At 35.1% G+C, this 141,873-nt stretch overlaps 11 protein-coding genes and 2 long non-coding RNA genes across 23 annotated transcripts; 7 read left to right on the top strand and 6 right to left on the bottom strand.

Annotated features, from left to right (window-relative positions):
• Nucleotides 1-1,079: 1,079 nt before the first annotated feature.
• Nucleotides 1,080-9,279, top strand: LOC122281916 (mitogen-activated protein kinase kinase kinase YODA). 8 transcript variants are annotated; one of them, XM_043093785.1, is made up of 15 exons: nucleotides 1,080-1,251; nucleotides 1,848-2,229; nucleotides 2,351-2,442; nucleotides 2,582-3,414; nucleotides 3,793-4,524; nucleotides 4,876-4,963; nucleotides 5,074-5,136; nucleotides 5,363-5,523; nucleotides 5,659-5,734; nucleotides 6,151-6,210; nucleotides 6,297-6,404; nucleotides 6,547-6,786; nucleotides 7,391-7,524; nucleotides 7,871-8,599; nucleotides 8,933-9,279. In XM_043093785.1, the coding sequence occupies exons 4-14, from the start codon at nucleotides 2,861-2,863 to the stop codon at nucleotides 8,376-8,378; spliced, it is 2,724 nt and encodes a 907-aa protein (XP_042949719.1). In that variant the 5' UTR covers nucleotides 1,080-1,251; nucleotides 1,848-2,229; nucleotides 2,351-2,442; nucleotides 2,582-2,860; the 3' UTR covers nucleotides 8,379-8,599; nucleotides 8,933-9,279. The 8 variants fall into 8 exon arrangements, with proteins under 8 accessions (XP_042949719.1, XP_042949720.1, XP_042949721.1 ...); XM_043093786.1 differs by having other exon boundaries at nucleotides 2,053-2,229; XM_043093787.1 differs by having other exon boundaries at nucleotides 2,107-2,229.
• A 249-nt stretch (nucleotides 9,280-9,528) lies between these two features.
• LOC122281921 (short-chain dehydrogenase TIC 32, chloroplastic-like) lies at nucleotides 9,529-15,924 on the bottom strand. 2 transcript variants are annotated; one of them, XM_043093796.1, is made up of 8 exons: nucleotides 15,689-15,923; nucleotides 14,020-14,251; nucleotides 12,980-13,059; nucleotides 12,550-12,703; nucleotides 12,361-12,439; nucleotides 10,548-10,632; nucleotides 10,111-10,157; nucleotides 9,529-9,938 (listed from the first exon to the last, which is right to left on the bottom strand). In XM_043093796.1, the coding sequence occupies exons 1-8, from the start codon at nucleotides 15,792-15,794 to the stop codon at nucleotides 9,774-9,776; spliced, it is 948 nt and encodes a 315-aa protein (XP_042949730.1). In that variant the 5' UTR covers nucleotides 15,795-15,923; the 3' UTR covers nucleotides 9,529-9,773. The 2 variants fall into 2 exon arrangements, with proteins under 2 accessions (XP_042949730.1, XP_042949731.1); XM_043093797.1 differs by lacking the exon at nucleotides 9,529-9,938 and adding an exon at nucleotides 10,428-10,440 and having other exon boundaries at nucleotides 10,127-10,157; nucleotides 15,689-15,924.
• Nucleotides 15,925-21,911: 5,987 nt separating this feature from the next.
• On the bottom strand, nucleotides 21,912-25,044 carry LOC122281922 (aquaporin PIP1-3-like). Its single transcript, XM_043093798.1, has 4 exons — nucleotides 24,613-25,044; nucleotides 24,148-24,446; nucleotides 22,313-22,453; nucleotides 21,912-22,216 (listed from the first exon to the last, which is right to left on the bottom strand). Exons 1-4 carry the CDS (start codon nucleotides 24,935-24,937, stop codon nucleotides 22,121-22,123), a joined length of 861 nt encoding a protein of 286 aa, XP_042949732.1. The 5' UTR covers nucleotides 24,938-25,044; the 3' UTR covers nucleotides 21,912-22,120.
• Nucleotides 25,045-31,468: 6,424 nt separating this feature from the next.
• LOC122281920 (signal peptide peptidase-like 2) lies at nucleotides 31,469-38,135 on the bottom strand. Its single transcript, XM_043093795.1, has 14 exons — nucleotides 37,822-38,135; nucleotides 36,854-37,012; nucleotides 36,625-36,736; nucleotides 36,190-36,309; nucleotides 35,824-35,975; nucleotides 35,526-35,708; nucleotides 35,279-35,313; nucleotides 34,620-34,776; nucleotides 34,148-34,201; nucleotides 33,347-33,439; nucleotides 33,094-33,236; nucleotides 32,254-32,324; nucleotides 31,936-32,019; nucleotides 31,469-31,850 (listed from the first exon to the last, which is right to left on the bottom strand). Exons 1-14 carry the CDS (start codon nucleotides 37,966-37,968, stop codon nucleotides 31,732-31,734), a joined length of 1,629 nt encoding a protein of 542 aa, XP_042949729.1. The 5' UTR covers nucleotides 37,969-38,135; the 3' UTR covers nucleotides 31,469-31,731.
• A 2,128-nt stretch (nucleotides 38,136-40,263) lies between these two features.
• On the bottom strand, nucleotides 40,264-44,399 carry LOC122281925. The gene is made up of 4 exons (XR_006230342.1): nucleotides 44,055-44,399; nucleotides 42,822-42,866; nucleotides 41,135-42,390; nucleotides 40,264-40,944 (listed from the first exon to the last, which is right to left on the bottom strand). It is a non-coding gene; the product is annotated as an uncharacterized LOC122281925 (long non-coding RNA).
• Nucleotides 44,400-48,966: 4,567 nt separating this feature from the next.
• On the bottom strand, nucleotides 48,967-51,121 carry LOC122281919. Its single transcript, XM_043093794.1, has one exon. The coding sequence runs from the start codon at nucleotides 50,914-50,916 to the stop codon at nucleotides 49,141-49,143; it is 1,776 nt and encodes a 591-aa protein (XP_042949728.1). The 5' UTR covers nucleotides 50,917-51,121; the 3' UTR covers nucleotides 48,967-49,140.
• An 18,715-nt stretch (nucleotides 51,122-69,836) lies between these two features.
• Nucleotides 69,837-74,619, top strand: LOC122281918. Its single transcript, XM_043093793.1, has 6 exons — nucleotides 69,837-70,217; nucleotides 71,024-71,091; nucleotides 71,659-73,096; nucleotides 73,219-73,340; nucleotides 73,437-73,626; nucleotides 73,719-74,619. Exons 3-6 carry the CDS (start codon nucleotides 71,719-71,721, stop codon nucleotides 74,309-74,311), a joined length of 2,283 nt encoding a protein of 760 aa, XP_042949727.1. The 5' UTR covers nucleotides 69,837-70,217; nucleotides 71,024-71,091; nucleotides 71,659-71,718; the 3' UTR covers nucleotides 74,312-74,619.
• A 153-nt stretch (nucleotides 74,620-74,772) lies between these two features.
• On the top strand, nucleotides 74,773-78,596 carry LOC122281923. Of its 3 annotated transcripts, none has more exons than XM_043093799.1 (3): nucleotides 74,773-77,148; nucleotides 78,059-78,145; nucleotides 78,281-78,596. In XM_043093799.1, the coding sequence occupies exons 1-3, from the start codon at nucleotides 76,981-76,983 to the stop codon at nucleotides 78,545-78,547; spliced, it is 522 nt and encodes a 173-aa protein (XP_042949733.1). In that variant the 5' UTR covers nucleotides 74,773-76,980; the 3' UTR covers nucleotides 78,548-78,596. The 3 variants fall into 3 exon arrangements, with proteins under 3 accessions (XP_042949733.1, XP_042949734.1, XP_042949735.1); XM_043093800.1 differs by having other exon boundaries at nucleotides 78,309-78,596; XM_043093801.1 differs by having other exon boundaries at nucleotides 78,226-78,425.
• A 1,096-nt stretch (nucleotides 78,597-79,692) lies between these two features.
• LOC122282452 lies at nucleotides 79,693-80,508 on the top strand (the record flags this gene model as incomplete). The annotated part of the gene is made up of 2 exons (XM_043094402.1): nucleotides 79,693-79,956; nucleotides 80,048-80,508. Coding segments are annotated over 2 exons (639 nt in total), but the record flags the coding sequence as incomplete, so codon positions are not given.
• A 940-nt stretch (nucleotides 80,509-81,448) lies between these two features.
• LOC122281907 (GMP synthase [glutamine-hydrolyzing]-like) lies at nucleotides 81,449-85,870 on the top strand. The gene is made up of 6 exons (XM_043093772.1): nucleotides 81,449-82,135; nucleotides 82,718-82,968; nucleotides 83,153-83,528; nucleotides 83,619-83,750; nucleotides 83,834-84,009; nucleotides 85,443-85,870. Exons 1-6 carry the CDS (start codon nucleotides 81,578-81,580, stop codon nucleotides 85,564-85,566), a joined length of 1,617 nt encoding a protein of 538 aa, XP_042949706.1. The 5' UTR covers nucleotides 81,449-81,577; the 3' UTR covers nucleotides 85,567-85,870.
• An 8,880-nt stretch (nucleotides 85,871-94,750) lies between these two features.
• Nucleotides 94,751-98,698, top strand: LOC122282453. Its single transcript, XM_043094403.1, has 3 exons — nucleotides 94,751-97,207; nucleotides 97,717-98,536; nucleotides 98,673-98,698. Exons 1-3 carry the CDS (start codon nucleotides 94,751-94,753, stop codon nucleotides 98,696-98,698), a joined length of 3,303 nt encoding a protein of 1,100 aa, XP_042950337.1.
• Nucleotides 98,699-103,528: 4,830 nt separating this feature from the next.
• On the top strand, nucleotides 103,529-105,481 carry LOC122280970. The gene is made up of 3 exons (XR_006230107.1): nucleotides 103,529-103,638; nucleotides 103,742-104,356; nucleotides 104,961-105,481. It is a non-coding gene; the product is annotated as an uncharacterized LOC122280970 (long non-coding RNA).
• A 3,646-nt stretch (nucleotides 105,482-109,127) lies between these two features.
• Nucleotides 109,128-113,815, bottom strand: LOC122280551 (transcription factor EGL1-like). Its single transcript, XM_043091501.1, has 8 exons — nucleotides 112,672-113,815; nucleotides 111,773-112,027; nucleotides 111,567-111,663; nucleotides 111,400-111,414; nucleotides 111,093-111,149; nucleotides 110,119-110,979; nucleotides 109,613-110,038; nucleotides 109,128-109,328 (listed from the first exon to the last, which is right to left on the bottom strand). Exons 1-8 carry the CDS (start codon nucleotides 112,788-112,790, stop codon nucleotides 109,254-109,256), a joined length of 1,905 nt encoding a protein of 634 aa, XP_042947435.1. The 5' UTR covers nucleotides 112,791-113,815; the 3' UTR covers nucleotides 109,128-109,253.
• Nucleotides 113,816-141,873: the final 28,058 nt, after the last annotated feature.

Raw genomic sequence — 141,873 nt, forward strand, 5'->3', positions numbered from 1 at the left:
TTTTTTCTTTATTTAATTGATATGGCATTTTCTTACCTAAAATACCGTCGATCCAAAAACGACCATCAACGACATAATCCGGTGTCGGATCACAATTTGCTGTCCCCTCTTTATGACCACAATAACCAGTTAATTAATGGGTTGGGGTACATGCCCAAAACATTAAAAAAAAAACAATATCAAAACAAAATAAATACGGTTTAAATAATAAATAAAGCATTAGTTAAGGGACCATTTAGGATGGTGTCTGACCATTCTCGAAAGATCATGGCATCTTCAGTTCTGTTTGTAGATGCTTTCTTCCTCGTGGCTCTCTCTATCAATAAAAGCATTGTTGCATACTTTGCTTTTTCTTTTCGTTTTATTTTTTATTTTTTTTTAAAGTAATTATTGCTTAAGAAAATAAAACAATTAATTACATAATTTACGATTTTATATAGCATTATTTTATTTAATATTATTAAATATGAAAAATATTATTTCCTTTTTATTTTTTCAATTTAATAAAAAAGTTTTGTGTTGAATCAAATAATGGGTATATGATTATCTTGATTAACTTGGGTAAATTTATTTATTCTCCTTCCAATGATTAAAAAAAATTAATCAATTTTCTCCTTCCTATTCAATTAATTTAATCCGACCAACCCACCTAATAATTCTTAATTTCATGTCTTGTTTTTTTTTTTTCCTCTCTCTCTCTCTCTCTCTCTCTCTCTCTCTCTCTCCGGTTTTATTGTAAAACTAAGTCCAAGAAAAAAAGCAATAATTGAATAATTGCGTAAACCATGATGATATTATAACATTAAAAATTTGTAAGTTGCCGTTAAAAAACAAAAGGGGGAGGCAAAAGATCCCGTGCTCTTTGTACCACTTTACTACCATGAACTTCAATACGATCGTTGACCAGACGCTGGCACCATCATCATAGTCTTCCAAACTAACGGTCAGGATGAGCCAGTCCAACGTTGTTATCAAACATCACGCGTCTTGGGCGCGTCTTTCCTGTTGATGACAATAATTAATCACTTTAAACGCTTCAGACAAACTCAAAAACTTTAAAATAAAAATAAATAATTCTCTATCTCTGTGTGTGTGTGTGTGAAAGGTGTTTCTATCTGTGAATCTCTTTCCTCTCTCTTTCTCCGTGCCTTTTCGGCTTCTCTGCTTTCTTCTTCTTCGGCGTCTCTGACAGTCTGAGCTAGCTGCTGGAGCAAGAGAGCTCGTTTTTGCGGGCCGTGCATACAATTTACTGTAAGCATTTGTTAGGGTTTTTGGTTTGGTTTTGCTGCTTTGAGCTGGACTCGAGCTACAAAAAATTTAGTGATTTTAGTCTAGTTTCTTTGCTAACAGTAATAGATGGTTCTGTTGGGGTTTTCAACTTGAAAAGTGTTTCTCACTGTCTTTGAAAGAATCTTTATGTGCTTTTGTTGCTTGAATTGTGAGTAATTTTGGTGTTGCCAAGCCGGATATTTTCCATACTAGGTGAATTGGAAGATTTTTTTTTTTTTTAATTATTATTTGAGTTTTTTTTATTTTTTGAGTTGTGTGAATGAGTTTGTTTGTCAATGGTTTCTATCTTGATAATTCGTGGGATTAATTTTTGTTGAAATGAATGGCTGAATCGGTAGATCTGTGTTGAAAGAGCGTGCTTTGGCTTCTCGAGCTTCAGTATAATATAGCAATACTTCAGAATGGATCTGTTTCAATAATGATGTATGCTTGTCAAGATATGATGTTCTACAGAAATTCGCATTGTTGTGTATCTATGTAATTTTAATGTGCTATAGCTATTAAAGAAGTGTATTTTTGAGTTTTCGGGGGTGAGTTGTTTACGAGGGTTTCATTAGTTTGTGTTAGTGAACATTATTCGGTCTGGAAACGTGAATTTGTCTATACCCAAGCTGAGATCAAAGTTGCCGGCTGTATTTGTTTCCCAATAATTGTGCTACGGGATAAATATCTATGGATAAAAAGTAAAGCCAGGCTAGCAAGCTTCATCCCAAGAATATGGGCAGATTCTTTTTTTGCTTTTGATAAGTAGAATATGGGCAGATTCTAATTGTAGCATGATCCACCTTGGGTTGAAATCATCCACTGTGATGTTAGCTTGATGCTCACCCCTCTCAAAATGGTGCGCGGATCCTAGCTGAGCAGTTGGTTGCTGCAGATGGCTTTTCATGATACGTGGATCTTAATCGAGATGGGTTATCATGTAAAGAAGCACACTAGGTAAGTTAAGCAGTTTAAAGCCATGCAATCAAGGAGAGATTTTGGCAGTTTGCTTTTCAAAGGGGTGAGCCTTAGAAGTGAAATCCACCAAACTGACACCTTTAGATGGTTTTTTTCCCAGGATCTTCCAAGCACATAGACATATAGCGGGGGTGTAAACAGAATTATATTCAAGATATAGCTCCAGTGCTGCTCATTTGTTGAGTTTCCAAAGTATTGTTTTTCTATTCATATAAATTTCAGATTTGTTTATGTAGCATTTGTTTCGTCGTTAAACTTACCCAATAAAAAAAATATATTTTTCTTCGTTAATTGTTTTGGGTGATAACTGACAGTAAATTCTTCTATACAGGTCCTTATAGGGCATTATATCTTCACTCTACTCTGGTTGAAAATCCATAACAGATCTGGCCATCTATCTGTCCTCTGTTTTTGTGGAGATTTGTAGACAAGGCTATTGAATTAGATCTAAAAATTACTGCCATAAAATCAGGTCCGAATTTGGTTTTTGAGTTGGTGTCCATGTTATGGCTTATCTATAACAAAGGAGTGGATTTTAACTCAGAATTTGGCCTTTATTTCTGTAATTATATTATATTTTCCTGTGCATTTCTGTGCGTGTCACATAAGCATGCCTTCATGGTGGGGAAAGTCTTCTTCCAAAGATGTAAAGAAGAAAGCAAACAAGGAAAGTTTCATTGATTCGATATTTAACCGAAATAAGGGTTCATCTGAAGAAAAGTGCAACAGTAGATCAGGAGGCTCTCGGAGACGTTCTAGTGACACTGTTTCAGAAAGGGGATCTCTATCCAGGGTGCCTTCAAGGTCACCATCACCATCCACTCAGGTATCACGAAGTCAAAGTTTTGCAGAAAGGCCTCATGCCCATCCTCTTCCACTTCCAGGGGTACAACTTGCTAGTGTTGGGCGTACTAACTCAGGAATCAGTGCATCATCAAAACAAAGATGTGATATAGTCTCAAAGCCACTTTTTTTGCCCCTTCCAAAACCTGGATGTACCCCAAACAGGGCAGATCCCACAGATGCTGAGGTTGATATAGCCACTGGCTCTGTTTCTAGTGATAGTAGCACCGATAGTGACGATCCATCTGACTCTCGTCTTCTTAGTCCCCTGACTTCTGACTATGAAAATGGAAACAAAACCACCATAAACAGCCCTACCAGGTGAGTCTGCTACTATGTCATTAAAAGGCTTCTTTTTTTGCCTATTTCAGTATTAATATAAGGAAAAATCTAGTTGCAAGTACAATTGTGCACTAATCTGTGCACCAATTTAATGTGATTAGTCAAAAAATAGATTTTATTAAAAATAGTGTTAATTTAAGTTCAAAGTATGAAGGAATCAATATTGGTACGCAGATTAGTACACGACTTTGCTTATATGTAGCAAAACTCTTAATATAATATCTTCTTATAAAAAAAAAAAGCTTTTTCTTTTCTATGATGATGGATAAATTGGCTATGTTGATAGGAAAAATCATACTTATGCATCAGCTCTCTATCTATCTCTCTCTCACAATTCTTTCTCTACATTTGCTGAAGTGGAATGCAGAAAGATCACTTCCCTGCTGTCAGTCAAAAGAACTCAAGCGAGATTTTGAAACCATCTAATGTTGTTCTATTCAATAATCGGAGTCTCTCTACATCACCTAAACAGAGACCTTTACGTATGCATGTACAAAATTTACAGATTCCTCCCCACGGTGATTTCTGTAGTGCTCCTGACAGCTCAATGTCAAGTCCTTCTAGAAGTCCGATGAGAGTGTTTGGGCCTGAGCAATTTATGAACTTTGGCTACTGGGCAGGAAAATCTTATCCAGATATAGCTTCTGGTCAGTGCTCTAGTCCAGGCTCCGGTCATAATTCTGGGCATAATTCAATTGGGGGTGATTTTTCGGGACAGCTTTTTTGGCCACACAGCAGGTGCAGTCCTGAGTGTTCTCCAATTCCTAGTCCCAGAATGACAAGCCCCGGTCCCAGCTCCAGAATACACAGTGGTGCCGTCACCCCTCTGCATCCACGAGCTGGATCTGCGACAGATTTGTCTGCAACTCGACCTGATGATGGGAAACAGCAGAGTCACCGGTTGCCCCTTCCTCCCTTAACAATCTCAAATTCTTGCCCCTTTTCTCCCACATATTCAGCGGCTACAACTCCTTCAGTTCCGCGTAGTCCCGGTAGAGCAGAAAATCCAAAAAGCCCAGGTTCACGCTGGAAGAAGGGACCCCTGCTAGGGAGGGGTACATGTGGACACGTATATGTTGGTTTTGACAGGTTTGTACCAAAAAGGGTGTATTCCTCACTCTTATTTTAATTTACATTCATTGATGGTACTGTGCTTTTTCTCTCACAAGGGCATTATAATTTAATTACATGAGATTGAAATCGGTGGTTCTAGTATGGTGAAATTGAGAATTACACTAACCCTTATTCGATTTTGATCTTAGATTGACAATGTCTTCAGTCTCAAAATTGATGTTATATGATTGTTCACCTGCCATTAAATTAAAGCCGCGTTACTTCTAAAAAAGGATAAATGTATTGAAGTCACATTATTTATCTCGCACAATTTCTTTTCAAGATTTCTTGTTGTTTGTCTCATTTGATCTGATTCCTGGGCCACAGTGAAAGTGGTGAGATGTGCGCTATGAAAGAGGTAACTCTCTTTGCAGATGATGCAAAGTCAAAGGAAAGTGCACAGCAGCTGGGGCAAGTAAGTTTCCTTTGGTAGATTTTTCAGGTTTCTTGTAGTAGAGCGAATGGAATATATACTTCTCTTTGAGAAGTTTGAGGTAGATTTCTTACAATTTATTGACTTGACAGGAAATTGCACTGCTAAGTCGCCTGCGACATCCAAATATAGTGCAGTATTATGGGTCTGAGACTGTAAGTTCTGCCTTCATTCAAACAAAAGTATTCTTACATGCTTGCTGTGATACATGTCAGGGACTTGTTATTAGGAAAACATTGATATGGATACTTTCTTAATGCATCAATTTCTTTTTTTCGGTTTTATCCACATGAAGTAATGTTAGACCACTAGAAGCAATCACTGCTTCAGAATTATTATTATATATTTAAAATTTTAGGTTCCTCTTCATTTATTGTGCAGAGAGATGACAGACTATATATATATCTAGAATATGTATCTGGTGGTTCCATCTATAAACTGCTTCAAGAATATGGTCAGTTTGGTGAAATAGCTATTCGCAGTTATACTCAACAAATTCTGTCCGGGCTTGCATATCTGCATTCTAAAAGCACTGTCCATAGGTGAGTTTTAGTAATAGAGTTCCAACTTTGATTGTTTTGGGAATATTACGATTGGTTGGTTAATTCATTAGCCCTTTTGTTTTCATCGTCTTGGAACATCACTTATTCTTATCAGTAAGGTGTAATTCTGTTTAGGGACATCAAAGGAGCAAATATTCTGGTAGACCCCCATGGCCGGGTGAAATTGGCGGATTTTGGGATGGCAAAGCATGTAAGAGCATTCTTCTGCATATTTTCTATATTCTTTTGTAAAGTACTGTTCCTTGCCCTAAAAGACTTCGATCCTTAACATCTTGGGTGCCATATCATACAAAAAAATAATAACATGTGTCATGTTGGTCGTGGTATTTCTTTTGTACATTTAGTTAGTTCCAAACTAGATGGTGACATTGATATGTTGTGTAATTGCTAAGTAGAAATGCTGTAAAAGCTTAGTTGGTTCTTTTCAAAGAACCAACAGACTGGTCAAAGCAGGAATTGCCAATTGGGCACTAAATAGCCTGCCGCTTTGTGTGTGTGTGTGTGTGTGTGTGTGTAAAGGCTAATAACCTGCTGGTTTATGTCCGATGTGAATACTTAAACCATGACACCTGGGTTCTAATCTAGTTTCTGGAAATTATTTTGCAGATCTCTGCGCAGTCTTGTCCATTATCATTCAAGGGAAGCCCTTATTGGATGGCTCCTGAGGTCAGCATGATTTGTCGTCATGCTCTTGAGTCACCATTCTTTATGATGCTTTCTAGTAATATTTTTTTGTTGAGTCAATTGCTTAGGTTATCAAGAATTCAAATGGTTGTAATCTTGCTGTTGATATTTGGAGCCTTGGATGCACTGTGTTAGAGATGGCTACAACAAAACCACCATGGAGCCAGTATGAAGGGGTTAGTAAAAACTGGATAAGAATTGTTGAAGATAATGCATTTTTTTTCCAAATATACTAATGGATCCACTAGTCCGTGAAAGCTGCATTCTAGATATAGATTGTTTGACATGTTTTATCTTGTGTTCTGTGCCTCTTCACAGATTGCTGCTATGTTTAAGATTGGGAATAGCAAGGAGCTTCCTGCAATTCCTGATCATCTTTCAGAGGATGGAAAGAATTTTGTGAGGTTGTGTTTGCAGCGCAATCCATTAGATCGTCCTACAGCTGCTATGCTTTTGGAGCATCCTTTTGTTAAGAATGCTGCACCATCAGAAAGACCCCTTTTGAGTGATGATCCTTCAGATGCAGTACCCATGGTTACAAATGCTGTGAGATCTCTGGTACAGGCATTTTATTCACCCTCAAACGTCCATGATCAATGTTTTTATTGTTGATGCCTTGGGCTGCAAGTCTGCAATGTTTTTATCCCAAAGCAGTCAAATTATGAGAACTTAGCTGAGTGTAATATGTCAGGGGTTATCTAATAGCTGCATCGTTTTTTCCTGATAAGTTACATAAATTTTGCATTGATGTTGTGTATGTATTTCTATGTTTGCTCACACAATCGATTTATAAGTTGAAACACTTAACAGTGTCTCCAATCTCTCCTTATAGTAGATGACGACTGTATCATGTGCAAAAAGTCATTCCCATACTGTCGTTGAACATGGTTAGCTTCTAACTTCCATAAGTTTGATGTGGAAACCCAATTACATCTGTGTTGAAACATGGACTCTAGATGTTTAGTCGTTGAACTCGGTATTGATATGCATCTATATGGAGCCATTAGCTAGTGAGAAACTAATATTTTGATGCCTTTCTATTGTAGTTAATACATATTATTCCTCAAGTAAAGAATTGTCTAGTTAAATTAATGCTTATGAACTTGTTGGTATCTTCAATGAGAGGAGAAATCTGATGTGGTTTTTGCTGGTCTGCCTTCAGTCAACTGTTGGTTCTCTCTTCTTTCAGGGCATTGGACATGTACAGAGTTCTTCATGCTTAGACTCGGATGGAGTTGGTATGCATCAGGCTAGAGGCTCAAAAATCGGTTTGGGATCCAGGTCCTCCCAATCTCTGTAATCACGCACTCATACACTTGCATGAATGGAGCATACTCATGTATCATCACTGCATTTGTGCACATATGGTTAATGTGGTAACAAGTTGTTAAGAACTAGGACAATGATTTGTACAGGCTTAGGGTGTGCAAACCCCACACAGGCCCTTTGAGAAAAAGTGAGACCCATATGAAAAAATCCAAATTGAGAGCCACTTTTTTTTCTAAGGGTTTGCATGGGACTTGCACGCTCTAAAGCCTATATCTGCTAGCTCCATGTACGGCTGTCTATATGTCATGGGCATTATATTAATAACCACTTAACAGTCATTTTCTCCTCTTAACTTTGTCACTTGTTTTTCCAGTGGTACCCAGCGATGGAACATATCATGCCCAGTTTCGCCCATTGGGAGCCCTCTTCTACATTCAAGGTCACCACAACATGTGAGCAGAAGGATGTCCCCCTCTCCAATTTCTAGCCCTCGTACAACATCTGGTTCATCTACTCCCCTTAACTGTAGTAGTGGTGCTACCACATTTCATCACCCAAAGCAGCCAACTATGTACTTTCATGAAGGTGTAGGAATGATCCAAAAGGGCCAAAATAGTTTCTATACTAATGGCAGCACCACATATCATGAGCCAAAGTCTGACCTGTTTCGAGGGATGCCACAAGCTTCTCATGCTTTCCGTGAGATAATTTCATCCGATAGTGGTGCTTCTGGAAACCAGATGGGACGTCCTATCCTTGGGGACACCAGGGAATTGTATGAGAAACAGTTGGTTTTGGCCGATCATGTGTCTCAGCAGCCCTCAAGGGAGCATCCGAAGCAAAGTTCATCAGCAGAACTTAAAGCCAGCTCACAGTCGTAACTGATTTACATTTGAATCCTAACAAGAGGAGGATTCCAGGCATACATACCAGATTCTTTCTGATGCTTCAATGGCATCATATTCATGGCTGATAACACCATTTTGTACTTAGGAATTGAACTTGGGGAAGTAACTGAATAAGGTTGGATTCTGTTGCGAGCCTAAATGACAAGAAAGATGATTTTGAAATGCCCTCCATACATGATTGGTCGGTTCAAATGGTAAGCAATATTCATAATGGGCAAATTTCTCTTTCAGCATTAATTAAAGCATTTCTCCAATTCCCTGTATTTCTCCCTACATTACCTGTAGTTCTCCTTTATTGTGAATTTCATATATTTTCCGGTGGAAAATGATACACATACAACTCTTTACATAATCCTGTTTTAAATTAGGGGCATTTTTGTAAAATAACTTATAAAAGTAGTATCATATTTTTAGAAATACTCCCAATTTAAAATATGGTTGTAAAAAGCGTTGTAAGTGTATCATTACTCATTTTCCCGTATGCTGTCAACCACTTCATAGGTCCTGCCAAATCATTGATTTTGCAGAAAAGATGGCTGCTGAAGATCCAGCAATCGGCAGTTCCTTGCAATGGAGAGCATTCCCGCATGCGTAAAGAAATTTATACCACACCTGGAAAACCTAAAAGGTACAAGAGTTACTACGATGAGGACTCTTGATATTTTTCTTTTTTCTCTTTTGAAAGGGGGAATATTTTGGCCGTGGCAAAGAATCTTTGTACAGTGAGGATGGGAAGTAAATTAGTCGTTTTTTAACAATCTCATGTATGAATTAATGGTAGCTCAGCCCCTCTCTTATAATGGATTGCCATGACGAAATCATTGTATTGACGTCATACTTGCATCAGATTTAAGGAAATCTAGTTCATATTGTAGCTCTTGCTTTCATGTGAGATCCTTTATATTGTGATTTAGGCTGTACCCTCCTGATGATTGATAACCAAGAGCAATAGGATCTAGTTTCCTGCTAAAATGCCTTTGATGTTTCTATCTTGGCTTTCAGCTGAGGCATCCTTTTCCTGAGGTGGGGTTCAAACAATTTCGAGGAATGCGCGAACACAGCAAATGGCGGTTGATTGATTCAAAGCTAATGCTGTTTATAATTTCTATATGCAAAAGGCCCCTCAAGAATTAGAATCAACATGCCCATTAAAAAGTTGCTGTCCACAACTTCCCCATGCCTAATGCCAGCAGGAATGGCAAAGGAGGTCCCCCACAAATGGTTTCACAAGTCAAGAACGAATAAGAAAAGGACTGCTGCACCATGCATGGCAATGAACATAGCTGTTACATGGTTGTCAGCTGTGACCTTCTTCTAGTTAAAAACACACAAAGCGTAATCCACAACTCAACATTGCCTTAATCACAGCTACTTTTGGTTTGTCAAATCCACACTGAAGTCCCACAATTTCTTCGCCAATTCTACATCTTTAGCGTGAATGCTTGGTTTCGCTTTGTTACTGTCCATGAAATATTCACCACTTACTCCTTCAACTTGTGGATGCAATGCTACATAGCACTGCGTTGCTGCTCCCTGCAAAAATGCAAAAGAATAGAATAAGCAACCATGCTGCCGGTGCAAGGGCACAACTTAATCGGTGAAGCTGCTTTGTTTTGTTAGGACTTGCAGGATTAACCATTTTTTATAAGTAACTTGCAGATTAACCATTGAAAATAGCAAATATTAATAGTAATATGATACATACCTGATGAACATTTTTAAGCACATATTTACCAACCGTGTTAGCAATAGCTGCAACGAACCAAAACACACAAATATTAATACACCCGATACGTTTTACATTCTATGAAAGAACTAAGAAACTTATGATCTGGTTAAATTAAATATGGCATGGTTCCAATATGGTTTTTATGTTGAAACTCATGATCTAAAAGAGAATCTTTTCCTCGATGCACCATGCAATAATTAAGATGCACTTATTATCGTCAAAGGAGTCCACAAAGTTCCATAACAAAGATCTTTTCGTTGTCAGCAGATTTGTGCAGGTATGAATTAGAATACCTGAAACCTGATCCTAAACAAAGGAAGAATTAGAATTGAACCCAGCGGTTCACTTACAGTAAATATGCACGTATGTCTTTAAACAAAATTGAATACAAGTCAAATGGCTCAGAGTTTTACCACCAATGAAACTATGGTGACGCAGAAGGTTTGTAACAATAGCTCCCGGATGAAGGGAATTAGCAGTTATCTCCACCCCTTCTTCCTGTTTAAGATAGGGAAGAAAACAACAATTGCAGCTTAGATCCCACGTCACTTGATAATATGACTTAGATGGAATTATGAACAGAAAGAACAACAAGACGAACATCGAAAGACTTTTTATCATTCCTGTCCTGAAGATCAAAAAAGTAGACCTTACACCATGATCTTTATATTGAATCAAATGGTGGTAAGATTCGGTAGTGGTCAATGCAGCAACTATGTCTCACTTACAATCTTCCATAGTTACTGATTATATACAACTTCCTAAGCTTGATCTATGTACACTTATTTAAACTTGGTAAAAAGACCCCAAATGAGTGAGCTCCTTTAAGCACAGGCGAGTTGCAGTGACTTCAGAATTTATTTCTGGAGCTAGCCAAAATAAGGAAAGTTTATAGATGTTTCATTCGATCATGCACACACTCTATCAAGATACTGCTTTATTTATCATTCACCTATTTGTGCCTGAGGATATCATGCACACCAGGATACGGATTATATGCCAGGCCAGAGTCACAAAGTAAAAACACTCTTCATCATTTGCAAGTTAAGCTAGCAATTGATAGTTTATTAGGATTTAACTTTTTACCATACATAGGTTCAATTGAATTACTAATAGAAGTGGGCTATGCCTACTGCACTTTTAATAAAATCTTTGATTGCCTTACAAAAAAATTCCAATAAAAGTAAATGGAGTCACCAATCAAGTAATTTAACAAGAAGTATCATAGACAACAGAAGAAAGAAGTTTGGTGCCTAGCTGCTGAGGATGAGAAAACGGAAGATAACAGCAATGAAAAATCTAAAATATAAAGTCCGGTACATCTGGCACAGTATGATTACAAGCACTTACCTCACATTCTTGTACTTTCTCCAGGATATGAATATTAACTCTTTATTTTCATCTCTTTTCTAATTCTCGACAATAAGGCCCCGTTTGGATTGTAAGATGGTCTTATCTAATCTCATCTCAACATTCAAAAACCACAAATACAAACACCTTTCAATTTCAAATCTTGAACTTTTTCCTCTAATCATTATAACTTTCCCAAACTTCCAAACAAAACACAAAAAACAATTCAACTTTTTCAAATCCCAAAACAAAAATTATATTAAAAAATTATATTCTAACCAACATTTTAACTTTATAATATTTTTATTCAACTTTTTCTTTCTCATTTCCCAAAACCCCATAAAACATCTTAACTCAAACCATTTAACTACTATTAGAATTTTGATCACAATTCAAGTAAATGATAACTTTGAACTTAAGTATCTATTTTCAGATGATTTCACGTGGACCACTTATGCATGAACTTAGCTGGAAGGATCTGGTGTCACCAGGAGAAGATATTGAAATGACAGAATCTAAATAGGCAAACACTTCTGCTTCTTTTTTTATCAGTAAACAAGAAAAATAGGCAAACACAACTATTGCAAATGTCCTAAAGGAAAAATATTTACTGGACTCCCAACCACGTTCAATAACACTTCTCATCATTGGAAGCTATTTCTATATTAAATCAATATCATACATGATACAATGCGAGGCTTGCATAAGCATTTTCCTTGTCAGTAATTCAGGAATTGAACACAGTTTCTCAAAAATATAATTTCCAATAATATAGAAAGAAACTAAAAATTTCTTAACAAGGAGGATATCCACGATCAGATTTACAATTTTCTTCCTATCAGGATTAATAAATGATGGCTTATATGCAATAAGTACCTTCAAACGCCTCGCAAGCTCATTAGCATGCAATATGTTGGCAAGCTTTGATTGTCCATAAGCATAAATAGTGTTATATCTGTTAATTATCAAATAAAATACAAAATTGGGGAAAAAGCATTGTTAGTTATAAGAACCACAAAACATATGTTACTTAAAAGTCATCAAATTTTCCAGTCAAAGGTCTACCCCGATTCATCATTGATCTTATCAAAACGAATTCCTTCATGATATGTGAATCGGTGACCCTCCGATGCTAAATTAACAATCCTTCCCTCCTTCTTGCTTTCATGAGCTGTTTTTTTCATTGTCTCCAATAGAAGGTTTGTCAAAAGAAAATGACCTGCAAAATGAACTAAGACCTCAGCACTCCATATTCCACTCACTTGAAGGGTAAGTAGCAACTGTATTAACAGAAAATCTTTAATATATGTCATGGGAAGTGCATGATGGGCAGCTTTTCAGATCCCGAGACAATCTTTATCTCTGATTCCCCAGAAAAACAAAAGAAAAAAGGAAAGTGTAACTATGTTTCCCTGTTTTGATACTGTCAAGACTATTCCTGATAAAAGATTACTGCAGCCTCAATGCAGATCAAAGGAGCTTGAGAGGAACATACCTAAATGGTTAGTTGCAAACTGCAGCTCAATATTGTCTTGAGAAAGTGTGAACGGAGATGCCATCACCCCTGCATTGTTGCTTTCAAACAAACAATACAGAATTTCAGTTCTAGTTGGTAAGTTTCCAATCTTAAAACTGAAATTAAAACGAGATTTTGTCTGTGTCTGCTTCACTTAGTGGGTGTAGGGGTCTCCTTTTTTAAAAAGTTCCATGAAATAGAAAAATAAAAGCAATGTGTCCAAACATGCAGAGGTGGACACAGATGTGTCCAAAGTTCAAACTCTTTTTCGGACCGGACCAAACCGTTAGCTATCAATTCAGTCAGTCCAATCTGTCCAACTCGGTCCATATGAGCTAAGATCATTTTTTTCCTCCTTTTTTTTGGTAGATAAATTAATACAAAAAATTAATTAAATTAATAAAATCAAAATTAAGTGAGCTATTTAATGTGGATTATGCAAGTAACTCATTAAAAAAATACTTAATTATAATTATATTTATGATGTTAATAGTTACTAAATTAGTACTTTAGTAAAGTATGTATCTACATAATATAACATATATTATCATATGATTTATCGTATGATATATTAGTTAATTGATAGCATATATTATTTTATATTTTGTATGTTCAATGGTGATAGATTAGAGAAAATTATATCATTAACTTATATAAATACTATATAAAATAATATATTATACATATAATATTTAAAAATTTTATATGTAAGTGATTCGATCGGTTTTGGTCTGGTCCTGTCAAAAAAGTACACTCCGAGACCAAACCAAAAACCGAATTTTGGAGACACCATAGACCGAGACCAAGTAGGGGTGATTTCAGTCTAGTCCAGTCCGGTCGGTTTTTTCGGTCCGAACAGAAAAATTTTCACCCCTACAAATGATGGCATACAAACTCATGCACCCACTTGTTTATATATATATATATATAGAGAGAGAGAGAGAGAGAGAGAGAGAGAGGAATAACTTTGAGAGAATGGAATCGAACTAATTACAAAAGCTCCTGCAAAATATGCTTACATGAGGATATTCAGTGGACGACCCAATTCAGTATAATCTGATGCAAATTTCCTTACCGATCCCATTGAGCTAAGATCTAACTCCATGACATCAATTTTAGCATTGGGGATTTCCTTAAGTATTTCTTCTTTGGCATTCCTACCAGCATCCATATTCCTTACAGCCATAATTACATGGACAGCACGCAAAGCCAAAATCCGGGTTGTCTCTGCACCAAGGCCACTTGATGCTCCTGAAATTGAAATCGATGTGAGAATCGAAATATTCCAAAACATGCAGAATTAATTAATTACTGCGGCCAATAACAGGGTATGCCAAGAATTTTCTTATATTTCTCTGAAACTCACCAATACAAGTGACAAAGTGATGGTGGCATAAGATCACCCAAAAGTGTGAACAATTTCCATTAGTCATCTTGTCTAAAAACAAGGAAAACAACCTTATGGGAGAACCAACACAATGCATAACCATCTGCTTGCATCATTTTTTTGTCAAGAGTTGAAAGATGTTTTTTTTTTTTTTTTCTTTTTGGAGGGGTGATTGGTTATAGTATCCACAGCATAGCTTCTTTTTATCCCAAAAAACTAATCTACCATGGGATGCGCTCATTTCGTATACGAGATATTATTCTCCAAATTTCTCGTATTGTTTCTCATGGGAGTTCAGCTTGATGTATAGGAAAGAGCTATTGAACAGGTTTATGTTCATTTTCCAGGTAACACTTTCAATCAACAAATGTAAATTGCTACATTCACCTTTCCAAAGAAAGCAACCTCTAAAATAAGCATACATTTGGCAAAATTAAAAAGAGCCCAGTAATAAAGTCTCACCATATCATTCGACTGATACTTTGAAATATAATACTAATATACACCAAGTTTCCAATTTTGGTATCTTAAGCAACAGTTTCAAACATGTGAACAGAAACTAAATTTATTTCAATAGACCAGGACTGTGATCAATCAATCGTTCAAATAAAGCAGAATAGAATGAAAGATAACCATCAAAGTGAACCTATATACACTAACTCGTGCAACATGTATGTGCAAGGTTTCCATCAACTCTGACTACTCTATAAAAACTCACAAATCCATGAATTCGACAGAATACTCAATTTGTTTGAGCTCTCATTTTTTAATAAGCAAAAATATTATATATATTAATAGGAGTAACCAATTACACTAAACGTATGCAAAAAAACACCTAGCCCATACTAAAGAGCTCCTAATGACCCAAAAAGCCCGTGAAAAACTACCGAAAATACACCAAGCCTGAATTGGAATAGAACACACCTCCCCAACTCTAACCACTTATTTCCCATAAGACTAATACTCCATCCGAAACTCCCTCTACAGAACGTCTTCATAATACCCCCCCTTTAGTCTTCCCAATAGCTCTCATTTGTTGTGCTCTTACCAATTCTATCCTCTGTAACATCTTTTATTAAGAACTGACACGATTAGATAATAAGCTGGAATCCATGAACGAACAATAGCAGTTATTCAGAACAAACCCCATCGATTTATTCTCCAAAAAAAAAAAATCGAACACGTAGTCCTGAAAAAAATTTTCCCCTAAAACACAAAAACCCAATAACAGAAAAATATATAAGAATATGAAGAATTAGAATAAATCGAAATCAAAATACCCCCCGACCAAAAGAAACGACCTGTAACGATGGCAGTGAGACCGGTTCCATCAATTCCTTGGGTAACTTGCTCTGCCGTGGAACAGGCTGAGAAACCGGATGGCCCTTTCCAGCCAAAAATCCACATTTTCTTTCCGGGTAATACCAACCAAGAACAAACTCACGAACTCTGGTGTCACTCCTCACTTTGATGCAGCCGGCGTTTTCATTGGCAGCGAGTAGCCTTTCCACTTAAATATAGTCAAGTTGGCAACTTCCCAAGCGAGAATTGATATTTGTAATTGTTAATGCGCAAGTGATGTGTAGATTTTTGAAAAAAATAAATTAATATGGGAAAATTAAATTTTTTAATTATAAATTTTAATTTTTTTAAAAATAATTATACGATATTTATAATTATATATAGAATAACTCCTTCCAACTATTACACTGTTTTTTCCACCAATTTTTAATTTTTTTAATTTGTTGGGATGCACATTAAAAATATATAGTTTTTTTAATAGTAAAATTTACTATTTTTAAAAGAAAGTGTCCGGTGCTTACACAATTTAGAGTATATAAGTCTGACATATTCTTTTTGAAAAAAGTGAATAAGTATGAAATCTATATAATAATAAATAAATAAAAATATGATATATAGTTATAGAGTGCGTAAGTACTGTATAATTATTTTAAAAACAAGTATGATCTATTATTAAATAATTTATTTATTTTCATATAGGTCTTGTATTTACCACTTTTTTAAAATAGATTATGCGGAGTTTGCCCACTTCATAATTTAAAATATCATTTCTCAAGACTATATCCAATATTATACTATATATTTTTTTTGTAAAAGGAGTGATATATTTTTAATATATATATATATATATATATATATTAATTCTATGAATTCGGTAGGATATTAAGGTCTCGTTTAGTTATGAAGTTCAGATGAAATGAGATAAAATATTTTAAATAGTAATAAGATTTTTGAGTTGAAATGATATGAGATAGTTTGTAAAAAAATGTGTTTAGATAGTGAGATGAGAAGAGATGGTTTTAATTTTTTTAGAATTTGATAAAGTGGTGGGTCCCACCAATTATTGAAAAGTATTTTTAATTATTAGGTGAAAAATATTATGAATATATTAAAAATAAGTAATATCTATTATTAATTTAAAAACTCATAAATATTTTGATTTTTCCAAAATATATTTTTATATTATTATAATATGATATATTTATTATACTATAGTTTATAAAATTTGAAATATATTTTTCTAATTATATATCACAATAAAATAAAAAAATTATAATAAATAATTATATATATCAAAAATATGTTAGTTAGCGTTATTATGGTATTACTGTAACATTACTAAGAAATAAGATTTTATTTCTAACCGCTTAAATAAGCGGATAAAAGACGAGGTACAGCCCAGATCATCCAAACCGGGCCGACCTAGAAGTGTTTTGGCATCTTTAAGATATATTCTCTAGTGTAAATATAAATTTAATTTCAATGACAATAAAGCTATTTTCTTCTTATATCTCTTAATGGAAAGTTTGTGAGCTTGGTGCCGATATCATATATATTTTTACAGTGGCCTACTTATTCTTTGTCCAAATTTTGATTCGAAATTCACTTTTTTTTTTTAAAAAATAACTAACAATTTTTCAATAAAATCAAATAACAAACTATCTAAATATATCATTATTCTATTAAAATATAGAATTTGATATTTTCATTTATTTAATTATAATGGTAATGGGAATATTTATTCTTTATTATAAAAGTACACATTAATTTTTTAATGTTCATATTATTCCAACGGATATAGATTTTTAATTGTTTTTTCCAACGATCATATTCTTCCCACGGATATTTTTTTTAACGGCTATATTTTACCACTGTAAAATATAACATTTCCTCAACAATTTTATTCACTTCAACTCAAACTTCTATATGAAATCAATTTTTTTTTTTTTCATTTTCTCCCAATGGATTGTTGGATTTTTCACAAAATTACATTTATCAATTTAGATTGTGACGAAAAATTTGAGATAACGAGATGTAAGAAAGAGGCACCCCTTCCCCTTCTCATGGGGGGTTATGAAGTGAGCCACTTCATGAGGCTTGATGGTTGGCCAGGGGGTTACACTACATAGCCCCTCCCCCACTTTGGATACTTGACTTGGATGAACAAGCTCTCTCTCTCTCTCTCTCTCTCTCTCTCTCTCTCTCTCTCTCTCTCTCTCTCTCTCTCTCTCTCTCTCTCTCTCTCTCTCTCTCTCTCAAAATGGTTCTCTCTAGTCCTGACATCTAAGTTATGAAATATGTGGGTGTTGTTCTGGTATATTAACACATAGCACACTCCACTATCGATACGTAAAGATTTTGGATGATCAACAACGTCGGAAAATCTGTAAAACAATCACACTAGATTCAAGATATTTTTGATAAGGTAATACCGCTTCCATTGTACATTCTGATATAATTTTTATAACATTGGTATCAGAGCAAGATTGATTGTTCCCGATTTAACTTTTGCTCGCATTGTTTGATCAAATCTATTTAAAATGCACTGCATGTTGAGAATATTTTTTCCGAGTGCATGAAGTAATTTTTGACCGTACCACTGTGAGAGGTGGTTCGGACTAGCTCATGGTGCAATGTGCATCGATGCCATGCTACCCAAATGGGCACAGTGAGATCTCACTACCCATGTAGCTCATTACGAGTGTTGTCCAGATGACTAACACAAGAGGGGGGTGAATTGAGTTATATTTAAAAAAATAACAATTATAAATCAAATATATAATATAAAATATAAATAAAATACGAAACAGTAATAAATATAAAGAGCAAGGGTAAGAGAGAAGCAAACTCAGTATGTTAACGAGGTTCGGCCCCACTGCCTATGTCCTCGCCTTAAGCTACCCTTTGAAGATCCCCAAATTCACTATTCAACCTCCTTCAGGTGGAGATGGAAACATATTACACCTTTGAATAACACCGCTACAAAGGATCCGTATAGAACACCCTCTATACTTGTAATCACCTTACACGTGGTGATTCAACTATTCTCTGTGTAGAACACTTTCTACACGCACAAAGGTTATATACACCATTTTTCTTATACAAGAGTTGATAGTGGGTAGGTTATCAGAAAACACTCCTCAATGAGTGAAATAAGAATAATACAGCGCAAACTATATCTCTCAAAATGAATAAGAATTAAGACTCAATGCTTAGAGAAGACTCAGAAGAGAGAATGAAAGTTTTGAATGAATGTTGTATGCTCTGGATGTTGTAAATGTGAAATTCTCAAATGATCTATTTATAGGCATATGAGACTTCATATTCAAATTAAAAAAAATTCATATGTCAAAGACAACATCATTCACTTTTTTAAAAAATTCAAATAAAAGGTTCTTCTTTTTCAATTGTCAAAGACAACATCATTCATTTTTCAAAAACTTCAAACCTAATCTTTTACTTTTTGCATATAACAAAAAGAGCACACTTTACTTTTCAAAAAATTCAAACCTAATCTTTTACTTTTTGCATATGACAAAAGGAGCACACTTTACTTTTCAAATATTTCAAACAAAATCATCTACCTTTTGCATAAGTCAAAAAAAGCATCAATCACTTTTGAAAATATTCAAATAAAACATGCACGTGTGAAATATGAAAATTAATCATCTTTAATATTTTCAAAGTTCAACTCTTTAATCAAGGCATGCACATGTAAAAGATGACAATCAACCATCTTTCAAAATTTTTAAATTTAATTTTCAAAAATATTCATGCACATGTGGAAAATGTATTTTAATGCTTTATGATAAAATATTAATTTTGAGCATTAATCCTAATTTTGAATTTTGAAGAGATTTACAACATTACTCTATAACTTTAATGTGAACTTGTTCCCTTTTGATCATGCTTGTTTTCTTGATGTGTTTGACTCCATTATGTAGACAACTTGAGTTTGAAACTTCTTTATTCTTTAAATTCATTTGTTATCATCAAAATTCATGTGTAGATATATAATTACACAAAATTTGAAACCTTGGATTCAACAACAAGTAGCACCAGTCACACAAAACACCGCACGTGGTGCTACGCAATGAGCAACACCAGATGGTGCTGCGTGACAGCAAGATCCACGCGATCTAGGTGTAACGCCGTGCACTGTTTGGGTACTGCCAAGTGCTGAGTCCACCACCACGGCGTTGTGCTGTCCACAAAATACATTATAACTAATTTCTCCTGCCACGACTTGCAAAGATTTCTATTTGTTGTTGAACATAGTATTATTGTAGCATTGGAAGCATGACACATGCATTAATCGTCATAATTTTTTCTTCTTATTTCTTTTATTTATTCAGTACTTACTCCTTATAAAATAGCACATTCTCTTTCTGAATACACACTTCATCTTGCCTAAGACAAAGCATCTATCTGGTAGATCACGTGCTTCTTGTATAAGTACAATTTTAATCTTTTTGTTTTCCTTCATCTGATTTAGTACCAAAAGAGAATCCTACTACATTCTTTCTTTTCTCTTTCTCAACTTTAAGGCCTTGTTCGATCCAAATTTAAAAATATTGCATGGAAATCATCATCTTTGCCTAAATTTACTAAATTTGGCGTTAAAGTATTTGAACTTGGCTGTAATTTTTTCTTCGGTTTCACTAATTTTATATGTTCCACTCACTTTTAATGGAATCTCAACACACGCTAATAATAATCGAAGTTGAAAATTTTCCTCTTTAATTCTAAGCCTTGCCCATCTACTTGAAGTTACGTTTAAATTATCCATGAAATTAAAAATAAAAGACCCGTCATAATTATACATGAAAGACCACCGATTATTATGCATGAAATTCAAGAAAATGTGAAAAACAGACCACCATATGCCAATTTTCCAATTGACTAATAAGAATACTACTAATGTGTGAGTGTTAGGCAATCAAAGACTTACGCGTGTCCTCTCGTTAATTTTCCAACGAGAGAGATTAAATAAAGATAAATTGCAACTTTGAGTATCAATTTTGTTAGGCAATCAAAGATTGACGCGTGTCCGGATTAGTTTTCTCTAATGAGAGAATTAATGAAGGTAAATTGCAAAATATTAAAAATTTGAATTATTATATCAATTTTGTAAAATTTTAAAATACAAAAATCTAAATATTAAATTTGCCATGCATAATCTAAATATTAAATTTGCCATGCATCCCCCCCCCCCCCATATATGATGCCACAAATATATGATCCCCCCCATATCAATTTTGTTAGGCAATCAAAGATTGACGCGTGTCCGGATTAGTTTTCTCTAATGAGAGAATTAATGAAGGTAAATTGCAAAATATTAAAAATTTGAATTATTATATCAATTTTGTAAAATTTTAAAATACAAAAATCTAAATATTAAATTTGCCATGCATAATCTAAATATTAAATTTGCCATGCCCCCCCCCAATATATGATGCCACAAATAGAATTTTTTTTTTTTTCTATACATTTAGAGTTTCTAATTCCTTTCCTCCATTTTGAAGATTGGATAATGTGCCAATTCCACCCCCCCCCCCCCCCCCCCCCCCCCCCACATATATGATGCCACAAATAGAATTTTTTTTTTTTTTTCTATACATTTAGAGTTTCTAATTCCTTTCCTCCATTTTGAAGATTGGATAATGTGCCAATCAAATTGGATGTCTTTTAGCTACAAATAGAATCTTTCGTATTGTTATTGGATTATTTATTCAGAGTAATGCTCTATAATCGTAAAATACATTAGCCTGAAAATATTTCCCTTTAGCTGTTCTAACACTCCACACATTTTTAGTGGGCAAAAAAGGTGTCGGGGCAGATACACCTTTCGTTTCAACGTCTCACCCACTCCCCACACCCACCCCCCCCCCCCCCCCCCCCCCACAACAACCCACAACTTCGTTAGAAAGGAGCCAAACCAGGAGCCCTTTAGGTCTTTGATCTGACATATAAAGATAATCATTCAGACAACCTGGTGTTTCCATTTTTTTTTTCTTTTACCTCAATTAATTCCAAAACATAATGAGAACGGCAGATGAGGAGAGGAGTCGGACCACAACTGACTTGGGACACATACAGAATTGTTTCAGTACTGTGAATTTAAAAAGGCTTTGCTCATTATGATGCTCACTTTGCCCCAGGCACAACGAGAGAGAGGATCCGAGGAAGAACGGCAGCGAATTTTTAATAGAAACTGGGGAATATAAAAACATAAAGAATTCTCCATTAAAAGCTGTCACAAACTTAAAATGGCATAATTTACACGCATAATTAACACCTTAACACCACATGCACATGGAAGGAATATATGGCTCTGAAAATACACAACAAAGAAGGGGGAAAGACAAAAAAAAAAAAAAAAGTAACAAAAGAGAGATAAGTAACATAGATGGGTTGAGATCCAAAGAATCTTAAGCCCTGGTCTTGAAAGGAATAGCTCTGATGACTATCTGGTGGTACATCGCAGCAAGAGCAGCTCCAATGAAAGGTCCCACCCAGAAGATCCACTGGTTAAAGCAAAGAGGAGAAGAATGTTATCCATTTCATCGGCTGAAAAGCATGAAAAAGTAGAAGGAATAAATGTCATCATAACATATACTTACTTGGTCATCCCAGGCCCGGTCTCTGTTGAAGATAATGGCAGCTCCAAGACTCCTAGCTGGGTTAATACCAGTTCCTGTGATGGGGATGGTGGCCAAGTGAACCAAGAACACGGCGAACCCAATAGGAAGTGGAGCCAAAATCTGCAGATCATTTTATCAAACACTGCATTAGAACCAAGAAACAAATAAGAGTATTCAAGCTTTGAATATTGAGTTAATGCATCAATATCCAGTCATATCATATATACTACGTATTGCTAGGCCGGCGGAACCAGGAATTTGTCGTATAACAATGTTTTTAATTATATTTCTATACAATTTTTTATAAAACTATGAAATTTAAAATAAAAATATTAAAAAAACATATCATGTCAAGAACAATATATATTATTAAAATAATAAAAAAATATAAGTAAATAATTTATAAGATCAAGATGATTTCGTAAATAAGGGGCCAAATTAATTTTTTAGATGGTGGCCCATGGCCCCATACAAGATAAATTTAATGTCATTTTATTAAATTATAAAATATTAATATATATATATATATTTTTTTTCAAATTTTGGGGGGCAGCTACCATCTAGGTTGAGAAACAAATTTTATTAGATAGCTTTATAAAAAAAGAATCTCGTAAAAATAATACTCATAAATCGACATAATTTACTCTAATATATTATTTACAAAACTCGTCTCAATGTATGTCTCTCATTTTATGTCTCGAAATCACGTTAATTAATTAATTTATTTTATATAATTTATTTATATCTAAAACTGTTCTAAAATATAATAGGGGCTTAGCCCAAGTGCAATGTATATAAATGCGCCTATGAAGTTTTTAATGGGTGAAATTAATTAAATAAAAGTCAACAACTTGCCCCGCCACTGAGTACTTGTGTCACATCAATGACGAGTTGGGACTTCCAATCTTTAATCTACTGCCATGAATATCTGATACTAAGATACCTTTTATTTGCACGGCACGCTAATCTTAACAGTAGTCTATCGAAATTAACGGTGGATAATGGATTGGATGGACAAGTATATGCTAGACTAATTAGTCATTTAATACTTTTCTAATCCAAAGTGGATGAGAGCCAGAGTGCCAAGGGACTATAAAGAAGAGACTAATCTCGCCAACCTAATAAAGACTAAAGAAAGCCCATGGCCTTGGTCGTAGTGTCTTACAGTGCTTTATATGTGTGGTGGGCCGCACACCCACGAGGTCTCTCACCTAAAAGGAACCCCACATATCTCACACACAGACAAAGCCATCACAGCGCAGAGCATGCAAGAAACAAGATCAAACAAGAAAACCAAGGAAAAAAAATTAATGCAAATTTCATGGAACCCAGCAGCTTATTTAATTTATTGAGAGTACAAGTTAAATTGTCGCTTTTGGAGAACTATATACATAATATATATATATATATATATATATATATATATATATTTATATCAAAACCTCTAGGGTTGGGTCAAGTCGTAAAGTTCAGACATAATCTAAGGTTCAAATTTTGTTTGGGGCAAACAATCTCAAGCCCCATCGGATTAGAAGATTTCTCTTTAAATTATGCAGAGTGCACTCGTAGAAAATAGATTCAGTTCACCCTTGGGATTAATCAGAAGAACGTTCCTAGGCACCTGGTGCCAATCAAAAACAAGGGGAAAACAAATAAGAAACACAATACTTTTTACGAGGTCTAGTAAATAGCACAAGAAGCGACCGTGGAACATCAAGACATTTAGCATCAAAAGCCCTTGCAAAGCACTCACGAGAAAAGAACATGGCAGAAGACACGATAAAGTTAACAAAGAGAGGACAAAAAATACATACAGGAACGTGAGAGTCTCGGGCGCTTCTCTTGGCATCAGTGGCAGAGAAGACAGTGTAAACAAGGACAAAGGTGCCAACGATCTCAGCACCAAGGCCATCACCCTTGGTGTAGCCATGGTTCACAAAGTTAGCTCCACCATTCAAGCGCTCGAAATTATAGGACTTCTCGAATCCCTTCACAACACCAGCCCCACAGATGGCTCCAAGGCACTGCATGATGATGTAGAATAGGGCTCTTGTGAGAGAGAGTTTCCTTGCCAAGAGGAGTCCAAAGGTCACAGCAGGATTGATGTGTCCACCTGTTGCAAAACGAGCACAAATATTTGGGTTACTAAACATCTTCCTTGAAAACATTTAGCTCCATGGCCCTTCTCCAAGAAAAAGTCCATAGCAGCTTGAAGAAAGTCAGACTCACATTACACATAGCAGGAAAAACCCATTAAAAGGAGAGTTGGGAAAGCTAACCTGAGATACCGGCCGTGCAGTAGACCAGGGCAAAGATCATACCACCAAAAGCCCAAGCAATTCCTTGGATACCCACACTTTTACACTTTTCAGACTTGCCCACACCCATAACAGTCAAGATGCTGATGTAGAGGAACAAGAAGGTAGCCACGAACTCTGCAATTCCAGCCCTATAGAAGGACCAAGAGGAAAGCTCCCCTGGCTCAAACAAAGGAGCTGGGGGTGGCTCCTTGTAGTCTTTGTCTGTCTGAGCAGCTGTGCCCAAGGGCTGCCTCTCTCCGTACCTGTTTGCTCCAAGCTTAACATCCTCTTCCTTTCCCTCCATCTCTCCCTCACACTACTACTGAGTTATTGTCTCCCTCTCTCAAGAAAACAAACAAACAGATGGCTATTTTCCTCAGCACTCTCGAACAAAGGCTGTGAAGTGGAGAAGGGAAGAAGGTTAAGGGGGTTTTATAGACGGGGAGTCTATTATCTGGCTAAAAGCAAAAATGGGCTGTCTTTTTTTTTTCCTTTTTCTTTTTTTTTTTCCTTTTTTTTTAAATGTTTTCATTTTATGTAAAAGAAATTAACAGTGTTTAGTGATAATTATTTTGCTTAAACTATTTTGCTTAAACTAAGAGAGGGGGGGGGGGGGGGGCGGGGTTCTAAATTATTCAGGAATTGTTCTGGAAAGTGCAGAGGATGTTGACAGGTACTGTTTGCCGGTTGGTTGCTTGGTTTTGTTCTTATCCTCTAGCAAAGTATTATTATTATTATTATTAGTTTTTTAATGGTACCATTCTTATGTTCCTAATGGGTTTGAAATTCTACGATGAGCTCGATTAGCTGTCGTTGGCCATCTGACCTTACACCTAATTCAGAAATTCAGATAAATATTGCTTATTATCTCATACTAATTAATACTAATTTATTATTTTTAGTATTTTATTTAAATATACGAATTAATACTTTAATATATGTATTTAAATAAATAGATAAAAATAAATCATGACAAATTAATGTTAATATGTAACATAAAGAATGATAAATAAAATTTTCCAATTTAATAAATAAATAAAATCCATGAAAAATTTTGAAAATTAAAGGGGTTCTGCCAGATGATGTGGTCAATCTCAGTGAACTTTAAGTATTTGTTTTTGTGGTTTTGCAGCTTTTAAATGTGATAAATCTCGTAAATCTGAACTATTTTTAAGCATGAAATAATTGGAAACTTGCCTAAATATTTTTCTTCTTCTTTCCTCTATTTTTTACTCTCTCTGGCCTCAGTAACGGGGATACTTTCAAGCTTCGAGACGGTAAGACTTGGGGCAATCACAGCCACAAGCGGGAACTGCATCGGATGGCTCGAAGAAAGTGGCCGTTTTGTGACCGTTAGGAAAGTGACAACCTTGTGCAAGCACGTGGCAACGGGCCAACGGCTAGATATGAAATAATGAAGGGAGACTACCTTAGCATTCTGGTTAGTCCTTGTTAAGAAGGGTCCATTTTCCAGAGCCAGTTGGTCACCATGACATTCAAACTTTTTTTTTTTTTTTGGGGTTATCATGCATTATTGAATGTGTTGAAAGGTGAAACATCTTTTGATTTTACTACACTAAAAACAACAACTTCTTAATAAATGATCGTTTATTAAGAATAATTTACAAAAATCTATTTGCAACTCTAAAATGTTCCTAATTGCAAGGGTGCTATCACAGCCTTCGATTTTACAAAATGAGAAATGATAGATCAAATTACGAGTGCACAGGTACTGTTAAATCATTTTGAAAAAAAAAAATAAATAAAAATGTAATTTATATAAAAAATTATTTTTTAATAATAAATCTTACTATTTTTTAAAATAACTGCACGACGCTTACACACTTTATAAATATATATAACAATACTCTTAAAAAATATAACTTAGATAATGTATATTTAATTAATCAAATATGATACAGGAGATATGTTTTTTTTCCTAATCGAATAAATTTTCATTATAAAATGTCAGAGGGCTCAAGATAATGATACGATATTCAATTAACAACATATAAGATCATAGAATTAAGTTGGTCTTGTTTAGTTTGTTAGGTTTTTAATTATTTCCATGACCTAACATGATTGAAAGAGAGTAGAAGTGAAACAACATGCCCTTCTCTTTTAACTTTTCTTTTTTCTTTTTTCTTCTTTTCTATTTTCATTTTTTTTCATATTTTTCATTGCAATCATCTTTACCTAAAAATTAAAAAATAAAAAATAAAAAAGAGTTGCCAGATGGGATGGACAACTCACTCGCACTCATTGGATACCTTGTGGGGGGTCATGCGTTTACCTCAAACTCACATGCGGCCCTCAATATCTGGGGCCCACCTTCATTGCCTATTCAGCCTTTTGGAGACTTTGGTTTTGAAAGCAACAAAAAGTTTTTTAATTTTGTTTTTTTTTTTTCTTTTTGTTTAGCGGCCAGTGGCTTCTCTGCTCAATGCAGGCTGACGGACACAACACTCAAACCTCTATGATGTGGCCACGTGCTACCTATGTGATTTCAGTGTCTCCTGTTTTTCTACTTTACTAGGTCAGCTTGGCCCCACTCGGCCATTAATAATCTGCCCAGTTCCCCCCCCCCCCCCCCCCCCCCAAAGCAAGGACCTAAGCCCAATAACCTTTCATGACAATTTATTTTCGACTTTTTATAGATATACTCAACTACTAATGATAGTATACATCTTAAACAAAATTATCTAATAATCTCTGACATCAAGTTCTTAAGGAATAATTTATAATGTTATCGCTTAATTTAGAAGAAGTCAAATATAATTTTTTTTGGCTTGTTTGGATGTTGGAAGATATTCAAATAAATTAACATTAATTTAATTTTAATCTAAATTTAATATATAAATACTTAATTTACAAATCAATAAATATCATTCAATTTAAAATTTCTTTATATTTAATATTTATAATTTTTTTCAATTCAAACACATCTTTACACGCAAAATTTACAACTTTTTTCAATTTTTTATAAATAAACTCATTTTAGATGATTTTTATAAAATTCATTTCATCATCTCAATTCACTATTATTTATAAAGAATACAATTTATCTCAACTCAACTTATTATTCAAACAAAGCCTTGATAGAGATAAAGGATTATTCATAACTCGCTAGTCACTACTAAAACTTATCATTCAAGATTAAGGCTTCATTTCGATATTCTCTATTTGGATAATGAAAATGTTTAATCTCATCTCATCATTATCATTTTTTAAAATTTTTACATAAAATATAATAAATAATATTCAACTTTTTCAAATTTCTAAATAATAATAATATTTTAATAATATTTTATTCAACTTTTATTCAAAACCATATCATCTAGTCTCTTATCACTATCCAAACCACACATAAATGAGATTAAATGATAAATATGTTAATAGTAGTAAAATAATTTATGAATAATGGTAAAATAGTTATAGTTAAAATGTTTTATTGGGTTTTGAAAAATAAGAAAGAAAAAATTGAATTGTTTATTATGTTTTATCTTTTGAAAAAATTATAATGATTAGATTATGATTATATGAAAAAATTAAAAATTTGAAATTAAAAATTATTTATATTTAAATGATATTTAAATATTAAAATGAAATGAAATAAAGTAAAATAAGATGAGTTGAGACTATCTCAATATCCAAACAGGCCGAAATTATCCTAAATTCCTAATGTTACTTACAATATTCAATAAAATTTACTAATTGGATCTATTATTATTATTATTATTATTGTTATTATTATTAGTAGTAACGAGTGTTGCTACATGCACGGAATGGTTTACAGGCACGTGCAATATTTTAATTCTTCATGCTACACTATCATGAACGATAAAGTTTTTACTAGTAACGAAAAATCTTATAAAAATAAATTTATAAATTCAAGTAGTTTGATATGTTATATTAGATTTATTTATAATAAAAATAATTTACAATCTCATATACTATATTAAGTTATATAAATTTACAAATTTACTTTTATACAGTTTCTTTATGGCATTTCTCTACAATCATTTGTTTTTTGGAATATTGTCACAAAGGGAGTGTTAACAATTGGTTTATTGATGTTTATTATACTTTGATTTAATGTTATTAGGAAAGGATATGTATGGAATATTTCTTCTATATTATAATATAATATGAGAGATGAAAATGTGAGATATATAAATATATATATATGTATGCACGAAAAAAGTTATTTTTATAAATTTACATAATTTCACATTGAAAACTCTTTTTATTATAAAATAGATTTAATTTATCATATCAAGCCATATTAAAAGTATAAGTTTCATTTTTTAATATTCTTTTTTAAGTCTCAAATTTATCATATAACATTTTAGAGCACCTCCAATCCGTGGTTTGAAATTAATTCAACCGTTATTTAATATGGACCATGAGGAGGGATATACTCATTAAAGTTTTGAATACCGTATCAGATGTTGTACTGGTCAAGGCATTTTAATGAAATATTTCGATACCGATACCGTTTCGGGATAGTCGATATATAAATAAATTATATATATAAATATATATTATATTTCAAAAATAATAGTCTATATATGAATAAATTATACATAAATATATATATATTATACATAACCTAGTCTGAATTAGGAATAAAAAATAAACTTATAATTTGAAGAAATAAAAATAAAAAATAAAAGTAAAAGTCGAAATACCGGCTAATATTTAGGGCAATACGAAATAGATATAATATCTATACCGGACCAGTGGCTGGTACGGTATGGTATTTAAATCTTTGATACTTATTATTAAGAGATTTTTCCCCGGACCCAAAAGGCACAGAGGTTGAGCCCAATACTCAGAGGCTTGTACGGAACAAGCCATCTGTCAACTCGGCTAAAGGGTTCTCAACCTGTATAATCGGATTCGGGGCCTCGAAGTAGAGGTCAAATCCATTAACCAAGAAGTGCAGGAAATTTATGCTGGCAAAAAGAGAAGAAGAACACGTTATCTCAAATAAACTGAACCCTAATATGAAATATAGGATCACACTGCATTAAATGCGTTCCTCAAATGGTCACGCCGCATTAAATGAACATGACATAAGGGATTTTAGGAGGACATCCCCTCCCCCAGCCACAGGGCATGGCTGCTTGATTCTCAAGCTAGGTATAATAGAGAACCCATAAGTATCAAAAAAGAGTTATACTCTTGATTTCTCTGAACTCTCACTACCCATCTGCATACTCTCCTGAAGTATTACTGACTTTGGCATCAGAAGCTCTTCGGCCACTATAAGGGCCACCTCCCATCAGTATTTTCTTTGTCTTTCTAGGCCAAAGACCAAATATCCAAACTACTAAAACCCCAGTCTAAAGACATGAAATACGACATTAACACTTATATTTAAGTTAGGGGGAGAAACCTTTTATATTGTACTTTGTAATTTTAGAAGTAGGATACATTTTCTCACAAGTATTTATTTATTCATTTATTTATGTATCAAGACAAATTGACCTAAGAATATAAAATGCCTTAATGGGAACTAAGAAATTATAGTAGTTTTTAATACATATTGACTAAGAATTTCTTATGACTAGTATCCCTTTCATGGGTCCATCTACCTGACAAGTTAAACCCAAGAAAGAGAAATCCCATTTTAAATAATGAGAAGAAAATGGTGACGATTACCTACTGTTTTTTTTTAAATACAGGTTAGGAAGGGAGGTTCGGACAGGGAATTGAGTTGATAAGAGATATGATGAAATAAAATTTAAAAGTTGAATAAAATATTATTAAAATATAATTTTTTAATATAATTTTAATTTTAAAATTTAAAAAAATTAAATTATTTATTATATTTGATGTAAAAATTTAAAAAATTTATAATAATAAAATAAAATAAATTGAGATAAACTTCAAATCCAAACAACCTCTTGTGTTTGACTTTCACGGTTCACTAATTAATGTCAAGTGATGAACTTACAATCTGTTTTTTTTTATAATTTTTTTATTTTACTCCAAAGAAATATATATACTATTCTCTTCTATTACAAGCAATAATATATTAATGACACATTCTGCTCACAATGACACTGACACATTCTTATCTTGTACCTTTATATTTTATTCATTTAATGTATCATATTGTAGTTACATCAATTTCTATATAATCCTAATCTTTGTGGCAAGTTTATACCAAAATATATTCGGGTATATTCTAGTGTAATGATTTTTTTGTTGGACTTTCACAATCAGGCTGTCCCAAGACTTTGCACTTGTTTTGGAATACTCTGGTAAAATTAACGAGTGTCATTTCACTAAACATGCCAAGCTGCGTTATCAAAGAGAACAGATGAAAAACAAAGGTCAATTCCTTCTCCTCAACAAAGCACTCCTTCACGATGGAGAGAGCCATGGCCCCTTCCTCCTTTCACAAGTTTCACTAGTTACAAGTGCATAGGTAAAACATACTGCTTACTATGAGGCCCACTATAATGATAAAAAGTCAACTACAAACTTCTACATTAAGCAAACTCCTTAATGCTAATTTAATGCTGAATACAGTAATAAATGTACAAATCTCTGTACTTTATCTGAAAAATATAACTCACCCTTAAAAAAAGAAAATTTATACCCATCATCTTCTCTACACCATGCACCATATGATATTTTTATTTTTTTTCCTTTACCAAATGTGTAGAGTATGGACGATGAGTAGAAAAGCTCAATTGGTTTAATAAGAATAAAAAAATAAAAAATAAAAACATGTGTTGTGTTTGTGTAAGATGATAGGTAGCAAAGCCATTAAAAAAATAAAATTTTCATGTAAATTTCAGATTTACCAACTTTTTTCAAAATGAGTCTACAAAGCTTGCAGACCCTAAGACTATATATATCATTTATCTTGATTTAATGCATCAATGGGTAAAAAAATACCTCAAAAAGGTCAAATACATACATTTCTTGATTGACAAGGAGCTCCTAGTTTATATAAAGGAGATCAAGGTAAATACAAATTACCATGTTATGCTAAGCTGGTGGGCTATATAACAGAACTCCAATATCAGCAAATACGCTAGAAAACACGATGACATAATACATGAAGTTGATCTTATTTTTTTATTCATTGGATTCTTCACAGCGTTGGAGTTGGACATGTGGGCAGGGCCTCTCAGGTTCTCCTCTACTCCACAGGACTCTGAGATCACCTCTCTTTTTCCCCAATGCCAGGAATGTTCCTGCATATGTCAAAAAAATGACCAGATAACAGTAAGACATTTTGCAATCCAATATGGCCTTCGGGACTTGCTGTACGAAAATTACCGAGGGTGAATGGGACGATGTAAAGCAATGCTGGTTGGCCATGCCCATCCATCAAGTTCAATGCCACATATGTAATGAGAAGACCTGCCAAAAAACAATCCCTGCTTGATGAAAGATGTGATGATAGACACTGGAAAATGATGTGTATAGTATAGTCAACTTAGTATCTTTTCATGATAAGTCTTATTGTCAGATAAGGATGGTCGAGGTTGCTTTGCAAAATAATAATAAAAATAATTATAATTATAACAAACAGCAAGAGAAAGTAGACTTTTTGAGAAGCAACAAGAGAAAGGAGACTTGTTTATCATTTCTTACCTAATCCATATGCAAGCATTGCCCACAAGAAGTATCCAGCTCGTAGAGTCTTATTTGCCAGCCAATCATACCTGCAAGGATATTCCAAGATATTGATACACATATGCCACCACAAGAATCATCAAAGTACAGATTAGATTAAGAACCCAAGGATTGGAAAAGAGTCACAACCAGAAGGGACAGCAATAAGGTTTCCTCATTGGTGGCACTACTTTAAAGCATGCTAAAATTGCAATTATGATCGGAAAAGGGAAACGGATGAAATTCTGGAATCTAACAACTATCTAGATTCTTCGTTGTTTTCTTTTTTTTTTTTCCCTTTTGGCAACGGGTATGGAGGATTTGATATACTGGGGTCAGTGCCACATGGAATTTCTGTTGTAAGAACTAAAATTTCTGTCCTGCATCTTCTAGGTCAAACAAGGGGCGTTTTGAGCATTCAAAAACAAATCAACACTCCAAGGAAGCATAAGAACAATCACTTACAATGAATAAATTAATTGAAGTTTCTTATCCTATTATTCTGGTTCTCATACTCTTAAAATCAACCAACTTTATTACTTAAATCTATAGCTCTTTGAATAAATTATGGCTAAAAGTAAAACTCCATGTAAGCTAGACAATCCAAACATGTAGATTACAGCTGCCCAATCAGGCAAAGAAAAAAAGGGCGACCATAGAAAAATAAAAATATTTACTTTTTTAAAACCCAACCAAAAAAAGGGGAAAACGATTAGAGATTGGACAGCACCAGAAAGAACAACACTCTTTCATAGCTCAAGCTAACAAGTATAAAGCAATTAAGAACAAAATCTTGCATAGGAGAAAAGGAGCTTTGACCTAAGAGAGAACGCTATTAGCAGTCCAGGTAATAGGATGTCACCAAATCCTATGATGCTGTATCCACCCCAAGGATCAAACATGCGTGGAATCTTCAGTAGCATTGGGATACCATCCTCACCACTTTTATCACCACGAGCTACCTGTGGAAAATATATAAATGATTGGATGTTCTTTTCAGCATTTGAAGGCCCTAATAGTCTAAACTATTTATCTTGATCAGTCGTAGAGTAAGCTTATATTGATTACTTACCACAATCATCACACTTTCATGGAACAACTTCTTAGAAACAAACACCCAAAAGATGTCATATAGGAATGCACAACTGAGAAGAACTGTACCCACCTGATTACCAAATTATTAAGAATCAAGTCAGAAGAATGGTTACTCAATTCTTAGGCATATCAATGCTTTTCAAGTCCATTCCATCTATACACTTCTTGACATGAAGTAAAACTAATCAATAACAAAATAGTTACAAAATAATTGTAAAGGATTAGTCAATAAACCCCCTCCATCTCAAAAGAGAAGTGTGCGTAAAAAAATAAAGTAAAATTAAAAAAAAAAAACATTTATCCATATAAATCTCCATTTTACCCTGAATTTTTGAAACTACCATTCTTTACCTATGGAAGAACATTTTAAGAAGATTGTTTCATTAAATACATACCATTTCTAAACTTTTATCTATTGTGAGATGGAACAAGGATAATAAAGACAAAAACATCAAGCATAAAGACATAAAAACATAAAATAATAATAAAGATTTCACCCACAAGCTATTCTCAGCCTTAGTGGACCCAAAGAGTCGAACACATTAAACAATGCCAATATGCTCTCCAATGTGCAAACTTAAGTCCCAGCCTACTGAAAGTTCTTTCGAAATTTCAAATGAACAGATATGGATATGCACATACAGCGTCTCGTGCAATTTACTAATGTGATATTGTTTTTATGCACACCATCATAATGTTTGATATGAGACATCAGAAAAAAGACAGCCTCATCCAGATCATTCCTCAGCAAAAAAATGATGGGAGTTTGAATCAGTACCTTGAGATTGGGAACATGTACAATTTGAAGGACAGTGATTATCAGTGCAATTCCCTGATTGACAAGTAAAAGACAAATAAGTGTTAGTCATCACACCTTATCCTAAAAGTCAATAAGATAACTTAGAACAGGCTTCAGGCCACAAGTTTAACCTATGTTAAATTTGCAGTCAATAGCAATTGACTGTCTAAGGAATGATGAATTGGCTAAGGGTGTAGGAGTGAAGACAAGGCTAAAGAAAAGAATCCAAGAAAGAATCAAAGGCTGCAATCAAGAACTCAAAGAATCAAAAAGGCTGCAATCAAGAACTCAAGATAGATGTGTGAACTCTTTTGTCATCTAAAGGAGCTAATGTGTACCATTGATAAACATTGTTAACTTACAGACCTATTGTGTAATACCCTTTGGTCTCTTATGTAATACTTCTAATCATTGAAAAAAATAAAAGCAACATACTGAAGTTTATCCTTACAAGTATATCTTGACCGATCCAGGCAAAGGATACATTTCGTTTAACTGCCCAAACAACAGCAAATGCTATGCATAGTGGAGAAACAGCCAAAGTTAGATATGAGACGGCTCCAAAGAAAGGTACTTTGATATATGAAACTCCAGGACGTTTGAAGCACCTGCACAAGGATGTGGAGATTTAGTTATAGACATTGAAAAAAATTAAGAAACAAAATCTCTCATCTAACAGCGTACTAAATCTTTTAAATCAGTAATCAAATAAGAAAGATATAGAAGCACATGAAGAGAAACAGGGGCCAACACAGTAATCTTTGCCAAAGCTACAAAAAATTTACAGTTTTTTAAGTTGAGATTTTAAAAGCTTGTGCATTTGACTTTGCACATATATAAAGAAGATTGGTTAATGGACAAAACATTCATATTCAAAGAGGGCGTTCGTCATTAGTTGTTGGCCTAGTTAAGCTTCTACCGATCATCTAATGTAACAGAGTTCAGGTAAGGGAACATAAAAGTGCAAGCACTGAGCCTCCTAAGGCAAAGATGCAACATTTATACCAACAGCCAGCAAGTGCCCATGTGTCTGAATAGTTGCTCCAATACATATTTGTGTAACATGCTGAAAGCCATTTGACTCATTTTTCAGGAAGAGATACTATGTACCTTGATAATAAAGCAACCAAGCAAGTTTGCAAGCCCTGCATATACAAGGAACTACAAAGTTAGGCTTCACTCAGAAACAATAGAGAAAAAAATGTAGACTAAAAAGAGTATAATGTAACAAAGACAAACCGAGTCAAATATGTTCAGATTTGAGTCAAGGTTCATATTACTTTTGTGTAATGCTTTTCCGTGTCCATATACAAATGCAGGCATGAAGGCAAATTCATAATTATGAAGCAGGGAATACCTCTATACCGCCTATGCAGAAAAGAACAACCAAAAGCTCAACGAACCAGAATGACATAAGTTTGTACAGAATAACCAGGAAGCATGAAGCAATAACAACAAACAGGACAGCAGATGTTATGTTGATGTCTACAACACCACTAGTGCCCATGGCCTTGGTACTCGGGATTTCATTTACAGCATCCTGCAAGAATAAGATATATAGTAACTTAGCCAGTATTTTCAGCTGTAAAGAGAAGGAGAAGAACACTAGTTTAGGAAAGGCTAAACCTATTTAGCTAGGAATAGAAAAAGGTGACCTTTATTAGCTTGTCTTGTTCAATAGCTGCTTCTCTAGCACTCCATGCGGACCAATAAGATGCACATAAGATGGTACCAACTGCCATCAACCATAAAAATACCTCCGCTATGTCAACTACTGGTCTCCGTGGAGAGTATAGCTGCACAGACACTGCAGAGAAAGCCGGAAAATTAAGTAAGCTGTATAAAAGCAGCAGTGGGAAAATCTATGCACCTAAAATAGATGCCACAGATTTGTCGCCTGAGTGAGATCCAAATAGATAATTACATGTTCAAAGCAACAAAAAATCTATGATTAACAAAAATCCTTTTGGACATCTGGTTCCCTGTTGCTTTGTGATTATGAAGAACAAGGAAATGCTTACCTCTTGAACTATTCATTAGCATTTTTTCCAAACTAGCACCAGCATCTTGCGGGAGCATGACAGCAGGAATGTGTATATCTAGGTCAGTTTCATCTGGCTCACAAACCATCTTGTAAAGTTCTGAAGGAAAAAGAAACAACTTAAAAAAAAAAAAAAAGTGAATAAAGGTGTATATCTAGACCTTTAGCTTTCAGTAATTTAATTCTGGACCACTATCTAAGAATTTTAGCTTATCATAGATAATCAATGTAACAACCTTATATTACTTACCAAAAAAAAATATATAACACCCTTATACATGTTAAGAAAAAAGGGATAATGTTATTCATTATTCAAAATTCTTTTCTCAGGTATTATAACAAGTTTATTTACTTACCTTTAAATACTCTACTGTCAACACGTGCATCAAAAAACAAAATCAGATATGCTGATTACCTTTCTGGTTATTTACAATGAGTAAAGCTGAAGCACCAGCAGCTTCTGCAACATTTGCCTTGGTTGTGAATTTGCAGTTCCCTCGATGCACAATTACAACATCTCCAGCAAGCTAACAACACCCAATCACAGTATCATGCACATGTTGACATCAGTAAGTACATTTTCCCAAAAAGCACGATCATATATAAACATCTAGAATGTATGGGATAGAAGGGAAAAAAAAAACCTTCTTCTTTGGTTTACTGCAACAATCACTTGGGTCTGAGAGAGTAAGACGACTTTGGTTTGCATTTTTCTCCTTTGACACAATGGTAGTGCCAAATCGAGCACCCACACCAACAAATTCAGCATCCTCTATGCCATCAACCCAAGTCTGAATTTTTACCTAAAGATAAGAAACGTTCGATTTACAGATAAGAAAATATGCAAGACTAAATTAAAGGAGATATAAGGCTCCAAATCATTAGTACATGTCCCTCCAGTATTGGCTCACCAAAAGCACGTACATTCAATGCCAATCCACACAGCTTGAGAAAGTTCCCAATTATGACTCAAGAAAGTAGACAAGTTTTTTCATAATTCTAACTTCTGCCTTGTAGGATTCTCAAAGCTAGATTACCTGAGTCAGCGGTATCATTAACACTTAAAAATCCAAGCGTCTAGTACCCTCTATTATATGATACATACAAACCGGCAACCACCGGAGAAAATGCTGAATGTAAAATGCATAGAAAAAAAATTAGTTAAAAAGGAAAAAACCAAAGCCCAGGCCCCAACCTCAAGTGAAACAGAAGTCTTTAGAAGAAAACAAAAGCAAAGATAAAAACAAGCACAAATTCTGGAGGAGGAAAATATGTACAAACCTTTCCTCAATGAAGTAACGTTAAACTAAGCTCCAGACCAATTGAAGTCTTTAAAGGCTAACAAATAAATCGGGAAAAAACAACAGAAGGGTTTTGAAAAAAAAAAAAAAAAAAAGATGAGCTCACCATCTCCGTTTGCAAGTGGGTGCAATATTAGCTCCAAATTTAAAAATAAAATTTAAAAAAAAATGAAATTTGATATATTTTATAATTAGCGAAATAGTATTTTTCGATACAACTAACCCATCAACAAAAGCCAATAATTAAAGAAAAAAAGACAAATTAAGCAAGACCGAGATGACAAATCACGGAAATAAGAAATGGGTATTACTAGAACGAAGTCGTTCTCACAGCCGGGCTTTTTGGGAGCTAAATCGTCGTCGTGAACTATGTCCCCGGCTCTCGCATTCCAAGGATGACAAACAATTGAAATCAAAGCTAACAAGAAGACGACCCAGCAACGCCTCTGCAAATCCATGGATTCTTGAGCTGCCTCCACGAGATTCACCAACCCTTTTGGGTCTTCTTCCTCTGCATCACAGCCTCGGAGCACACAGGAAGCCTGGAAGGATGAGCGAGAGTGAAAGAGAGAGAGAGAGAGAGAGAAGCTTTTATTTTGTTCGTGAAAATAAAAACAACGCTGCCTTTAGTTCACGGGGATCAAATCTTAAATAGGAATTTGTGTGGTCTTAAAGTCAATAATTGAGTACCCTTTTGAAAAATAGTTGACAAATTTAGAAATTATAACTAACAAGAAAATATTTATTTATTTTATATAATAAATCCCATTTTTCTTTAATAAAAATATGTAAAATTTACATAAACGAAGACTATATTTAGCATTATTAATTAAATAATAAAAAAAATCAATCAATCAACATTAAAATACAAAAAAATTATATTAATTATAAATCTATTTGTAAACTAATTGATTAACACATTAAACATACTAATGATATAAAATCATGTTGCATCAACTTTTATTTTAATAATTAAAGCGATGCATTACTTGAGTTTATGAACATACATTTTAAAATTCTTTATATTATTACTACGAAGTATCCATGATCTACCTCAAAATTCATCAATTTCTACTTTTTTTATAAATTATATGTTTTCATAATTTATAGTCTTTTATAATTTAATTAATATTTAATTTATACAAAAAAATTTGATTATAAACTTGTTATATAAATAAAATATCATCATGTTCTTTATTTTTTAATAAACATTATCATGTTCTATGTTGGTGATACGGATGGCACGTCAATTTGGAGGTAAAATGACTTATTTTAAATACTAAATTATTAATAAAAAAATTTTAGAAAATAGTTATAGCGGTGTCATTAATGAAAATGCGGGTTTTTTTTTCACTTTTTTATATTTATTAAGATTTTCATTAATTTGATTGATTACGTCACTTTTTTTAATATAAAATAACTGTTTTGATCAATCATATAAATAAAATATATAAAAATAACTGTATACAGAAGAATGAAAAACTCTTATTTTAAATTCTAATTATGATTTTAATAAGTAAATAACCCAAAAAAAATGTATGGATATTTTTTAGATGTATGTGCACATAAGCTCAGTGGGAGAATTGCGGAAAAATACATAAACGGTAACCACTCAATGGTTATTGGTTACCGTCCTTTACTGTTTTTTGTCAGTGGGTAACAACTTTATTAAAAATAGGCATTTCCAAGTATCCGATACATATACAAGAATAATATCTACGCGTGAGTGTCTAAAAATATAAGAAAATTATGTACATTCGTGCCTTTAAAATATTACAATTGACTAATAGAATAAAGTATTAATAAATTAAAAAAAAAAAGGTTCCACCATCATCCATTGTCTTTTCATAATCCTCAAAACTCCTATCTCATCTCTATTTGTTTTCACCCAATGGAATCTCATCCTAGCAATGATAGCATTCCATAAACTCATAGCCACATCACAATGCCATAATAAGTGGTTCATGGATTCCCCAATTTTCTTGCAAGTATAAAACTAATCCAACACAATGATTCAATGCTTCATTAGGCTATCGAGGGTGGGGATCTTCCCTACTAAAGCTGTTTATACAAAGAAAAAAGTTGTCGGGAAGCATATGTTCTTCCATGGGAACAAATTTATATTTTGTGTCATAAAGGACTTGTAGAAAGAATGCACAGTAAAGCTCCCTCTCTTGGATGGATACCAAAACATTTGGTCAGCTCTCCCATTCACTCTACAATTATATACAAGATTAAAGAAATTAGTAAATGTGTCAATTTCCCAATCTTATGTAGCCCTATAGAAGATAACATTCCATTGAGGGAAACCACTAAATAAACCCCATAAGATCTGCAATTGAAGTCTCTTGTCTCCGTGCAATACCGTAGATCGTTGGGTAAGCTTTCTTTAGGGTTTGAACATCACACCATAAACCATGCTAGAATTTAATTATGGAACCATCTCCAACTACAAAGAATATATATCAAGCGAAGATTGTTCATCCTCTTTTTGTGTTTCGAAAGCCCCAACTCATGTGATCCGCTCACCTCATTCAAGCATCGTTCTTCCCAATATCCATCATATTTGAGATATATTATAATCCTAAAAATGCTTAATGAATCAATAGTTTGACCGATGTTTTTTTTCTTCTTAGTGGTTGAGGAAGTAATTATTAGTGAATTTGTGTATTTAAAAAAATGTTTAAAGATGTTTAAAAAATATGTAAAAGAAAATTGCAATTATCAGTCAACCTATCAGTACAAGACTCTTATAACCCTCCACAAAGCTCCCTTTTGTTTTTGGTATCTTCGCAACCACTTACCCAATAAGGCCTTATTGAAAACCAGTTTTGAATTTCCAATCCTCATTCGCACTTCCAAGTAAAACCACGGCCCAATCAATCAAATGGAACTTAACTTCTTCATCCATTTCCACATAAGAAATCTTGTAATTTCTCTAACTAATGAACCACCTTACAGGGTAGTGAGAATAATAATAATAATAATAATAAATATGTGGAGAATTTTGAAAGAGTACTTTTAATCAAAGTAACTATAGTACCTTTGGAAAAGTACATGATCTTCCAGCTAGCCAATTTATGCTCCATTTTTCCAACACCTCATCCTATATATATTTCGACCTAAATGAACATCTAAGGGAAGACTGAGATACTTCTTTGGCAAGGTTGAAACTTTGCACCCCAAAATATTGGCCAAGCTCAATAAACTTGAAATATTTCCAGCTGGAACTAGTTCTACCTTGACCAAGTTCACTTTCAAGCCCGATGTTGATTCGAAGTAAATAAGAGAACCCTTAAAGCTTGAATGTGATTTTAGTTAGCTCCACAAATGACAAGAGTATCTTTCGCAAATAAGAGGTTAGTCATCTCAAGAGTGGCAGTTCTTGCTTCACCCCAATGCAAATCTAGATAGAAATCCACCTTCCATGAGACCTGTGATCATTTTAATAAAAGTTCCATTATAAAAATACAAAGTAATGGAGATAGGGGATCACCTTTTCTCAAACCCCTCAATCTCTCCAATAAAAAAAAATTTATTGGAGTACCATTCACCAAAAGGAGAAACATACAGTGTATATACAAAATTTAAATCCAAGAGCACCATTTGTCACCAAGGCCATACCTCGCAAGTTTGTGTAACAAAAATTCCAATTAGCATGATCATATGCTTTCTCCCTAAACATTATTCTCATTATGTTGAAGAGACTAGAGAATGGAGATTAGAGAACGGTCAAATCAAGTTTCAAAGCCTTCGTCCAATATTGCGCTTTATATCAACTGAAGCTAATATTTCACCACCTGCGCCAATGTGTCTTCATCGCCAAACAGAACAATTCCACCATGAAACTAAAGGATTTTCTTGTGTAGACTTAAGATATTTTCATTGTATCAAATGATCACCTTTTGAATTGTATAATTTGTTCAAATCCCCGACATCTGAAACTCTTGAATTTTTAACCTATGTTCATAACTACAAACACAAATTATCAGATAAAGGGAAGGAATGTCCAGAACTGAATATGCATTTGACTTTGATCATTGATGATGGTGTCAAATTGATTCTAAGTCATGATCAATAGAATTGTAATCGCTAAAAAAGACTATAAATACCACAAACAAAAAGATGGAAGTCTAGGCTTCACCAATTTTACATATAAACCATATGGTTAGTATATGTAGATCAGTTTGATATAATGAATGATAGCCATCTTAAATGGAAAATGAACAACATAGAAAGGCAAGTCTACTTCCAAGAATGCAGATTTCAATCAATATGATAGCTCAACACCCGCGACATGAAACTAAAACAGAAGTCCTCTGTACCACTCAAATCTCTATCGTTATTACTTAATTTTACCAAAATGTAATCTGATACTGCAAACAAGAACCCCGAAATAGAACTTTCGAAGAACATCAAGAGGTCTTGTTGAATTTACGACCAGACATCTTCTCAGACTCATATAGTATGTGATTTATAAGTCCCCTTGTTGTGCTGGCAAAACAACGGAAACAAAGATTAAACCTTTGCTAACACCTCCACCAATCAAAAGAAGCAGATTAATAATGTGTCTGTGCATCTATTTGAAACATCCGAGGCCAAATCCAACTTTTCTGATTAAACATGCAAAACAGAACAGGAAAAACAAACAATGAAAAAGTATGCACTGGAGGATCAACAAAGCCCAGTAAAATGCACTTGAATATATAAGATGGCCATAGACACCATTGCCACTATATTCCCAACATAACTGTAACAGAAGTGCAAATCTATTCAAGAAACTCATCCTTCAACTTTTGAATCCTCTCTGGATCTGTCTCATGCATGTGTCTTTTGAATTGCTATCTCACCAGATCAACGAGGAGCTCTATATCATGTTGCTGCGTAATAAAAGATACAATGGCCCAAGGTAAGTTTCCTGCATGTTCATACTATTGGAAAAAAGTTCATAAATCAAAAATGAAATTAATATAGTGAACACTCATCCCCCAATAACCTATTATACAGACCAGAAGCATGTATATTGTACTTAACATTCCATCCAACCAACCCAGTGGTTGCAAAAATTCTAGCATCAAGCCCATAGGTGATAGAGAACTGAATCGATAGATGTAGGTAGTATGTTATCTGAAAGGAAACATATCTAATATTTGGGCACCCTTTTAAGAGATATAGACTGCATCGAGGGGATAATCAAATTATATCATAAGATGTAGGGCATATTTGAACCCAAAACAATCATTACGAGTCAATGTGGGGCCTAACCACTCGCACGTGTAATCTGACAATGAGAGATAAGAACTTTGCATACCCGATGACCAGTATATTTAGCTCTTCGAAGGTATTAGTGGTAAAGCTGCAGCAAGAAGCATCAATTAGGAAGCGGGTGTTCACCTTAGGAAAAAAAAAAAGACAGGCATAACAGATTCTATAATGTGTACATTGTTTGTAATTGTTAAACAGGCGCAACAGATTCTAATCAAAATTATGAAAGTATACAAAGAGAAATGATGAACAAATGGATATAAAGAAGAGTTTGATGCTGACTCTAATCAAATTGTTGGCAAATTCAGAAGGCAGTGCGGTTTGAAGAGATGGAATGCTTCCCCAATTTATTTCGAATTGAAATAACTGAGACAAAGGCAATCACAGCCATCACCATTGGCTTAAAAAAAAAAAGGGAATAATGCTTTCAAAAATCTTTTACAGTGCGCTCCCAAGGGATACACGAATGGATAAGTTCTGTTACAAGGCACCCAAATTGCACATAGACTATTTATTGAACAGTTCGTAGGAGAAACACAAATTTCGATTGAAAACAGTAGATTTGCTACTTGGAATGAAAGGGAACCACGATAACCAATGGAAGAGAACTTGCAGAGTCCAATGCAACGGTCAAGTCTTGGGCGGCCAAGCGCTAATGTGCAGGGTCAAGCCTTGGAAGTGGAAACTCATGCGAAATGCTTAAGGATAAGACCCTAACCAAATCACTTTAATATCCACTCCCAGGACTGTACATAAATGGGTTCACTAGGTAATGATCCCCTGAAATTTCAGCAAATGCAGGAAACACAAAGTGTCATCCATTACATTATAAAGAACCTAGTTGAATGATTGCCTTGATTTTATAAACTGATTCATTTCACATGACACATGAGTTTATCCATTTTAAGTCTTTGACTTCCAAGAGGCATTATTCCCAATACCCCAAAAATATTGGAATCAGAGTTGCCCATCTGATTCCCATATGCACAAAACATAGACAAACTGCATTTTGGTTTGGTGCTGGTGCTGGTGGTGGTTGGGGGGGGGGGGGGGGGGGGGGGGGGGTGTGGGGGGTGTTGTTTGGTTGGTTTAAAACCTTGTGGAGCGTGATGTTCTTAGCAATTGACTGAACACCATTATGCTTACGTAAGGCAACTAAGCATAAGTCTAATAGACGATCAATTTCAATTGCCTATACCTCGGATTGATTATTAATAGTATATGAGCTCAAACTCTGAGAGAGAGAGAGAGAGAGAGAGAGAGAGAGAGAGTGAGCTACCTGTATTGTTGGCAATACCGTCACCGCTACAAACGTCGTTGGGGCACCAGCAGCTGCGTCAGTCGTCCGTCACTGCTCACTGTCAGCAGTCGCTCCCTCTCAGAAGTTGCATTTGGCAAAGAAGTTGCCACCGCTACAAACGTCGTTGGGGCACCAGCAGCTGCGTCAGTCGTCCGTCACTGCTCACTGTCAGCAGTCGCTCCCTCTCAGAAGTTGCATTTGGCAAAGAAGAGAATTGAAGATAGCTTCGTTTCACCCCTCTCGAAACGACATCGTAGATTTTCCCTTTTTATTTGTACCGGATATCGGGAATTGCGTCCGGATCAGTCCAAGGGATGATCTACTTGTAAAAATTCTATAAAAAAACAAAATCCTCCAATCTTATAGTTACTAAAGATTATTTACACTCAATAGAATTTTCAAGACCATCTTTACCACTTAATCCAACCATAAGGATTCCTAGATATTGTAGATGAGTATGAAATGATGATTCAAAAATAAATATAAAAGAGTAATATTATATATAAATTTAAGATTTAAAAAGTTCGTGCAAACCATTTGAAAAATGAAAATGATAATATTTTTTTAAAAAAGTACAATTTGTAATAAAAACACACCAAATAAGCAAATTTAGATGGCCTAGTAGACTGCCCTTTGAAAAATAACGGATCCATCGTTAAGAGTTATTAGAAAATATATATCTTCTTATATATAAAAGTGACAATCCGTGAATGAACAGTATCTTCTTATATATAAAAGTGTCAATTCGTGAATGAACAGTATTTAATATTACAATATTTATTTCCATTTTTTCCCTGCATACATTTCTAGATCTCCATTACCTCCCTCAAAAGTCTCAATCCGATGAATAAATGGCCTTGAGACCCACCTTTGTACCGAATAATAAATAACGAAAAATTCATCACAACATGTAGTACTAAAGTAGTGGTGTGACTTTTATTAAATTAAATAAATAAAATAATTTAGTCAATTATGCAAAATTAGATTAAATTATAAAATCATTTTTATTATAAAATATAATTAATGAATTCTATGAAATTACATCAATTTGTAGGTTTATATTTTTGTTTAAGTATTTTGTCATTGATATAGATAGTGAGTTTAGATGAGATCAGTTGAAATAAAAGTTAAAAAATTATTAAAATATTATTATTGTTTTAAAATTTGAAAATTTAAATTTTGTATTATATTTTGTGTTAAAATTTATAAAAATTATAGTGATAAAATGAGATAGTCTCTCAATCCAAAAAACAAGTATAACACACAAAATTTAACGTGATATCTATACATCTCGTAACCAAAATAACGACATGACTTACAGATGTAAATATTTTTCTCATACGGTAAAAATAATGTTTTCTTAACTTTAACAAACTTTTATGATGTACATACTATTCTAATTTAGAACTTACCCTTAAAGAATTCATGTGATACTTTTCAATATAGTTTAGATATATGTTTTATATATTGCTTTTTAATATCTGCACACGAAAAACTTGTTTCATATATATATATATATATAAATATATTTTTATCTGTGAATTACATGTATTTATATCAATCATTTTATTTGAAATAATTGATTATTTCTTTATATCGTGATATAAAATTTCTCTAAAAAATATTAAATTTTAAATATTTTTATATAAAAAATATTATTATAATAATACTTTTTAAATAGGTCCTCTATAATGTTTTTCTGGCCAACTACTGATGCCCGATTCCCAGGTCAGAGGGCATACGTGCCTTGCACACACCCATTTACTAGTGTGTGTATACATACACACTAAGGCCCCGACATAAAATGTTCAAGACGGAGACCGTATTGTTGCACCAAACCACGTGGCAATAACCCAAATATGAGGACCAATCCTGAATTGACGGGAGAAAAAAAAAACCCTTATATATATTTTATTATAATAAGTTAGTCAAGTGACTATATTGTTATAATAATTTTTCTTATTTTTTTATTAATTTTTCGTTAATTTTTATTTATTTATTATATTGAAAGAAGTGAAAGAGGGATGCAAGCACATGGTTAAAGTTGAGAAAATATATATATTCAATTAAACTCTTTTATGTTTGATGGCCATTGTGTAATAAAAAATAATAATAATATCTCTAGAGATCTCATGAACACGTTCTCTTGTACACTGGGTTTGCATGCTTCGTAGACAGATAAGTCTTTCTTTCTCATCACCATTTTCTTTAATTAAATATGTTACTATTCTTTCAAAATTATAATTTTTAGATGAATGCACTTGCTAGGTAAGTAAGTTGTAGGTGTACTATATGTAGTTTTTTTTTTTTAAGTTAATCAACATGTCTGTTGAATGCATGATGCAGAAAAGAGGCACGCAATAAAATGGATAAGAGTGAAAGCTGACCTACTCTCTCTATACTACTCATCAATAATACTTATGAAACCGACGACAACTTATCTCATAATTATCAAAACACTTATACTAATTAAAGAATTAATTTAAATAAAAAAACTTATTGAATAATTAATTACATTTTTTATGTCCATAATGTGGTGTACAGTTGTGATCTCTTAAAATTATATTAGCTTAGAATAATTGAAAAAGTTTTGTTACGTACAAACAAAATCGCGTATTAATACTGATTCTTTTATATTCAAAATTTAAATTAGTACTGTTTTTAATAAAATTTATTTTTTGACCAATCACATTAGGTTGATGCACATATTAGTGTGCAGTTATACTTGTAACTAGATTTTTCATAATTGAAATAATTTGATAAGTAAGAGAAATAATATATAGTCTATTCAACTTTTAATCAAATGGAAAAGTTAAAATATAAATAATATTTTTGAGATCAAAAGTCATTTGATTTATTGAAATTGATAAACTAGCTTATATATGCGACAAATTTTGTCGAGAACTTTATGAACTATTATTGGTTTTATTGGGTTCTAAGGTTTTGTGATTTCTCCATAAATTTATACACAAAATCATTGTAAGAATTAATTAGTTTTAGCATTCAATAGAAATCAATATGTAATTCATGTACCTGCATGATACCCATTTATGATGTGTACGTGATCAACATATATTAACCGTAGATGTTGTTAATACTTAGGTATAACTTTTTATTCTTCCATATTTCTTGTCTTCCACATGGAGGAAAAAATTGAGAGAAACTGAGATAAATGTCAAAAACATTCAACTGGATATACGTGCTCTATCCTTAAACTTGAAAATAAGTTTTCACAAAAATAATTATACTCAACCATTCCATCAAGATGCTCAAATTTCACAAAATCTTAAAGATAGTGTCAATTATTAGAAAATTTAGCTAGCAACATCCTAATACAAGTATTTTTCTATAGTTGGTATTTACTATTTAATATTAGTAGATCATCTAATATGTATATTTGTGTATTATTTTGTTTATAAATTTGATTATCTGTGATATTTATTCCTTAGATATATTTTTATTATTACCAGTCATAAATGCACATTATTATTTTTTATTTTCTCAATTCAAAATTACCCATTCGTTTATAATTTACTATCATTTTAATCAAGCTTATATCCATAACTAATTTTCACAATCTGTCTAATTTTTGTAGTATTATTTAATTCCATGATGGGTATAACTTTGAATATAGTTTATTTGTACTAACATATATATATTATATGTCTCTCACAACACTTTTTATTTGTAAAGGTTGGCTTTCTGGGTATCAATGTGCTTTTAATTTTAAAATCAGTGGGTATTTCTTTTTTATATATTTTGTTCAGAAATAACAGAAAAGGGTGGAAGATAATTTGATCTCACCATCCATAATTTGTATTGATTTGCTATGTTTTGAATTTTTTGAATTTATATTATTTACTTTTCTATTGGTCATACACAAGCATTAAATTTATATCATGTAGGAGCATTTGCCATATTTAGAGAACATTGCAACACAAACTTTACAAAGAGGTAATTCAACTTGGTGCATTAATTAATTTTTTGTAAAAAATCATATTATTTGTATTAAAAATCTTGTCTTATCTAACTAAGCAAACGTGCTTTGCACGTTACTCTGACCTGGTGTGTGTGTGTATATATTGACTCAAAAAAAAAATTTCTGTTTTTCTAATTATTGCTTATGTCTAGTCCAAAAATAACTAGATGTGTTGTATTGAATAAATGAACAGATAGAATTGAATGTGATGAATATATATAAATAGATCTAGTCCATTCATTTGCAAATACTCGCCAGTGGAAGGAAAATGATAGGGGGTATATAATTTTTTTATTCTCTTTTCCTTTCTTTTTCTTTTTTATTTTTTTCCCAATATACGCACAAAATAATATAATAAAAAACTTCAATGCAAAACACCAAGACCCAAGACTGAAATTCCATTCACCTTCAAAAGCATAGATGTTATTGGCACTCAAGATTACTCACTCTAATGAATCAATCTATTCCCACATTTCTGCAACACAGCTAAAGCATATAGCCAATTGAGAATGATCTCTTCTTGTGCTGTTCTAGACAGACATGTGAAAAGGATTTCTAGTTACAATCTCAGGTAGGCTTGCTTGAATGGAGAGGTATTCAGGCACATACTTAAACAAGGACAGAAAATCAAACCATCAAAATATAGATTAATATACCCCAACTCCACTATAGATAAAAGTAGATGCTAGATAATTGAATGAACATTCCTCCTCTCACCCGTACCATTCTTTATACAATCTTATCATGATCTAAAGAGAGAATTCATAGCCAGTATTCTGCATATAGAATAACCTCATTTTTACACTCCCTCCTGAACAAAGAATTGTTGGAACTGGAAGTCCCACCTTTCTCTCTTTCAACTAGTAGAAGTATGGGATCACTGTAAAAAAACATCGATAGAGAAGCCTCAATCTGGACTAAGAAAATCAAGGAATAAGATATTTCATATGGGGGCTATTTGAGACAACAGGGTATGGGAAAGAATGATTAGACAAAGGCATCAAGGATTTTTCTTTTTCTTTTCTTTTTTTTTTTTAAATGTGAAGATTTGCAAAGTTTTTGTTTAGGATCTCCGTCCCCTTCAAACTACTTGGAAAATAAACGACCCTCTTTAAGGCCTGGCATTTGAAACCCCATAAGTCCACCATCTGTTGTATAACTGGAATTCCTGTTGAAGTTGTTGGCAACATATTGCTCGGATAATGCATAGTTTTCCCCAGAGAATCTTATTGCTCCTCCATCCATCCTTAGACCCAATAGATTGTAGTTTTCTTGGGGTACACTTTTCGAACCAAGTTGACTTGAGGTGTTAAAGCCACCGTCCATACCCTGAACAAGTGGAACTGGGAATCCAGTTCCCATGCTTGAGATTGGGGTGCTGTTTTGGTTGAGACATTCTATAATGCTAGAACCTGTTTGAGCAAAGCTTCCAAGTCTTTCTTCTTGCTGCATGTCAGGAAAGTAGTCACAATAAGCACTTGAATCAATCATTAGATTTGCGTTTTCTGAATTCAAAGCCCTCCAATTCCCAACAGTTATTGGGTTAACATAATCGTATGAAGAAGTCTCAAGCCTGTAATTCTCAGCACAGGGCTCTCTTAGGATAGCCGGTAATGTCAAATACATAGAAGAAGCTACCTTATCAGAGGAATTCGATGGAAATTTCTGGTTATCAGGAAATCCCAACCTTTCTCCTTTGGCCTTTTCAGTTGATGGAAGAAATCCAGCAGCTTGGACATAACCAACTTGATCTTCAAGTGCTTTTGAGCAATTATTAGAATCAGCCACCCTCCTGCCTTTTAAGGATCTCTCTGAAGAGCCATCATTGCAGTTTGGAGCTCTTAAGCCTAACACTACATTCTTCTGATGTTGCGCTTGGACGGAGGGACCAGACTGAAATTTTTCCATGACAGATGACACCAATCTTGTTTCTCCATTTTCCTTGATTCTTGGAGCCATAGGTCCAATAGTATTGCGACAAGTAGTTCGATCTTCAGATGACTGATAGTGATTTACATAACCAGCTGCCTCATTGATATCACCAGACCTCTCTGCTGATCCATGATTGCAATTTTGATCTCTTATTCCAGACTTCAAATCTTTTTTACTCTGCATATAGTTTTTCTCATAGTTGTTTTCATGCCGCACTTGGATGTTCTCCTTGAAGTTGTTTGAATGCAGTGCTTGGGATTTTTCCTTGAAGTTGTTTTGACGCTGCACTTCAATGGACTCCTTCAAGTTGTTTTGATGTTGCACTGGGAGGGTCGCCTCAAAGTTGTGCTGCACTTGGACATTATCCTCAAATTTGTTTTGATGCTGTATTCGGTTGTTCTCCCTTCCATAACTGCCTTTTTTACGTTTTGGTTTTGAAGCAGTATCATCTGCCACCAGTTTTTGCATTTCTTCCCTCATCCATCTAAACAAATTTTCTCTCGTATCTTTAAGATCCTCTAGTAAGGACTCCATGAAGATTTTAACTTCACCCAGTGCATCCAGGTCAGAAGCACTAGTTTCATTCTTTTTTCTTTTAAGTTCTTCATGAGAATCCCTGCTCATTGCATCATTAACCAAATTTTCCTTTATATTCCTTCCACTCTGTGTTTTTTCAGATTTCACATTTTTAATCTGAGCCCCAACGCCAGCAACGTTCTTGCCCTTCAGCTGAAATCTATTAGTATCTGTGGACTCATCATTTTTGTGAGAAGTAAAGCTGGAGACTAGTTTATGCTTCTTCAGAACCTGCTGACTACTTGAACTTGATTTGGACTCTTCACTTGAAGAATCAAGCTCCTTGTCTCTCCTAACCTCCCACCTCTGCTGAAATTTCAGTGTGTCTCCAATATTAGAGCTTGGGGGCATCATTAAAATTAGAGCTTTACAGAGTTGGAAATACTACTACCTACAGGATGGGTTTTTGGAGAAGCTCCAGCTTAAAATGCTTCAATTGATTTCTTGAAGCACGAGAGCTGCTAAACAGAACTACTTCCACCCAAATTGGAGCTCAAACTCATTTCACGGTCAAATCAGTGATGTAGCACCACATCTTGTGAACAAAATTTCAGCGAAGTGCCCCCAAGGAAGTCACAATTTTCTTCTATCTTGCAAAGGAACAACCACAAATAAATTAGAATGATTGAGGGGATAGGAACATAGCATGCATAAAAAGTTTCTCACTAAAAAGAATTAGAACCCACGAGGGAAATCCTTTAACCACAAATAAATTACACATAATTTAACCCACAAATTGATATGGTTTAATGTGACACGCCAGATTATAAAGGTACTTTTATTATAAAAATAGATTTAAATAATCCTAAGAAGCAAAGTCAGTTTGTGGATTTACTTTTATGTAATTTCTTTATATATGTATCAATTCTCAACTCATAAACCAAGCCCCGAGGGAGGGAGGGGGGGTGTGCGAGGGGAGGGGAATTTGGAGCAATACAAGATTTCACTTCAGAGTTGTACTTTTGGATCATAGAGCAAGAAGAAAACAAAGTCCAATTTTATTTTTACAACTGTCCAAACCAGATCAGCACCTAGAAATTAACAGAATTCATAGAAAACCCAGATGTAAAAGCAATGATACCTAACTCTTACAAGTTCAAAAGGCCAATATAACGCTTAGCCACAAAGCAAACAATCAAGACCAGAAAAGAATCCAAATAGTGAATTCTCATGTCAAAGCTTCTCAACAACAACATTCAAAAACCAATAACATATCACAAGAACCATAGAAAGAGCATCAACCAATTAGTTCAATTCAGAAAGAACATTACTCTTAAAAAGAAAAACTCAACAAGGATATAACAAAAAAGTAATAATAGGCACTAAGCTCTAAACAGAAGAAAATTTCAAATATGATCTCAGATAACCAGAAACTCAATCAAAAGACAGCATCTAACGATGCATAAAATATGCAAAAGTATTAAAAAGAACATCTAATAAGCAAAAAGTTATGAGGATCAGTTTTGGAGATTCATATTTTTCTAACCATTTATCAGCGGATGAAATTCGGTGCGAAGCAAGAAGTTCCCATCCAGCCATCCTCATGAGTCATGGCCAAAACCTCTATTTCTCAGTGGAGAATTTTTTTCCCCTTCCTGTACTTATTTATTTACCAGCTAGGACTCTCCAAAAGGTATAAACAATACATTTTGTGCTGTCTGTGTAAATGTTGTTTCCATGTTTGCAGAATGAATTGCCGTATCTGGAGAGTCAGTGAGTTGGGTGGAGAGTGGCAGAGAGAGTTATGGAGATTTCTCTCTTTCCAATAAGTTGGTCTAGTGAATGATTGCTAAGTTAATCATCAATGGCTTTTTTAATTATTCTTCGTCCGAAAAGTTTTATTTTTATTTTTTGTACGCTCAAATTCTCAACCCCACCAAATCCCAGTACTTTCATACAAGAAACCTTCTTGTTTGATCTCTCCTGCTATTTTCCGTTTGCCGTTTGTTTTTGTTTTTTTGGGTATGATTAAAAAATTAGTAATTATATAAGAATTTCTAATAATAAAAGCATAGGCCATGCATAATTAAATATATCTAATAATTTTCTATTTTCAACAATATTGCCATAAATTTCTTCTTCCATATTGGTTCAGTTTTCCTCAGGCCGGTCTGAATTTATTGCAAATAAAAAACCGCTTTAGGATACAATTAAAAGGTATCATTGTCTTCTTTATGAAAAATTGAATACCATATGTAATTAATTAGACATTATGGGAAAATAATTTTATGCATTAAATTATCACTTAAAATTACATTCCAAAATACTAAAATTATTAAGCTATACCTAACCTGTCTTTTTTTTTTTTTTCTATTTTCAACAATATTGCCATAAATTTCTTCTTCCATATTGGTTCAGTTTTCCTCAGGCTGGTCTGAATTTACTGCAAATAAAAAACCGCTTTAGGATACAATTAAAAGGTATCATTGTCTTCTTTATGAAAAATTGAATACCATAGGTAATTAATTAGACATTATGGGAAAATAATTTTATGCATTAAATTATCACTTAAAATTACATTCCAAAATACTAAAATTATTAATCTATACCTAACCTGTCTTTTTTTTTTTTGGCAATGCTAAATTGTACTCACAAAAAACCTAACTTGTCTTTTTTTTTTATTAATTTGATAATATACAAATAATGTTACCTACAGTCGTGAAATACGTAAATATTTATAGTCGCTTTAAAAAAATGTAAAATTTGTTATTAAAAAATTAATTTTTTAATATAAATTTCGTATTTATTCACTTTTTTAAATTAATTATACTTTATTTACAAATTCATAATTATAACTATTATTTTTCATATATATATATATATATATATTTCAAACGAATATTTATATGTAACCAAGCAAGAGGAATATTCTCTATTTTTGGTTACTAAAATTAGGACACGTTTTTACACGTGTCTTTTCCATCTAAATATGTATTTATTATGCACAGGCTACAGCTCAGTGCGTTATTTTTTGAGTAGGTTTTCACGTTTTTACCAAAAAGATTTCTCACTTCTTAAATTTTCTAATTATATTTTATGGATGTTAAAAAAAAAAAAAAAATAGCACCATTCAAGCGCTAGCATACTTTTTAATTCTTTTTTTTTTTTCATTCTTTTCAATATATTTAAATATTTTTAAAAAAATAAAAAAATACCAATACATTTAAAATTAATTTTTTTAATTATTAAATAAAAAATTTTCAAAATGGTCAAATGGTGCAGTCAATATTGGGAGGCATATTAGCTTTTTTCAAAAAATGTTGGATGACATCCTTTCATCGTACTACATCAAATAGATTAACGGTATCTTTGTCACGTGATTGAGGGGGTGCAGCATGTATAAGTCCTCAACCAATCAACTAAAAAAAAAAATCCGAAAAGAATTGTTACATCAGTTTAAAAAATAATAATAATAAAAACTTTTAGAAATAATGTATATAAAGAAAATGTTTTAGTCAGAAATAAGTTTCATAAAAATAAACTAAACAACTAACGTGTTTTAAAAATAATAGCACTTCTCATATATAAAATAATAGCAATCAAATAAGAGAAAAAAGAAAAGAAAAATTTATGATGAAAGGTGGTGGTGTACTCCTTCCTCTCTTTGTGAATACTTTTTTTCCCAAAAAAAAAAAAAAAAAATGGTAAGAATCCTTTGCCTACATGGCAACAGTACTACCATATGGTACAAAACACCTGCTACAAAATTTCACATTCAACCAAAGTTTTTGAGTTTTTATGAAGTTTTGAGGTGAGGATTTTGAGTTTTAAAAAAATAATACTAAAATATTATATTTTAATAATATTATTATTATTTTAAAATTTGAAAAAATTAAGACAATTTTAAATTATTTATTATATTTTATATTAAAATTTAAAAAAAATATAATAATAAGATAAAAATTTTGAATTTGAAATGTAAATTTTGTTATGCTAAACGGAATTTAGAATCACAAAGATCCAGCAGCGAGGAATAAAAGTCAACATCATATCCATTCAAGAATGCTTTTGATAATCGCAAACGTCAGTAAAGCATCACTAAGATCAATCAGGCATCAACCACCTCTGCTATTACTAAGCATTAGCTACTCACATCAGAACTCAGCAATCAACATTACATGGCTATAGTTACAGCAACCAGCTAAACAAATCCTTTGTCAGCACCACATCCATTAACCAACCTACTAGAGTGCAAAGAAAAGAGGACAAGTACAAGTTATTGGGATCAGAGAACTAGCTTTCAAAATCAGCTACTAGGCGGGGTAACGGCACGCCATCGCTTAAATTACTAAATGGTGTATTCGAACAGGCAGATTACTATAGTTCATTTCACTAATTTCATCTACTTGGTATTGTTGTGTCCACTAAAGCTTTTATTATCTCATATTACATATGTAAGGGCAATGCCCACTAAAGTTCAGTTTGGTAATACAGATGAGATTAAATTTTTTTTTTAAAAAGTTGAATAAAATATTATTATAATATAATTTTTTTATGATAGTTTTATTTTAAAATTTAAAAAAATTAAATTATTTATTATATTTTATGTGGAAATTTATAAAAGTTATAATGTTGAGATGAAATAAGATGTTTTGGATAACTAAGAGCCTACAACTTTTTAACTATATGGTGCGTATCTAACTAAACAAATTTCCAATCAGCCGCCTAGGGTTTCTCTTAATTAATTCTTGTGGTACGAGATTATTTGGATGAACTTGGATTCTTTCATTGCAGTCTGCAATGTCCTTTTCGCTCTGTTTTTTCTATAGAAAATTATAGTTACAAGCACAATTACGCACTAATCTGTGCACCAATATGATGTGATTGGTCAAAAAGTAAATTTTATTGAAAACAATGTTAATTTAAATTTTAAGTATGAATGAATTAGTATTGGTACATAGATTAGTACGCGACTGTGCTTGTATATAGCAAAACTCTTTTCATATTTCTCACTTTTTCCTTTCCATTCCCCATACTCTATTCAACTATTCAACCTTTTCAAACCTACATATCCCATGGATCTAAACAATCAAATCATTGAATAAAATTCATGAGCTTCACACACCAATGATTCCTTAATGTATTCTTATCGTGCTCTTTTCAAGCAAGGATCACCGGTCAATGGCTTCAACAATAGCATGCATAATGTGACCAAAACCACTACCCACACGTTCTCACGGTGTCTTAAGAAATTGAAGAGGATCTGCGACTAAGTTCTTAAAGTTTGATCGGCCAAATCACCTGAAAGCGCTTCCTCATGTCTTGGACTATGTCGAATGTGCCTTTAGATTGAAGAGACCTTTTTCCTTCCCATTTTGTGATATTTATGCATAAATTATAGAGGAAAAAAGATGGAGCTTCAGAAACTTATAACTATATCACCTTCCTCGCCCATGGCAACGGCATAATGTACAACCACTCGTCTAATATCATGCAGGAAAAGCCTATGACCGTTTGGAAGAGGAGGATAGTAATCATTCTCACCAAAATTCAGGTAATCCTGCATTGTCATCCTACGCCAGCCAGCGTATCATCCAAGCAAAAAAATTATGCTTAAAGGAGTTTAAGCAACCGTGCACAACGTCCCATAGCTTCATGCATGCCTTTTCAAATAGTCAGTGGTTGTCTTCCCATTGGTCTCCGTTACTCCAATAACAGCCATATTCAATGGATACCTATAGGGCTTTGCTACACGCAGTCGGGAAACGCAGTCGGCGTGCAGTCGGCTGTACGGAATGAATAAAAAAAAATTATAAAAAAATTATTTTATATTCAGGGGGACCTGCATGAATTATAAAAAGCTATAAAAATAATTTTTTTTTTTCATGTAAGTCCTGTATTAATTTTTTTTTTACAGCCGACTGCACGCCGACTGCGTTTCCCGACTGCACAAATCATTTCTCATACCTATAAGCGGCCAATGTTGGAAGAATCACGTGGTGTCCTCCACAATCACCAATGCCTTACACCCTAAGGTATCCTCTATCTCTCTCCTTACTCGTCACCAACACAACGCACAAACAAGTCTCCCGAGCAAATCACCCTGGAATCACATTAATCTCTATCTCTAAATTACCATAAACTAGCACGGGCACGTCCAAAGGCTCAGCCAAACTCATCTTAAACTTAGGTTATTCCACAATCCTAGTCTTAGCTTTGCCATAACCACCGAAATCCAAATCAAACAAGGAATCTAAAGACAACTCATGTTTGCTATCACCGAATTCTCTAGGCCCTTTGCCGACCCATCTTCGTCCGAGTCCTCCATGACCGAGTCCCTGAAGCTCATCAATTTCTTCCAAATCCACAACCTCCTTAGGCTCCAACTGATCTTCGATTACCCAACTTCCTCGTTCTCTTTCTTCTTCCTGTTCGGCCTCAGAAGCCCCATCTTCAAGAACTCCTTGCACTGTAGAGCCATGGCTTTATCGATAAGGTCGAACAAATCGTCCCCAGAGTCGTCCTCCGGATTGGGATTCTCCTATGGGTCTTCGACGTAGGTGATGAAGGAGAGGTACGTGGACTGGTTCTTCTGAAAGTCACCCTCTTCGAGATTCTTGGCAGTAGATTTGCTAGAACTTGGATACTCCGTTCGGCGACTTCGGGTGGGTCATCGTCTGAGGTTCCGATTGAGACAGGTAGTCGGAGAGTTAGAAATGAGAGAAAGAGGGTTGAATTTGAAGGAGAAAATACGTGGTTTGATGGAAAAGAAGATGGGGTGGCGGAGGGCACGATGAGGGTGGGATAAAGAGGAAATTGAAGGCCATCACAGAGAGAGAGAGAGAGAGAGAGAGAGAGAGAGAGAGAGAGAGAGAGAGAGAGAGAGAGAGAGAGAGAGAGAGAGAGAGAGAGAGAGAGAGAGAGAGGGTTTTAGAATCAGAACTGCTACAGGTACCCGCCGTTGGGTACCCGTTGCGGAATCGCTGACGTGGCTTAATGCCACGTCAGCCGATATATTATTAAAAAAAAAAAAAAAAAAACAGAACAGAAATCGATTACGCCATGTCCAAGCATCTAACCCTCTCCTTCCTCCTCCTCCTCTTCTTCTTCCTGATCTTATGCGATACCTCCTATGGCCGCTTCATCACCCACCGCACACACTTCTCTTTATCTTCTGATTTAGTCTCCGATGGGGTCCAGCAACTCCGTGGCCCGCCCTACCTCGCTCTCAACCGGTCCTCTTCCTTCTCTGCCGAGTCCACTTGCGAGCAGAAGTACGGCTTCTTGCCCTGCAGCACCACCGTCCTTGGAAATATCTTCCTCATCATCATCTATGACTACCTCATGTTCCTCTCCGCCACCTATTTGTCCAATGGCAGCGAGGTCTTGTTGGAGATTCTTGGCCCTGGTATTGTTGGCGATTTGCTCCTTCCAATCCTCGGCGCCGTTCCGGACGCCATGCTTATTCTCGGTGAGCACTTTTATTCAGTACTTTTCGATTTTTCTCTATTTAATTTGTGAAGAAATTGTAGTTTGGATCTATTATTTTTCTTTTTGTTTCTTTGGAACTTGGGCATTGAAGAGAGAAGAAGGAGATGATTTGGTTCTTACCTGTTGTGTTCAACCCGCACCGAAGCCCTAATCTCATCTGAAGGAGGAAAGAATGAAGAACTAATTCTGAAGGGGCTGCCCAGCAACGAAGGTCTTGCTCGAAATTCTGAAGGGGCTGCCCAACAACGAAGGTCTTGCTCGAAATTCTGAAGGGGCTGCCCAGCAACGAAGGTCTTGCTCGAAGAAGGAGATGTGAAGCACCCGTGTTCGTCTTGCTCGAAGAAGATGAGAAGAAGACCCGCTTGTGAAAATGAAAGTTTACAAATAAAGAAGAAGGAGACCCACTCATTAAATACAAAACGCGCCGTTTTCAATTTATCCACGTGGAGGGCCGGGTACGCGGGGGGTTCCCCACGCCGGGTGCAAATAGAGTTTTTCTTTTAGAATTGGAGGGAAAGACTCTGATTGGCGGGTCTACGCGTGTCCAAACTCTTAACTTTTGGAGACGATGAAAGCAGTTACGCCCAATTGTCCACTGTTAACCTTGAACTACTAAAATAATTTAGAAAATACTTTAAACAAAAAAAGATTCCTTATAAATAATCTCATACACTAATGTGTCATACTGTGCCATATGTCTCATATATTTGTTTTCCTCCTCTCCCTCGTGTCCCCTTCCAGTGCTGGCCACACATCATGGCAGGCAAAAGACACCGGCAGTCCAAGCGGCACTACCTGTGTGGAACGCTGATAAGGAGGTTGCAACTCGATTTCTTTTTCTTTTTTTTTTTCCTTTCCTCCCTCGTGCCCTCTGTAACAACCCGCTAGAAATTTAATTTAAGGAATTTCTATTGACTTTTGAAACCCCGTGAAAACTCTATAAGTTAGCTTATTGTAATATCAGCTCCTTTCTTCTTCTTCTTTATGAGCCTCGATCCACATGTCAGGGTTCGGTGTAGGTGCTGAGCCTTGTTCTACGTGTCGAGAGTCAGTCTATCTGACGAGCCTCGATCTATGTATTGAAACTTATTCTACGTACTATATCTCGATGGCGTTTTCTGAAAGCTATCTTGTGGATTTCAAAGTAAGATAGATATTTTAATGCTTACGAATATTTAAATATTATGAAAATATCTATAGAATATATTTTCAGTATTATTAGATAAGTATGTTTTAATGTAACACAATTATAATATTTTAATGAGCTCTGAAAATATTATAATTGTGGATAATATCTTATATTAAATATTTTAGTTATTTTAAAATATTAAGAGGTTTAACTTTACGTTGAAAACTCTTATTTAAATTAAATGGTTTTATCCTCTTTGAGTGATTAATGATACATTATCAATTTAGATAATGATGAAGAAATATTATTTTATAAACTTTAGTTTATAAAATAATATTCTATCTTAATTCCTCTCAGTGTTTTGTTTGAGTGTTTTATGCACTTTGATTAATTAATGATACTTTATCATTTTATATAATGATGAAGAAAATATTATTTTATAAACCTTAGTTTATAAAATAATATTTTATCTTAATTTCTCTTAGTGTTTTATTTAAGTGTTGTATTAAAATAAAACACTTACGCGTTTTCAAATCAGTGTTTAAACTCATCGTTAGATCCTTTTTAAGATCCCGAAACGTAGGACTGAGATTAATTATCAAAGCCTCTTTATTTTCTTCCTCACTTTTTCTCTTTTTCTTTTCTTTCTTTCTCTCTTTTCTCTCTCCTCCCTTTCCTCTTCATGGCCGACGTACGTGTTGTTGGTTCCTCCACCATAGCCATTCGGTCCAAGCTTCCAGCATGCGCCACCTCCGGCCACCGTGCCTCACCTCCCACACCGGCATGACCCTCCATCACCGGCGACCACAACCTCACCGGTGGTGAGTTAAACCGGCTACCCGATCTCTCTCTTTCCTCCTTCAAAGAAATGGGTCTTCAACTTTTTTTCATCTCTTTGGACCACCATACACGGCCAAAACGGCCACCAAGCACCACCAACGGAACCACCATGTCAAGAGCTTCCTCCCCATGTCCTTCTTTCTCCCTAACTCTCACTCTTTCTCCGATGGGTCTCCACACACACACGTTCGGTTGCACCGCCGTGCACCACCGTACACAGCCACCCATGGTGTTTGACCACCACCACCTTGTTCCTCTCATCACCACGAACTTCCCCAAGAAATTTCATGGCCAACGGAGCTATGTAGAGCTCTCACTCTCCCTCACTCTCTAAGGCCGAAAATGGCTTCAAACGGCCGATCCGCCGCCGTGAGCCACCGTATGGCCACCACCTCGCCACCACAGCTCCACCACATGTTCCTTTACCTTTCCCTAGCTTGCCATGAAGTTCTATGGTCTTCCACCACCTCAAGCAAACACCCACCATTCGGATTCACTGTTCATGGCATGATGCCGCTGTGCTCCGCCACCTTCGACCACCACGAGGCCACCATGAGCCTTCCAAGGCCACACCTAGCTTTTCTCAAGCCCAAACTACCACTTTACGTGGTGGACAGCCACCGTACGCGGTGTTACCGCCACGTACGTTCCTCCGACGCTTAACCGTGACGAGCAGCGAGCGACGCACGGGTTAGCCCGTCGATGGTATAACCCTCTATCTCTAGTTATTTACGTTTAAAGTAGTTAATTGGTTGGATCGTAGACTGCGTAATTAATAATTGTGGAATTCACTGCGTAGTTGTGAAGCGAAATGTAGTTGTGAAGTGTTGGGCTTGAATTGTAGTATTGTGGATTGTACCATGAAGTGTGGACATGAGATGGATGTCGTAGTTGTGATATGGCATGATGTGTGAAGAGAGTACGCGTGGTATATGTTTCTATCTTCTGGTATATGTTTTATGTACTCCATTTTATTTCTTTCAGGGATTTTCATATATATGACATGATCCAATGACTCATATAAATATGCATTTAATCATGCATATCCAAACTCTCAGTAATCTTCAAGTTAATAAAAACCTCAAGGAGTTCTACTGGTCTAGGACTAACTTACTTCTTTATAATCGCAACAATCAGTCATCTTCCTAGGTGGTACTTTGATAACTGACCAGTTAATAACTTAAACTTGAAACTTTCTCTCTTATGATTGTCATAACTCTTCTATCCATCATAAGTTATCAATTATTCTAACTCTAAATGATTTGTTCCTAATGTTCACATAAATCCTCAAGACCAAGATTTTACTCTCCATATAATAGTCTTCAAAAGAAGATCGATCTATGTATCCATAAAGATAGTGCTTTGCCAGAAATCATTTACTGGCGGCGTGGTAATACTATTATCATAAATAAATTCTACTAAGGCTAAAATTTCTCCTAATCAAATTACTCTTCCAAACACAATTTCTATCGTATTCTCAGAATCAAAACAATTCTCCAAATATGTGGAATACCATTTATCAATCCTACATATCCTTTCTCATATTACTAAAAGGTATTCTATATCTACATTGGTATGAACAATAATACTTCTAATGAAAATTGTTACTCTTACCACTAGGGTAACAATTTAGCTTCCAAGCTGAATTCTCAAGCACCACAATTAATAGAAACAATGACTCGTTTGAATCAAACAATGTACAATTTACCAACTCCAATGACTTGACCTACTCCAAAATAACAATAATGCAATACTACCATCAATTGCAATCAGATCAACGTTAACTATGTTTACCTCAACTAATTCTTCATCCATCGGGAAATTCTGATCCTCTTGATTGTTATCTCCCTTAGGATTCCGAGGTATTCTATCACGAGTCATGTGTCCCTTCTTGAAACACACGAGTATATATACTAAAACCACATACTACCCTTCATACCTTAAGAAATTCAAGCCTAATGTTTGGTGCATTTCTTAAGGACATGTGGAATTACTGCCCAGAGACGTATTGCTCTGATACCACCCTGTGACGCCCCCAAATTCCGTTTGGGATCGGACGGACATTTGAAGCGTCGAGACATGCAACACAAGGTTACCTGCCCCCGTTCATGACATATAAGATGCAATATTCCTAACATGCATCTAACAATATGCAATATTCGCAGCGGATAAATTTTTTCTTTAGCAATACTATGCACCAAATTGAAAATATCCAAAATGCTTAAAACATACTTCATACATAAAAATCCATTGAACAACTAAGATCACAACACTAGTCCAAAATGGTTATGATCCAAAAAGTAGTAGAGATGCAACTCAATCGTACAAGTAGTAATTTACGTTAATTACTATATCAATATTTATGTCGCACCGTCACTTAGTCAACTGTGTCTAGTTGATCAGCTCCTGATTCTCCTTCAGGTCCTGTAACAAGATCTACCATTCGGGGGGAATGGTAGTTGGGACTACCAAAGTGAGATTTGATTACAAATCTCAGTAAGTTAACAAAAAACTTCCACACAAGCTAATGATGCATGGATGACAGTAAAAGCATAAATGCATAATCAAATTTATAAGTAATTAAAGCATAACTTGGAGTACAACATAGCATAATTCACATAACTTAAATTGAAACATGAACTGAACTTGACTTGACATGAACTTGATCTGAAACTTGACTTAGCATGAACTTGCTTTGAAACTTGAATTAACATGAAAAATACATACTCCACAGTTGTTGTGGCCCCATGTATTTTACGTGTAAATACATACTCCACAGTTGTTGTGGCCCCATGTATTCTACGCAAACTTGACTTAACATGAAAAATACATACTCCACAGTTGTTGTGGCCCCATGTATTATACGTATAAATACATACTCCACAGTTGTTGTGGCCCCATGTATTCTACACAAACTTGACTTAACATGAAAAATACATACTCCACAGTTGTTGTGGCCCCATGTATTCTACGTGTAAATACATACTCCACAGTTGTTGTGGCCCCATGTATTCTACGCATCACAATTGTAGTAAAATACATACTCCACAGTTGTTGTGGCCCCATGTATTCTACACAAACATAATGTACTCAAGATGAAACGTGACTTGAACATAACTTGAAATACATGATTAACTTGAGATAGAAACATTTCGTAACATGACATAACATATAATAGACAACATATTTAACATGACATACTTGCAACAGTGAATATTACATGACTTGACATACATGTAATAGATGGCATACTTAGCATGACGTACTTGTAATGTACAGTAATACATAACAGAATATATTATGTAACAGATAAAAATTGATGACAGAATAAATTCTGTATAATAAACAATTACGTGATAACTTGGCATGGCATGACATATATGATATCACACATACATACACTGTAGTTCTTTTACTTAGCACACATACACAGTAGACTGCTAGTAAGTTAAAAGCTAACTTACCTCGATCTCCGCGTTTCTTATAAAATCTCAAGCGCGATCACGAGGAACTGTAATTAGTGATTCTAAAAGTTAGTACTAAATCACTAATAATTTGAAATATGGAAAAATACTAACTTAAAGAGTAAAATTTCCATTTTACTTTCTACATGTAGGAAAATGACCGTTTTACCCATAACTTAACGATTTTGCATACTAACTCTAAAAGTCACCAAAATTTACATGCCTCATGTAAATTTTATCCTCAACTCAAATATCAATTTAGAAAAATTTAAAACTAATCACAACTATTAAAACTCCATAGGTCTGAAATTCTCATATGCTATTTCTATTGATTTTTGTTTCCAACTTGTTTTGATCAACCTTTTGATCTATGACTTATAAATATGTGATCTTCAAACCAAACCATTACATGGTTTAAAAAGATGTCCTAAAACATATATAAGCTTCTAATTCAAGATCACATGGTTAAAAATTAACCAAAACATAAATTTAGCCAAGAACATCCACACTTTGGCTTATCTGAATATCTCTTTGCATAAAATTTCATATTTTTGAAACTAATATCAAATATCTTCAAAATAATACTATAACATGTATATAAGATGCTTAGGATCCTCCAATAAAATTATCAAAGTCATTAGAATAGGGTTAGACCACCAAAGAGTTAAACTTTCTCAAAATAGAAACTGTTTTTCTTCTTCCAGTTTCTAAGTTTCTAAATCTAAGCAAATATTTCATCAAAACCTTCAATCATGCAAAAATCCTCAACCAATAGTCATATATACATGTTAACAATACTCCATAAAAATTTCGGACCAATATCTATCCATTAGCTTGGTCAAAAACTCCAAACTATAACATATTCTCCAGTTTATCTCCCAGAATGACCTTTTTATAGTTTACACAATATTTGACTGACCAAATGATCTTCAAATGGGGCAAATAAGATATCCATGTAAACTAGACTAAAAAAGGAACAACTTATATGAAGGAGACTTTATGATAAAACACTTACAACAGCTTCGAAATGAGCATGCAAAAGAACTCCTAAAAGCTGTCCGAGAGAGAATGTTTGATATTCTTTTAAAGAAACGTGTAAATGAAGATAAGTTCGTGGGTGATGGCTGGAGATGCTTATGGAAGAGATAAGGGAGATGATAAGGCTGGAGTTGAGAGTTGAGTGTGGTTTTCTCCTACCCAAAATATCTATAAAATATTATCTCAAAATATTCTATCCAATAATATCTATAAAAATCAGCTCAATATATTTTCCAAATGTGGAGTAGACTTGGAAGAGTAAGGTGGCTAAAATCTTTCTATGTGTATTTTAAATCTCTATTCTTAAGATATTTTTCAAATGTGTATTTTGCTTAGGTGTCATGATCTCACACCTTGATTTCCTTCACAATTCCATCTAATGGTTTCTCTTTGTGCCAAGTATCTAATACTATTCATTATGTGTGGTTAAGATCTTGCCAAGTGTCCAAATAAAATATCGCTATCCTAATTTGGACATTTCACACTATGATTTTGAAAACACTGCGCTCAGTACATTTACCGAGGTTACTATTCACTCCAAAAATAAACGTAATAAACTTAGTACTGAAAATTTCTAAATATTCAATTAAGTCTAGTGGTGTAGACTATAATGTATTCTAACACTTTTAACTATCTCAAATAATTAAAATCGCATTTCTGGCACCATAGTGAGTGATAACACTAACTATGTTGACAGGCTAAAATTTATACGATTAGTCGATTCGTGTAAACTTACAGAGTTTTCACGAGGTTCCTAAAGTCAATAGAAATTCCTTAATTGAATTTCTAGCGGGCTGTTACAAGATATTTTACAAAAATACTATTTATTTTAAAACATAGTTGTGTACTGTATTATAAAAAGTGAGTGTGTTTATCATTTTTTTTTTCTAAGTAATGCTACATGTACGTGTTCTTTTTGCGTGGATATTTTTACACAGATGGGTTAAATTCGTAATTGGTTGGGTGCAGTACCGATTCTTAAGAATTAAAACTTGTCTTAAATCAGTGTGATGTCGATTTTTATATTTTAAAAATTAGTTTAAAACAAATCAAATCGGTATATATATTTTAATTTTTTATATTATATTATATATATATTATATGCTAATTAATATAAAATCAAATTATAATCTTATTATTAATATTATTATTACATAAAAATGCATATTGCATTCATAAAAATTAGGCATTACAATATGGACTTGCAATTCACATTATAAGCCAACTAACAATTTTAAACAATCTCCAGTACACACAAGTGACTAACATGGTCTAGCCCTTGTTGCAGCCTCTTCAAACTAATGTTTGAGAGACAAACATCACTTTGTCCAAAACAGAGTGTAAGTAACCTCCTACCTGTTCAATGAACGAGGCAGTATACACCCTACAAACTAAAAGTCCTAGGAAGCAACTCTTCAGATCTAATGTCTAAGAAACTTGTAATTTTATTATACTAAAAATATAAACCAAACAGAGATTAAGCTAAAAAAACAAAAATAGCAAAACAAAAAGCACCGACAAGGGCTATATAGGAATGTGGGATCCACGTGTCACCCTCAGAGCATGAAACGATGGTTAGCTCCTGAGAAAATAGATACCCCGGTCCTAGATAAGCCGCGTGTGGTGACAGAAACGTATCATTGGCGGTGGCGTTTGAACTTCATTCACCCCACTACAATCGCGCGTTCTATCCACTCGGCACCGCGCTTGGCGAACTTCTTCTCCATTCTGACAGATTGTCACATTGGAAGGTCTGTTGTGGTGTGCGTGGATGCCGTCGAACTCCGGAAGCCAACAGATCGAAACATCTCTACCAAAAACTCTGGAACCAAACCGGAAGAAAAAACTACTGGAGAAACAATGAAAGAAATGGAATAGGATGAAGAGAAAATATATGGGAAAAGGGAACGAGAATGGAAAGGAGGAGCCCTCCCCCCTTGTTCGGCCACACTAGGGTTTGATAACTCTTTATAGAGAGAAGGTAGAGAGAAAGAGGAGCCTAGCATGCAAATAGCATGCAAAATTATAATCTTATTATTCAAGTTTATTAATCTTAAAACATAAAATTAATATAACATTTGATATAAGTTAGACATTACTTATACTAGTATAATTAGACACTAATTATACTATTTTAGTCTTATTATTTAAGTTTATTTATCTCACTAATAAGTTAGACACTACTTATACTATACTAGTATAATTGAACATTAATAAATGTTAATAATAAATACTAAATTATAAGTTTAGTATTGAAAAAACTATAATATTAAATTTATATAGTGTCACACGTGTAAACTGTAAAAAAAAAAAAACTAAACCTGACCGAAATTGAAAAAATAGAAAGTTTTGGTTTTCGGTTTCAGTGATGAATTGATCTATATCTACTCTTAAATTTTTAAAATTGATGTATACCAGTTCAGCTATAAAATTTGTTCAAAATCAGACCCGTTACACCCCTACAAGTGTTAGAGCACTAACATTTGATTAGCTAAATGCCAGTGCTCTTCATATTTTATAGAATGTTGATTAAATTGAGTCCACATTACATTAGCTAAACACTTTTTATATGAAAATATTAGCTACAGTAAATTCATCTCACATTCCATATATCAAAAGAATTGTAGCTACTTCAAATTAGTATTTTATTATTTCATATCTCATATTCATCCCACATTTGAGATTATTATATTATAGATATGAGATTTTGATGGATTGTATATGTGAGATTTCACCATCTATGTACGTTTGAGATTATTATATTATAGATTTTGGATTGTAAAAATAAAAATAAATATGATTGTTGGAGGTTATTGAAGATTATGAAATAAAATAAAAAATTAATTAAAAATAATAATTAATTAAAGAAATATAAATAATACAAAATAATAATATTTTGTTATTATAGAGAATGTGATTGCTAATTCAATGTAGATTTTAAGTGTTCAGTGATTAGCTAACGAGTAATGCTATACACTAAACTCTAATCAAATTTTCTTCTTACTAAGTAAGACGTGACTCATTTATCACCATTTGATGATAAATAAATATGCAATAAATGCTCATTTAATAGTGATAAATGTATCACATTATACTTAGTAGGATAAAAGTGAAATAGTAGTATGGTGTATATAATTTTTTTTAGTTAAAAGTGAAAAAGTTACATATTTTTTAAATTTTGAATATTAGGATGACCAATCCAATGCCAGTACTCTTACAATTTACAATACATTTTTACCTATAAAAATTCCCTCCTTATTATGCAAAGGTCTCCAGACCATTTTTGTTGCTCCATTTTCGTTTCATATCAAGCTACAAACCATCCAAGCTCCATTTCTATTGCACTTGAAGTACTACATCGTAACTGTACAAAAAAAAGAAAGAAGACGGGTAATGGATTGGAAAATGGAATAGATAACGGGTTATTGATTTGAGGACTTGAAGGAACACGGGTGATACGGAGGAGAGTATTAGAGTAAACTTTGTTGGGATGTTAAGAGTATTTTAGATCATATGTAAATAGTAGTTAAATGACTTGTAAATAATAGTAAAATAATGGTAATATAATATGAGAATATATAACAATTTTGTTCCCAAACAGACTCAAAGAGTAGTGACTATGGCTTTCAAAACAAACTCGTATTTGGGTCCCCATGAAGGCCATTACTTTTGCGATCTCTCGAATTTGATTTTTTTTTTTTTTTTTTTGGTTTACTTACACTTTAGGGTATTTTTGAAAACATAACTGTTTAAACTACTTCATTACTATTAACAAATAGTTTACTACAACTTACAAATAATTCGCTACTGTTCACAAAGTATTTATTATTATTTATAAATAATTTTATTATTATTTATAGATAATTTAAGATAATCTTAATATCCAAATAGTGTCTAGCGATATTGGATCAAATCTAGATACCACGATGCACGTCTTATCCTTTTTTTATTCAAGTAGAAAAAAAAGGTAAATGCTTACTTTTTGAGTATTAAGGTTCTGTTCGGGAATACAATTATTTTCATACATTCTTGTACTATTTTATTACTATTCATAAACTCTATTAATAAATGATATGAAATACTATTATTCAAAGTAAAATAAGGGGCATTCAGCCAGACTCAACCATTTTGCGCCTTACTCAAGTGTCGACCATTTGAAATGTTTTTAGTATACTCATGTCGCTCTTGAAAGTCTAGCATTTTCCTGTTCTAAATAGTATGACAAAAGTAAAGTTCTGTTAGGATAGATTGTCGGTTTTATTTCGTCCTATTTTAATATTTAAATATAAATATTTTTTAATTTTTTATATAATAATTATAATTTTTCTAAACTTACATATAAAATACAATATACAATTTAATTTTTTCAATTATAAAAAAATTATATAATAATAATATTCAAATTTTATAATATTTTAGTTTAACCTTTTATCTCTCATTTCTTAAAATTTAATTTAAATTATTTTACTACTATTTACAGATTTATCATAATCTCATTTGATTATTTAAACTAGGTTTAAATGTTGTGACAATCAGATTACATGACCCAAGGGGATTTTTATTCATGTAACTATCATAACACATTAAATATTTGTTATTTTTTTAAAAAAAATAATATATGCAGAGATATAACATGCAAAAGCTACATATTTATTTTAAATAAATAAATAAATATAAAATTCATATAAAAAATAATTTTTTAATAATACCTGCTTGCATTAGAGTCTGATTTAAGCTATATATTATTGGTAAATGAAAAACTCTACTATTTTTAAAAAGAGTGAGTAGATGTTGAACAACTATGTATCTAGTATTGTTATTTTTTAAAAAAGTTATTATATTCTTAAAGTAGTGTATATCAAAATTTAATATTTAGATTAAATTATATCTATAAAAATTTTATTAAATAGATTATCTACGTTAATTTATAAATTAAAATTGTCATTTAAAAAAAAAAAAATCTTAGATCGGCCTTACCGAAATTAAATAGTGCCAGGCTGGCAAGGTGAGAAATTTAAAAAAATTTGAATGGAGGTCCAAAATCAAGAGCAAGGGCAAATGTTCCTTTCAAATCTTCTGATCCAAACAAAAGTGTACAGCATGGGACATTGACATTTGACCCTGTTTTATTACCTGTGACGACAACGTTTCGGTAAAATCCCAGGAACCCACTCTTCATGGTCTTTATGCACTGTCTCATTAGACGTGTAATGATACGGTCTTAAGCAAAAATCTAAACGGAAAAAATGGACGTATGTCGCGTTCTGGTAAACGACACCGCTTTAAAGTTTTTGAACTGCACTACGAACGCAGACACAGACAAAAAGCGTCGATGGAGGAAGGTGAGTGAGTGACTTGATGGAATAGAGAGAGATGGAGGGAAAACGGGGGGAAAGCAACGGGACGTTGCTTCGGTCGAAAGCTATCTCATCAAGCTAGCAGTCTTGTCTTGGCTACTCACCAGTCATTGTCACATTTAACTCCCTCCACTTCCCATTTTCCTACCTCCCTCCCCATTTCTCCCTCTCTCTCTCTCTCTTTCCCCCCCAATGTTCAACTTACTTCTTTGCTTCTCCACTGCCGCAAATCCGATACTGATAATGTATTAGACTGAAACTGACGGCACTCTTCCTCCGTTCTCTCGAGGTTCTTATTGCTAAAGGGTCACCTTCCTTTTCTTCTTCTTCTTCGGTGGTTCTATACTAAATATATTGACGTGCTCTGCCCTCAGAATGGAGGCTAGGCTATTTCAGGTAAAAATATCCGCATCTGTGACGTTACATTTGTTGGTATCTTCGGGTAGAGTTTCTGGTTCGAAACAAATGAACTTTGTTTTCACGGATTAGGAGACTTCATAGAAAGATTAGGATGCTAAATTTATTTTAGCTCAGTCGCTCGGCGACTTTTTTAGTGCCTTAATCACGCTGTGTGTGAATAAAAAAGACTAACACATTTCCCAGGAGAATGATTTTACTTCTCTGTTTCTGTTGTTTATGTTTTTCAACTCCTATGTTTTTTTGTTGTTTCTTCGTTATTTATTGTTAGGTATCGAAGTGGCTTCGAATTTAATACCTTGACGATCTTATCCATTCTTTATCGTTCTGACGGCAAAACTGAAGTATCTTGCCCAGAGCTGATGGCAACCTGTTCTTCCCCCCCCCCCTTCAATAATATTATATCACAAGTTTCCTTTGTATTTCCTCGTTGAAGAATTATATATACAATGATACACGTGTGCTAGTGTGTGCACTCTCCTGCGCACCTGTTCGTGTTCAATATTTTAGAAACTGTCTTAACCACAATTTGTATGTTCTTCTGCTATTGATCATGCAGTTTCCCTTTATTGCTTCTCATTCTCGTGGTATTTGATGCTGTTGTGTTGGTTTGGTAGTGTAATCGGGCAACAATTATAGTGTGCTATAGCTAAGCATGCCAATTGATCATTTGATACACCTTGACAATTGTTTGTATCTCCTAAGTACTTTATTGCTCAATATTACGTTTTCCCATTGAACATATTCAACTAGTCAATAATTGTTTTGTTCTTTTAATTCTTCAGGCGATGTGAATTTTTGGAGTAAGCTCAATTTGCACACCAAACTTAAGGATAGGTGCCAAGGCAATGGTGTAAGTTCCACCAACCTACTATTTCTATTAGACTCTGCCATATTTTTATGAGTAATTATTAGGTAGTCTTGAAATTCAGACACCTTGTAATCCTATCCTCTTACAAGATGCCATGTCATTAAAAAAGCAAAAAAATAGTGCTCATGCAAGTAAATTTAATGACATGACATCTTGTGATAGGATGTGAATACCACATCATCCATACTTTGGGAGTACTTAAAAATTTTTCATTTTTATTGATAATGAATATTACACACTAGTATGATATTTTGTGATTTATAATGTTTGTTGACCATTTTCTTTTCTTTTTTTCTTTTGATCTTTGTTCAAATTTTCAGGACAGTAATACGATAGAGCAGAGTAAACTTAATTAGTAGTATGTATTTACAAAAGAACATTTTGGCGAATTTGAAATTAGGCTTCTGCTATAATTGACTCACTAGTTTAGATATTTCCTTTTTCATACAATTTGGTTTGGTCTTCTATATCTTTGAAATTGATGTTTTCTTACTATTTTGTAGAAGAGTACATAGAGAGCTGCTGATTAGAAACATTTATTTTGTCCAGGATAGGATAGACAACAAAATTCAAATAGTTAATTCAGATGAGGCAAGTTTAGAGGGGCTTATGAAAGAAGAGAAGCCGTCCGAGAAACAGACAGAGAAAAAAATTGTCACTGATAAAATGAGAAACTCACAACGGAAACCTGTTAATAGTTTACTAAGAAACCATGGAACAGAAAACAAAACTTGTCAAGGGTCGTGTGGTATACCTGTTCAGGTTTGGGAAGATGTAGTGAATACAGAACATTATCCGCCTTCTCATAAAAGAATTGTGGATATCTCTTTAAACAAGCTTATACCATCAGCATCAACAAAGGAATTCTGCAAAGAGGTACATCCTAAAAAAAGAAGATCTTATGGTTGTAAAAGTATCAGCTGCGTGGACTATGACAGGATGAAGGGCATTAATCTTCAGCCAGCGCAGACCAATGAAGCAGAGGAAACTGGAAATCAGAAGTTCTCTGACAGAAAATATCTCAGCAGAGATGAGGCAGGCCATGAGTCTAAACAATTATCAGATGCACTGAAGATTTTAAATTCTAATAAGGAATTATTTATAGAACTTCTTCAAGACCCAAATTCACTCTTAGTAAAACGTATACACGGCTTAAAGAATTCTCAGGTAAAAGGATCACAGACTCAATTTTTTCCAGGGGCCAAATTGTCTGAATATCAGATATGTAACATGAGACAACATGAAGAGTCCGCCAGTCCTGAAAGGTTGAAATCTTGTGATAGATACCTTCCTAAAGGAAGTGGGGATCCCATACCCTCAGACCGGATAGTAGTCTTAACTCCTGGTCCAACAAGCATCCAAAAATCTGCTGAAAGAGTCGAATCCTACTTCTCCTTGCAATATCCTTTTAGCTTGAGAATTAAGGGACAAAGTGCTAGACCCGCACTTTTTTCCTTTGGTCGTGTAAAAAGGAAGTTGAAATCTGTGTTGGGGTTTAACAAAAAAGAGCGGCACTGGATGCCAATCAAGAAAAAATTAGAAAAATCTCTGTGCGACTGCGAGGGTTCAGAAGATGGTGGCAACATACTAAATACTAAGGTTGCTGGAATAAAGTTGCCTAGTGGTGTCCTTGACGTTTGTGGGATGGAGAAATCTTCTCTCGATGTCGGGAAAACAGACAAGACACAAAAACATGCCCTCTTGCCTACACTTAATCCTGGAAGGGACTGGGAAATTGGCTTTTCTTTGGGGCAAAAGAGATTTTCCCCATATGGCAATCATCAAATGATATATGAGAACAGGTGCGGGTTTCAGAAAGAAAGGAAACACAGTTGCTTAAGTTATGTAAAGAAAAACATAGAAGCTCTACCATCAGATGATGCTATGAAACCCAATGATCCATTGCAAGTTCCTGAAACAAAGCCAAATATCTCAGAGAATCATTTTGCTGATATCAAAGTCAAAGAATATGATATGAGCCCAATAGGTACGAACTAACAACTTCTTACATTGAATTTGGTCGTGTGTTCTCTCTGATTTGAACAGATCAACATTGAACTTCTGCAGGTTCTATGAAGATTTTAAAAACTAACGATCCTATTTGACCAGGTGAAACCAAGGCTTTGGATGTGCCCTCTGAATCATATAGCACACACCAGGCTGGCCCTAATCATGGCACTGGCACACTCTATGCATGTGAGAAAATTGGATATATGGAGTCGTCAAGACTGGTAAGTTGCTCTTATTAATTGCCTATTGTCTGTTGCTTTTTTGTTTACCCTTATTAGTTTCCATCAATGTGCTTAATGGGCCGTGGTCTCCTTCAGCATTCATCATCAAAGAATCAACAATTAAAATTTTTATCAGAAGTTTCTGTGTCAAACTCTTCAAGCTATCAGAGAGTGGAAGATTCTGAAAACCAGAAAGATCAAGCGATGCAGCCGAGTCAGCTATCTGTTCTCGAGAAGGTGTTTACAGAAAATCTCGTTATCCCTTCAAGCAACATATACCAACCTGGTATGCTTTCATATCGGGAACTATTGCTAAAATTACTTGTAGTCCTCTGTGCTTAATTCTGCATCTGAGATAATCGAGTTGACCTTCTGCAGCTGAGTTACCAGTTGAAGCACTACAAGTTAACTTTGAAGGCCACCATCCTTGTGCTGAAGAAAGGCCTCCTTTAGGCCCTAAAATCAATGTAACAACTACTATGAATGGTGACGCGTCCTACTCTGAGTATATAAGTGCAGTATTACAAGCTTCTGGCTTGAATTGGGATGAGTTGTCAATAAAGTGCCATTCATCGGAGCAACTTCCTGATCAATCCTTATTTAATGGATTGAAGATGTCAAACAACCAATTCTGTGGTGCTTTTATGCTGCTCTTTGACTGCATAAATGAAGTCCTAGCAGAGGCTTGTCAATCTAATTCTGGATCCTCTCCTTGGATACTGTGTATCAAACCAATAATTCAACCACTTACTGTGGATAAAACTGTGATTCAGGAGGTGAGAAAATGTGTTGATCGGTACCTTCTTCCACAGCCACCACCGCAAACACCGCAGCAGCTTGCTGAGCAGGACTTGGCAAGATCTAGAACATGGCTGCATATTGGAGAAGAAACTGAAGATATTGCTATTGAAATGGTAGAAGGTGCCTTGGAAGAATTGCTGATGGAAATTATCCTTGAATTGTACATTTGAAGCATTATAGATTCGTATATTGCAGCAGAAGAATTAGGTAGCTTGGATGGGTTAGCACAGTTGGATTTTCACTTGATTTCTAAAATTCAATGGCCTCTTTGGAGTCATTGCTTGATGCACAGTAATCATTACATGGTGTTTCTTATTTGGAAATTGTTTCAGAGGGATAAGAATGAAGCCTGTTACTGACTTAGAGGAGTTTGGTGGAAGCAACTTTGAATCTGTAACTTGTTTCAAGCTTCCTGCACATTGTAGAATTTACTCTCAGCCTCCAAAAGCTATCAATAATAGGGTTCTGTTGGGGTTTCCTTGATCTTTGCCATTTATCATTCTAAAAAAGTCCTTACTGGATGTAATATTTTCATGAATATACTAGTGTGAAAATAATTTCCATTTTTCCTAATACCGTGGAAACTTTTTGCTTGAATCCCTTCGTAGTGGTACTTAAGCATTTTCTGTGCATACTTCATGTGTACTTGGGCTATGCCTATTTCTATTAATAAAGTTTTACTGTTACTTATAAAAAAAATCTTTTTTGATCATTATAGTTTGTATGTGCTAAGGGAGCAAGAAAAGTCTTTTTTTAAGGTTTTAATTTAGTCTGTTGGATGAAGTTGCTTATATGTGGCTACACAAATTTCAATTTGGAATCTAAACACTTAAGTTTGGCAACCTGCTTCCAATTCTTAGCATTTCTTTCACATTTCATCTTTGAAGTTATTGTACAGATACTTGATCTGCCTAGCATTTTTCTTTTCATCTATAAAAGAATTAGTTGTAATATAGAAACTTATAGGGCTTTTGCTTTGTATAAATTATATCCTAGCACTAGCACTAGCACTAGGTCACTTGCAGGTACTTCTTGACAGAGCTGCTGTGTAGCTGTACATCAGTAAGTAAGCTAGGATTGGTGTCAGATGCTTCTTTTTTATATTAGTATTGATGGTAGATGCTTCTGCTTTATACTGATTGGGGTATTCGCAATATGTTTTTTTGATAAGTAGGGTATTCCCAATATTAAGTCCATTGTCTTTATATTTGAACTTATGCCCCATGGTTAATCCTTATTAATGAACCAGATGGATATGTATGACATTGCTTTCCAAACATGATTTTTTATCACTCCGTAAAACTCTTATTTTAAATTTTTTCCTTGTTCCAAATAAAGTTGTACCCCTTGAAGAGTTATGCTATGTACTACACCCATATCCCCCTTCCATCTCATTATGTCGTTGTGGCATTGGCCATTTAGCCGTTGATTTTTTTTTTTTTTTCCTTGACAGAACAAGAGTTGATCTAAGGATGTAGTATATAGCATTTTCACGTGAATATACACTCACCATTATTAGTTGCATCTTAATGTACTAATTGTGTAATTCATGACCGACCCACTTACCATGAAACCATTACTGCTGAGCCAATTTTCAAGACAAATTTTGAGTGATGAAATATATCAGTTTCTTTTTCTCCCCCTCCCCTTTTCGCCCTTGTGAAATGCGAGTGATAGGGATATGTTCTACAACCATATAGACTCCACATGGGGATGAAGCCTGAAGGCATTGCTGCTTTTGCTTGGTTTTACGAGTTTTTGTTTTCCTAGTCTCAACTTGAAATTTTGAGGATCCCCTGTAGAAGTTCTGCTCGGAGAGTTTCCTAGAAACCGAGGTATGTCAGAGAAATATAGAATGGGAGCTGGAATTGGTGAAAGCCTCTCTATTCAGTTGCATGTGTCCGGTCCAGTTATTTTATGTTTATTTATTTTCTATTTTATTTTGGCCCTTCTTTTTTGGGATATTTCAGGCTTTAGGAGCTGAGAATATTACTTTCAATGGTTGGGCGAGCACGATTGCTTTTCAATGGTTGGGCGAGCACGATTGCTTAGAAAATTAGTCTGAAAAAGCAACTGATACTCTAGCTCGTAGCAATCCCATTGAAGAGTGTTGATTTCAACCTCCCGCATTGTATGTTGCTGGTTTGTTTCATTCCTGCTTCTCTGAAATGGAAAATATCATAAAAAGTTGTGAAAAAAGGGTGGGAATCTCCCAACTATAGAAATGGAAATCAGGAATTGAATTCTCAGATTTCCCCACATTTACTTTCCATATACAGGTATGTTCCATTTTCTTTTCTATAAACTTCCCCTTCTTCTTAAAATGACAACACAATAAAGTTATTGTGTACATTATTCGTTATTAACTTAATTTTGGGGCACGCATGCTTATTAGGCCCTTCTGGAATGGAGGTCTCTATTCCTTTTATGACACCAACTGCATTTAGTATAGAGGGATGATCTGTCATGCTCAATGTAACAGTCAAATCATTTATTCCCTTTGGTGCAAAGCTGAATAGAACTCCTGTAGGAAAGTGCTTACTTGAATTTGAGTTTTGTCAAGTAAAAATCCTTCCATATAGGAGACATTTATTGCCTATCAAACGAAAAACAATAAAAGGTTATCCGAATTGAGGAATGGAAATTTATTTCCTTTCAAAGAGCCAAATGCCAGCCAGAGACAGCTAATAATCAGTCAGAGAATATTTGTCAAAACTCGGGGCTCTCTAATAAAATTCGTCAAAAGTTGTCTTTATTAGCTATTTACATTGTCTTGAAAGAACTCGCATTCTTTATTTGTTCATGTTTATTGAAGGAAAAATGGATTCTGATCAGGACAATGGCTGCTAAATACTCAAAGAACACAACAGTTTTACTGCTGGTAACATTTGCTGTCCTTTTAGACTCAGATGCAGTCCGAGGATGGGGACCATTGTCAAAGGTAGAAGATTTGGAGCTGGATAGACGGCTCAAACTAATAAATAAACCTGCAATAATGAGTTTCCAGGTATGTTTAGGATTCTTTAGTTTGGACCATCTTTATTTTTGAATTGGGGAAGTCATTTATTTTGTACCTGCAGAAATGTTTTCTGTGATTAATTTGTCATTACTAACAGGGGTAATATTTTTAAACAGTTAAAAAATTTAAAATTTGTTGAGGGCTTTGTTTTGTCACCCTGAATACTTTCTTTTTACTAAAACGACATCTATATGCAAATTCTTTTTTGTGTTCAAATGAATTTGACGTATTCATCCTTGATCTCTTATATTAAATATTCTCTGAGGTGAATACAGAGAACTTTCTGATTGATTTTAAAATTATTGAGCTTTTCTGTAGCTGTAGGACTGCTAAAAATTTACTATTTACTTTTTCATAAAACACAAATACTAATTTATTTAGCCAATGGAGTCAGCCAAAAATTTACAAATAACTTATCATAAAATATAAATACTAACTTTGTTACTAGGACTCTGATGCAGCAATAGCCTACGTAAAGTGGTAGCTTAATGCTGTGGTTGTTTCACTAAGGGGATGCTTGGAGAATGAGATGAGATGAGAATTTTGTAAATAGTAGTAAGATTGTTTGTGAATAGTAGTGAGATAGATTGAGTTAGTATTTATTGGGTTTTGGGAAAGGAGAGAAGAAAAGTTGAATAAAAAATATTATAAAGTTAAAATATTATTAAAGTATAATTTTTTAATATTATTTTTGTTTTGAAATTTGAAAAAATTGTAATGATTATTTTGGAAGTGTTTGTGTTTGAATGATGTTTGGGAAAGAAATGAGATGTGATGAGATTAAAATTGTTTCCAAACATCCCGTGAGTTTTGGCAGCAGAGTTCTAGGTTTTCCATCTGACTGCACCTGCATGCAAATCATTCAAAATTAACGTGTATTTATTTGGTTGATCAACAGACTGAATATGGAGATATTGTAGATTGTGTTGATATCTATAAACAACTTGCATTTGATCATCCTTTGCTAAAAAACCATACAATTCAGGTGAGCAATGTTTCTTCTCTTTACTCTTTCTCCATCTCGAAACATCTCGGATTACGTCTGCTTTATCCGCTTAATTTCAGAGAAACGTCTTGGATTACGTCAGCTTAATCTCTATTGCTGTATGATTGTATGCAGATGAAACCTGAAACCATTCCATATGAAGCTTCAAGAGCAGATGTGCATTCAAACGATGTGCCCAACAATATATCATGCCCACATGGATCGGTGCCCATCAGGAGTACGAAGGAAGATCTGCTGATGGAAAACCATTTAAAATCCTTGGGAATGAATTACAAAAATTGGTATACCTCCTCAATTGACATAGGTGGCCATCATGTAATTAAACCTCTTGGTTGCAAACTTGTGCATGCGAAACTAAGGGGTCATCAAAGATTTATATAGGTTGTTTTTCTTGTGAATCATTGATTTTATAGGCATTAGTAATTTTTCATTTCTCTAATCCTTTCATTCTTCTACATTTAGTCTGCAGCCCTCACATTCAGTAGCCCAAATTATGGAGGAAAATCACGCATAAATGTATGGAACCCCGCCGTGATGGCTGATCAATTTAGCTTGGCTAGAATGTGTATTGTAAATGGTCATGCAGAGGAAACCAACAGTATAGAGGCTGGGTGGGGAGTAACTGCTGCAAACCAAAATCAATTTTTTCAGTAACTATTCAATCTGAATCCTAATTTTATCATAGAAAAATTCTACTCAGCAGCCCTACATTACAAACTCGTTGAGGGAAAAAAAAATATAAACTCACTTTAGCAGGTGTGTGGTGCAGGTCTGCGAAGTAGAAGAACTCTTTTATTAAATCTTTCCAATTGCCTATCTCATTTTATTATTAGCAAATTAAATAATTTTTGTAAAGTCACATCATCCCTCCAATCTTATCATTATTAATAGAAAAATAAAAAAAATACGTGCAATTAAGTTAAGCTTATTGAAAGAACAATAATCTAATTAAATCAACATCATTTTATTTAAAACTAAAGTTATTTAAATGGAAAATGCTATATTTAATCAAGTTACTTTTTTATTTTTTTAAGAATTAGCAGTTTTTAAGTTTTCGAAATGTGCCTTTTAAAGAAAAAATCCCAAAGAAGGGTATATATTATATGACTAACTTCATTATTTGATGGAAAATTGGGTTCACAAAGATGGGTTCCTCAAATGGGTCTACAATGAATCTAAAGACATTTTATACATCTTTAAAACATTTTAAAATAATAAATGTCTTAAAATTATTTACATTATTTTAAAATTAAATATGGTCCGCGACTAGTTGGTTGCTACTGTTGCAACCCTTGAAAGGACATGGCAATGGGTGGGAAAATATGACCCCTATCATGTAGATTTACATCTTTAGCTCATGCTGACAAATTTTTGTGATATTTGAATTGCCTTGAATTTGTATCATCTGGTTAATATCTTAATGTGTCTTTTCTCTTTTCTTGCTTTTACACCTTTGCAGGTCAATCAATTTCTATATGTAAACAACAGCAGGCTATATACTTTCTGGACTGTAAATTTTAAACTTTATATTCCCTACTTGCTTTGCTTCTTTCCATGTCAATCCATGTCATACAAGACTTCTTGAGCGAGTGTCCTCTTACCATTTGTGTTCTCCTTTTAAATGTTACCATAAAACCTCGCAGGCAGATGGTTACCAAAAGACCGGCTGCTTCAATGTTCTTTGCCCCGGATTTGTACAAGTTAGCTCCGAAATAACCCTTGGCCTCCCACTTATACCAATTTCTACTTACGAGGGTCCTCAATATGACATGTTAATCAGTTTATACCAGGTAAATTTCCTTCCTTTGTTTTCCCATTTTCAGTGTAGAAAACTCGACATACACTTCAAAATCATTTTCTGAAATTGCTCCTTCATGGTAGGATCAAACTACAGGGAATTGGTGGTTCATGTTCCAAGACAAGTATGTAGGTTATTGGCCAAAGGCGATTTTCACAAGTTTGGCTGAGGGTGGCGATTTCATTTCATGGGGAGGTCAGGTTTACAGCCCCATGAAAGAAGGCAGCCCGGAAATGGGGAGCGGCCATTTCCCAGAAGAAGGTTATGGGAAGTCTGCATATATCAATCAGATCAAAGTTGTCGATAGAGAGATAAATGGGTTCGTGGATCCATCTGAGAGTGCTACTAAAATTTATGCAGACAAACCATATTGTTACAATGCCATCCATAATGTGCTTAAGGATAATGAGTGGGGACATCATGTTTATTTTGGGGGCCATGGGAATTGCACATTTTAGGTGAAGGCCAGCAGGTTTCTTCCTTCCTGCTTGCCAATGACAATGTACTGAATGAATCTGGCTAATAAAATATGAGGACATGTCATTGTATAAACAAAAATTATATGAGCAGTCATTTTGTATATTCTTTATATATTCTATTAATATGATTGGTTATATTATTTTTTTTAATATAAAATAATTAATTTGACCAATCATATTAATAAATTGTATATAATATATAAAAGTAATTATATGTCATATAACTCTTGAATAAGTTGTCTATGGCAATGCTTTTGTCCAAATTTCTGAAAGAATATGGTCTGTAAAAAGTTACCGTTTATTGTGGGACAGGTGCGTTTTGTCCTTCCTCCGTCAATTTTTCCAACTGTTTCCCGCGCCCATGACTTAGTCATAAAGTATTCATCACATATTTTGTTTATACTAGCCGATGTGGTAGCTGTCACAGTAGTATATGGGTAATGATGTAGGTATAATTATTTTTATAATTCTTTATATAATTATGTTTTAAATTAAGAATATATTTATAAAATTATGTATTTTTTTATAATATAAAATATATAAGATATTTTACAAAAATATCTTTTATTTAAAATAGTGTTGCGTAAAAAATTGTGAAAAAATTGTAAATAATTGGATGCGAATGCAATAATATCATATATGTAAATGTGAATGTATATTAATGATAAAGTAGGAAATTCCAAAGGAATTTGAAATTTTAGCGATTGATAATATCATATATGTAAATATTTATAAAATGATGTTATTTTTTTATATTATAAAATATATAAAATATTTTACAAAAATATATTTTATTTAAAATAGCGTTGCGTAAAAAGTTTTGAAAAAATTGAAAATAATTGGATGCGAGTGTAATAATATTGATATTATGTAAATATATATTATTATATATAAAATATATAAATTCATCAATATTCTTTAAAAAAAAATAATCAATATTTAAAAAAATGATATTTAAAGGACTACATTGTTATTTTTATTGTTATTTTTATTGTTTCAGGCTCGCTTCCCGCCAGTCTCGCCCAAAACCCTACCACTAGGAAAATCCTTAAAAACTCCACCTTTGCTTGTTTGTGTTTTGTGTTAAACCCTAGCAGCCATAGCCACCACAGCCAACTCTGAAACCAAGGAAACATGGCCGTAGACCCCAAGGCCGTGAAATCGGACCTGGTCCTGATTCTGGACTTCGGGTCGCAGTACACCCACCTCATCACCCGCCGAATTCGCTCCCTCTCCGTCTTCTCCCTCTGCATCTCCGGGACCTCTCCGCTCTCCGCCATCACAGAACTCAACCCGCGGGTTGTCATACTCTCTGGCGGGCCTCACTCCGTCCACACACCAGACTCTCCTTCCTTCCCGCCCGGGTTCCCTGAGTGGGCCCAGTCCAACGGTGTCGTCGTTTTGGGTATCTGCTACGGCCTCCAGCTAATCGTCCAGAAGCTCGGCGGCGAGGTCAGGGTCGGCGAGAAGCAGGAATACGGAAGGATGGAGATCCACGTGGAGAGGAATGCCGCCCAGGGGCTCTTCGGGTCGAAAATGGTAGGGGATAGGCAGGCCGTGTGGATGAGCCACGGCGATGAGGTTGCTACCCTACCCGATGGGTTCGAGGTTGTGGCACGTAGCCAGCAGGGTGCGGTGGCCGCCATCGAAAACCGGGCTAAGAGGTTTTACGGTCTCCAGTATCATCCGGAGGTAATTGTATTTTGCTTTAACACGTTTGTAATCGAAGTGAAATTGGGTTTTGCCGTTTTGGGCGTGGGTTCTGGTTATATTTTGGCCTAAAAAGTAGTTATTTTGGAAATTGCTTTTGGCGTGTTTTGTTTTATACGTAGTTCATGTTCGGTTGGATAGCGATGAAAGATGAGATTGTTTTAGATGAAAATTGAATAAAATATAGTTAGAATATTATTTTATATTTTGAAAAAGTTAGAATTATTTATTATATTGCGTGAAAAATTTAAAAAATTATAAGTATGAGATAAGATAAAATAAAAACACTTATGGGTTTCAGATCAGATGTACGTTTTAGTACCTTAAGTGGAAATAGATGTTAGGTTTATTGGGTTTGCAAATGGTTTAATGTGGAGCTAGATGAGTGTGAGCAGTGAGATTTTTTCCCCATCTTTTCCGCCTCTCATCAGTCAAGTAAAACGTGATGGAAAAAAAAAAGACGAGGAACACGGTTAATGCATGTATTGAAAGTTGAGTTTGTCTCATTCCCCTCGTAAATCAAAGTTGTTTCTGACGAGCATCGTTGCGCATATTTCTGTGTAGGTGACACATTCGCCTGAAGGAATGGAAACACTACGGTACTTTCTGTTTGAGGTTTGTGGAGTCACTGCTGGATGGAAGATGGAAAATTTATTGGATGAAGAAATAAAAGTGATCAAAATCACGGTGGGGATAGAAGATCAAGTGATCTGTGCCTTATCAGGTGGTGTGGATTCCACAGTTGCTGCTACTCTTGTGCATAAGGCAATAGGAGATAGGCTTCATTGTGTTTTTGTTGACAATGGTTTATTGAGGTGAGAGTGCTAGCAGCTTCTTCTGTGGAAACAATACTCAGTTCCATACTTGTTTTGCTGACCATTTATATAATAATGAAGGGCGGAATAATGTTTGGGTAACATTTATTTATGTTATAAGCTTCCTTAATATTCTCTTGGTGTCTTCCTCAGGGTTATTTTCAATGGTTTCTGTTTCCTATAGGTACAAGGAGAGAGAACGCGTGATGGAAACCTTTGAAAGGGATCTTCATTTACCTGTTACTTGTGTTGATGCAACGGATCAGTTTCTTAGCAAGTTAAAAGGTGTGGTAGATCCTGAAATTAAAAGAAAAATTATTGGGAAGGAATTTATTTCCATATTTGATGCCTTTGCCCAAGAGTTGGAGGAAAAACTAGGAAAGAGACCAGCATACTTGGTCCAGGGGACTCTCTATCCGGATGTGATTGAATCTTGCCCACCCCCTGGATCTGGAAGAACCCACTCCCATACAATCAAGAGCCATCATAATGTTGGAGGGCTTCCTAAGGACATGAAACTGAAACTCATTGAACCACTCAAACTTCTATTTAAGGATGAGGTGTCCATTTCAACCTTCTTATATTTACTTATCTGTATGATTTGTATCATGCAGTGATGTTATTTTGGTTGTTGCTTTGTCATATATCAGGTCCGTCAACTAGGAAAAATTTTGAATGTTCCAGAGCAATTTCTGAAGCGCCATCCATTCCCCGGGCCTGGCCTTGCAGTACGAGTATTAGGTGATGTAACTGAAGGCAACGCCTTAGATATCCTCCGGCAGGCATGTGGTGTTTATCCCTGGATGGACTAATTGGTTTTCATGTTTCACCTTTTAATGTTTCTCCCTTATGAATGTTCTTTCAGGTGGATGAGATTTTCATTCAGTCGATCAAGGATGCTGGGCTTTATGATTCAATATGGCAAGCTTTTGCTGTGTTTTTACCAGTAAGGTCGGTTGGAGTTCAAGGTGATCAAAGAACACATTCTCATGTTGTTGCTCTGAGAGCTGTTACAAGTCAAGATGGAATGACTGCAGATTGGTGAGACTTTCTTCAAGTTGTTCTTTATATACATTGCTGCCATATGACTTTATTTACCTTATAGTGACCTATTCTGGATAATTTGGGCATGAGAGTTCTGGAAAGTATGGTCATGTACCATTGGTGAAATAAATATTATATTACTCAAACCTGCTACCAGTTGGTTGTGCATGTATATGGAAAGTACACGAGAGGTATATTATATTATTATGGAAGAGCTTATAGCACACAAGTGTCCCCATTTCTGTCAATAACAGTTTTTTTTATCATTATTTTTTTGCCTGGATATGTCTTATACGGAATTTCCTTCATAACTTCTCCCCAGCTTCTGGTGACTCTTTTGAACCATAGACTGGGAATGCTTTCAGAATTCAAAAAACTTGAGCTTGGGTTTGAGACAGCTCAAGATTGAGCAGCTTTGACTGTTTATGCAGTTAGACGTGTGTGTAAGCCGTATATCCTAGACACATTCTTGTTGGGCTTGCACACGAACTGAATGAGGTCTAGCATTCATATGTTTTCCCCTCATGCCACGCAGCTTGTGAGTTTTTTTAGCTGAAGCTTACCAAGGATAAGGTGATTTGTTATGAATCCACTAGATATAACTCACTCTTGAAAACCGGCTTGCAAGGGAAGGGTGCCTAGGGGCTTATAAACCACCAACTAATCCCATACTTAGTCGATTTGGGATCATAACAACCACCATGCTTTGCAGCCGATGTCTACAGTAGCTCCGGCGCTCACACGGGCTGGCTGTGCACTAGGTCTTTCCTAGCCCCGGACGAACACTGCCATGCCGGCATCACCTCCCTTGCCGCTGTAACCATCGCAACATGGCTCATACATGGGGTGGCTCTGATACCATTTGTTATGAATCTACTAAGTAGAACTCACCCTTGCAAACCGGCTTGCAAGGGAAAGGTGCCTAGGGGCTTATAAATCACCAACTAATCTCATACTTAGTCAATGTGGGAAGACCAAAAAAGATGTGAAAACCTGCTAGCAAGCACCCAAACACAAGCCTTAAGGAGTGAGAACGAGATGGTGGGAGATGTTTATGAGTGATGAAGAATGTTTATGAGTGATGAAGAGGACGTTAGTTTGTCACCTCCTCTTATTTAGCATATCCTTTTCTTTTTGCAAAAATGTTATCCTTCTGTTCTCCATTTTTATGAATATGTATACCACCAAGAAGCATGGCAATGGACAATTATTTAGTGTTTTTTCTTTAGTATATTTTTGTTAACTTGTATCTAAGTGAAGCTTCTCCACTGTTGAATCAAGTATGCGCTCTCGTGCTGCAATCTTTCAAAAACTAATGTAGGATTACTCTCAATTATCATCAATGCAATTTTAGATGCTCTCATGTCTTACCTATCAAAAAACTCTCATATGTCGTGCATTTTCTCCCCTTTTGAATTGTGAAATATCAGGTACTATTTTGACCACAAGTTCCTTGATGATGTTGTACGGAAGATCTGCAACAGTGTTCGCGGCGTAAATCGAGTTGTTCAAGATATTACATCAAAGCCTCCATCAACAATTGAGTGGGAATGATGCCTTATCCAATGCTTACAGTACGATGAGGAGTGAGTGAGAAAATCTGCGGTTGTATTTGATTTACTTGTACGATCAGTTCTTGCCGCATTACTGCATAAAATTTAGAAAGGTTGGCCAGGAGGAATATGAGTTGAGCAAAATATACAGTGCGATAGATTTATTACTGAAGTCTGGTTGCAGGAATATTATCTGGTTCTACTAGGTAAATGATTCCTAATGGACGACACCATGAACATCCTTTGTGGAAACTTCATAGTGATAACATATTGTTCTACATTTCAGCTGTAATGATTTCTGAAAATCCAGTTTGCCTTGAAAAATATGCAACTGTTGTGTTTAATTTGCACATAAAATGCTCATTTTTGATTTCCAACACAATGTAGCTGTGTTTTTGTTTGTTGGTTATTATATTTTTTTTACAACTCTATAATAACATTATGAAATATGTTTGCCAGAACTTGAGCTCTGTAATCGATTTTGAGACTAGTTTCATTTATCTGTATCAAATTCATATAAAATTTCCTTTTTATTTTTTTGTGCATAAATTCATATAGCTTTCTAATAATAGTACTTCTAACTTAATATATGTATATATAAACCATACGGATATTGTCAAAATCGGTTCCAAAGGGTTGTAATCTGTCTCTGGCACGTAGCTTGATCTCTCCACGAGTTCCAATTGCTAGACGGAACATTCATTTTTGGATATGAGACTCGTTATTGGATTGAAATACCTTATGGATCTAACTAATTTAAATTATATAATCTTAACATAATCAAGTAATTATTTATCAATAATAATTTATGAAAATGGAAAAGGTTTTAATAATGAAAGTATTTATTTTTTTCATTCAATAACAGTTCATGAATAAACTTAAAACTCATTCGAAAAATAAATAAGTCGATCGTGAACACTAAACATAGAGTAATGCTACATATATTCGTGGAGGGTGTAAATGCCGTATGATCGTTTTAAAAAAAAGTGAGGTCTATTATTAAAAATTTAATTTCTTTTTATATGAATTTTGTATTTATTCAATTTTTTTTTAAAGTGATAATTGCATATTCACGATTCCACCTATTGTTTATCATAATCTTGGCACTTGGCACTAGATGAAGTCTCATATATATATACGTTTTAAGAAGAAGATAGTACTTCAATTTTATTAATTTCCCTCGTTTGTGGTAGAGAAAAATCATGGTTACAACAAGATACCTCAGGGATATAGATAGTCAATAAAACCCAAACCCAGGTATCGAAAAAAAAAAAACCAAGCCAACCATAAGCAAAGTACAATAACAAACCAGTACAAGATAAAACAATATCAAACCTAGACTAGAAAAAACGAACCCTGCAAAAAAGACGTAAGCAAATCAGAATAATAAAGACCAATAAAATAAAGATAACTTACCAGAGAAACCATTAGGAGGTCCGTAAATAAGGAATGCCAAATCTGTCCATGTGAAGAAGACCTCTTAATCTACTAGAAAGATCACCAGACCGATTTGAACTTAAACCATCAGCTCCTCTCTTCTAGGTAATCCACCATAGCATTACCTTCACGGAAAATGTGATTCACTCTATAGTTCATACAGTTGAGATAATCATGTAACTCATCCCAATAATCCTCTAAATACCAGATATTACGACCACCTTTGGTAATCCGAGTAACCAAAAGCTGAGAACTAGTCTCAATTTCAACACGGAAAAAACCCAAGTGATAGCACCTACGAACACCTTCCAACAAACTTCTAAGCTTAGCAGAATTATTAAAAATTTAAAACCCTAGTCCAAGAAAACAGAATAAGCAGAGCGAGTAACCTACCACTATCATCACGAATGATAGTGGTTTTGATCCTATCACATGCACTAAAAGAGTTATTAAATGTCTTCTACATCATAATAGACATTTTCTTAGGCAAATGAGAATGCCAAATCCAATGAACCCAAGGTAATGGAGACACCTTGACTCTAACACAATCCGAAGCACTTTTGGTTGAAAAAAACCCATCAGTGTCCTTTAACCAAATTAAAACATCTTGCCCCTCCTTTCGCCCAGCCAAGAAATGACACAAATCAGAAGCTTTTTGATGACCCACTAGACGTTCCAAGCGATGAATATCCCACCCATTATCAATACAGAAATATTTAACCTTCAAATGAGGTTGCTCAATCACGGGAAATTGACTACTAAGGGGACCATCCTCCTCCCAGTTATTATACCAAAAAGAAATATTGCCCCCTCTCACATTTCACTTAGACCTATTTAAAACTTCTGGGATACAATGAACAATCAATTTTCAGAACCAAGTATCCTTATTAGGCTCTAGAAGAGATAAGTGACTATTTTTAACATACTCACCTTTAAAAAATCCACCCAAAGAGATTGACCCTGCATGAGACGCCAAGCAAGCTTCATATGAAGAGTTTTCTGAATATTCTCAAAATCCCTAATACTCAACTGCCTGCCTCTATAAGTTTACAAATATGATTCCAAGAAATCCATTTCCTTTTAGCCTTACCATTAGAAGCACCCCAAAAGAAAGAACTCAGAATCTTATTCAACGCCACGAGGACAACCTTAGGGACATGTAGCACGACAAGCAGATGAGTGGTCATACTAGATAATACATGACGCAAAAGAATCTCTTCAACCACCTCTAGAGAGCATTTTCATCTTCTAACCTGTAATCTTTTTTTTGGACTTTACCAAGAAGCTTCCCAAAATGACTTGCCGTAATTCTCCCCACCACAATAGGAACACCCAAGTAATTAAAGGGGAAAGAGCCTTTAGAAAAGCCAGTAATATGAAGAATGGAAAGCTTCCTAGAAATAGGGATTTTCTTTGAAAAATAAATAGCATTTTTATCCTTATTAAGAACTTGACCCGTCTAGTCTTCATAAAGCGTCAAGACCTTCATCAAACTTCTCATAGATTTTTTTCTACCATTGGCAAAAATAACAATATTATCCACATACATAAGGCGGGAGATAAAAGGGGTACCTTTAGCTTGAGAAAAAGAACCAATTTTTCCTTCGAAAAAATATTGCTTGAGGAGACGAGAGAGCACCACTTGCATGATAATAAACAAATAAGGAGAAAGATGGTCACCTTGCCTCAAACCACGCTTTCCTTTAAAAAAATCCCAAAAAGTCTCATTCATCATGATGGAGTACCAAGGAGGGGAAATACAAGCTTCAATCATATCAATAACTTGAGAGGAAAACCCAAAGTTGGCCAAGACATTGAGTAAAAATTTCCAATCCACTTTATCATAAGCTTTGAACATGTCAAGCTTAACCATCACATTACACCTGGAAGAGCTTTTGGTGAATAGAATGGACCATCTCCTAAGTCAGACTAATATTCTAAAAAATGCCGCGATCTGGAATAAAGGCCCCTTGCTCTTGTGAAATCATCTTAGACAACATATTGGTTAGACGACCCACAATAATTTAAACACAAACCTTATAAATTACATAACAGAGGCTAATAGGCTTAAACTTATCAAAACCAGAAGGCTTATCCACCTTAAAAATAATAACAATATATGAGGCAATATAGAATTTAGGAAAAAATTTATTATGAAAAAAATCAACAGTAGCATCCAAAATATCCTCTTTAACAAGATCCCAACAGACTCTAAAGAAATCCGAACCAAAACCATTCGGACTAGGGCTATTATCAATGGGAATACTAAAGAGAACATCCTTCACCTCCTTCACCTCGTCAATAGAAGGGGCGCGACAAAGAGCCATATTCTCCTTGTTAATGATAACCGGGTCAATCAACTCATTTAAATTAGGCAAAACACTATGATGAGTGTGACCTAGGAATTTTGGAAGTACGGAACAACAGCTTGATGAATATCATAAGGAGTATTTAATATAGTACCATCAATTAAACACATCTCCTTAATCCTTTTATGACTCTTAGCATTCAAATAAGCATAATAAAAATTTAGAATTCTAGTCCTCCTCTTTGAGCCAACTTTTCTTGGCCATATGAGCAAGACAAATGTCCTCTCTACCTATCTAGGTTAATAATTCTAACTTAGTCACCAAGAGGTCATTTTCATCCTCATCATTAAAATCATCTTGATGATGGATTTCCAAGTTATCAATACGTTGCTCTAAATCTTTGATAATATTATTAGTTTTACCAAAACCCCGTTGATTCCAATCCTTACACTACAACAAAATATGGTTTTTGCCACCATTTTTTTTCCCACAGATGAAAAGTGGCCGCTTATACATATGATTTCTCACAAAATTCTTGTCTCCAAAAATATCCATAGAAATTGTCAGTAAAAATGTGTTGTTTCGGCAAAAAATAGTCCCCGAATTTGATTTTGTCACAATAGGTCATAATCTGCACGTTTTCTGGTTGTCCTAACGACATACAGTCGTCACTGAAGTGTTTTGTCTTGCATTAATCACTGAATTCTATTGTGACAAGCAAAAGTCGTCATTATATTGTGATTCTATAAATAGCCTACTTAGCGCGCGGGGGATCTTTTCCCTCTCTTCTCTTCGCGTCAGTCGACCCCGCCCCTACCATCCATACCATATTAACCCTGAAACCCACAGCCCTACCTCCGAAAATTCTTCCCAGAAATGTTTTTCAAAGATTGTAAATCCCAAGTGCTGCCGTAATCCATCAGTGATGCAGATGGAACAAGCAACCAGTGAATCATCCTCGACAGCCCACATACAATCGACGATGATCTTCTGATTTTGCATGCTTCGATTCGCAATTTAGTTGGTCGATTTTCTGGGCCCTAGCTGTCTCTGCTTGGGCATCCCCTTCTTTTCACTGAGCCCTACCAAAACACTATGGTCGGCTCCCTTTACTGTGAGCAATCGAAGAGAAACTAAACTGCGAAGCTACGGTCAGGTTTTCAATTTATCAGTTTTTTGGATTTCGCCGTTCCTGTTATTCTATACTTGAACATTGGGGCATTTTATATACTTGAGAAATTGAAAGATTACCTTTAGTCATCAGGACCATGGCAGAAGCAAATACGGTTTTATTACTCTTTTTTTTTCTCGGTCAATTTGTTTGTTGTTGTCATTTATCTTTGATTATTGATTGAAATGGTTAGGTTGATACATTTCACAGCTATTATGTTGGATGGATATTGTATGGCTCTGTTTTCCTCTCCTTCTTTACCGGCATGCCAACTCTTTTAATTTCTTCTATTTTTTCTATTGGGTTCAGAATATTGATTCCTGCAATTTACTTGGTGGAAAGCTGTAAAACTGGAAAACCCTCTGTATATTCTATTCTTTTTGATGCCTTGACTGAGATCTGTACTTATCTTTATGTTTTACTCAGTATTTTCTGTGGGTTTTTCCATTTTTGGCATCCTAAATCACAGTTCTTGTTTGGGAGAGTAAAAGTGGATGAATAGGTAAATTTTGCTTGGTTTTTTGGCTAACCGTTCTCCAAACAAAACGTATGTTCAGGATATATATATTGAACTGTCCTTGTCAGTTATAACGAATTCTTTTTCAATTTTCAATGATTTAGACTCATGAGTTTCCGGTTTGAATCAGTCTAATGTTAATGCAACTTTCACTTGTTGCTGTTGAGTCTTGATTGTTTTCATTAATTTGCAAAAAAATGGCTTCCATCATGATATAGTTTTATATATTACGCTAATGCATTTGGGGAGCCTAACCTATTCTTAAAGTAACCCATATGCAGAGGAAGAGAGACACTACAGTTTAGATTATTTTTGCTACTTTAAGTGTATGCTATTTAATATCCTTTACCTACTCTTTTCATTTCTGTTTCTGTTTGCTGTTTTTTTTTTTTTTTTTGGTTCATTTATTAGACTTCCCATCTTGCATAATGTGGCTACCTACCCACTGAAATAATGAGTTAAAGAAAATGTTGTTTATATTCGTTGAGCAACAATGTTAATCATTTTTGGTATAGCCCTTCAGTTCTCAGCAGGTACCTACTAATTTGTCATAACTAATTTATTAACTAAAGGAGAGCAGTCTATTTGTAACAGATTAGTTAAAGTGTTGCAATAATATAGCTAAGAAGTTGTGTTCATTTTATTATTATTTAGACTTTAAGATAGGTAGTCAAATGTTCACAATTCTATCTAGAAGTCCATGTTCTATATAGATTTTTTGTAAATCCTCTTTCTAATTGATCTGTTTATCATCATCTACCAATTTGGGAGGATAGACTTTCACTTCACCTGTGGTGTATCGGAAATATGCGCATTGACAGCTTGAGTCTAATCTAATTGTTTGTTCACTTTAGACTAGTTTTATCATCTCTCCCATAAAAAACATAATGAAGACTGGTACGAATGTTTTGCTTCCAGTATACAATAGTTTGCCTATCAACTCTGGTTTTCCATACAGCTTCTGGATCCATGGATGTAGAAGATGAATATTTATTATGTAAAATTTACTTGGCTTTTGCCATGTTCTGTCTGGGATTTGAGCCACATTAAATTATTGCCTTGTCCCTTTGTATTTTTTTCCAGGCTTCCACGGCTGGCTGAGGCAATCCTCCAAATTGACCTCATCATGTATTCATGACAGACTGTGTGTAAGTTGTCATCTGTTCGTACTTTACATAGGATGGAACAGATTCTGCTTGATATGTAATACTTAAAGTTCCTACTACTATATATCCCAAAAAGGGGTCTTGTGATGAACCAAATCGGTAGATAGTTTGGTCATTGTATGAATATTTTGGGACCTATGAATGGGTTATCAACATGGGTTTGCATGGTAGTAGATTCAGGATTGCACTTAGAGTCTATTTGTAATCGAACTTGTTGAGGGAAAAATGAGCGTGTTGGCATATTCTTGTGAAAACCTGTGTAAAATAGTGTTGTAACAAGTGTTGTTGCGGAAGGATTGAAGTGGGGTTGAAGTGTGCTCATTATTGGTCAAAAGAAGCGACTTCGCTCGACCCTCGCTCGACAGAGCGCTCGAGCGAACTCAGGCAGATTCAACCGCTCGACCCTCGCTCGACATACGGCTCGAGCGAACTCAGGCAGATTCAACCGCTCGACCCTCGCTCGACATACGGCTCGAGCGAACTCAGGCAGATTCAACCGCTCGACCCTCGCTCGACACTGAGCTCAAGCGAACCCAGGCAGAGTGTGTCGCTCGACCCTCGCTCGACACTGAGCTCGAGCGAACTCAGGCAGAGTCGACCGCTCGATACTCGCTCGACATGGCGCTCGAGCGAACTCAGGCAGATTTCGGCGCTCGACCTTCGCTCGAGCCAATGTTCCAGATCACTTACAATGTAGGGTTTTGAACGCCTCATTTGATGGGAACTATAAATAGAACATGTTAGCTTCTGTTCTACGTGTGGAGAATCAGAGCAAAAACCCTAAGGGCCTCCAAGAACTTCTTAGAGCAACCTCTCCCCCATTTGGTTGATTCTCTCTTGGAAAAATATTACTCCATCATAACACATTCAAAATCAACTCTTATTTGAGTCCATTGAAGTGGACATTGCTGTTGGCCGGAAGAGTCCGGAGCTGCCGTTGATGCAGAGATCGAGAGGTTCTCGTGGGAAGCTATAGGAAGGTCGGAGTTTCGACACTACATGCGTGTAGAGATCGAGTGGGTCACTCGTGGTGTTGCAAGCCAAGTTTAGCTACTACAAAGATTTTGTGAGTGTTCTAAATTGGTTGTAACAAACTAAAGTTTCTATAGTGGATTTGAGGTGGTGTCTTACACCCGGAGTGGTTTTAGATTTTGAAGAGGTTCTTCAAATGAGTTTCCACTCCGTGAACAAAATCATGTGTTGATTATTTGTGTTATTTGTTTCATTTATTATCTGCTTGTTTGATTAATTTTCAAAAGGCCATAAAAATTAGATTACACCTATTCACCCCCCCTCTAGGTGTAGTGTTGTGTAGAACCACTGCTTTTTCAGAACTCATCAATCTAGCATCGTTAAACTGCCTTTTTAACTACTTCTATTGTACTAATAGAGCTTGGAATCTTGGGCTGATGGGTAATTTTCATGTTGGTATAGCTGCTGCAATTTTATATAGGCACCCAGTGGGTGTATGCCCCTTCCCGAAACATTTCAAACGTTTAAATGGACTGGATTTGTGGTTTTCTGTGATTTTTCCAAGCCGTTGTATGTTACGCTGTGATAACTGACACAGCAGTACTTATGATACTATGTTTTCCATGAATCTTTTCCACATATCTCCCTACAAAGGTTCGGCTGTAAACCACATGTTATGAGCTACTCCTACCATAATGGATTAGACCATAAATGGGTTACACGAGTCTTGTAGTGACGATTATAAAATGCATTGTTTGTTATGATTCCCCTCTGTATCATCTGTGATTTCTGATTTTACCCCTGTCAATTCGTGATAATATGGGCAGCTTCTATTGGCAGCCTATAAGCTCACACCTACCCTCTGTACGCTATTTATGTAGTTATGTACCCATATATATTTATAACTATATATATATATATATTTCTGAAAGTTTCCATTCCATTCAACTGGAATTGCTCTTGATACCGTTGGGCCAATCCCACTTGAATTTTTCCTACCTTTAACCCTTTGGCCTTTAATATTTCCAGATATAATATTAGTCTAACTTCACACTAACTACAAATATTTTCACATGCCATTATTCAATAAAAACTAGCACTCATCCCTAAAGCAGATCTGAATATTTCACTCTAGTGTGCTGCATTAGAGTGTACGGGGGAAAAATATAGCCCGCAAACTTCCCGTGTGTCGCTATATATCAGAATCATGTTGCCCACTCATATGTTTTATGTTATTCTTAAAGTCCCCCTGCTCCTGATAAGTTTGCACCTTATACCTTCCCATAGAATTCTGATATGGACAACCATTCTATCATTTAGCATGGAAATTAACCCCCTCAATGTTGCATTACAAATTGTCCATTATTGGGTGCATAAGGTGCAAAGGGCTATATTCTTCTGTCCCTCACATCTCTGTGATAGCTTAATAAGCACCTTCCCTCTCCTCTCCAACTTTTATTGGAAATCTCAAACTAAATGGCTGAAAGTGACTTCACAAATTTATTATCATTTGTCAGGGACCTAATGGGAGCCGGTCGTGATGATTCAACTTGATAATCTGTTTGTTGAAGAAAATTTTGCATGTAGGCCTTTTTTTGGTATACAACAGTTAAATGGATAAATCTTGGATGCATATTGGAGATAGATTGCGGTCCCATGAATATGCCGAAGGAGTTAATCATTTCTTATCCATGGCTCAATCCAATGCTCCTGCCAGTGATGCCATTCGATGTCCTTGCCGGATATGTCGTAATAATTTTTTCCAACCATTTGATGTTGTGAGGGATCATTTGTTCTTGCGAGGGATTGATATAAGTTATACTCAATGGATATTTCATGGAGAAGATGATCCTTTTCATGCCAATCGGTCAGATGATGAGGACGATGGAGATGATTTTGGTGAGTACGTTGATGATGTTGATGAGATGTTAGATGACATCCGGGTGGGATCCTTCGTTAATAGTGCTCACGGTTTAAATGCTGGTGGTGGTGACGATGATGCACCAGAACCCAATGTTGGGACTTCAAGACACCATACATTTGAACAGTATGTAGAGGATGCTCGACGTCCACTCTACCCATCGTGTGCAAACTACTCAAAGCTATCATTTATGGTGAAGTTGCTTCACATCAAGAGTATTGGTGGTTGGAACGTGAAGTCTTTTAACATGGTGCTAAAGCTATTGAAATCTGCCTTCCCGACTGCTCTTTTGCCTGAAGACTATAACGATGCACGTCAGCTAAAACGTGGGTTGGGATTTAGTTACACCAAAATTCATGTATGTCCAAATGACTGTATCTTGTTCTGGAAAGAATACGAAGACAAAGATCAGTGCCCTAAATGCAAGTCATCTAGATGGGTCTCACTGACAAGTAAACACCGGGTACCTCAGAAAGTGATGCGTTATTTTCCATTGATGCCTAGGTTGCAACGCCTTTATATGTCAAAGAAGACAGCACAAGCGATGCGATGGCATAAAGAGCAGCGTATTGATGACTCGAGTTGTATGAGGCATCCAGCTGATTCCAAAGTTTGGAAAGATTTTGATAGGAAACATGATTGGTTTGCGAAAGATGCTCGTAATGTTCGTCTTGGACTTGCGAGTGACGGTTTCAACCCATTCAATAACATGAGCAAGCCTTATAGTATATGGCCAGTCATACTTCTGCCTTACAACTTGCCACCTTGGTCTTGTATGAAAGATCCATACTTTCTCTTGACATGTTTGATACCTGGTCCTAAATCACCAGGTAATGATATCGATATCTTCCTTCGTCCTTTAGTTGATGAATTGAAATCATTATGGGAGGTTGGTATTGAGACATATGATGCATTCAGTTCCGATGTTTTCCAATTACATGCATCTCTACTCTGGACTATAAATGACTTTCCTGCATACGCCAATCTTTCGGGGTGGAGCACGAAGGGGAAATTGGCATGTCCTGTGTGCAATGTAGATACAGACTCAATGTGGTTGGCCTATGGGCGTAAACATTGTTATATGGGCCACCGTCGCTGGTTGGCCCCGGACCACCGTTGGAGAAAGAATAAACGTGCTTTCAACGGTGCGCTCGAGGTGAGGCCTCACCCACCAAGACTTACGGCCCAAGAAATACTTGAATCATTACGCATGGTCTCCAACGTGCAATTTGGAAAAAGTGAACGGAAGAGGAAACGGGCACCACACGAACAAAACTGGACAAAGAAAAGCATCTTCTTCGATCTCCCATACTGGCAAGACGTGGGATTGAGGCATAACCTAGACGTAATGCATATCGAGAAAAACATCTGTGATAGCGTCTTGGGCACCTTGCTGAGTATTGATGGAAAGAGTAAGGACACTGCAAATGCACGAAGGGATTTGGAACGTCTCGGACTGAGGAAGGAATTACACTTACGTCCGGAGGGTGATCGTTGCCGGATGAGTCTGGCATGTTACACACTAAACCATAATGAGAGAATTTCCTTTTGTGAGTGGGTGTCACAAGTTAGTTTTCCAGATGGCTTCGCCTCTAATATTGCTCGGTGTGTGAATATTCGGGAAGGCAAAATTACAGGAATGAAAAGTCATGACTGCCACATTTTTCTCCAACGGTTGCTTCCGGTTGTAATTGGCAGTTATTTGCGTCCTGACATCCGGCTAGCTTTGACCGAGCTAAGTACATTTTTCAAGGAATTGTGTGCTCGAACATTGACGTATGAATCATTGCATCGCCTTCAGGCAGATATTTCTATCATCCTATGTAAACTTGAGATGATCTTCCCACCTGCATTTTTTGATATTATGGTCCACCTCGCAATTCATTTACCAGACGAGGCATTACTTGCTGGACCAGTGCAATACAGGTGGATGTATCCGTTTGAGAGGTACCTGGGGAAGTTCAAGCGCTATGTCCGAAACAAAGCCCGCCCTGAGGGTTCAATTGCAGAAGCATATGTTCATGTTGAGTGTTTAACATTTTGCTCAATGTATCTCAACGACATTGAGACCAGATATAAACGGGTTGAAAGAAACGCGGACATTCCAGATCAGCTTAATGATGAATTTTTTTCTGTATTCTCACAAAAGGTTCGTCCGCTCGGGGCGGCCAACATTCACATGCTAGCCGAGAAATGGTTTTCAAGAGCCCACTGGTATGTTCTCAATAATTGTGGCGAGATCGAGCATTACCTCGAGTAAGTGGTCCACATTTTTGTGTAAAGCAAAGATTGTTTAACGGTTACATAGTTACACCGTGAACTTATACCACTCTGTTTTGCAGTGACCATTACAACATGATTACAAGGGAAAGCACAACCAACTCTGCGCGCAGGCACCAAGCTCAATTCCCAGCTTGGTTCAAGAAACACGTACGTATTTCTCTTTAATATTAAACCGTCTCGATACCTTGGGGGTTGACGGTTTATCATTCCATTTCAACTCGACATGTTTTACTGCTATAACAAAATGCATAAAATAGCATTTTTCCAAACCAGCTAAAAAAACTAATATGCCTCATTTTTAACTAACCAAAATAACTACTAAATCTTCTAGCTATTTTATTATTACGTTGGTTTTGTCTTTTGATTGGAATATAGATTCGAGAGAAGCGTGCGATGAACCCAGCCAGTGTACGAGATGAAATATATGCACTTGCATGTGGTCCCGACAAGTGGGTTGCGTCGTACGCCGGTTGCATTATGAATGGAATTAGATTTCAGACGAAGGATCGAGAGAGGCACCGACGAACTCAAAATAGCGGTTTGGTTGTTCGTGGTGAACATCAGTCAAATCCCGTTGACTTCTACGGGGTTTTGAAAGATATTATAGAATTAAGATATATGGGTTGGCGTAAGGTCTATTTGTTTCAATGTGATTGGTGGGATGTTGGTGATAAGCGAAAAGGGATTCGCGTTGGCGACCATCTAACGAGCCTGAACACTTCTCGAACATGGTATAAAGATGAACCTTTTGCTCTTGCATGCCAAGCCCAGCAGGTGTTTTACTTAAAAGATATGAGTGTGGTGGGTAGTTGGTATGTGGTCCATAAGATAACGAATAGGAATGTATACAACATTCCTTTAGTTTCGTCGGTCCAGGATGCGGATGATCCTGCAGAGTTAGTTCACGATGATGCTTTCGAGGAAGATGAAAACATTCCGACAAACGTGCCGCATGCCCAATCTAGTGATCCAGACTTGATGACTCCATTGAACAGGCTAGATGAAGAACCAATACTGATAGACCCTTCGACCATATTAGAACATCAACCATCTGATTTAGTTGACCACAATGCATTCCTCGAGGATGATGGCGTTGATGATGATCAGGGAATCGACGAAGCCGATGCTAATAGCGACAGAAGCGATGATGACAGTATTGCATTTGCCAATGATGCAAGCTCAGATTCAGAAGATGGTATGCCCTTACTTATAGTGTCATTATTTCAATTTCTCACAATGCATGGTTTGATAATTTACCTAAGTTAGGAATATACTAATGTGTCATTGCTACCAATAACAGTCAATGTTAACTCTGTCCTTTATAATGTTAGATTATCTAGCTGGAAATGACAAGTAATGAACACAGTTTACGGTCAACGTAATTTCTAACATGTCGTTTGGGCCATGCTTGCCAATACGACAATGCAGTATTTTATCTAAACTGTGTTGCTATTGATTGATTATTCCACTAACTTACACTCTATGATATCCAGAAACAATGAATGTTATGTGAAATCCGGCCAGATTTCACATAACACCATGGAATGCAGGGAGCTGATGCACCTTCCTTTGGTGTAGCTGAGGCAGATGTTGTAATAAGATTAAGGTGATAAACTACTGTATTTTTTTAAGGAGTGGTATTTCAACAATTCAAAATTGTCATGTTTTTGTGTGTAAGTTCCATGAAGTATAAGCTATCAATATTAGAGTAATTTTTTCCAAAACTTACAGTCAATGTTATATGATACTGAAGGGTGGGAAAAAACATGCTTGAGGCCTAGTTTTTTATCAAACACTATACTTGATAGAAATTATTGGAATGTTGATTATTCCCATAGATTTTGTATAGAATTAATGTAGATTAAATACTCCTTCACACTTGCTTAGTAATTGTCAAGACACAGATCTGATTATTGAGTTGTGTTGTGTCATGTTGGCAGGGGCCAAAGCTGTGATCTGCAGCCGCATATTTATAATCTGTTACATTTGATGTGCTGCAAACTTGTTAGTTGTTTGATGTGATTCTAATCAGTTGAAGATGGAATGACAGGTATCAAGAAATTGATCTAAAACCAATAGGCCATTTATACACAATCAGGTTGCTTCATTTCCAGCTCCCTGGCATGTGAGGTGGTCTTATATAACATACAGCATATGAGGTATACATGAAGTCCAACGAACATCCATACCAATCAACCAAAAAGTATGGTGTAATGCACTGCCATTAGGTATTTCTTATCAATCCAATAACCTCAATACAAGTAAATTGGATAAATGAAAGTGTGGACCAATTAAATTGGAAAAAGTAATATATGGCTCAAATAGGTTAGACCATAGTTGAGAATAGCATAATTATCCAACTGGGCAGCATAATTGGTTTTGATATCTTTGTCTTACATGAAGCCTACAAATTAGCAAGTACATGGATCTAAGCTAGTCGGCTGCCTTACAAAACAAGTTGCATAGTCTATATCACTTATTGGCAAATCTGTAAAGAATATCTACGAATGTCATCAAATATCAAACATTCCAATTAGCTTGACAATATCTTCTCATAATTTGTCCAATGAATGAGCGTTTTACTCAATTGAAATGTGTTATTTCTATGCCTTACGAGGGGGGGTATGAAGCTGGACAACTCAATGCAAGAATGGCAGAGCATTATAGACTACCAGTAAATATTGATTATTAATGTATGGTGGAGCAAGCTTAGAAAAATCCTGGATCCCGAACAAATTAAACTGCCAATTGTATAATTAAGGTTTGCAACGATAACCAGTTCAGAACTCCAAAGGGTCTTGCAATGCTGGTTATATAACTGCAAATTAAAAGCTAACACCTGTACTAAAAGATTAGACATCTGTCAATATAAGCTGACACCTATATTGATTATTAATCTGCCACTTGTATATAAGCTGAGCCTGTAATGTGACCATTACAAATATTAACCTGCCACTTGTCCATAAGCTGACACCTGTATTGTCTCATTTCACCCCTATATGCCACTTTGCTGGTTATATAGGGAGTTATTTGCTGTACTTCTATAAAAAATTAACTGCTTGTATTGGAAACCTATACAAGTTAACGTGGTTGTGCAGAAAAATTAGCTAAGTAAACCAGAAGTAAATGGTTCAAAACTTATTATTAATAAGTTTTTATGCACTCAATGAGGGACAAGAAAGTTGTGGAATGTTATATAGTTTAAATCCACGTAACAGAGAAGAATTTACTCTTATATGACAAAAAACTGGGCGGGAACTGACCAAAAATTTAGGCGGGGTGCTCTGAGTTGGGTTGTCAACTCATAGGCCGTATCTCCTGGTTTCTCCTGCCAACACCTAGGTCGCAGTACCCAATTGCTTAAAAAAGATTGTTTTAGCTGGACAACATGTTTCAAATTGCTCTTTCAACAGAGAAGGAACCCAGTTGACACATCTGAGCGAGGAGCAAGAAAGCAGCCAATTGTGATCTGAAGTTTAGATTCTCCCAACTTCAGAAACCATCGGTTTGGAGAACACATTTGATCATCCAAGCAGAGAGAGGAGCCGAGTCTTTTACCTTCATCCACGAAGACAAGTGGGTTAACTCTCTCTCATCTCCTCTCATTTACATGTTGGATCTTCCCACCTGGGCATAATTCTCTCAAAGCTCATGTTCTGGGCATGTAAACCTTACTGACGACCATTTTCTCTATGTGCTGTTGTTTTCTTTAAAGAAATGGCTGAGGCCAATGCATGCAACTGTAAGAAGGGTACTTACAGGTTAATATAATGTCTTTAGATGTGTCATGAAGAACCATTCCAGTATAGACCCTAAACCATACTGATTTGTTTCAACTGTTGTGAGCTTTAGAAATACTTACTGTTGGACCTCAATATGGTAGTTGGTAGTCAGCCATATGGACAGCAAATGCTTGCTTCTTACTCTATGTGTAAATGATTCAACATATTAAACACATTTATAGAGACCAAATTATGCACATTAGATTCATGGAGAGGGTTCGATATGTTCTAACCACGTATCTTTAAGGAAATAACTGTTTGTATGGCATTTTCCTGTGCTTATATCTAGACTGGAAAATGGTCTTACCCTAGGGTTGAAAAGTGTAGTGCATATTTTGAACATCATTGAAAAATTAGGCACAAAGTAGAAAGCAGATACTGATTTTCTGAGCCAGTTAGGTTATATCTAGGAAAGTAAGTTTAACAGAGCTTGTGTGTGTGTGCATTAGACGGATTGCCATTTAAAAAAGTAAGACCATGGTGAGATGGGTAAGAGGAAGGCTCCCTGGACGATATGGACGTGGGGGCCATACTACACGACTTCATCATGGGCCACCACTGCTGCGTGATACGGAAGCAGATGTAGTAATTGGTGATTCCACTCAACCTCCAAATGTGGGTGTAGCGGAGCCTAGTTTTGATGAAGCAAATATAGCTTCCAGGATTGTTTCAACTAATGCACGTAAGTTGAAACAGCATTATCGAAAACACTTTCTTTATCATGTTTTAGTTAAAAGGCAAAATGCATTCAGCTTGAACTGATTTTTCTGTTATTGGTGGATAGAAGGAACTGATGCACCTTCCCGAAAACGTGGTCGAGGACCAGCAAAAGACACATTGTTTGACAGAGTCAGAAAATTTGGTCAGATACCCCTGAATATTAAGGATGGACAAAGAGGACCATCGTGCGAAAATTACAACCTATTTTCTGGACGGGTGACCACGATCGTGAGACTTCATGCTAACATGATGCATGCAAGCTGGAAAGCTGTGCCCAAAGAGGAGAAAGAAGAGCTCATCGACCGTGTTAAGGTAAGAGCAAGCAAGAGTGTAGGGTTTGCATCTACCAAGCATATTGTTATGTAAATATGAATATACATCCTACTTCTGTATTTTTTGTAACAAGACAAATAGTTGAACTTGAAATGGACTGACTTCTTGACGTTATCGTAGGCTGATTTTAAACTGGACTGGACACAAAGTTCGCATCGTGAGTGTGTGACAAATGCAGTGGCAAGGAAATATAATGGATTTCACTATTTATTGCGAAAGCAGTACATAAGGTATGGGTCGAAAGAAGCAGCCCTTTCTGGCGGGACATCGTGGGTAGAGAAGCCCGTATGGGAACATCTATGTAGGATGTGGTCAACTGAAGAATTCGAGGTATATGAATCATCTCTATACTAGTTACAACTCCTTCAATGTGATTAACTAAAAAATGGAAAACTGCCTTGTATATTTTGCAATTTCTGGAGTGGCACAAAATGCAAATGACTTGGTTCTTGGGTGGTAGTTAGTTTAGAAATACTTAAAAAGTGATAAAGCCGTCTCTTTAATTTTGGTGCATGCTTGCAAGGGGTGGTTGGGTTAAATTCATGGAAATGGTTGTAATTTGTAAACACTAAGGCATGTTCAAGCGATGTGTCAATAGGGGATGTTAGTAAATCTAGAGAGATAATCTTAGACAAGTTTACACAATCTACACCAGCTAATGTGTTACAACTTGCATAACCTCTTATATCAACCTAGAATGTATGAGGCAAGTGTGCTGTACTCCCAATCAGATTACATGTACTCAGTTTTCGGACAGAAGGGTTTTGCTCTCACATTTTGCTGGTATGTGTATTGGGTTATGTTGATTGTTTATGACAAGTGGTGTTGCATGGGTTATCCATATAGGCCATTTAAACCAGTATTTTGTGCTTAACAGAGAAAAGTGTTGTCAATTTTCAGCATTTTGGCATGAAGACCATCATGTACAACTACAATATTCAATAACATAATTAAAATATTGTAGTTGACATTAGTGTGCATGGTTAAGATAGACACTCTAGGGTGTTTCCAATTACCCCCATCCGTGCCTATAAGTTGGAGGTTAAAGCCCATATTTAATTGAAATACTTTAAACTATTATTTATAAGAGGGAAAACTATATCAGAAATTTTCAGGCTACTAAAGAAACTGAATAATAGTTTAATGCAATAGATCATTATCTCTTGACTGTCAATGCCCCACAGAAAATGTCAAAGAGAAACCAGAAAAATAGGCAGAAACAAAATGTCAACCATACAGGAGGGAGAAAGCCATTCGTACGAATATTGGAGGAAATGGTACGTCTACTTGAATTTCTGATTCAAGTAACAAGACATAATCGATTTTATCCACACTAACTAACTAACTAATGTGTTGATGGTTGCAGAATGAAGAAGACCCAAACTTGATACAGTTTTACAGAGAAGTTCATTGGTCAAGAAAGAAGGGATGCTTTATAACTGGCCAAGCAGAACAGAACTACGTAAGTGTTTATCTAGTTGCTGTTGAGTCAATTTTTTAAAGGTTAGGCTTAAAGTAAGTGTTGCCTGGCATTAATGGTGTTACCCTTGGGCACATGGATGTAGAAACTAATGCTTGAGCGATTGGATGAGACTGAGGTGAATACTGAAAACAACAATGAGAAGTGCAATGCAGCTTTCAAGGAGGTTTTAGGATATAAAGCAGGATATGCAACAGGACTTGGACACTCGGTTATACCTGAGGCTTCAATAGCATTGCGCAAGAATAGGGACTATGTTAGGATTGTTGAAGAGAATGAAAGGAACAAGAATGAAGCACATATGTACAAGAGCCAGTTAGAGGTGCTAAGAGATGAGTTGCATAGTTTCAAGAATCAGTTTAAAGACTACCAGAGTACGATGAACAATCGTGTAGCTGACCTGGAATGCAATCAAAGAGAGTCTCATCAGGAGACTAACATGGATGCCTAGGCATCCGGTTAATGTGTGGCTTTTTTGTTGCCCAGCTGACTGATCTTTTTGGAAAGTCGTAGTTGAAGTAACAAGTTGCTTATATTCGTGAAGTACTAATGTCTTTTGGTCCTTTCTTTTGATGATGCACATATATGGATGTGGTGGCAGTCTCTACATTGTGTCTAGTTTAACAGTCAGCATAGTATATAGGTTGACAATGTGCCAACGGTTGCTGCCATGCATTTCACACAAAAAAGCTTGACTAAGGTATGCAATTTACTCCCAATGCTTCATGATGTTAATATTCATTATTTCAGACACATATTCAGAGAGATTCCCCCCCCCCCAAAGTTAACCCTATAAGCATTGACAGTTTGAGTGAATTTGGATATCCACTCGAACTGTCAATGGTTTAGATCAACTAAATAGTTGGGCTGATTGGTTAAAAATACATGCAATTGGTGGCTGAGAGTACAAATGATTAATGATTACCTAGATTGGATTAAAAACTGATGGAAATTTATTTTGCTTCTCTGTGGTTTATCAGCCTTGCTACTTAGGAATTTATCTGATGCCTCATTGTGTAGGATTTCCCTAATGCTACAAGTAAAATAGTTAAATTGTTTGGGTTTTGTATTCCCTCCACTCTTGATATAGTTCTTTAGATTAACAGAATTTGTCTGCATGCGATGGATAAAAATACTACCAAGTGGTGGTTGTTGAGTGCAGATTGTTGCATGATGTTATAGGGTAACCAGTAATCCCACAATATTGTCATTCTGCACATAATTTCTCAGCTCACCTAGGATGGAAGTAACCCAACTCACATGTTTCGGATTATGATGAGGCTATGCAAAATGCATATGTGCAGGGAGTCTGAAGCCTGGCAGCGGGAGAAAAGTTTGATGCTAACATGAACAGGCAGTCAAACCAAGACACAATGAGGGCCCAGCCTTGCCATCTATGTGGACAAATGGAGGTGTTGCTTTTTTGAGTGAAGATCCCCACAGATCCATTTGACCAGGAAAGAGATTAGAAGCTTGATAAATATATATTATTGATATGTAATAGTTATGTTTTGGGACATAGATATGGGACTCATATAACATTTCTGTTGGTTGGGCATGTCAGATGGAACAGGATGCCAATTTTGGCATCATCATTAAATTTATGAGACTGGTGTTGATCTATGTGTTGATATGATCATAGTTTTACAAAATGGGTTTATGTTTCTTGGATATGTTCACACGGATGACCAGGGTGCATTTGGATGGATATTGTATGTCCAATGGAGAACTAAGTGATATATTAAATACATGATTAGTAATTTCAGGGCAAATTGTTTTCTGTTCTTTGCCATGGGAATGTAATATGTAAAACTGAAATCTTGATTTATCTGATGGATATTTTGGAAAGGTAGTACTGCGCGCGGCTAAGGGGGGATCATCCACTTAGTACTACAATTTACCAATAATATATATTTATAAAATACAGATATATGGAATTGTAGTGTAGTACTGGAAAAACAGATAAGGTATATATTGGTAGGTTGAAATGCATTGTTGCTACGCCGGCCAGGTAAATCTCCCAGTACTCCAAATACATGGAGAGGTTTTCTGGGAAATGAGGATTATTGGCAACAATTGGTCATCAGGACCATTCAATACTGGCAATACAATGCAGGTAGTTGTATTTGGAATATATACATAAATGCAAGCTGCAAATCAATTGAGCTATAGCGAAGAATGAGATGGCCAATAAAGGATATTTTTGGCTTTGCTGAATTGCCAATAATTCATGATCTGGACCATATAGGTTAACAGCTATAAGGCAGACTTGATGAGCCAAATTTACTGCTAAAAATTATTTTCCATAACACATAGTTGCCAATACTAACGTATTACAAGGAAATCAAGTTGTACGAAATGCCAATTGAAGTCGGTGCTTACTTTCCTAACCTCATCGCAAGTAAGAAGTTGTGAGTCATACAAGTTGCCAAATTTACATTTCGTTGGCGACATAAGTTCCCAACACCCTTCTATTACGGACAACCTATATCTGTGGTAAAACATCAATACCCAAGTTATGAATTGATGAGATAGCATATTAGTGGCAAGGTTGCATTCTAGGAAATGAGTTTAGTGTTCGAGATTGGGAGGATTGTTTGGCGTATTACTGACAAACTAAATGTCTTATGCCAACGGCATAAATTGCCAAGATAGACCATCATTTTCGTCAATTCATAAGATTGCCAAAATAGGTAGTTAAATTGGCAATTCATTATTGGCAAAGCTGTGGCGGTCATTTTCTGTGGCTTAAAGGTCATTACCTGCAATTTTTTCCACAATTGCTGCAAAAACTATTGGCGGCAATAGGCTGTATTTGTTGTAGTGAATTAAGCACCACCTTCGATCTTTTTAATTTAAAAGATAAATTAATAAGCCCAGAACCAAACCCCTCTTGCTTCCATATCCCTTCCACAAAAGGAAGAAAATCAATATGGTCGATCAGTCCACATAAATTGAAAGCGGAAGGGGCTAGGCCCATACCTGAAAGAATCTTCATCCATTTGGATTACCAAAGAGGAGTGGTTAGAAGTAGTATGAGACAATAATATTACTGGATTAAGTCTTGAAAGTAGAAACTTGGGAATTTACAACTGTAATGTTGCTTGTTTTATTTGAATTCTACAGAAAGCTAGGAAAGTATATTTGAGAAGAGAAACATGGCTCAATAGTAAGGAACATTGAGGGGCTAAAAATCCAATTCCAATTATATGGAATGAAGCATTGCGCTAACATGCGTGGTGATGGAGCGTGTCCAGAATACCACTCACTCAAAAAACAAACCTGCGGAATGCCATGTATAATGTCATAAAATAAAAATCTTGAATACGATATTGAGTAATATGTAAAGTAAAGTAAAGCAAAGCTCCTATTGATTTAGCTATTAAATAGAACAGTTGAATTGCAGGAATGTTCATATCTGATTATGCTGATGCAAAATATGGTTCTTTGTGATGAAATTATTCAACTATGTTCAGCGTGTTCTGACTTCAATTACGGTTCTCGATGAGTGGGTAATGTTATGTAGTGCCTAGTGGATGGATCTCTTTTTCCCATTGTCTTCTTGTCTCTGTTTCATTGCTATAATCATGGCTTTGAAAATGAGAGCTTTGGCAATTATATATTCCTACCATTTCCACACCCACTCTAGAAGCTTTTGCGGCTTACATCATTTTGTTGAAAGAAAACTCAATATTATGGCACGAAAAGGACCTTAGTTGGGCCCCAACTCGAGGATCTTCTTGTTCATCATTGGACAGAATGCCGGTTCAAATGCATGTATCCTTAATCCTTCCAGGGAGCAACAAATCTGGTTGGATAATCAAAATGATTCTTAATAAACGTTATAATGAATGTTGTTAATAAGAAAAATTATATTTAATATGTAGAGTATACACAGACAGTAAAAAATCTTATAATTTAAGTAACGTGAATGATATGTCTTATATATCGACTTGAGAATAAAATAAACAGTATAGAATTTGAAGTAATGGGACAACTTCTATGATTTCCATGGGGACAAAAAGGCTTAATTTATGGGCCATCCATGTGAAAGAAAATATGAAAAAAAAAAACAACTTAAGAATTCTCCTACATGCGTGTTTGGACAAATATTGCTTAGCAACTCCAAATCCTCTTCTACTTTGAAAATCCACATTCTTTTTTCCCCCAACACGCAATAGGGACAGTTAATAATTCATCGATATTCTCACCTGATTTCTCTCTTTCTTTTTAAGGCCTTTGACTCATTGTTAGGGTAGGTGACCTTTTTTTTTTTTTCCTTCCTCTTTGCCACCAAATAACAATTCATCTTTATGGCTTTGCCGGGTGTTATCATACCTATGATTGGTCCTGCTTTTGATATGAAAAGAGTGATGTAATGAAAATGCGCATGCATCAACACGTTGTATAAAATAATTAAGGTTTTGAAAATAAACCACAACAAACTTCTTCATTTTTACAACAAATATTTTAAAGACACATACAATTTATATAAAAAATCTTCTATATTTATAGATTAATTACTTAACTGTGACAGTTCTCAAATCTCAAACATTAGTCTTCAAATAATTTTTTTTTTTTTAATATTTTATCCTCTGAGCAATAGAAAAGAAACTGATGGGTTCACAACACATAATCAAGGGACTGAAAAGGGGCATACTCTCCCAACAACCGGTCATTCTGAATACATCATGGCAACAATATGTAGACACTGTGTCACCCTTCCATATTATTTATTTGGTTCTGAAACTTGATCCTTTTGGACAATCCAAATGATTTTTTACTTTGCTTAAAGTTAGCAAGCTCTTACTTTATGGCTACAGAGAAACAAGTATTATATGTATGTCCCTAATCTGGTCTTCTATATACTCGTTTGGGGATTAAAGCTACTTGTAGTTATAAAATGATTTAAATCACAACTTGTAGTTATATATATTCCGCTTTGTCTGGGATTTATCATTGTCATTTTAAGCACATGCAGACTCTCTATCTAAGTCTGTAAAATATTAGTTTATGTGCCGAGGGCTTCAATAAAACAACCCATCACCTTTTATAATACGGTTGTTTTTCTTTTCTTTTCCTTCCCCCCTCCCCCTTTTTCCGCCTCCTATACATTATCAACAGTTGTGTTTTCAATGTCTTGGACAGCAGCCATGTGCACAACAAAATGCAGACCCATGTTGTTCATTAGCTTTTTTGGTGGGGACAGTATCTTTAGCTTTTGTCTTAAACATTTGCACAGATAAGTCACGTTACATATGTAGTATGGTGTATGAGAAAATTAGGCACTGCTTGCTCCTGGGGTGAATTTGGAAGGAAATCCCCCCCCCCCCCACACACACACAACCAAAACATGGGGTTTGCTTCCCTTTTCAGAAAAACATACTTCTTTGGGAATATGTTACTCTATCCTAATATGAGATTGTGTCAATCTTTTTAAGGTATAATACACCAGTAGTGAAGAAACCATATATCAGAAATAAATCTTTATTGTCTACCTGCAGGAATATCCCTAGAAGTTGTGTTTGTGACAGAACCTTTCCACAGTACATATCATTCCAAAAATTGAACAGGGGATTCTAAAACAGCCGCAAGTTCTAGGGAGAAGACAAGCTGAATCTCTTAAGTGCTTGTTTGATGATACCTGCTGATGCAACAAACGACCCCTTGAACTGCAGAAAACAATGATTTAATGCGGTTAAAAGTCAGTTGTTACAGTACTAAAACATCGAAAGATTCTAGGAAATAAAAGTTGTATTAAGAACTGAAAAGTTTGGTATGATTCTAGGAAATAGGTTCATTAGAAATGGTCACATTATATCCAAAGTTCATGCTTTCGGTATGAGCTAGACCTGGACTCCAATACAATAGTAGGTGAAAAAAGGAAAAAAAGAAAAGAAAAGAAACAAAAACAAAAGGGGAAAGCCACATTCTCTATGTGATTTTGAGTTTGTACCTTTGATTTAAATGTGAGTGAAAGAATCCCTTCAATGGTAGATGATTGAACCGAGTGACAATCTAATTGGAGATTGCTTACTACATCCATGATCTCTAGCAGCACCCCTTCCTTCCAAGGACATCTCATCTCTATTAGTACCTCTTTATTGATCATGCTGACAGTCACATTATCAGTTGAACTTTCTTTTGGTACATTATAATTTATCCCTGGCTCTGTTTCATCAATATCACAAGCCTTCCTCTTGTTTATCAGTGGCTTCTTGCTATTATTAATTATGTCGTTGCCGTAGTTATCAGATGTTCTCTCTACAGTATCTTGGGATTTTCTTTTTGTTCTAGCTTCCACATCTGTCAACTCTTCAACCCTTTTCTCAAGCTCCTTCAGATATTCTATGGCATCATCAAGTATAGATACTTTGTCCTCCTGCATGAACAAGAAGACAGAATATTTCAATTAGTAGTTGTAGTCAATTGCCGATTACCAGGGAATGGAGTTTGAATTACCTTGTTAATCGAAGGAACCATCGATCTTAGAATAAAAAATCTTTCATTTAGTTTTTCCCTTCGCTTCTTCTCAGCTACTGCATGGTTCACACCTATATCATCAGCCCCTAGTCTCCAAACTCCATCTTTATTGCCATTATCTTCCAGAGACTCGAGTGAGCCACCAACATGCATATGAGGAACTGCCAACAAAACCTTCTTCAGAAGATTTTGAGGGGTTCTGCCTCCCGGATTCTGGAAATTTGCTAAACCTCCTTTATTCCAACTGACAAAACTGGACTCGTGATGATACTTTTGAAAACATGGTCCCAAAATCATCTGGTGAGAACTCTTTAAAAGAGATGAAAGAGCACTCTGATAGTGCAGATCATCGCTTTGAAGATCCAATGGGTTCATTTTTGTGTGATTGTATTCTTGAAAGTCTTGCAAACAATCTTCTTTCACCAGTTCACTCTTAGGAGTGAAGACAGCCTTTTCAGGTTCCACAAAAGTTTGAGATATACAATCACTAGAATTCATGGAATGGAGGACACAATTACTGAGCTCATCATCCATGAACTGCCAGCTTTGTACTTGAGAAGCTCCCCCAATTATCCCTTCAACCATAAATGAGCCCTCTTCTGGTTGATTTGGCTCAAATCCATTAGAATTGTCATTGGGAGAAACAATACCGAAATCTTCACATCCTACATAAGAAATTAGTTTGTTTTCTGGAATATCCTGATCAAACACAGTACAAGCAGGACCATTGCCATGTCTTGTGTGGACTGCTCCTGTGTATTTCTTGGAAATAAATGCAGGATATGGAATCTCCAAGAAAGAAGTTTTAATGTGCTGAATGAGACTAGGGTCTTCTAATACCTTCAAAAATCAAATTAGGAACAGAAACAAAGACTTAATTCCCATGTATCATAGCAAAAAGAAATTTCAAAATCATTTTTCTATCGAAGTGGGAATCTGAGACAAGAAGTTACCTGCTCAGTCACACCTAGCTCGATTACACCTCCGAGAAATGGAAAGCATACCAGAGTCTGAAAATTGAATGGGAAGATATTATGTAATATAGCTCTGCAGTTAGAATCTTTATACTAAAGGTTTAGTCGTATCAGTTTTTCAAGGTTTTCATGTCCATCACAAGCATTAGTCAAAATTGTCATTTTTTAATTGGAAAAGAGTTCTTATGGCTCTCCCTCTTTAATAGGAATTCTTTAATCATACGGTTGAGAGTAACAAAGCCAACTTAGAGGCAGATAACGAAGGAAAAAAAAATCATGTCAGTACCTGAATAGATGCACTCTGAGAGAGACGTTTGTTTCAAGTCCATCATGAAGCCAAAACACAAAAGAACAATGAAAATGTTTTCAGTTTCGTTGCAAGTTTTTGAGCATTCCGTAGTTTAGTCGACATGCATGGCAATTTATTTCGAAATAAAGGAAACAGCAGCCTACCCTCGCCAGCAGGGAGCGACTGAAAGCCTTGCTATCTGCAAAGTGGGCGTTGCGCATCCAGATTGGTTGGTCATTTGCAAACGTCCTTCCAGGTAACCTAGGAACAGTTTGAAACAAGACTTGTGACTAGAAGCATACTTCAGATCATAAATAGCAGATTAAAAACAAAAACAAAAAAAACAAAAATCTAAGGGGAAAGAGATTACCCCTGTCCAATGTCGAACACGAATGACATGCAAACCAAGTAATACCACTCCGTATCACTGAGATCCTCGGGGGATAATGCTACAGAAGGCCTTCTAGATTGGGGGTTGGCTTCACCAGCTGAGAGGGACTCGTATAGTTCTCTCAATTGTTCACTCCTCTGCAAACCCAGTTGATCTGCATTGAGTTCTACAGCTTGAATTGTTTTCCTTGTCTTAATATCTCCATTGTAGTATCCATTACCCCACTCCAAGACCCTATGATATTAAGAACAGGAAGAATGTATTAGATTCATAAAGAGGGTCTGCATTTCCTGAAAAGCTTTTAGTAACTTTTGTCAAGAAATCCCCCTTCCAAATTAGACAAAATGCAATCAACCGAGGACTAATATGCTATAGCAGAATATCAAAGAAATTGAAATGCTTGTGCAATTGACATGTGAATTGTCTTTGGCTTGACAGGGATGTTGCCTAAACGATGTTACGTGAAGAGATAATAATCTGCTTTTTTCTATAGTGTGACGCAAGGGATGAACCTCAATCGCAATCCCTTATGCAGCTACACAGGCAGATTACCGGTTCATCTCAGTTTCAGCAGCGGTAACGCATCATGTAAGATTTCAAAGAATTTAAGAAAATTGTTTTGAAGTCCGAAGCTACCATAAGGAAATAAGTGAACATTAACAGAATTCTCTGCAAAGACAAACTTCATGCTTTTAGGCCAGCACGCACCTAAAATCTAGTCAGTTTCCATTCCATATCGAATTTCCAATTACATCAGACCCAATGGCAGAAATTCAGGAAGATTGTATTCGAAAGAACATTTTGGATATCTTATTTCCCAGAAAATATAGCAGAAAATAATCTAGAAAAAAGAAGAAGAAGAAGGAGATGCATAGTACCCTGGTTGTCTAGTTGAAAGAGACCAGAAGATTGCGTAGCTCCACTGAATGCTTCTCACAGCAAGAGCAAGTTGTTTCGTCAAGTTTTTCTGCACCCTCTCCTCCATTGGAGCCAACATATAACTCTGAAGCTAAAAATTAAAGCACCCCACTACTCAATCTGATCAGATGAAAATGGGTTCCGGATTCTTCATCTACCAACACCAGAACCAAATCTAGTTCCTTTTCATGTGGAAGATTCCATAGATACCAAAAGCACGTGTTTACCTCAAATTCTTTTTTCTTGATATCCCAAAAAAACCCAGATAGGTTTCTCTCGGGAGTTTTTCCTGGTTTTTACAGTAACAAACCATAGCTAAAAACCATCATGTTCTGGCTAGAAAAAAGGCTAAAATACCCACAACCGAACCTCGAGATTGCCGTTTGCGGGACAACTTGGAGCTAGAAACTAGTAGAAGGAAGATGGGAGAGGAAAAGCAGTTGATACTCATTATCCTTAGAAGGGAAGAACTGATTTAAAGACCAATGGACATCATTGGCGGCCAGTAGTAATCACTTTCCTCTTCGGTACAGAATCTGAACACTCACTTTCATGAAAAGGAGAAGACAAACGCAAGACAGAACAACTGTATTTAATAGATAGGGTACTTGCATTTGCTCTAAAAGCTAGAAGCTGTTATCTCGGATAACCAAAACCAAGACGGTGCCGTGCCTCTAATCGTGCCGGGAAAGGCCGCCGCCGCCGCCGGGGGCAAAAACCAGCTCATCATCAGTAACTTTCTACTCTTTAAACAAACACACATAAAACCAAGTTAAGAACCAATTAAAGATCTAGGTTTTTCTGACCGCATAACACGGAAGATGAACAGCAAATGCGTCCACCAAGTCCAAGCTCAGAAAACCCAGTCTTTTAATTTTTTAACACTAAAGTGGCTTTTTTTAAGTGAAGAGAGTTCAGACATACATATTAGTAAAAGAAAAGCATGAGACATGCACAAAACATGTGTGGATTCTTTTCTCCCACTTACTTTCATGGATTCGAGAGAGAGAGAGAGAGAGAGAGAGAGAGAGAGGGTGGTGATAAACTGGTAAGGCGGTAGAGAGATACGTGAATATGTAAAGATCGTCTTTAATTGTGGAATTTGGCAAATTGGCAAGAGATAAAACATTTAAAAGATGGAAACCAAGAAAAGTATATATATATATATATATATATTCGTCGTATGCATATGTCACGAGGCAGAATAAGGACAGGATTGGTTACTTATAATATCTTATCTCTTATAATTATTATAATTTTTATATAAAATATAATAAATAATTTAATTTTTTTAAATATTAAAATAAAAATAATATAAAAATTATATTATAATAATATTTTATTTAATTTTTAATTTTTATCTTATCTATATAACCAGAGACGAAACTATATTGTAGGCAGCCCTTCCAAAAATTTTAAAAATTAGTCTTATATATTATATAATTTTAATTTTAAATATAAATATTCTTAAAATATTTAATATTGCCTCCCAACACTCAAACAAACAGTATATTACTCAAATATCTTTAAGTCTATTAATATAATAATCTTGATTTGACATCTCTATCTCTCTTTATTTATCTTTAATATGCATCATGCGATTTGTTTAATTTTATATCAATGATATCATATAAGTTTTTCTTGTCTTTTTATCTCATATATATAGTTACATGATTTTTTTTTCTTATTTGGGTCATTCTAAATTTCATTGAATTTCTTGCCTATCACTGGTAAATAATCTTCCTTTACAACATTTGAGATGTTCTTAACCACATATTAATCAGTTAACTAGCTAGAAGTTTCGATAGAGTTTATCTAATAGTTTAAATAAATTTGAAAGATTTTTGCATATGAGAGTAAGCAAATTTATCTAACTAGATGATTGATAAGACGTTCCTAGAGAGATAAAAAGAGTATGTCAATAATTTATTTTCTTTTGTAAAGAATTTATTAGTTATTCACGTGCTCTTTTTTTATTCACTTATTAATAGTAATATAATTATACAATAAAAAATTTAACGACTTTATATTATTAGATACTTTTTTAAATTTATTATTAATCTATAAATTTTTCTTAAAACTTAAAAAAATATGAGTAAGTCAAAAAAAATTATATAATTTTAGGATGTTTGATTATTTTTTTATATAATCACATGCGAAAAGTACAACACATAACACACTTTACCGAACATCCCCCGATACCAAATCTTAGTTTAGCCCGTGGGTAACCAAACGAATCCTGTAAACCAGTCATACTAAACCGAGCAGCCTCTACCCTCTCGTTTACTCTAGTTCTTCCTTCTCTCAAACTGCTTGGGGTTTAGATCTGTGCAAATTGATCGCCAAAATATTAGCACGCACAAACGCACCCGATTGAAAGAATACTAGAGTTCATGTTCAGGAGCCCATCTTTTTTGCTAGGTGCATGCAGTACTCACCATCATTCGTTGCACCGTCCTCACGCATTGTTGCAGCACTACTACATTGCCACAATATGAATATTGGACTATGGTGCAGCAACGAGGCTGATATTATCTATTTTTAATAGCAAAAGATTAGATATGATGGGGCTCCGTATCCGCCCAAAACTGCCCAAGAAAAAAAAAAACTCAGAAGCCATGAGACACTAGCATAGCTCAATCAAAGTGAACTTGAAATCCATAAAAGACGAGTTGCTGGCAATGCCTGCACGCACACCCACCTCTCTCCCACTGCACATGAGCACTGAATTAGGCGCTTCTGAGAATTAATTGGGAAGCCCCCGCATTAATTAAAGCGGTCGGAGTCTACCACATCATGCGTGCCCCCTCGGTCGTCGTCAGGATAGCAGCAAACTAAGGTTAAAAGAAAAGGGCTTTGCTACACGCAGTCGGGAAACGCAGTCGGCGTGCAGTCGGCTGTACGGAATGAATAAAAAAAAATTATAAAAAAATTATTTTATATTCAAGGGGACCTGCATGAATTATAAAAAGTTATAAAAATAATTTTTTTTTTTCATGTAGGTCCTGTATTAATTTTTTTTTTACAGCCGACTGCACGCCGACTGCGTTTCCCGACTGCATAAATCATTTCTCAAAAGAAAAAAATATGATAGTTCCACCGCCCAGCTCGGCTGACGGCCATCGTTGATTTATATATATATATATATATATACTAGGTGAGAGTAACGTGCAAAGCACGTTTGTCTAATTTTATGAAATGATTATTTGTAAAAAATAATATATATTTTATAAAAATTATTGATGTCACTTAATAATTTAAGGCATATTAGAGAAAATAAAAAAATTAGTTCAAAGTATCATATAATCCAATACATATTTATAACATCTATAATTTTAGCAAAGATGTATACGAAAAATTTAATGAAAGTCTAACACAAACGGTAGTTCAAAATATGTGTCGTTTGATATTTGTATTATAATTCATCAATTTATGTCATCCTGTAGACAATCAATAGAGACAACATTGAAATTCTTATTTTACTGTTGGTTGAGTCGATCAGGGACAACATAAAATTAAAACATAATCTTTTTATAAAATTTGTGGTATAATATTTTCTATATATAGCATATATATAAATCATAAAATATATTTTGAAATTGTTGGCCGAATTTACTCTTTCTTGATTAAATCAAGGATCACGGCCTTTGTCACGTGCCTATCATAGCAAGTCCACGTATGGAATATGACTTAGCGGAAGCTACGTCCTACTACCATAGAGAAAAAAAAAACACTTTGATTAAACACACTTATATTATATATTATATGAGATTTTTAAATTTGGAATACTTAATAATCTGAATTAATGAAACGTATAATACACGTATATTATACTTAAGGATTCACGTCTTATGCACCTAATACACGTGTATATGTTAAGGAGAAAGAGAAAAATATAATAACTAATTTTTAATTACTTATTATTATATAAACTATTAAGTATTATAATTATTGAGATTAATAAATCATATAACAACATTGAATGCTATCTCTCTCAACATTTATGTCTTTATTTTATGTGCCAAACCATTAAAACAAACGGTGTTAACTTTAACGGAAAAACAAGAAAAACCGTTAAAACAAGATTTTCCATTTCATACACACTTTTTATATATAGAAGATATTTTTACTTCGTGATTAAAAAATTATTTTTTAATAATATTATAATATTTTTTAAAAATATATTTAAAAGTGTTAAAAATATATTAAAAAATTTTTAAAAAACACTACATATAACTAACGATAATTCTCAATAATAACTAGGAGTAGTAGACGTAGAATCGTCAAAAACAAAAAAAAAAAATAGTTGTGTAGAAAATAAAAAAACTCATTTCTACGAGTTTAACTGTTCCATTTTAGATATATTTTATAATTGTCTCGATATATATTGATTTTGAAATTTAAAAAATTGATATCGTATTGGTTATACTCTTAAATCAATATTTCTAATTTTACTTATTTTAATTTGATTGTTTTGATATATTATATAGTATATATAATATATTATAGTATAGAATAATATAGTGATAATATATTATAGTATATTATAATATATATTATTATAATTGTATTATAAATTATACTGATATATTATAATATATAATATAGTGACATAATAGGATTTTAAAATTTAATATTATATTAATTAGTAATTTATCATATAATATAAAATTATTTTATATAATATTATATCTAAATATATATAATATAAAAAATATTTTATACAATATAAAAAATTAAATATATATATGAATCATTTCGCCCAGTGTTAGAAAAAAAAAATCAGAATCGGACCGATTTTGAAAAAAAATGAAACCGATATTGGATCAAACCAAAACTTGTACTGGACCAATTTGATCCAGTCCAATCTAATTTACCGGTTCACCTTTTATTTTTTTTTAATAAAACTACTTTGCCCCATCAAATGCACAGCTCCTATTGACTGCTCATAAAAAAATTATTTTTTATTTTTTAATAATTAAGAAAGTGGTTTTTAGTTTATTGGTGTATTTTTTTATTTTTTAAAAATACTTAAATCTATTAAAAAGATGTGAAAAGAAAAAAAAATAATATATATATATATAAAATTCAAAATGAGCAAGCAGTGAAAGCTGGGCGGCACTCTAGCTTTACTCTTTTTCTTTTTAACCCCTACATCTCTGAACCGCTTGATCTCATGTAATGCAAAACTTTGTCTCTATGGTCTCTGTTAGTATTTAAAGCATCAAACACGTTGAGATCAATACATGATATTGCATATTCCTCCAATTTATTTTTTGTTTAATTACATGAGGTGTTGGTGGACTAAGATTGCATGAATTAGTACATCACATATCAATATCCAGTACTACTCCAATTGAAGAGGAAAAAGAAAAAAATAACCCAGAATTGGAATTAATGAATATATAATACCAAATTGCTAAAAATTTGAATGATCATAATTAATAAATGATGCATCATGTCATGTGGTGAAAATATAATATGCATGCTACATGGTTAAGAGCACTCTCAATGGTACTTTATGTATCCTATCATTTAAAATAAATCACAAAAATCTAATTTTTCTATTTTATATATTGACTTTTTCAATATATCATATATCAGCTTATCTATTTTTTTTCATATCATTTAAATATTATACTTTTTAATCTTTTTTATTTAGTTCAAATATTTTATCTAACTACTAATGATATCCTCATATCTTTTAATATTTGCAATATCTTTCCATATACAATGTTATATAATTATGTTCTATTTTAAATTAATCAAAATTTATAAGCTAAACAAAAATATAAATTAATTCAAAAAATAAAAAGAATAGATTATATAATGAAAATATTGTCAAAGTATATTAAAAGAATATCTATTTTCGATAATTCTTGAAAATATTCTCAAAAAATACATGTCTTTATTATTAATAATATCAAAACTTTTGCATGCACAAAAGTCGGTACTATAAATGGAGTCCTAGAGAGTAAATGAGAGATAAGAAAGTAGGGTATGTGTAAAAGTGATAAAAGGGTTAAAATGAAAATAAGATAAAAATAAAAGATGATGAAATGATAGAGAAATAATAATAAAATGTTTAGATGAATGAACAGTAATCTCTACATATAGAGAATTTACTGTATCTAAATGTAAAATAGAAATAGAATAGATGATCCAATGAAATGAACTTTTAGCCATCTTTTTTTTTTTTTAATATTTTACAGAAATTTATATTTAACAAAATCTATTGTGAGTGATATAAAAACACATGCATGCAGTATCCCTAGTCTCTATTTGTTTTAAGATCAGGACCAAGAAGAAGCCACCCAAAAATGGCATGAATTAATGAAGCATGTGGTCCAACACATATTTATGATTGTCGGCCTACACATGCGCGCGCGCGCACACCCACACACACACACATATATATATATATATATAAGTCGTCGTCTATAGATCATAAAACAATGAAGCCGGACGAAAGGTGTCAATGTCATCAACTAACAAATTGATCTTTCCAACCCCAATACATGCATTTTCTTTTTCTTTCTTTATTTTTTTTCACATGATTTGAGAAAGGTTTTCTCATGTGAAGGAGGTCCTTAATTATTTTTTGAATTATGGTCTAATTCAAGTCATAAGTGTGCCATTAATTAATATATACTTTAAGACAATATTAAAGGGTGAAGTTTGATCTTTGGCAATAATTAATTAATATTGCACTCCACGCGAATCCGCGATCATCGAAATCATATTGATGATGCATCCAACACTACTTGGCACGCGGACTTGACTTCTGCATGATGCCTTACCCTGTACGTACGTTATATATGGGTTGGGTAACGTGCTACACATGCATGCATGAGCTATATACCTTAATTCCATTTTTTCGATTTATATCGTTTAATTTGGTCTGACACGCATTATTGTTGTACTGCCAATATCCTGAAATGTCAAAGTCGATCTTATACATTGTTCTGAAAATACGGGAATGCTAGCTAATTATTTATTACACACACACGCACGCTTACATACACACACACACAGAACATGATATATAAGTGTGAACGTTCATACTAGAGAGCTATAACGTCAAAAAAATAGTCACTTTCAGGCCTCCGGCCAGTACGTACATTGGCTTGCAAGATGCATGATGTGGTGTAAATGTATGTGGATCCTAAACCAGCATGTTGGACTTTGACATGCACACACATATATATACAAGTAGTAATGCCGGAAGAGTTTTAGATTTTCATGCATCAACAATACATATATATAGTGACAGGTTGAACGATATACTCTTGAGTCCTTGACACGATTCCCTCGTGATGAATTCATGTATATATATAAGTTATATATATAATATAAGCTTCCGATCTTAATTGGTATCTGAATTCCTAAAGATCTTACAAGCATATCTGGTTCGGATTATAATTATTTAACCCCATTTCCAGCTTCGAGAGTGTTAAGTGATGAAATACAATGTGACCAGTTGGGAAGCAATCTGCCAGCACAGTCACCAGCTCAAGGTACATCTACATGCAATGCTGATTGTACAGAAGGGACAAGAAAGAGAGGTAGTGGAATTGAGGATGAATCAAATGGGACAAGAAGACACTAGCATTGCTGTTCTGTTTTGTACAGACTGTATTTTTCTGTTATGGATAGAATATGCCCACTATGGTTATTTTGTTTTCTAGCTGGTTTGTTGTCTAGCAATAGCAGGTGCTCCTTTATTTCTTTCTACACGAGCTTTGTATGTATATATAAGGTTAAGGTCATTGTTTAACACAGATACAACAGTGAAATTTCCTTCTCAGCAAAAGTTTTCTCACTCATTTGTTGAAGTATCCAAACTTTCTATTTTGTTATATGGTATCAGAGCTATAATGGATGAAACAAACCCCCAACAAAACCCACAACCACAACCTACTCATAACCAACACTCTGTCCATGATCCAAATCATCCAACCAGTCCTTATTTCATTGGCAACAATGATGGCACTGGAGCTATCCTCGTTACACAAATACTAGATGCAGACAGCTATCATCCTTGGGCCAGATCAATGAAGAGAGCACTTAGGATCAAAAACAAACTTGGCTTTATAGATGGAAGTCTATGTGAGCCAACAGACCCCACTAACCCTTTGATGGAACACTGGCTTAGATGCAATGACATTGTCATTACTTGGCTTCAAAACACCATGGCAGTGGGAATAAAATGCAGCACTGTGTATGCTGAGACAGCCCATCAACTTTGGCTGGAACTAGAGCAACGATTTGCCCAACAAAATGCCCCTAGAATCTTTGAAATCAAACAGGCTGTCTCCACTCTGGTTCAAAATCAGGATGCAGTAAGTGTCTATTTCTCTAAACTGAAAACTCTTCTTGATGAGTTGCTTAACTATGAATCTATTCCTAACTGCACTTGTGGAGGCTTGAAAGTGGTAGTTCAACACCAACAAAGAGATTGGGTGATGAGATTTCTAATGGGACTAAATGAGTCTTACAAGGCCATTAAAGCTCAAATCCTTTTGATAAAACCTTTTCCTACTTTGAATGAGGTATACTCTACCATACAGCAAGAGGAGAAAAGGAGACAAATTTCTGTTGATGTCTCTCTCAATGAAACCATGGCTCTAATGGCTAAGGGGCATTCAAAAGAAAATGGAAAACAAAATTTTTTACAAAAGAGAGACAAATATTATTGCACACATTGCAAAGTTGCAGGTCATTCACTTGAGAGGTGTTTCAAGGCCAACCCCAACAAGCCTGTTTGTTCCCACTGCCAGATGCCTGGTCACACAGTCGACAGATGTTTCAAGATACATGGGTATCCCTCTGGTCATAAACTTGAAGGAAGGGGCAAATACACAACAGTTGCAAGTCAGGCTTCTGCAATCATGCCTCTCGACCAGCAACCACAACTTGACAAGGCTCAAGTATCATTGACTCAGCAGCAGTACTCTCAACTCATGGCCATCCTTCAATCACCAGTTAACCCTCCTTTCACTCCTTCTGCAAATCAAGTCCAACACTTTGTCAATACAGCTTCTGACCTCCCTAACATCTCTGGTATATTTAAAATTTCTGGCATAACCACTGTTCCATGGATTTTGGACACTGGTGCAACAGATCACATGATCTGTTCACCCTCATATTTTTCTTGTTCTGTCCAGTCTAAGGTTTCTTATTCTGTGGCTTTGCCAAATGGAGCTACAGCACCAGTCACTCACACTGGCACAGTTCACCTCACAGACACTTTAATTCTTCAAAATGCCTTATGTGTTCCCTCCTTCTCTTTTAATTTAATTTCTGTTAGAAAACTCACTCAACAACTCAACTGTTGTGTTGTTTTCTTCTCCAATTTTTGTTACATACAGGACCCTTTGACTTGGAAAACAACTGGAATGGGTGAAGTGCAATCTGGTCTCTATCATCTGCTGCACTCAGTGGTCTCTCCTACAGCTCTTCAAGACACCTTGGCTCAAATGACTACTCATCCCACCATTTCAGCTTCTGTTATAAATTCTACTACAGAAATTGATCTCTGGCACTACAAAATGGGACATCCATCTCATTTCGTTCTTCATTTAGAAGATGCCATTCCCAAGTCCATTAATCCTAAACCATGCTCCATTTGTCCTCTAGCTAAGTTACACAAACCTCCTTTCCCTATCAGTCAACACAAATCAGAAAAATGTTTTGATTTAATACATTGTGATCTTTGGGGACCTTGCAATGAAATTAGTTATGATGGATCTCGTTATTTTCTAACCATAGTTGATGATTTTAGTAGATGCACATGGATATACATGCTTAAATTAAAATCTGAAGCTGCCAATGCATTACAAAACTTTTGTGCCATGATTGAAACTCAATTTGAAACCAAAGTCAAAATCATTCGTAGTGATAATGGGGGGGAATTTGACATGAAACAATTTTATCTTGAAAAAGGAATTATACATCAGAAAACATGTGTTGAGACCCCTCAACAAAATGCTATTGTTGAGAGAAAACATCAACATATTTTGAATATTGCAAGGGCTCTAAGATTTCAAAGTGGAATTTCATTAAAATATTGGAATGATTGTGTCTTGACTGCTGTGTACCTTATCAATAGAACCCCCTCAGTCTCTCTAAACAACATAACCCCTTTTGAACTTCTATTTCAAAGAAAACCGATGTACTCTCACCTAAGAGTGTTTGGATGCCTTGCCTTTGCAACCACTCTCACAAATGGGAGGCATAAGTTTGATTCAAGGGCCAAGAGATGCATTTTCCTAGGATATCCCTTTGGAATCAAAGGATACAAATTACTGGATTTGGCAACCAAGAAAGTATTCATATCCAGGAATGTTGTTTTCCATGAAAGTGTATTTCCTTGCAAAGAAACATCTCCCATTGATTTATACCTACCTCAAAATCCTCTGATTTCTACACCAAATAACTTCACTCAACTTGAGGACCAACCTGAATTCACCCCAACCACTGAATCCACACAACTTGAAGAACCACCTGCCATCACCTCTAGTCCCATAGAAAACTTAGAAATTGATAACACAAACAATTCTCAAGTTGACCAACCGACACCACATTCTGATCAGCATATTCATCATTTGCCTAGAAGGTCTACCAGAATCAGAAAAACTCCATCACACCTACAAGATTACATATGTCAACAGACCAGTTCACTCACTCCATTGCAGAACTTGGACAAGAAAAAGGGCTCCATCACCTCAGGTACTCCCTTTCCTCTTAGTGCTAGCATCTCTTATGATAGGTTATCCAATTCTCACAAAGCCTTTGTCACTTCCATAACTGCACAATCTGAACCTAGAAGCTATCAAGAGGCTGTAAGTTCTTCTGAGTGGTGTTAGGCCATGAGAACTGAGATAAAGGCACTTGAGTTAAATGATACATGGGCCATTGTTGATTTACCACCAAATAAAGAGGCAATAGGTTGTAGGTGGGTATATAAAGTGAAATACAATGCCAATGGCAGCATTGAGAGATACAAAGCTAGACTAGTGGCAAAGGGTTACACACAACAAGAGGGTTTAGATTATCATGAGACCTTTTCCCCAGTAGCTAAACTTGTTACTGTTAGAACCCTACTTGCTCTTGCAGCCATAAAGGGATGGTTTTTATACCAATTGGATGTCAACAATGCATTTTTGCATGGTGACTTAGATGAGGACGTATACATGCAATTACCCCCTGGCTACGTTAAGAATGGGAATACAAAGGTGTGTAGACTTCACAAAAGTTTGTATGGACTCAAACAAGCCTCACGGCAATGGTACTCAAAGGTGTCTAGCTTCATCACTCAACATGGTTTCACACAATCTAAGGCAGATTACAGCTTATTTGTTAGGACAACTCAAGGTTCATTTACAGCCATTTTGATTTATGTCGATGACATAATCATAGCTGGAAGTTGCATGAAAACTATTAATAGTCTCAAAACCTCTCTTGATGCCAAGTTCAAAATTAAGGATCTAGGAAAATTGAAATATTTCCTAGGTATTGAGGTGGCCAGATCACAGCAGGGCATACACATATGCCAAAGAAAATATGCTCTAGACATCTTGGGAGACTCGGGTACCATAGGGTCAACACCAACCAAAATTCCTCTTGACCAGAACATTAAGTTATCTAAAGATGAGGGGATTCTACTGCCTGATCCTTCTATCTACAGAAGGTTGATTGGGAGGTTGCTATATCTAACTATAACAAGGCCTGACATCTCTTACTCTGTTCAATTATTAAGCCAGTATATGGATAAGCCTAGAGCACCACATCTCCATGCAGCACATAAAGTTTTGAGATATATCAAGAAAGCTCCAGGGCAAGGCCTATTTTATTCATCAAAATCACAGCTTCAGCTAAGAGGTTATTCAGATTCAGATTGGGGGGCTTGTTCAGACACTAGAAGATCTGTGACAGGCTATTGTGCATTCATAGGTTCATCTCTAGTATCCTGGAAAACAAAGAAGCAAAGTGTGGTTTCAAGATCATCATCTGAAGCCGAGTACAAGGCAATGGCAAATCTTTGTTGTGAGTTAACTTGGCTGAAGTATTTGTTTGAAGACTTACAAATTGAACACAAACAGGCTGCAACTCTACATTGTGATAACAAGTCGGCCATCTATATTGCTAATAATCCAGTTTTTCATAAAAGGACTAAGCATATAGAAATTGACTGCCATCTTATTCGAGACAAGATACAAAGTGGGAGTATTGTTACTGAGTATGTGCACACTGGATCTCAAGTTGCAGACATCATGACTAAAGCTCTAAACTCTTCAAGTTTCTATTTTCATATGGCCAAGATGGGAGTAGCAGACATCTACTCTCCACCTTGTGAGGGGCTGTTAAGTGATGAAATACAATGTGACCAGTTGGGAAGCAATCTGCCAGCACAGTCACCAGCTCAAGGTACATCTACGTGCAATGCTGATTGTACAGAAGGGACAAGAAAGAGAGGTAGTGGAATTGAGGATGAATCAAATGGGACAAGAAGACACTAGCATTGCTGTTCTGTTTTGTACAGACTGTATTTTTCTGTTATGGATAGAATATGCCCACTATGGTTATTTTGTTTTCTAGCTGGTTTGTTGTCTAGCAACAGCAGGTGCTCCTTTATTTCTTTCTACACGAGCTTTGTATGTATATATAAGGTTAAGGTCATTGTTTAACACAGATACAACAGTGAAATTTCCTTCTCAGTAAAAGTTTTCTCACTCATTTGTTGAAGTATCCAAACTTTCTATTTTGTTATAGAGAGTACCTCGATCTAGCTAGCTGCAGATCACCCGGTGCTGGCTACTGTCTGTGTGTGTGTATATATATGATATATCCATCAAGAGTACTACTATTCACTACAACAAAAAACATATTTTGGGACAAAAAATTTCGTCCCAAAATATATCGATTTCTTTCCGAAAGATTTTTTGGGACGAAAAAATTTCGTCCCAAGGTCGTCCCAACATCACTGTCCCAGAAGATATATTGGGACGAAAATCACAATTTCGTCCCAAAATATATCTTTTGGAACGATTTTGAAAGTGACCGTTCGATACCGTTCGAACGATGGATTTTTTTGTCACGGTTAAAATTCGTCCCAGAATTGCGTTCGAATGCTTCTCATATACCGTTCGAACGTTAATGTTTCTTTTGAACGGTTATCAAGATACGTTCAAACGATCAGTAGAAATACGTTCGAACGTTAAATGAAACGATCGAACGGTATAAGAGATCGAACGGTGATGATCAACATTCGAACGATATGGTAATGTCATGCGTTTGAACGGTTTTTTGAGCATCTGGTATCGTTCGAACGGTTTGCGAGTTGACGTTTGAACGTTACATTATCGTTTGAACGGCATGCCCATTAATGTTCGAACGTGACTCGGTCATTCGAACGGATATTATTTTTATTAAAACCAATAATTATAAAAAAACTAAATAGACATCCATATTATTTGAAAAATATAAATTAAGAACTGTTTAATTACTCACAAAAATTTTATAATAAGTGCGAAGAAATAAATAACCATAAAACTAGCATTGTTCATACATAATTAGATAATGTCATAAGTTAGACGTAAAAAACCATCAGTTGGTTGGAGGCCTGTACTGTTGCATAAGCTGTTGCATTTGGAGTTACATATCTCTCCTGAACTCTGCTTGTTCTTCTTCATGTTGTTTGAGGCGCATCTCCATGTCTCCTTGTCTCGCCAATTGAGCCTCTAACTCTTGTTGTTTTGCAATCAATTCTTCAATTCTACGATTTGCATTCTCTTGAGCTATAGAGGCAGACCCGGAAGAAGAGGAAGAGGGAGAAGGTTTTACACAGCGACCCAAACCCCTCAAATATCCTGAACGTTCACCCAGAACTTGTGTAAAAATCTCAACATCTGTATTTGAGGAATTTTGATTTGACGCAGATTCAGCACGCAGGGCAACCATTTTATCCAACACATAAGATAAAGAGTTAATATCATCATAAATATTCAAATATATTTATTTAAAACAAATTATAATACTTACATAATTTTCACGGGCATCAGGATGACTCCACTCTCCATTACGATTAGTATGTGATGCAGCATATAATTTTGTCATATCATAATTGGCATCTGAATCTTGCTATAATAAAGATTTGTTAAGATATAAAGTCATTATGATTGATATATTCAGTTAACTATATACAAATGAAAGAATAGCAATACCAATTTTTTAGAGAAGCGGTGGAAAGATCTTGAGCCTGCATGATGAGTAATCTTCAATTTTGATCTATTTGTTTTGTTTATAGAACTTCACTCCTACATAAGAATTGAAAATATTAGAAAGTGAAATTAAAAATAGGACTAAAATAATTAAATTAATTATACCTTATATGATGAATCCTCAAACATGTCACAAAGTTTTTCCCAATCAGAAGGTTGCACATCTTGAAAAGGATGTTGGCGTGCTTCTTCACTATTCTCAAACTTATTATAATGCTCATGACACCTCGCCTTATACTTGCGGAATGCATTACTCATAAGCTCTTCCACAGTTTTACGCTCCTCTCTCTAACCAAAATTTAATTCGAAATCATCCTTACAGAAAAAAGTTTGGACAAAAATATTATCATTTATAATATTCTAACTTTAAAGTAAAATAAAATTATAAGTCCAATTAAATTTCATTTATTAAACATTACCAAACAACGCTTCTTGATAAGGTCCTTAACATCTTGGGGGACTTTCTTCCATGAACTTGTTGCCAAAGGTGCATAAGTTCGTGTAAGAGCACCCACATGCGATGCAAGCCAAGCTGCTGGTTGTCCTTCGCCTCCGGTATGTTCATCAAGAATGTTAACTTTGATTTTACCCACCTTACGATATTTTTCCAACGTCACGCCTCTCGTAGTGCCTCGACCTTGATGAGATTGTACTGTGAAGTCATCATGATATATAACATTATAATCAATTTTCTATTATAATCTTAATTAATAACTTTTATGACTATTAGAATTTTACCTTGTTCTGTAGAGTCAATCTCTAATGGTGAGTCTGAAGGAGAGCTAGGAACAGGTGGAGATGGGTTGCGCACTTCCTTTCTCTTCGGAGGCATAATTTCAAAAAACTGATACAATATTCATTAAGTAAAATAGTGCTCATCATCACGTAATGTGAAAATATAATTCGTCAATCACTATCTGTATCAGTATCATTTGACAATTCAGTCTCATCTTCTGTAGATAGTTCAGATGAATCAACACTTTGCTCAAGTGTCGCATCAACAATTTCAGCCTCAATATCTTCTCTATTCAATGGAATCATCTCATACTGGCTCAAATCCACAAACAAATTAAAGACGGGCTGACTCTCTTGGTATGCTTCTTGAGTAGAGGCATCATCTTCTTCTTCATCTCGCCCTTCTGCCTGAGGGATAACATCATATATATTTCTTGGAGCATATTTTTGTACTACTCGCCATTGAGTTCCCAACTTCGGGTCATCTAAGTAGAATACTTGAGATGCTTGAGAAGCTAAAATAAATGGATCATCCTCGTACCATTTTCTTGATGTATTAATACTCAAGAAATATTCATCATCACGGACTCCAGTTCGAGGATTGCTTAAATCCCACTAATCACACTTAAACAGATACACTGCAAGCTCCCCCAAATATTTCATTCCAATTATATCAACAATCACTCCATAGAAATCAATATTTTCTCCATCATGACTTCCCTCAACTAGGACACCACTATTTTGTGTTTTCCTATAATGATCTCGATCTATTGTGTGATACCTACTACCACGAGAAATACATGTAGAATATCTTGTAGCCCGTCTCGATGGGCCACGCGCTAATGCATACAATTCATCTGATATATCGTTTGGATTATTGGCATGCATTTGTACAACCTACATATTAAGTAAAACGTCTATTATATCAATAAAAAAAACAATCAATATTTTCTATTTGTATTGAATGAAGTGTCGCATATGTAATGTCATTACCCGTTGTTCAAACCATCTCGGAAACTCCTCTTCATGTTTCCGGTCTATATCATTTACTCCTAGTTCCTTGAGCATGTTAATATGATCACTGAAATTGATGATTACCACATGTATTTTATATTATTAGAATTTTGCGAAAGTAAATGAGCGAATACTAAATTAAGAAAAGATTAATACTTACTTCAAGTAAATCTCTATGTCAGGGCAATTGTTCAGCACGTACCACTGAGCTTTCTCAAACTCTCTTCCACATAAGTCATAACCACGCACTGCACCAAGTGGACGTACTTGTTGGGAAAACACGGAAAACACATTTCGTTGTCTTGCTCTGTCAACGTCAAAGTTTCTTTCTGGCCGATCAAACCTAGTGTCAACTCCGTGGAAATATTTGGAACAGAAGGTATGCCACTCATCATCAATATATGCTTCTGCAATTGATCCTTCTGGGCGAGCTTTATTACCAACTGTTCGTTTCAACTTCCCAAGAAATCGTTCAATGGGATACATCCATCTATACTAAACTGGTCCTGCAAGTCGAGCCTCACGTGGCAAATGGACGGCCAGGTGAACCATGACATCGAAAAATGACAGTGGGTAAATACTTTCTAGCTTACACAATATGATGGGAATTTCCCGTTCCATTCGATCCAAAGCTTCTACATTTAATGTCCGTGCACATAAGTTTTTGAAAAATAAACCCAACTCAGTCAAAGCCACGCGCACGTCTCTAGTCAAGTACCCACGTATACCAATAGGCAAGATACGCTGCAAAAGGACATGACAATCATGACTTTTTAACCCAGTTATTTTCCAGTCATTTGTTCGCACACACCTTGTCAAATTCGAGGCATAACCATCCGATAATTTAATTTTCATTATCCACTCACAAAAAGTAGCCCTTTCATTCCTTGACAATGTATACCACCCAATCGGCATGTAAACGGACGAACCATTTTCTTGCAACTGCATTTCCGGTCTTATTCCCAACCGCTTCAAATCCTTCCTTGAGTTTAATGTATCCTTCGTTTTTCCTTCAATTGACATCAATGTTCCCAATACGGATTTGCATATATTTTTTTCAATATGCATAACATCAAGACTGTGCCGTAATTTTAACTTTGACCAGTATGGAAGATCGAAAAATATACTCTTCTTAGTCCAATTCAACTCAGAAGTAGCTCGTTTTCTCTTTCGTTGTTTTTTACCAAATTCATTACAACCACATCTACAAATTGTGCAAGTAAATCTTCACCAGACAAATATGGTGGAGGTTGGCCCCATTCAACAGTACCATCAAACATTTGTGAATTTCCCCGCCATCTATGATCACCAGGTAGAAATCGACGATGACCCATGAAACATAATTTTCTCCCGTAAGTGAGCCATTCAGATTTAGTATGTTTGTTACATGTTGGACATGCCATTTTCCCCTTAGTACTCCAACCTGACAAGTTTCCATATGCTAGAAAATCATTTATTGTCCATAAAACCGCAGCATGCATCTTGAACGACTTGCCTGTTGATGAATCAAATGTGACAACCCCATTCTCCCACAAATCTTTCAATTCTGCAATCAATGGCTGTAAGTGTATGTCTATATCATTTCCCGGCGATCTCGGACCTGGAATGATCAAACTCATCATGAAATATGGATCTTTCATACACTTCCACGGTGGTAGATTATACGGCATAAGTACGACTGGCCAAGTACTGTGACTAGTACTCATGTTCCCAAACGGATTAAATCCATCTGTTGCCAACCCAAGTCTCACATTACGTGGTTCTTCTGCAAACCATGTATGCTCCTTATCAAATTCCTTCCACACCTGAGAGTCAGCAGGATGTGATAAAATATCATCGTTTCTAACTCTGGCTGATGAGTGCCATATCATGTCTGTAGCTGTTGCACGTGACATATATAATCGTTGTAATCTAGGTGTCAATGGAAAGTGGCGTACTACCTTTTGCGGCACATTTTGTTTGTCAGATGTCCATCTTGACTCGTGGCATATGGGACATTCGTTCAACTGCTCATTCTCTTGCCAAAATAATATGCAGTCATTCTTACATGCATGTATTACGTTGTAATCAAATCCAAGTCCTCGTTTCAATTTTTTTGCTTCATAGAAGTTACGAGGAAGTGTATTATCTGATGGCAGTGCCTCCTTAAACAACTCGAGTAACATATTGACAGCCTTAATTGATAATCGGCACATTGATTTTATGTGTAGCAGTCTTACGGTAAATGACAACTTACTGTGTCTTCTGCATCCTGGATATAGCTCACGTTGTGACTCATTCCACAATCGTGCAAAAGTATTATGACCCCCATCATTTGAACTTGATGTGTCCGTGCCACCTTCATTCATAAACATTCCCGCACCGATGTCACCTAACATTTCTTCCATATCCTCATCATACTCATCTCCAACAACATCTGGTTGTACATCTTCATCGATAGCTTCTTCTTCATGTGGAGCATCGAATGAAGTTGGATATGGTTCCCCGTGTAAGACCCAATCAGTATAACCCTTGTCAATACCTTTTACAAACAGATGCTCTCTCACCAAGTCTATCTTATGAGAGCGCAAATTCCTACTTTCTTTACATGGGCATCTAATACGTCCATCACTATCACATGTACCCAATGCAAACTCTAAGAATTTCTTAACACCTTCAGCATATACGTTGTAATTCTGACCCAAACGATCGCTAACTCGCATCCAACTCTTATCCATGCTGACTATCTTCATTATAAACAATCACGTGTGCATCAACAAACAAGCATGTATCATGTATCAATCAAGGAGTATGCCACCTTACACCGGGTAGTTGGTCCTATCCCATTCGGAACTGTAAGATCATAGTCGCAAACCTATCCTCTATAATCTGTCACGCCCAACAAAATTTCGGCAGCATCTCCCCATAGTTCTCCAAATATACTCGTCTGGTTGTGTGCACCGACTTATCCATCGTCGATACAACATCACCGAAACTGCATATCCGGAGAACAAGGGATAAATCTGCCAAAATCTTAATGCTGGACGTATAACAGATATAGCTCGATAGTTTGCGAGAATGATCTTACAATTCCAAACTGTCCACTCTAGACAATTCAAGAGTTATCAATCTTTCAATTAAGGCGGATTGATAACTCTCGAACGGGTCTAAGGCTAATATTGATGAACAAGCAATATAAGATATGCCAATATTTAACATGTATCAAACAAATAATTCAACATCATAAATAATTAAGTTTTGTAACAAATCTTAGATGATTTGTAATTTAATTCATTCTCATTTGATTATTTGAATCTTTTAAGTATTTAAGTATTATTAAATGTAGATTATATATATTTAATTTTTAATTACACTCCTGCATTTAAAATGTTAATTATTTTAACACTGCCCAAGAAATCGTTCAAACGGTGCTCGTGACCGTTCGATCTCCTATACAGTCGTTCGAACGGTACACGAATACCGTTCGAACGGTTTACTTCCAGAAATCACTCGTCTTCAACCTCCGAAAACTCCAAAATTTACAGTCCATATTACATCAAAAGATAGCAAAATATATGACGAACTCATGTAAGCAAACGAAAACACTTATATAAAAACTAAAATGAGGTCAAATTTAAGGAGAATACCTGATTTGGAGAGATAAAGCTTCAAAAATTCCAAACGGTAAAAACTCTTCACCAAATGGTAAAAACAACCTCTTAATCTGAAAATATAAGAGATTGATAGGAGTTTGTAATATTTGAGGGCTAGATTGAAGAATAATGGCGTTGGTTGGAACAAAATGAGCGTGGGAGTGATGCTCGGTCGACTGAAACGAGTCCGAGATTGTGAGGTTCTGTCGTGTAAATGCAGAACATTGACGTTCGAACGGTTGTTTAATGAACGTTCGAACGTCAAATCGACTAGCGGGAAAAATTCCCCCTGCTAATTTAACGTTCGAACGTGAAAATATACGTTCGAAGGCTAATAATAAACGTTCGAACGGTTATATTATACCGTTCAAACGTCAAATCGATTAACGGAAAAAATTTCCTCCGCTAATTTAACGTTCGAACGTTAATATATACGTTCGAACGTATTATTAAACGTTTGAAAGTCAATAGTAAACCGTTCAAACGTTTAAGTTATATTGTTGCTTATTGTATTTTTTTTGCACTATACCTTTAAATATAATAATTTCTAAATGTATTATAGTTTAGAGCCATAGTAATATAACTATATAATATATAATCAAACATATATTATATAGTTTAGTAACATATATAGTATAAAATATCATATTACATCTAATATTATAGTCAAGTACTACATATATTAACCTATTATATATAACATATATATGGTATCATAGCATAGGGTTATATGTATCACATGCATATATATATAATGTTTATTTCTATAATATTAATAGTAGATATTTAATAATAGAATATCTACTATTAATATATATAGTGTCATCTATACTAGTATATATATATGTGATACTAGTTAATATCACATATAATATATATGTTATATAAATACATGAACATAGCTTCATGTATATAGTAGTCTATATTATATTAATTATACTATATAATATAACTTATACTATATACTATATAATATTCAATAGTATAATATATTTTAATTAAATATAATATAATATATACTATATATATAAAAAATTATATATATAATACATAGTGTTTAATAATATATAAGTGCATTAAATATATTGCATTTAATATATTTAACAATTAAAATATATTATAATTGAATTAATTATTATATTTAATATAATTAATACCGAATATTGCATTTAAATATTTGAAAACCGATTAATTAGGGATAAATAGTAATATTTAGTTAATGCGTTCGAACGGTATAACTTACCGTTCGAACGGCACTGCATATATAACCCATCCCGACGTCATTTTCACGCATTTCCTCCGTGAAAAAGCCTCCAAACCGTCGATCTCCGCCGTTGAACGCCGTCTTCGCCGCCGTCAACAGTGCCCACTCGAAGCCCCTACCTCTAACAACCGGTATTTTTCATTTTTAAAGCATTTTACCGTTTAGATTTAGGTTTTTGATAGATTAATTGTTTAACTTATGGTAAACCGATTTATACATCAAAATAATCGGTAGATTTGCATAAATCCATGTTAGGAACGTTTATTTAGGTTTCTATTGCATTTATTTTGGTGTAAAATCCAGGGAATCGAAGGATTCCATGGATTTCAATGGCCGAGTCGACTCGGCCTGGAATCCCGATCGACACGAATATCGTTCGAACGCTATGCGTAGCGTTCGAACTATATAACTTAACGGTCGAACGGTCTGTCTGTAACCGTTCGACCGTTACCGTAGCATTCGAACGATATAACTTAACGGTCGAACGGTCTGTCTGTAACCGTTCGACCGTTACAGTAAACGTTCGAACGATATAACTTAACGGTCGAACGGTTTGTCTGTAACCGTTCGACCGTTACAGTAAACGTTCGAACGGTTTTTAATATTATATTTATATTATTAATATTGATATTGAATGACATATTTATTGTTGATAATGTTGTTCAGAATATCAAATATTATTAAATTGCTGTTTGTTTCAAACTACTGTAAATAGTTCTTTATTGTATTTTTCTTGTTAATGTTATATATCTAGTTTGTAATTATAAATTTCAGGTTGATTATAATGTCTACTTCTAGACCGGCACGTAAGCGACGCAATCTTGGTGAGAGTAGTAGTGGTCCAGTTCGGGAGAGGACAGTTTCACTGGAGCGACCAGTGAAGATTTCTGATTTCCAGAGTCTTCTCTGGGAGGGTCATTCATTGCCCTCAATATTCAGTGATCGTGGTTGGGGACCTATCTTGGATGAACGGGAGGAAGCATGGGAGCCAGTCTCCTACATTGACATTGTTGCTGAGTTCTATAGAGAACTCGGCAGTGCCAGCGCAGATGATTCTGGGGCCTACAGTATCACTGTCCGAGGAGTACCCGTTGTATTTTCACGAGATGGACTTGCTGAGCATCTCGGTATTCCTAGGCTGCCAGATGCATATCCGAATGTAGTGCCTAGAGAGTCTGATCCTTCAGTTGAGGCGGAGACAGCTGAGGAGGAGGCATCAGTTTATACTGATGAGGTCGATACCCTTGCTGATCACGAGGTGAGGGATTTGGTTGTCGGTCCAGATGCTCCACCGTATGACGGGACGAAGAGCATCAAACAGGCAGATTTATCTTCTTTCTTTAAGATATTAAATTTGATAGTTGCCAATAATATTGACCCTCGGCAGCACAAGACAGAAGTTGGCATTGATCGGACGAAATTTATGATACGGGTCGCTCGTGGCATTCCTATCGACTTGGTGGGGTATATATTTGATAGGATTCGATCAGAATTTCGGTACATTTCGATGGATATACTACCATTCGGAGTCCTGATCACCCGATATCTACTATGTGCTGGTGTTGTGCCAGATGTTACTGAGCGTAAACGGGAGCCGATGGGACCGATAAACAGCACCACCCTCTCACGCAGCACGGGACACTCGAGACTGCGTTTTCGTGCACATGTTCCAGAACCAATTGATCCTCACAGAGATGCACAGCCGGGAGATCATGGAGTCTCAGCTGCAGCTGCAGAGACATCTACACGGGCCGAGGCATCAGTCCACAGTGTTACTCGTGAGGAGATGGCTGACATAGTGCGTGCAGCGATCAGCGAGCAGACATCAGCAGTGATCGATGTAGTGCGTATGGAGATCCATTCTGCTGTGTCTGAGCTTCGTACAGAGTTTGCTGCCATGTCTGCGACTCAGGTCACCATCAGTACTCGACTGACACAAATAGAGGAACGTATAGCTGCAGTCGAGGAAGTGTGCAAAGACTTGGGGTCTTAATTACTTTATGATAAATTTTATTTATTTATTTCCTGTTTTTTGTATGGACAATATTTTGTGTTTTGTAAATTCAGTATTTAAGTTATATGCAATAGTATTGTTTTATATTTTCTAAACTAATTCTTAATTTAGATTATTCATATTATTTAATTAACCAATTTTTTATAATTACTAGTTAATCTAAATATAATTTGGCAAAAAACTTAAAAAATTAAAACTCTGTCACCGTTCGACCGATTCAAATAACGTTTGAACGGTGAATATGCATCATTCGAACGGTTAATATTAACCGTTCGAACGGTTTATCAATTTCCCTCCAAAATAATTTTGCCTATCGCGCCAATATTACGTTCAAACGGTGAAAATTAAACGTTCGAACGGTTAATCATTAACGGTCGAACGGTTAACTTATTTGGGACAAAAATATTCGTCCCTAAGAATACCGTTCGAATGCGTTCGAACGGTCTGGCATAACCGTCGTCATTTTGGAACGAAATTCAAATTTCGTTCCTAAATCCCACTTTTTGGGACGATTTTAAATTCGTCCCAAAGTAATTTCATCCCAAAAAAACATTTTTGTTGTAGTGATTAGAAGCGTCTCTCTCTCTATCTCCATCAAGAGTATATTATTTAGCTTGTATATATATAGTGTTTCAGAAAGTACTTCCACTCCAAGAGAAGGAAAAATGATAACCCAAATTTGTAAAGCCATCTTGAGATTTTGGGAAGAAAATCCAAATCAAAACATGACAATAATCTCTAAGTTGCCAGCTGGACACGATCGATCAGATATGATTAATTATTTTATTGTCTCTTTCACCTCCATTTTGATACTAACAACTAAGAAATATTTTTTTCTAGACAGAAAAGAAAAAAAACAAGAATAGTAATTAAGCACGTGGATGGCTTTTGTTGTTATACCTCAAAACTAGAGCTAGCCCGAAAGCCAGAAGAAGGGAAAAAAAGAAAGAACAGGATTTGTGAGTGCATGCCCGGAACCCAAGCTAGCTAGCTCTCTGTCATTTTTTGGCGTGTAACGTCTCTACGACGTGCCCAATCAACCTCACTACATTGCCTTACATCTTGGTAGAATGGCCCGAAAACTGGCCAAGCATTTCATGGAGTATTCTAATTCTTTTAAAGAATTATTATCATGTACGAGACCTTTCTGTGTTTGGTCCTTGGGTCGATAGCATTAATTATGATAAATACATCACGAGCATATACATACATATATATATATAGGGCTGCTAGATACAAGGGATCCCACACTCATGTGGAGTGTGCCATGTCTCACTCTCTCTCTCTCTCTCTCTCTCTCTCTCTCTCTCTCTCTCTCTCTCTCTCTCTCTCTCTCTCTCTCTCTCTCTCTCTCTCTCTCTCTCTCTCTCTCTCTCTCTCTCTCTCTCTGTGTGGGGCTTTGTCTGTCCTCCTGGAGTGGTTCCCGACCACCACATACGGCCACGGATAGTGACCATCGATCACGCAAGTTGTCGGCTCAAATTCCTACAACCTCGGTCACCTAATGGCGGCGGTCGACCATGCACACAATGTGTGAAATGTGCACCAACATGCACGACAAGGTGCAGTGAGCTCCACACCAGTAGTGCTACTTGGATCGCCGGCGTCTTCTATTCACCCTAAGGTGGTCCCCAACCACCATGGCAACACAAAGAGAGGGCATGGGAAGAGGGCATGAGAAAAAAAAATAAGGAGAGATGTGGCATTGTTACATCAGTGTGTGAAATACATTTGTGAGATTCCTTTGTGTCTATAGTATTTTTCATATGAATATGTATATATATATATATATATAAAAGAGTAAAATGCAGGAATATTTCATCAAAGGCATATTGCAATATTTGTAATATTTCATGTTCCTTAAAAGTCTATAAAAAAAGAACAGATCATCATGGCCTTTTAATTGATATTTTTATTTCATCAAAGGCATATTGCAATATTTGTAATATTTTATGTTCCTTAAAAGTCCATAAAAAAGGAGCAGGTCATGGCCTTAATATTAATATATAAATATACACATATACACACACACACATGTAAAGGAAAAAAGAATAAAGCAATTAAAACACATATATATATACATAAATCAGCTAAATCCGACGGCTGATTTTATACATGTAATTTATACGTACCTACCTACCAGCCAACTAGTCAATTAAGCCACTCATAGACTTGGGGGGACTGCAGGATACGTATTAATTTTTTGGCCGATCGAGCTTGGAGTAATTCCTATATACATGAGGCCACTTTGAGACAACTGATCAGCCGTCGGATTCATTGCAATTGGCTTGTCCACAAAATGGCCGTCCCTATGATCTAATTGGGCGTATCCCCTGATCTAGCTAGCTAGGGCTAATCACAAACATATATATAGTACAATTTGTTTTTGTTTGGATATAAATGATCGTCATGTGAATATTGTACCGCGTACCGCGTACGTACGTGTTCTTCGTCTGTGATAAGATTCTCGGAGATAATATTTTCCACCAGCCTTTTGCTAACAGATAAGAGCAATACGTTAATTTGGCTTATCATTTACAAATCCAAGCTATATCACGCAAAATGGATGTGATTTTTTAGTTCAATAATTATGCAGGACGAAGCTGGAGATCAAATCCGCATGCAGGCGGTTTTTGCCAATTAGTATATATCAATGGCCTCGTCTCCTGAAAAATACTTTTTCTTCCCTAAACATGAATGTTTTGTACTAGTCTTCGTCTCTTATTTCAGTTTATTCATCATGAAGATCACTGTTTAGCGTGCATGAATGGCAGCGAATGAACGTACTAGCTAGTACTATAAACTGACAGAGAGAGAGAGAGAGAGAGATAGAGAGATCAGTAGCATGGTCTCTGATTGATCAATAATGGGAGCTGAATATACATATATAGGGTCACATGGAAAGTGTAAAGCTCGATCGAAACAGTGATGGGGTTAATTTTTTCATGCACTGGGCCGTCAACCTCGATATTTTGGTTTAGATCAGAAAGTAGAATTAGTTCCATGTATCGATCATGCATATATATAAATATATAATATATGCATGCATTAACAATTGGGATCCCTAGCTACTAGCTAGCTACCTTTATTCATTGATATACATATATATATATATATATATATATATATGTATTTATGGAAAGATCACAACGCGCGATTGAGTGATTGAGATCATGTAGTTTTCAGTTTCTTGCTTTGTCGTTATAGATGCCTGCTGCATGCATGCTCTTTAATTTTCATGTAAATACAATATTAATGCAACGGCCCGGTCGACGATCGACATGACAACTACTGTAGCGTTATCTCGAAGTACTGAAGCCATGCAGTTGAACATGAGGTTTTGCCTCCTACATATTCAGACACACATTTTACTGTATATATCATGCAGTAAAATTGCTATGCTAGCTGCTCCCAAAAACAGTTTTATGAAGAATTTGGTTGAGGCTTATAAACCTAGGCACGTATACATATACATATACATACATATATATGGTGTGTAGGGAATGTAATTAATGAATCAAACTGTTCATGAAAGTTTTGAGTTTGACTGGTAAGTATATATTAGAATATTACATTCAAAAATTCATGAACTCAATTTGTATAAGCGCATATATATATAAATTCCTATTTAATTCCTCGATTAATTTTCCGATCGAACTTCGGAATCCAAAAACATAAATAGTAAACATAAATAATAATAATAATAACAATAGAGTACTTGTGTCGGTTATGAAAAATGTCCTTTTACCAGTACTTATAATGTTTTTCTATAAAATTATTATATTTCGCTTTGAAAACGAGGCAATTAAATATATATGGTACAGCATCCAAAGCACGATCATGACTACGTAAACTTTGAGGGGACAATATATATATTTACACGAGTGAAATAGTATTATCTTTTAATTTTATGATATGATCAATTAATGATTTTTTTTTTTTTCTGGATCTGTACGAATTGAGGCGGCCTAGCTATGATCTTGTACCCGCTGGCGACTGGTAATTAGGAGGAGCTTGGCGGCCACCTAACTCCTTATAACCATCATATCAACTGATCTAACTTGCTCCATTTCAACCAACCCTGATAGGAAAGCGAAGTGATCCCAGTACCAAAACAAGAGGCAGTGGAAACTTTTTAGGGGAAATTGGAGTGATCTCATGTTCATGAGATTGATTCACCTCAAGATAATGCCAAAATCTTCAATTCTTGAACGTGTTTTTCAAAAGAAATTAATCTCATGTGGACCATGATCGTGAGTGCAGCTACTATTATCACAAGAGTAATGTTATTTATTTATTCTAAATAGATAAACTTATTTATTAAAAAAAAATAAGTCTCATAATTAAAAAAATAATTTTTTTACAATTTTTTAAAAAAGATTTATACGAGACTTGTTTATTTAAAACTTATATAAATCATTTTTCTTATCAAAAACACCATTTATGTGATCCATTATTGCATGAACAAGCTGCATGAGATACAAATATTACAAGTAAAACCTGTGCACAAAATATTTCCAATTAATAATGATCCTCATGTCTCATGTATTAAAATTATTAATTAGATATCATGATGCAAACTTTTGGGTCTTAAAATATTTTGTGGTTTAGATGGCATGAGATTAGGCCTTTAAAAAGAGATTCTGTTTGGATTCAATCCTCCTTTTCAAATTTCTCTAAAAAAAAAAAAAAAAAAGAAAAAGGAAAAGAAGAAGAAGAAGAAGAAGAAACTAGATGAGAAGATGAAAGTTCATGTCCGTCACCAATATTATGTGGAGGGTATAGCTAGTGCACGTACAGTTAAGTTTTGCAGTCTGTAGTACGTACTATTGATTCATGTGTTGCACATGCATGATCTTTAATGAGCTCGATCGCTGTGTTTGCATGCCCCCAGATAGACTGATTGCTTGCTTTCTGGTTCAATAACCTACTGATCATTTTGACTACTGTTGTGCAGTTCATGCAGTAACTGAGCCTGAGAGCTGGCATTGGTGACAGTCACCCCACTCATGAACACCGTCAAAGCTGGAGTGAGTTAATTGATTGGCAGATGATCATCATCCATCACAAAGGATGCATGCACCTTGTTCTAATACCAATATTCTAGCATTAAAGTTTGAGTTTTAAGTTAATTAGAGCTAGCACGATGATCAATTACAAGAACAAGAATGAAAGATCATCCTGACCCTGGAAAAATGTAAAAGAAACAAACAGATCAGCCAAATTACACTGAATGCAAGAGATCATATAGCATGAGCAATTGCATTTTAGTGGTATGAAAAAACCAGAAAATTACAAACCTCAAACAGCCATCTCTTTGCCTTACCTTTTTTTATTTAATTTTTCTTCCCTATATATTAAAGTGTTTGTGGTCTGTTACATGACAGCAGATAGAAAATGAAAGATCGAACAGACTCCCAAGTGGCCCTCCTCTTGTAAATCTCCCCACTTAATGGATCTGAATCTGATTTTGTAAGTACCAAACATATCTTGACAAGCATAAAAGCTATACGGCAATGATATTGATGCATGCCACTTTGCTTGGATTTCTTTGTGTTTGTTTAATATTCCCCCACCTTTCTATGATCTCAGCAATCTTCACGAACCGTTGGTTTCAAGATATCTGTGACGATATTGAACAGTGAATGAGATGATCAAAGAACATGATGATCAGGAAATTATCGCTATATTTATTAGCTTGTTGCAGAAACAGCAGAACGTACATATTTATTTGTAAAAAGATAGATTGAATATAAGAAAAAAAAAATATATATATATATATATATATTTTTTTTTGGAGTGGCTTTAATTATACCAGCCTAGATTAGAGTGTGAATGGCCTGAATTATTGGCGCATGAGTAGGCACCCACTTTATTTGAGTCACGACAAATGTAATTAAGTGGTGCATTGGGTACATGAATATTATCAGCCATGCATGCAATTTGGATTTGAAAATATTATCCAACAACTTGTTCCAATTTATATAAATATATGTATATATGAAATGATATTCCCGCCTAAAGTGTAACGAACGTTTTATATATATATATATATATATATTTATTTATTAGTTAAAAAAGTGTTTTTTAATAAATTTTTATTTTTTTTAAATGTTTAAAAGATTTAAAAAATGTTTAGAAAAATTACACTAACGATAGTTTTTCTTGATACTGATCATGCTTGGTAAGTGTAGCAGTGCCCTATATATATAAGCTAAATA

Source organism: Carya illinoinensis, chromosome 11, assembly GCF_018687715.1.
Source record: "Carya illinoinensis cultivar Pawnee chromosome 11, C.illinoinensisPawnee_v1, whole genome shotgun sequence".
NCBI classification, from domain to species: domain Eukaryota; kingdom Viridiplantae; phylum Streptophyta; class Magnoliopsida; order Fagales; family Juglandaceae; genus Carya; species Carya illinoinensis.

Bases quoted from the DNA above. Each gene is read 5' to 3' on its own strand.
- LOC122281918 (XM_043093793.1), top strand. From the start codon at position 71,719: ATGAAAGAAGAGAAGCCGTCCGAGAAACAGACAGAGAAAAAAATTGTC. The intron at 73,341-73,436 runs GTAAGTTGCTCT...GGTCTCCTTCAG, and splicing joins ATATGGAGTCGTCAAGACTG to CATTCATCATCAAAGAATCA. The intron at 73,627-73,718 runs GTATGCTTTCAT...GACCTTCTGCAG, and splicing joins AAGCAACATATACCAACCTG to CTGAGTTACCAGTTGAAGCA.
- LOC122280551 (XM_043091501.1), bottom strand. From the start codon at position 112,790: ATGTTGGCTCCAATGGAGGAGAGGGTGCAGAAAAACTTGACGAAACAA. The intron at 110,980-111,092 runs GTAACTTCTTGT...TGATTTTTGAAG, and splicing joins AGCTAGGTGTGACTGAGCAG to GTATTAGAAGACCCTAGTCT. The intron at 110,039-110,118 runs GTAATTCAAACT...TTGTTCATGCAG, and splicing joins TGGTTCCTTCGATTAACAAG to GAGGACAAAGTATCTATACT.
- LOC122282453 (XM_043094403.1), top strand. From the start codon at position 94,751: ATGGATAAATCTTGGATGCATATTGGAGATAGATTGCGGTCCCATGAA. The intron at 97,208-97,716 runs GTTCGTCCGCTC...ATTGGAATATAG, and splicing joins TTTCTGTATTCTCACAAAAG to ATTCGAGAGAAGCGTGCGAT. The intron at 98,537-98,672 runs GTATGCCCTTAC...TTATAATGTTAG, and splicing joins AAGCTCAGATTCAGAAGATG to ATTATCTAGCTGGAAATGAC.
- LOC122281922 (XM_043093798.1), bottom strand. From the start codon at position 24,937: ATGGAGGGAAAGGAAGAGGATGTTAAGCTTGGAGCAAACAGGTACGGA. The intron at 24,447-24,612 runs GTTAGCTTTCCC...GTTTTGCAACAG, and splicing joins CTGCACGGCCGGTATCTCAG to GTGGACACATCAATCCTGCT. The intron at 22,217-22,312 runs GTAAGTATATGT...TGCTTTAACCAG, and splicing joins ACCGGGCCTGGGATGACCAA to TGGATCTTCTGGGTGGGACC.
- LOC122281916 (XM_043093785.1), top strand. From the start codon at position 2,861: ATGCCTTCATGGTGGGGAAAGTCTTCTTCCAAAGATGTAAAGAAGAAA. The intron at 4,964-5,073 runs GTAAGTTTCCTT...TTGACTTGACAG, and splicing joins GTGCACAGCAGCTGGGGCAA to GAAATTGCACTGCTAAGTCG. The intron at 5,137-5,362 runs GTAAGTTCTGCC...TTTATTGTGCAG, and splicing joins AGTATTATGGGTCTGAGACT to AGAGATGACAGACTATATAT.
- LOC122281921 (XM_043093796.1), bottom strand. From the start codon at position 15,794: ATGTGGATTTTTGGCTGGAAAGGGCCATCCGGTTTCTCAGCCTGTTCC. The intron at 13,060-14,019 runs GTAAGCATATTT...TTTGTTTGAAAG, and splicing joins CGTCCACTGAATATCCTCAT to CAACAATGCAGGGGTGATGG. The intron at 12,440-12,549 runs GTAGACCTTTGA...GATAATTAACAG, and splicing joins AAGATCAATGATGAATCGGG to ATATAACACTATTTATGCTT.
- LOC122281907 (XM_043093772.1), top strand. From the start codon at position 81,578: ATGGCCGTAGACCCCAAGGCCGTGAAATCGGACCTGGTCCTGATTCTG. The intron at 83,751-83,833 runs GCATGTGGTGTT...ATGTTCTTTCAG, and splicing joins CCTTAGATATCCTCCGGCAG to GTGGATGAGATTTTCATTCA. The intron at 84,010-85,442 runs GTGAGACTTTCT...GTGAAATATCAG, and splicing joins GATGGAATGACTGCAGATTG to GTACTATTTTGACCACAAGT.
- LOC122281923 (XM_043093799.1), top strand. From the start codon at position 76,981: ATGGCTGCTAAATACTCAAAGAACACAACAGTTTTACTGCTGGTAACA. The intron at 77,149-78,058 runs GTATGTTTAGGA...GTTGATCAACAG, and splicing joins CTGCAATAATGAGTTTCCAG to ACTGAATATGGAGATATTGT. The intron at 78,146-78,280 runs GTGAGCAATGTT...GATTGTATGCAG, and splicing joins TAAAAAACCATACAATTCAG to ATGAAACCTGAAACCATTCC.
- LOC122281920 (XM_043093795.1), bottom strand. From the start codon at position 37,968: ATGGATTTGCAGAGGCGTTGCTGGGTCGTCTTCTTGTTAGCTTTGATT. The intron at 37,013-37,821 runs GTAATACCCATT...TCTTATCTTTAG, and splicing joins GTGAGAACGACTTCGTTCTA to GTAAAAATTCAGACTTGGGT. The intron at 32,325-33,093 runs GTCAAAGCTCCT...ATATCCTTGCAG, and splicing joins CTAATAGCGTTCTCTCTTAG to GTATGATTGGCTGGCAAATA.
- LOC122281919 (XM_043093794.1), bottom strand. From the start codon at position 50,916: ATGATGCCCCCAAGCTCTAATATTGGAGACACACTGAAATTTCAGCAG.